Source organism: Podarcis erhardii (assembly GCF_964252035.2).
Source record: "Podarcis erhardii genome assembly, chromosome: 6".
NCBI classification, from domain to species: Eukaryota; Metazoa; Chordata; class Lepidosauria; order Squamata; family Lacertidae; genus Podarcis; species Podarcis erhardii.
The window spans coordinates 30,178,711-30,322,889 of NC_138510.1; the positions used below are offsets into that span (position 1 = coordinate 30,178,711).

General features: G+C 43.6%; 3 protein-coding genes across 4 annotated transcripts; all 3 read right to left on the reverse strand.

Moving 5' to 3' along the window:
* Positions 1 to 10,351: 10,351 nt before the first annotated feature.
* Positions 10,352 to 19,327, reverse strand: LOC309344227 (BPI fold-containing family B member 4-like; the record flags this gene model as incomplete). The annotated part of the gene is made up of 9 exons (XM_081866476.1): positions 10,352 to 11,218; positions 11,848 to 11,924; positions 12,055 to 12,118; positions 12,889 to 12,931; positions 13,098 to 13,165; positions 14,607 to 14,762; positions 15,357 to 15,398; positions 18,204 to 18,371; positions 19,304 to 19,327. The coding sequence occupies 9 exons, from the start codon at positions 19,325 to 19,327 to the stop codon at positions 11,195 to 11,197; spliced, it is 666 nt and encodes a 221-aa protein (XP_081722602.1). The 3' UTR covers positions 10,352 to 11,194.
* Positions 19,328 to 19,474: 147 nt separating this feature from the next.
* LOC309344437 (uncharacterized protein) lies at positions 19,475 to 32,160 on the reverse strand. The gene is made up of 8 exons (XM_081866806.1): positions 32,151 to 32,160; positions 26,407 to 26,672; positions 24,538 to 24,724; positions 23,740 to 23,844; positions 22,053 to 22,199; positions 21,342 to 21,402; positions 20,313 to 20,376; positions 19,475 to 19,811 (listed from the first exon to the last, which is right to left on the reverse strand). The coding sequence occupies exons 2-8, from the start codon at positions 26,645 to 26,647 to the stop codon at positions 19,678 to 19,680; spliced, it is 939 nt and encodes a 312-aa protein (XP_081722932.1). The 5' UTR covers positions 26,648 to 26,672; positions 32,151 to 32,160; the 3' UTR covers positions 19,475 to 19,677.
* Positions 32,161 to 38,603: 6,443 nt separating this feature from the next.
* CBFA2T2 (CBFA2/RUNX1 partner transcriptional co-repressor 2) lies at positions 38,604 to 114,878 on the reverse strand. Of its 2 annotated transcripts, none has more exons than XM_081866791.1 (11): positions 114,724 to 114,878; positions 62,026 to 62,169; positions 53,865 to 54,106; positions 52,392 to 52,481; positions 50,883 to 51,064; positions 50,009 to 50,259; positions 49,260 to 49,345; positions 48,150 to 48,345; positions 44,453 to 44,524; positions 42,419 to 42,606; positions 38,604 to 41,649 (listed from the first exon to the last, which is right to left on the reverse strand). In XM_081866791.1, the coding sequence occupies exons 1-11, from the start codon at positions 114,749 to 114,751 to the stop codon at positions 41,353 to 41,355; spliced, it is 1,776 nt and encodes a 591-aa protein (XP_081722917.1). In that variant the 5' UTR covers positions 114,752 to 114,878; the 3' UTR covers positions 38,604 to 41,352. The 2 variants fall into 2 exon arrangements, with proteins under 2 accessions (XP_081722917.1, XP_081722916.1); XM_081866790.1 differs by having other exon boundaries at positions 42,419 to 42,609.
* Between the last annotated feature and the right edge of the window lie 29,301 nt (positions 114,879 to 144,179).

Here is a 144,179-nt window from a genome sequence, read left to right on the forward strand (position 1 = left end):
ACAACAACACATACACACACATACATACATACATACATACATACATACATACATACATACTTAAAGCCCAGTCTGACCTTTGAGAACTAGGTGTCATATCTGCAATGTTCAGTTCAAGTTAAATGGCAGCCCCTGACCTTTTCCAAATCTGCCTTACTTGTTAATGCGATCTTTCTGAGCATCACTTCCTCAATTTATTGATGCATTTATAGTACCTTTGACAGTGTGTTCCTTACTAATAAGCTTAAAGAAAGGTGGTCCAGCTCCTAGTGCTAAAGAAGGAATGTCTGAGAGGCAAATAGGTCATAATTAGCATCAGAGCCAGAACAGACAACATGTTTTGTCATCTATGGTATCATAGTACCATGAGTAGCTGACAGAGGAAATTTCGCGCTCTTGTGTTCTTTCAAGATAGACATTTTCCTCAGAATCTCACCAATATACATGCAGCAAAGGAGTATGACCAGTGCTTTTTTTCTAGAAAAAATGGTGCCGGAACTCACCATGAACTCCTCACTTGTTCTCCTAAAATGGCAATGGCACCCATCTGAGAGGTGCCAGAACTGAGTTCTAGTGGGTTCCAGCTGAAAAAAGCCCTGAGTATGACTTAGGCAGCTGTGATCCTACAAACACTTATCTGAGAGAAAGTCCCATTGAACTCCAAAGTTGGTGGCACTGTGGGTTAAACCACAGAGCCTAGGACTTGCTGATCAGAAGGTCGGCGGTTTGAATCCCCGCGACGGGGTGAGCCCCCCTTTGCTCAGTCCCTGCTCCTGCCAACCTAGCAGTTTGAAAGCACATCAAAGTGCAAGTAGATAAATAGGTACCGCTCCGGTGGGAAGGTAAACGGCGTTTCCGTGCACTGCTCTGGTCCACCAGAAGCGGCTTAGTCCTGCTGGCCACATGACCCGGAAGCTGTACGCCGGCTCCCTCGGCCAATAAAGCGAGATGAGCGCCGCAACCCCAGAGTCAGTCACGACTGGACCTATGGTCAGGGGTCTCTTTACCTATACATGAATAGAATTGCACTGTTAGGCTGTAATCTTATGCATACTTTCCTTGAAGAAATCCCCAGTGGGGTTTCAGTAAACATGTTGAACTCTTAATCTTAAAAGGGATATCCACTGGGGTGCCCTCCAGATGTTGTGAACTACAACTCCCTTCAGCCCCAGCTAGCATGGCCAATGGTCAGGGATGATGGGAGTTGTAGTCCCCAGCATTGAGGTGGGGGGGGAGACCCACCAGATTGGCTATCCCTGATCTAAAACTAGCCTCAACTACCTTTTTGGCTTTGAGAATATTCTCAAAGAAACATTAGGAATATAGATGAGCATCACCAACAGAATTTTAATTATCCTCCTAAAAATAGAAAACTTGGTGAAAACAGTGTCTTTTGGTGGGTGGGTGTGTTAATTTTATGTATTTACTGAATTTCAAGATTGCTCTTCTTTATCCATAGCAATCACAAGGCCATTTCCCACCAATTTCTCCAACAATCTTAACACACATGGTCAATAATAAAAGCACATTTTCATCTCAAAACACAGCAGTGTAGAGTAATAACCCAGGGTTTTGAACAACTAAATTACCCTCCATCAGCAGAGTCCTATATAAAACACTCAATACTGTCCTTTCACATTGATTTTTGGGGTGGCTTGCAAGACTGCAAATAATATAAAACATAACAAAAAAGAGAAGAAAAACAACATCATAAAGCAACAATTAAAAGCATCATAGGACCAGCTCAGTTTTTAAAAAGCAGGCATTTGAAACATGATCCTGAAATGTCTGTCTTTCACGCATCATATTATTAAAATCTGCAAAGAAAAACAAAGTGTCAGGGCTGAAGAGTTAAACACTCCGCTCCATCCTCTCTATTTCTTCTCTGCTTCAAAGTACTTTGCAAAGGTGAAGGGGTTGCTCGAATGGGTGTGACGTATGGCTGCACCGTGATGTGTAGTTTGTCCCTAAGCAGTGGTGCATTGATGGTGGCTGCTGCCCCTGGGCAGAAGAGATTTGCTTCACCCCTTCAATAATAAATCCTACATGTCTACTCAGAAATAATTCCTGCTAGATGGAATGAGGTTTCCTCTCATGTAAAAGGTAAAGGGACCCCTGACAATTAAGTCCAGTCACAGGTAAGTGGGGCTAAAACTGTGTTGAATCCTGAATAGGATCAATCTGGGCTGGCTTCCTCCTCCACGCAGCTTTGGTGGCAGGAGAGAGAAGCAGACTGCCTGATAAACACAATAATCCTCTTCTCTCTCTCTCTCTCTCTCTCTCTCTCTCTCTCTCTCTCTCTCTCTCTCTCTCTCTCTCACACACACACACACACACACACACACACACAGACACAGCTCCCCCCACCAACTCAACGGTGTTGCAGCTTGGATGAAAATAATCTACTGGAGTTTCAAAGCAAATTTTTTAAAGCATTTGGACTTGGGGAAAGGGAGCGTGTGCTTTATTTTATTTTGGGGGAACCTCATTAACAGGAGACAAACTTTCTAGAGGCACAGGTGTGTGTGTGTGCAGGGAAGTGAAACTATGGGGCATGTTGTAGTCAAAGATAATCAACTTTAAAGCCCTATTGAAATGAATGGCATGTGAAAAATGCTTAATTTTGGCTGGATCATGTCCTGTGATTTATGCCATGGGGCAGAGATAACTGAAACTGCAGTCTATTCAGCATAGTGGACATCAAAAAGGGAGGGGTATAATCAGGGGGAGGCTAGATGCAGGGGCTAGAAATTTATTTTCTTTGATGGGGCTGCTCCTTCATGCTGCTCCATGCTATTCTCTAGGTCAGGGGTCAGCAAAGTTTTTCAGCAGGGGGCTGGTCCACTGTCCCTCAGACCATGTGGGGGGCCGGACTTTATTTTTTGGGGGGAGGGGGGAATGAACGAATTCCTATGCCCCACAAATAACCCAGAGATGCATTTTAAATAAATGGACACATTCTACTCATGTAAGAAGACACTGATTCCCGGACTGTCTGCGGGCCGGATTGAGAAGGCGATTGGGCTGGATCCGGCCCCCAGACCTTAGTTTGCCTACCCATGCTCTGGGTCTTACTTCTAAGTAGACATGCAAATGATCTGGCTCCTCTTACAATCTGCAGTATGTGGGGAATAATTGTGACCTACTTTACCAGGGTGCTGTAAAAAGGTAAGAGACTGAGATGAAGTGTGTGGAGCATTAGAAATGATAATGTAAACATAGAAACCATCACCTTCCTAGACAGTGGCGTAGCGTGGGTTGTCAGCACCCGGGGCAAGGCAAGTAATTTGCGCCCCTTAACCCGTGGAATTGCGCCCCCTAACCCGTGGATTTGCCCTAACCCCAGATGTTGCGCCCGGTGCGGCCGGCCCCCCCTGCACCCCCCACGCTACGCCACTGTTCCTAGAGAAGAGAAACAAAGTCTGACCTGTCAGCTCAAAAGCATGGGGGAAAGGAGTAAGGCCAGGCCTGCTGCTGCTGCTGCCATGTACAAGCATCCTCCAGCATGTTGTACTTGGTGGGACAGCACTATAGGATCTCATCTCTCAAATGAAAGCAATTTAGCTCACATGTGCAGTGGCTGCTCAGCATAAAATAACCCAACATGGAATGAATCTCAGGTAATTTATGTCACCCCGTCAGTGCATGCAAGCTGAATTGCAATTGCTCCTATTCAGGAGCCTGTGGTGCATATCTTCCCATGATTCCCAAACTGACTAGCCTAGGAGCAGGGTGGTCTGCCGGGCAAGGATGCAAACAAACATGGCCTCCTCAAATTTGCCGCCCGGTGCAACTGCCTGGTTTCCCCTCCTGCAAATACCAGTAAAAATGATTCGCAGAAAGCCCTCCTGCTCCTCTCTTGTGGTTCTAGATGGCAGACCACTGCCAACAGGCAGCTCAGCAAAATTTATTCTGCTATGAATAATATGAACCTGAAACAAAAGCAACAACAACAAAGAAGAACAGAAAATTGCACGCTTTTCAAATCAAGACATTGATTTCTCTGAAGTGGCACTTTGCCATCTGTATGGAACATCTTCTATGTTCTGTGAATATTTTTTTCCAGTAAAATAAGGAGTCGTTTCAAAATGAGAGAGGGAGAGAGAGAAGCAGCTTCGTTTATTTTACTAATGCCTGGTTATTTAGTATTCCTTTTGTGTATATTCAAGGCTCTGCCTGTATTCAGTAACTGACACATTGCTGTGTTATCCAGTTTTCCTTATCTCTTAATAAACAATTCCACACTACTGGACTGGATTGGTTGAGTTTTAAGTCTGCCTCCTCTGATGAATTTTCCTAAATGTATTTGGGTGAATAACCATAGCTAAAGAGAGTGCAGGTTCCCTGATGGAACTCTTCAGAATAAGGCCACTCAGAAACACTTGTTCTCTTATAAATAAAGTGAACCTTAACACGCATACAAAAACCTGAAAAAAAACAAGGGAAAGCATAAAATAGTGAGCTGGGGGGGGGGGGCGGCGGAACCAATGCATTGATTTCTCTGAAGTGGCACTTTGATGCTTTGCCATCTGTATTTTCTCTATAAATGTACATTAGTGCCTTTGCATTCAATGTTTTTTTTAAAATATATATATACATATTTTTAGCAGGTTCATTTTGAAATGTCTTGTTTATTTGAACATTTAGGGGGAAAGAACACAGGGTAGTCTTCTTTAGTAGTGGAATATGAAGGAAGGCTTTGGTAACTACAGAAGCTGGGTAGTTACGCGGCAGCTAAAAAAGCCAATGCAATTCTGGGCTGCATCAATAGGAGTATTGCATCTAGATCAAGGGAAGTAATAGTGCCACTGTATTCTGCTCTGGTCAGACCTCACCTGGAGTACTGTGTCCAGTTCTGGGCACCACAGTTCAAGAAGGACACTGACAAACTGGAACGTGTCCAGAGGAGGGCAACCAAAATGGTCAAAGGCCTGGAAACGCTGCCTTATGAAGAACGGCTAAGGGAGCTGGGCATGTTTAGCCTGGAGAAGAGGAGGTTAAGGGGTGATATGATAGCCATGTTCAAATATATAAAAGGATGTCACATAGAGGAGGGAGAAAGGTTGTTTTCTGCTGCTCCAGAGAAGTGGACATGGAGCAATGGTTCCAAACTACAAGAAAGAAGATTCCACCTAAACATTAGGAAGAACTTCCTGACAGTAAGAGCTGTTCGACAGTGGAATTTGCTGCCAAGGAGTGTGGTGGAGTCTCCTTCTTTGGAGGTCTTTAAGCAGAGGCTTGACAACCATATGTCAGGAGTGCTCTGATGGTGTTTCCTGCTTGGCAGGGGGTTGGACTCGATGGCCCTTGTGGTCTCTTCCTACTCTATGATTGATTCTATGATTCAGTACAGGATAAGAAGCTAATCCTTAGATGATATGAAGGGATACTTCAATGGATTGTGAGGGCATTGCTTGTGGGTTGCCTGGGTGCCAGTAATGGATGTGAAAGATTACAGGGGCAGATGTCAGTGGATCTTCAATGACACTCGGGCATATTTCATTATCAGCTCTGGTAAGCAAAACATCTGAGAACTCTAATGGTGGTGCTTTCATGAGGTGTCAACATTACTAATGGCTACTATTGATTCTTGCTCTCTCATAGCAGTGTTAGCACATCGGCAATTGCGTCAAGCCCATTAAAACTTGGTTAGATTTACATCTGCCACCACCCACCTTTAAACAAATGTTCCCCACAAAAATACTTAGGCTGGACTAAATCACAGGCAGCTAGCTTTGCAAACAAGTGAATATTTTACTCACAGCGTTACAGCAAACATCTATTGGCAGTAAAATGAAGATGAAAAAGGTTCCAAACAACTTTTTAAAAGAAAATAATTTGGCTTCTTTACAAAAACCAATCTCACAATCTTCAGGTTAGCAAAGATGCAGGCTTTAAAATGTCATTTTAGAGAGATTCATTTCACCTGCGGGGAGCCATGGCCACATGACTCCTTCATTTCTTCCAGGAAGAACGAAGAGGGGAAAACTGACAGGATGGGGAACAGAGGCTGCTGAGAACCTGCTAAACCTCACCTACTCATGTAGCTAGAGCTTAGGGTTCAAGTTGACCTTTTCACACATGCAAGTGTGAGTCAATAACTGTATATTACAACATGGCCTCCTCCTAGGATTGTGTGTTCCCCTCTCCCTCTGTGTGGCCAGGAGGAGGAGTTCAAAAGCTTCTGCTTCCACACCGAACTCTGGTTAACATTAATTATGGTTAGTTTAAGCAATCTGCTTTCAGAAACCACAGTCTGAAGTTGGTTTATGTGGGAGAGCACCTGCTTTGTATATGGAAGGTGCTGGGTTCAGTCTCTCCAGCATCTCTAAGTAGGACTGGGAGGTAAGGAAAAGGCAAAGGGACCCCTGACCATTAGGTCCAGTCGTGGCCGACTCTGGGGTTGCGGTGCTCATCTCGCTTTATTGGCTGAGGGAGCCGGTGTACAGCTTCCAGGTCATGTGGCCAGCATGACTAAGCCGCTTCTGGCGAACCAGAGCAGCACACGGAAATGCCGTTTACCTTCCCACCGCAGCGGTACCTATTTCTCTACTTGCACTTTGACGTGCTTTCAAACTGCTAGGTTGGCAGGAGCAGGGACAGAGCAAGGGGAGCTCACTCCATTGCTGGGATTCGAACCTCTGACCTTCTGATCAGCAAGTCCTAGGCTCTGTGGTTTAACCCACAGTGCCACCCTGGTCTGAAACTGGCAGTTAGGGCAGAGTCTACATTCCGCTGAAGCTGCTTGCCTACTCCAGCCCCCATTGCTTAGGGTGTATTTGTTTGTGTGCTGTGTATGCTCCATGAGATCATGTGCACACAAGCATGCGCACACACTAGCACGCAGCCATTGGAAGGGTGGCAAACTTTCATTGTTTCCAGAGCACAATATTGAGCTAGATGGGCCAATGGTCTGGCTCAGTATGAAGCAGCTTTGTATGCTCCTATGTAAACTGGTAGTATGGAGTCTTTGAGCCCAAATATAGCAAAAATATTGCATTAAATATATTTTCAGGCATCTTGGAGTGCTTTCTTATTTGGGGTTTGTAACATAAAGGCACCACCCTCCCGTTTATGCGGGCCTGCATAATTTTGGCATCAGGTGAAGGATGCTTGAAATAGTCTCCATATGACAGCCTTAATGTTTTGAAGAGTTTCCTGGGTGGAAACACCTGTATTGTGTGGACGTTCCACATGGCACCACTGGGCATTTTTAGTCATGGCGGCCAATGGGGTTACTGAAACTCAGGGTGATCCACATGGCAAACTGCTCTACATTTTGCAGTGATATATGGAGCAGTTGCCATGCAGAGACAACTTCAAGCAGTCCCACATGGCAGCTTTAACTGACTGCCTTTGCTCTGTAATGTCCAGAAACAATTTTATCCACCTGCCTATTACTCTTCAACAACCACTGTCCTCTTGAGGCTGATTTTGCAAATCATAACACTAGCCCAAAGAGGTGGCTCTATTGCTTTGTGACTGACTGCACTTTACTTGTCCTGTTGTGCTAAAGATATGTGGGGAGAGGCATCTTTAGAGATGGCAGGATTCATATACAGACTACTGAACTTACAAAACTGTGCCCCCTTGATTGGCACTGGAATAGAATACATGGGTTGCCCTTCCCTCACAATATATCAGTTGTTCTACGAATTATCAATGTAGTTGTTTGCAATGGGCCCTCATTTGAGGGCTATCCCCCCCCCACCGTGCAAAAGACCTACTATCTGTTTTGTGGTCTAGTCCTAAGATGGGCAGAAAATCAATGGCTGTTATGTTAACATCAATCACCTGTCTTGTTTTACCAGGCTTGTTGCTAACATTTATGCAACCGTTCTTCCTCAGATAAGGTTGATTCTTGAACCTTTAATGTACTGTTCAGGGTCAAGGGAAGGACTGTCCACCAGTCACAGAGTTTTAACACCCGCCACTATTTCTGCAGCACTCCTTTTATCAGTCATAGAAAGGGATCTGGTGGTGGTGGTGTTTTCTTTTGCAAGGGAAATCAAAACAGGCCACATTTCCATTTGTGAAATTGCTGCAACAAGCCCCATCTGCTTTCACAAACTGACAAGAGACCTAAAGATAGAGAGCATCTGTGATTTCTCATAGGTGATTTTATGCAAACAAGGCATGTAGAAACTCAGATTTGGTCCATAATTTTGTAGATGCAGCAGGAGTCACTGGTTCTGCTTCCAATCACTGTCACTTTACACCAGTAAGCACAATTTCACCCCATCCCCAGGACTCATTTATGCCACTGCTACAGCTGGACTAACCAATGAGAATTAAGCTGCAATCCTAATCTCTCTTACATGGGACGAAGCCCTATATAAATCAACGGGACTTACTTCTGGGTAAGAATGGGGGAGAAATTTGATTCAGTTTACATTTAAAGGCAAACCTACCAAATTTTCAATCTCCAAAACAGTGTTAGAAATGAAACACAGCCATCCTTTAAAATTTGAACTTTTACAAAGTTTCTGGTACACGTCTCCAACCAATGATTACACAAATAGATGTATTGGGGAAAGTGCTCCTAAAATATGTACATTAGTCAAAACTGCATACAAAACAGATATTTATTGCAAGGAATTTGCACTAACATGCTGGAAAGTTTTCATGAGGATTTTTTTGATTAAAAACACTGCAAATTGTTGCAGAAATAGGGATAAATGAATTTATGATTGGGAAAATGAGAAATTGAGAGAAGAAAAATCAACAGATCCATCTACCCTTACTTGAATAGGCATTGTTAAGATTGCAACCTTAGTTACCTTCACTTGTACTTTACAGATGCTGTTTTGAATCACTTAATACTGAATCATAGCTAGGTGTGTCTCCCTTGCTTCTTTCTACTCAGTCCTGCTCAACATCCATACTTTCAAGGGTCAGTCATGCATGGTTGTACTGACATTTTATTAAATTTGCTATGGGCTAGGTTGCTGCTCTTAATACATGTTGACCCAACATGTTGCCTCCCCAAACTGGGATGTGCGTCTTTCCAGCCGTGTTCCTGCACAAGTCAAGTGCCCCCTAAGAGATCACGGTGCCTAAAATGGCCACCAGCTCTCACAGGGAAAAACAACGTCCCAGTTTTTCTAGGACACTTGTGGGGTATGTTAATGATAATCATACTTAGTTTAATTGCGATATTTTTGTAGCCCACCCTGGAACTATACCATGGAAATTACCCTAGAAGTATACACAATAAACATGTGGAGACACAATGGGGTTCAGAAATGTATGGGGAGCCAGTAGGTGACTGAAATAACAGTGAAGGGGGCTGCTCATTCCCACTAACCCACGCTCCATACTATGTGTTAAAAAGCAATTTAAAGTAACTCCTGAAAAGGGACACTGGTGCTCCATCTGACACATCATGGGAGAAAATTGGAGGTGGTGTCCAAACTGATTTTTAGTAAAGTGTGTCCAAAATTTGTGCTTTCCCACCATTGAGCTATTCCCTAAACAGAAGTACAACACACCAAAGTGGGAAAGATTGTGACCAGGTAACATGTGCCAGCTCAGTTTGCTGTTTTGTGTTGTTGATAAGCTTCAAAGCTGCTGTCCTTCCTTTTCGTGGTTCTTTATCTTTAAAATGGACTTAGACGGGACAGCCCTTCAAAGTGAGGATACCTCCAGACAGACAGCACTTCAGTTTAGAGGGCTGACCTCTGTAAAGTCAGACACATGGACAACCTACAGCTTTAGCATTTCTGCTTCCATCCCTGAGAAGGCTCTTTCCTTGTGTCTCTTCTGGCACCACACTTGCATAAATCTACACATTCTCCTGGTGTCTTTGAAGCCCAGTTTTCCCCACCACAGAGCAGGAGGGCTAAAGCCAGGCCTGCCCAGGTGGTCATCACAGCTGGGAGAGTGAGAAATTGAGTCGGAGTCAAGGAAGACACAATAGCAGGGGAAAGGCCACGGGGTTCCTTCCTGCTGTGTGCCTGATGCTCCTCATATCTCCAGCAGAACTGCCCTGTTATGTTTGTTGCATAATAGATGAACCAGACTTTCTATCTGGGAGTGGCAGCGAGCAGCCACCATCTCCCCCCATCTGTCTAGCAGAAGGGCATCATGTCAACACAGGAACTGTGCGGAAAGGTGCCTGGCATGCTTAATAAGGGAAGAAAGCGACTGTGCTTTGGGCAGCTCAGCATGACTTGCCAGAGGGAGCATTAGCAGGACCTTTCAGGAGCACAATGGTCAGGGTCAGGTATAACAGCACTCCGGGTTAAGAGCTGTTGACCACAGGAGAAAACCTGCATTTGGTTGGATGCAATCACAGAAGTGAAGGGAGAGGCATGAGGGATGTAGTGGCTGTGGCAACAAGACTTGAAGGAAGAGGCTGGAGGAGCCTTGGTCCTACCACAATCTGTATAGATCAGGGGAAGTCAACCTTTTTTTACCTACCGCCCACTAATGCATCTTTCTTGGTGGTAAAATTTCCTTACCGCCCACCAGTGCTCAATGGAAGGAGGATTCAGCTTGTGCTGTAGAACCCCTTACCGCCCACCTAGAATCCACTAGTAGGTGGCGGCGACCACGTTGACAACCCCTTGTAAAGATGGAAAGGAGGACTATGGACAGAACTTATTTCCAAATTCAAGCTTCCAACCATGGTGAACAATTCCAATAAACACAACCTTTAAATATTATGCAGCTTTACTGGCTACTGGGAAGTTGTTCCTTTAATGAGCGGAGCCCAAAGTGTATTTCTGAGTACTGCCAATCCCCATTGCATCATTTTGGGTTAATGACCTTTTTTGTACACTGCCCACCTGGCTTTTTTAAAAGGTACCATTAAAAGCCTCTAGTAGAAGATGAGGCAGGGAACTAACTATATCATGTGTCAGGGTATGACTTCTGTACTGCAGGGTGTTGGATTGGATTGAACCCATTGGGTTCCTCCCAACTCTACAATTCTAAAATTCTTGCATATTGGTGTCCCTCCTACCAAGAGATGAAGACACACTTAGAGGGTCATGTGAGCCCTTTATTACAGGATATACAAGAAATGCAGTACCTACAACAAACTGAATTAACAGCCATCACAATTTCAGTTTGGCAGCTGAAATATGATAAATCCCAGAGCATTAGAACGTATAATCCAATCAGTTTGAAGTGAACATTTGATGAACTCTTTTAACATTCTGCCTCTTCAAGGTGCTGCTAATTTGATTGGTCACATTGAAATCACTAGACCATCCTAAGAAGAGAGAAGTTATAGGTGTTTAAATTATTCCTTTGAGATAACAGTATTTATTTCAATAACAGATGAAGTACCCAGCCCAGCACACAATCACGAGGAGGACACAGATGATGAAACACAGGCAACTCCACTCAGTGGGAGCCCCTCAATGGTACGTTCCCATGGGCCTTCCCAACCTAAGGACATAGCTCTTTTGCCTCCCTCCAACTCACAGGTTGAACCCCCAATAACATCCCACCCCATCCCATCCCTTCCACATTGTAGAAGTGCAGAATTGGTTGAGGACCCTTTGAGTCAGAACAGCTAGCTCCTCAATGCAGATCTTGCCAGCCTACCTAAGGCCTCAGGTGGGCCTAGCGCTTTCCTAAGACAGCACCTTTCAGAGCTTAGCCAGCAGGATTAGTGGATGCTGCTCTTTGCCTGACCTTGTTTTTGTGCTCCCACTTCCCTTGGAAATCCAAGCAGGACAAATACAATATACATGGGGAACCAAATAACTGGATCTAAACAAGAAAATAGGTCCCCTTCCTCCACAGTGTCCATCTTGCAATGCCAAGGTGGTGCTAGAAGGATGGCAGCCTTCCATTGCTGGGCATTTGCAATAAGGTTCTGTGTCTTTGCTGTACCTGGATAAGGGCAGTGTTGACTTTGGTCCACTTGACATTTAGCATGGAAGGCAAGGTAATTCCTCTCCTGAGCATGCCTAGAACAGAGAACAGCCAATGTACCTGCCTTCATAGTCATTACTTAGCTGTGCAGCCCCTCATGAAATGTTAGCTCCTGTTCCCTCAGCTGAAGCCCTCCATTTTCTGTGAAACAGCTGCCTGGCTTACCATTCATGGCTGGTAGGAAGCTGTTTGTATGAAGGTTGTTGATGTACTCATGGAGCTTCTGGGCCTGGAATATAGGACATTCTTTCAGTAGAATCATAGACAGGCCTGAGTCCCACATTTAGTACACATATTAAATCCATATATATCCACCACATGTACTATAAGACTTTTTTAAAGGATTGGGCTGTCTTTTAAGGACTATAATAAAAGTGGATTCAAGTAATCTATTGAAATCCATGCACAGACAGCTTCATCAGGAAGCTTTTCACATAATCCATTAATAACCCATTTGCCTGGTGGCTAGGGTGTATTCAGCTTTCATTCTCAGATGTCAAACCACAAAGCTGTACCTAAGCCAGGTATAATAATAATAATAATAATAATAATTTATTATTTATACCCCGCCCATCTGGCTGAGTTTCCCCAGCCACTCTGGGCGGCTCCCAATCAGTATTAAAAACAATACAGCATTACATATTAAAAACATCCCTGAACAGGGCTGCCTTAAGATGTCTTCTGAACGTCAGGTAATTCTTTAACTCTTTGACATCTGATGGGAGGGCGTTCCACAGGGCGGGCGCCACTACCGAGAAGGTAGATAAGTTTGTGCAGAATGCGCGGAACAAGAAGACATGTAAGCAAAGATATACTTGGAGTAGAGAGAGCTTTACCTCCTCCTAGAGTATCTGGCTATAAAACATGCAGTCAATATCCTCAATTCTCTTGGATCAGGTTGTGGATTGAAGGCTCATGCTATACAGCACACCCTATTGTTTCATGCAAAATAGATTGATTTGCTTGTGGCATATTTCAGGCCTTGAAGAGAAGACTTACATTGGTAGAACCAACAGATGAGGATGCCTGAACACCATCAAAGCTACAGGGAAAGAAAGCAATCAGATTAGGGGGTGGGATGCAAGCCATGACTCTCTACAGCAGTGGTTTTCAACCAGTGGGCCATGGTTGTATTCCTTATTTCTACTAGCTGCTCACAATCTCTCACTACTACCTGAAAACAAATCCAGTAAGAAAAATACCCATACCTCTTTTGTGACAAAGAGATCAACAGTTTGCCATTAGAAGCTGAGAGCTTTGCATTGAAGATGATGACCTGCAACACCAACAAAAATATGTATCATTGCAAATGGCTGGACTGGCACAGCCTCAATTACAGTCTTTACTGTTTTAAAAAAATGTGTTGTGGCATCTTAAGGGCTAACATTTATTATGGCACCACAGACTAGCGTCTACTTCATCAGATGTAAACCTAATACCATAATATATGTATTAAATCGTGGAACCTAGACTAGCACAGCAAATGCTACATCTCTAGAAAGTCTTAGCTTTGTTGTTATTGCTGTTCTGTTTGTTGTAGATCACATAACAAGTTTGTGCCATGGGGGGGGGGCAAGAAACTGCTGGGAGTTGCATGTATACATGCATGGATTATAGCACACCCCAAACCCCTTTTCTATTTCTTTCTTCTTATTTGTAAAAGACACTGTTAATTTACTCTGGCTGCATAGGGAACATCATTCATTTCTACATATATCAAGTGACATACAACACAAGACCATCCTATTATGAGTGAACTGTTTCAAAGAGATAAACAATTATATGACTTTCCGAAGATATCTGAAGGCAGCCCTGTATCATGAAGTTTTAATGCCTGATATTTCATTATCAAAACAAAACAAATTCCTTCCAGTAGCACCTTAAAGACCAACTAAGTCAGTTCTTGGTATGAGCTTTCGTGTGCATGCACACTTCTTCAGATACCATGCACACGAAAGCTCATACCAAGAACTGACTTAGTTGGTCTTTAAGGTGCTACTGGAAGGAATTTGTTTTGTTTTGACTGTGGCAGACCAACACGGCTACCTATCTGTAACTGGATATTTCATTATGTTTTTTATTTTCTGTTGGAAGCCACCCAGATTGGGTGGGGTATAAGTAATATATTATTATTATTATTATTATTATTATTATTATTATTATTATTATTATTATTATTTTCTATTCTGTTCAACAGGAATTGGCCATTGCTTTGTCAGTGAAAATCTGGCTAGGATACTCTGACAAGTTTGCATTTACTGTATGGGGGCATGTGTATGAATCTTGCGTGTATAAGTGAGGTTTAGTTGAGGTGAACTTGGCCATCAGAAGAATATAATTAGTGTACCGTGGCCAATGTGCTGTGCAATTCATGTTTTTTTCTGCATTTTGTAAAGTTTATTTAGGAACATAAGAAGAGCCTGATGGAATGGATCAATGGCTCATCAGCATCCTGTTCTCACAGTGGCCAACCAGATGCCATGTGGTATTTATTGGTTTACACTGCTCCTGGAATCTTTTGATCAGAGATTGGGAACCTGTGGCTCTCCAGTTGCTGTTTGACTCCCAACTCTCATCAGCATGGCCAATAGACAGAGTTGTGGCCAGTCAACATCTGAAAGGCCCAGGTTCCTATCTCTGCTTTTGATGAAGGGGAGAACTTTTTTAGATAAATAAATAAAATGGAGGTCATGCAGGTGTTTTACTTCAATACTCACAACTTCCCACTGCAGGACAGACTGACCACGTACAAACACATCAGAGAAAAGAGGCTGTTTCACCACAACACTCTGGCTGTCTATGGAAATGAGTGGAAAATTTGAGCCCCTTATCTTTACCACCAAAGGTTGTGGAGCAGGGAAGCGCTCAGAAATCTGCAGGAGAAGGCAAGGTGTCATGAGCTTCTGGTATCTGTGTGTGGCTGCCACTTCTACAGACCTTCGTTCCCATTAGGACAAGACACAATTTCCAGGACTATTATCCTAAAGGATGGTCTCATGAGACAATGAGATTTAGAATGCAGACACTGTGTTCAGGTTCTACTACCAAAAGAGCTTTTAATGCAAATATATATTCAGCAGATTCCAAGCTTAATAAGCATATAAGATTCTAATACTTAGGCAAGCATAGCAGTGCATCTAGGCAGCTAATTAGTTAGACTTTGTATGCAACAACAGTGATTGCCTGCTGACTCTATTCATGCAAATTTGTATGAAGCACTTATTTTTTTAAGCACGCAAACTTTGGGTTGAATGGCTTAGTTATGTCCTGTGCTGCGTAAGCGGGCAATCCTATGCATGTCTTCTCAGAAGAAAGCCTCACTGAGTTCAATGGAGCTTTCTGTCATGGGACTGCAGCCTTAATGACTCACGGTATATCTTTAAAAGATGCGCACATATAAGGAGAAGATCAAGTGCTTGGTTTGAATGGCCTATTGCCAGAGAAGCATAAGAAGAAAACACACTAACCTTTGTAATTGCACTTGCCAAGTCAGTTGTCATGAGCTGTTTCTGTTGATAAAGGGAATAGTAAAGTAAATCAGCTTTGGATATCTCTAATTAATTTCTGAAACACTCTCATTCAGGGCTAGCAGGCCAATAGGAGAAAACATAAAGGCCACCCACCAACAGCAGCTTGGGCCCACTCTTCCCTACTCCCATGTTAGAACCATTCACTCTGTCTCTCTTCCTCTCTCCTTTCACGTTGCCGTACTCTGCATACAAAAAGGGCTTACGTAGGTAGTTGGAACCAAATAACTCCAATATGAGCTAACACACCACTTTGGAGGCGGGATGGGAAACAGCAGAAGGGACACTGTGTTGCCTTGCTTTACAGCAGGGACAAGGAACCCTGACAAGAGAGTGTTGTGCTGTGTGAAAAGGACTTCATTTCTTGCAGGGCAGCACAGAAAAGCTCCCACCTCCCCTTACTCTCTGTTTCTCCTCTCTCCCAGCCCCTTGCATTGGTCTGTTTTCTGCCTCTTGGGCCTTGATCTTTCTGCTTCCTCCTGTTGCTTAACCCCTCCCCCCCCCCTCTCTCTCTCTCTCTCCTGTCTCCAAGAGACCCAACCCTTAACCTTTTTCTCCCCCACCTAACCTCTAGCCTCATCTTTTCTTTACCTGTCCCACTGCTTCAATTCTGAGTGTTTTCTCTCTGTGCAAACATGCTCTTCCTATTGGGACCTCTGGCTCCACTTAACACTAGCTCTACCTGCTGTTAGTTGCCTTGCCCTCTGCTCTGTCCTTTGCCCCACTGGCTTCAGTGGTCATCAGCTGCTGTCAGTGTCCAAGCACAATTTGTTTTGGGGGTTTGTTTTGTTTTGCCTGATTGTCATGGGTTCTAGGAATCCATTGTCGAGGAGACTTGCTGGAACAATCAGGATTTTCCTACTTCATACATTTTTTGATAAGCCTGGCACTAAACTTCATCCACAAAGCATAGGGAGAAGCAATCTCCCTCTCTCAAACAAGATGAAAGGTGTGTGCAAAGGCAAGGAGAAGGAGAAGCATCTGATTATGAAAGATGAGGGCAGGAATAAGGGACATTGCAAGACATATGTTCAAAGTGACCACAGAAACAATATTACTTCCTTAACAAGACAGTCTGTTTCAGAGGGAGAAGCCAGGAAGCAAAAAGCTAATTAGGGGCAATCAGTGATAGGACAGGGGATGAGGAGCAAACCATTTCCATTCATCATGTTATTTTTAGAGAAAGTGTGCTTGAAAATGTTCTGGTGAAATTACAATAGAAGGAAGAAGATGCACAGCCAATTATGCATCCTCTAGATTGAGGATGACCTTTTATGTTCTATGAGGCTACGCTGTTCTAGAAATAGAAGCAATCCTCAAAACCAGGAAATGTCCAGTCATCCTGCCTTAAATCTATCAAGGATAACCTTGGAACAGTCCTCTATAGCAGGGGAGCTGGTGGTCCTTCAGATGTTGCACTCCAGCTCCTATCAGCCCCATCCAGCATGGCCAACCGTCAAGGATGAAGGGCAAAATAGCCCAGCAACATCTGGAGGACCATAGGTCCCCCACCTCTACTATAATATAGATTTTGTAGCTACTGTTCCATTGTTTGGGTGGTTGCTTGCTGCAGTTTCATATCTCCCTGAAGCTTTTCTTAGTGTTAGCTATAAGCTTTGCATGAGGCTTTTAAATGATGGAGGAAGAACATAATCAAAGCAATTGCTGGAAACAAGCTTGTAATGAAAGTATTTCTCTGGTGCAAACTGGGTTCATTAGCAGAAATTAGCAGTAAAATGCTGGTGAATTTTCAGAATATATATATATATATATATATATATATATATATATATATATGCAGGTTTTGGTGTCCTCGGGTGTCTTCCCGTGTAAAAGTTGGGGTGTCTAGGCGACGTTTCGACGAGGTCTCACTCGTCATCTTCAGGCTGGTGCTTTCGGCTTCTTGTTACTGGAACAGAGGAAGCCGAAAGCACCAGCCTGAAGATGACGAGTGAGACCTCGTCGAAACGTCGCCTAGACACCCCAACTTTTACACGGGAAGACACCCGAGGACACCAAAACCTGCATTCCTGTACCCGTGAAAATCTACGAAAGCAAATATATATATATATATATATATATATATATATATATATATATATATGCTGCAAATAGCTGCAGAAATGTCATAAACTGAATTTAAGACTGGAAAAATGAAAAATCAAGAGAAGCCAAAAATGACAGATTCAACCATCCCTACCTAGCTCTACACAAGCACAAGTAATGGAGATGGGGTTGCCTATTTTTCTCTCAGGCAACAGCTTAATCTACAGAAATTAGCTGTTAAATAGTTATCTCTAGGTTGACAAAAGCTTTGCCTAGTGTTTCTGTACACTAAGCTACTGTTAAAAACACAGCCACAGAGGCCAGGGAAGAAAATTATCAACCCTTGGTAAAGAACAGATTCTAGAATGGAAAGGGGCGCTTTTCATGAGAAAGTTAATGGATCCATCAGAGGATGGGGGAGGGGCATAAGAGAGGTAAAGGGAGAAAGGGGAACAAGAACATAAGAAACTTGCTGGCTGATCAGAGCAAATCCTCTTTTCTACAGCAGCCAAACAGATGCCCACAAGCAAGATATGTATCCATCTCCTGTTGTTGCTCCCCATACTGCTCCTAAAATATGGAATCACCAGTGTGGGGAGTGGAGTTGCAAGGGCTCATCGGTGCACATGTATGGCTAAGAGTAGATCATTTTGGCAACATTTCATCTACAGCCACAAAATGTATAGCACCAACACTGTGTCATATAGAAGCACGGAAACCCAAAAGCTATGGTCACTTTACCCCTGCTCCTTTGGTAAGGTTGGCACTGCAGCCTCCAGTCAGGGCAGCAATCCCAATGCCGATGAAATCCTTGCTCAGAGTCAAGTGGAAGTTAGTGCCAGACTGTGGAGTCGCTTGGAAAAGTGTGGTGCTGGGTGGACTTCCCGGCAGAGAAACCTGAAATGTTGCCTGGTGGGAGATCCAAGGGGGAAATGCAGGACATCTTTGTTAATCCTTTAAAGAGAGTAAGTCAGCCTTAAGGCTGCTATTTCTCCTTCCCAGCTGTTTGCAGGAACTCTCCTTGCTGGTTTGAGAATCTTGTATTTCAAAAACCCAGTTTATCCCCTTATCCACAATCAACCACTGCGCTCTGCAGAAGAGGGTATCCTGCAGATAACTTCAGGATTCTGCAGGAATAAGGACTTCAGCATGCTGGTTTCCGCTCCTGCTACATATTAGACAGACCTCATCTGTTATCATTTGGGGACCTACTGAAGACCTTTCTCTTTTGGAAAGACTTTTAAGTGGAGATCTTGTCCCAATCCCCATCTGTATTGGAACTATTTTTAAACTATTTTTACACGTGGAATTATCTTTAAATGTTTTAAGTTCACAACTGTTTCATTTTTGTTTTGATTGTATATTTTATTGCTTTATCCCACCCTGGGATCTTGTGGAGAAGGATGGGTAAGGAAAATACAGAACTACAGAAATAAAACCAACACTCTAACCCTCAGTCGGGACGCGGGTGGCACTGTGGGTTAAACCACAGAGCCTAGGACTTGCCGATCAGAAGGTCGACGGTTCAAATCCCCGCGACGGGGTGAGCTCCCGTTGCTCAGTCCCTGCTCCTCCCTAGCAGTTCGAAAGCATGTCAAAGTGGAAGTAGATAAATAGGTACTGCTCTGGTGGGAAGGTAAACGGCGTTTCCGTGCGCTGCTCTGGTTCTCCAGAAGCGGCTTAGTCATGCTGGCCACATGACCCAGAAGCTGTATGCCATCTCCCTCAGCCAATAAAGCGAGATGAGCGCCGCAACCCCCGAGTCGGTCATGACTGGACCTAATGGTCAGGGGTCCCTTTGCCTTTAACTCTCAGTCAAGTTCTGTGCTCTTTAGTCCTACAGATGTCATTAGACTTAAGGCCATGGACCCAGGTGGGGAGTTTTGCCTAAGGCTGGGCTGATTATCCTCTCACCCGATACACACACACATTCTCTCCCTCTCCCTCTTGTCTACCTTTCCCCTCAACCTACTAGTTTTCTTTGTGTTAGGAATTTCTGGTGTTGGGTCATGCAATTCTGCTCCCCCTACATATCCTGAAATGGTACCTTCCCAAGAGAGCTGTGTCATGTGCTTCTTCTTATAAAGGCAGATCTTGAGAAATAAAACAGGAACAGCAACAGAAAGCCATACCACAACTACATCTACACCTGACTTCCATTGCCACAATCACAAGGCAAGAAAAGAGGTTATAGATATGGAGATTAGTCAGAATTTCATAAGGCAACCTGTTCTCCAAAGCCAAGAATAATACTTGCCTGATAAGGAATCAGGAAATACCTATCGTTTACTTTAGGGGAACCTATTAGATCATAATGGATGGTCCCAAATGTTCCAACAGGAACTGCAGCTGCAGAGAAATACAAAGAGATTGTTGAATCACGTGCAAAACCCATGAAAGAGCATGTGGCTATTGCGACCTGAGCCACCTCTTTTGTGCTGCTCTTTTACGATATACGATATCTTTATAATTGTAAGGTTAAAACAGACTTGAAAAGTACATTCAGTTCAACCATTTGCCTCGAGCCTTAGAAATAGGGCAGGCTATCAGACAAGGGCAATTGTTGCTTATGATGCTCAATGAGTTAATTGGCAGTAATTCCTGGTACCAGATAGGTGTCCCTGAATACAGACCACTTCCATTGATGGATTGACTTAATAAAACCATGGAGAATCACTGTGAGATAACCATACCTAATTTAGGGCATAGAACGCTTGGAGAGTTACCAGCTGATTTCTTATCTTCTGTTTCCGAACAAAGTTATCTGTTAGCCTCTGCTAGGCTGTTCCACAAAGTCTCCCCAGCAGAAGCAAAGGTGGTTGGGAAAAGAGGGTGTCATCAGCAACTTACAAGCCAGTGTACTCAGAAATGACACATTAAGGATGTCAGCCACCAATCGGATGCAGTGACGGATCTGTAAAACAGAGTGAATGCAGAGCACACAATAAAAAAATTCCTTCCAATAGCACCTTAGAGACCAACTAAGTTTGTTATTGGTATGAGCTTTCGTGTGCATGCACACTTCTTCAGATACCAGAGCACACAGTAAAGAATTAAACACACAAAGTCAGGAAGAGAATAATTTGGAATGGAAAGGACTGTTACCAAGTCCTCCTGAAACAAGGTGCTGAGAGACTTCTTTAAGAATCATGTAAAATGCATATTTTGGTATAGAACTACACAATGAATTAGCTAACCTAGGAATTTCTTCTGGAATTTCTGAATTTCACTCAGATCAGGGCTAAATACCTGCAGACACTTCTAGGCCGTAGCGATTTTTGGGTGGGATTCAATCACATACCAGCAAATCCAGGTTGCACAATCATAGCTGAACAGGAGGTTTTGCACAACAACCCCACTTCCCCCCAAACATTGGACTTTTTGCAAGAAGGAAAGTGATGGGGAAATGCAATGGAAAATGTGATATAACACTTGCTTTGACACAGCATTGTCTAGCCTCCCCACGAACAAATAGCAACAAATGCTCCTTAAATAGTCAAGGTCATCTAATCTCCCTGCAGACAAATTAGGATCCAAATGTCCTATGTGTTTGCGACATAGAAATTTCTGTGTGTATCCTGTAATAATAAACCCAAATGTCCCCAGATAGAGAAAATGTGGTGCTGGAGAACTTTGTCAACTTTACTCCACTGTGAGTTGCATGCTCTTCATAGGGAAGAAACTCTTGTGGTTCACGTGAACCTGCATAATTCACATTTCTCAAACCAATATGCAAATTTAAGGACAGCTAATTTACACCAAATTTCATGATGCAGTTCTCCAACAAAAAATTGGGTACAACGATACCTTATTTCAGGGGAAATTGAGCACAAAAACATATATATTCGTGAAACCAATGTACATAGTCGCCCAGCTTACCACATCAATCAAAATTGTCCAGACCACAGATTGCATGTTGTTCTCATCTGGTCCAGCCACACTGAGCAAAAGGAATTATTGACATCACTGATTATAAGGATCAATTATAAGCATGTAGAAATTTCAGTATTCCTATTGCTTTGCAATTCTTATCTCACATTCTAAAGCTTAAACCTAGGTTGGTTGCAAAACAGGAATACAGATATAAAGGAAGAACATGAGAAAGTTAGAGAATATATGCTTCTGGCAAATGGCTGGGTGTATTCCACACGTCCAAACACTGAAAAATAATTTTAACTTCAGTCTTTGGAAGAGGCCTGATGGTCTTCAAGTTACACATGCAGAAACCCACAACTGAAGACAAAATGTGTTTGAAAGCAAATTAGCAAGGTTGCAGAATATAATTAGGTTGCAGCCAAAAATGTTGCCAAAAAGTTCAATCAGATTTTATCATTATCAAAATTGCTTCAGTTTTTGCCATTATTCTTCACTTTGGGTTAGACTCATGGGACAATCCAACAGAGACAGGTGCATTTAAAATCTAGACTGAAACTTATCTGTTTAACCCAGAAAAATGGCACTAACAGCAAGAGCTGAGCCAGCTATTTATTTCTACTCTTTAGTTTTATCTCAGATTTGTATTTGAGATGTATCCTTCTCTGCTCATGACCTTCTTCAGTTACCAGGATATGAATTATCTTCCCCACTCACCTCTTTTGCTGTTTGACTTGAATATCGTTGATAAAGATCCTTGAAGCTTCAATGATGAATATCTGATTCCTGGAAGAATCCCAGAGTAGTTTGGATACAACATCAATCTTGACTTTCACTTCAGAACTGAAGACACCACTCTTGGTGCTAAACTCCAAGGAAAAGCAAATAAACAATTTTTCTCCTTTTTTACAAGGGCTCGGGATGTTGGCAGAACAACAATTCTTAATGACTGCATCTGCATTCCTATGAAAGCCATCAGCATTCAGTTGTGTTATTAATATTCTTGTTCTTTAGAATTTTATTTCAAAGAAATTCCCAATGTAATCAGATTTGAGTTAGAGCCAAGACTATAGACATTAAGGATTAACATACTATAGTTCTGGTCTCTGTCATTTTATCATGTTTTAACTATAATTCTGTTCTGTTCCATCTCTGCACTTATATGAATTTATTATTATTATTAATTTAAATAATTTCAAAGTATATATTGAAATGTGCATTTTCTTTCAAAGTATGTATGCAAAACACTTACTTTATCTAAAAGATTAGCCTTTAAATGTGTATTTTGATGAGAAACTATGTCACATTATTTGGAGAAGTGCAAAATTTGCTGGTCAACTATTTTATTGTCTTCAAAAATAGACCTAATTCTCACAATGTAGCTAACAAATCAAAAATAAAACAACCCACAAATTTAATCCCAACACATAATCAGAATTTAAACATAAAATTTCCAGCAAATGTAACATCTCCAACTTCATTTTAAAAAACCCAGCAACATAAAACTAAGTCTGTTAAGACTTAGAACCAATGCACATGTTCGTTCAAGAAGTACTGATCACATTCTGCATAGGAATTCACAGAGAATAACCATCCCTATGGACAATTCATTTGCCCTCTAAAACATATTAAACAGTGGTAACCAGCCATTTCACAGGGGTAGCCCATTTTTATATCATACCCTGCAACCTTAAGCACATTTGCCAGAGAGTAAGTCCCCTTCAGCAAAGTGCAATTTACTTTTCAATAAAGATACTTTGCCTTGCGTGGCTAATGAGCCAACTTACAAACTATTTAGTTGATGCTTGAAAGGCAGGACTAGAACCAATGGCTGGAAATTCCAAGGGAGCAGATTTTGGTGAAGCGTCATGTGTAACTTTCTAATTGTAAGACCTGTTCAGCTGTCAAACTGAATTCCTTGGGAGGTGGTGGGCCCTTAATCCTCGCTGGTGCTTTTAAATCAGAGGCTGGGTGGTCATCAGGGATGCTCTAGTAGTTGTGTCATGCATTGCATACCCCATATAAAGCGGAGGGTTGGAGTAGATGACCAGTAAGGCCACTTGCAACTCCATAATTCTATTAAACATTTTTGAACATTTATCTTCAGATGAACATTTCTTCAGAAACTTCAACAGACATCAGGACACAATAGTACACATTGTGGGTGGAAATGAGCTACTGGGCACAGGTGACACTGGGGCTCTTTGACTTCCTATTGCCAAGGTTCAGGCAAGATTCCTCTTGACATCAGCCACAGTGTAACTTCATGAAAGGGTATTTATGGAGATTGGAAGTCTTATCCAACTTCTGACTGTGCTGTTTTGCAGCTGAAGCCAACTGTTAGAAATGGAAAAGTGTGTTTGGTGCTCTTCTGGCTGTCAGCCTGATCTTTTTGGACACTTACCTTCCACCTTTAATGGAAATTTCAACTGGAAGGGAAAGGTGGACCTTGTCACCAGATGAAAACTTCATCAAAGTTGGAAGAATTGTAATTTTTGTAATGGCCAAGCTGAAAAAAGCAGGGAGAGTATTGAGAAGAGATAGTCAAGCAGGTCTTTTACTGCAATTTTCCTCCCCCAATCAGACTTCTGGTGAGAACAGAATAGTAATGAAAGAATCATTTGATTCCTTACCAGACTGAAAGACAATCAATGACCCATTGTTGCGTCTAGCAACCACCTTCATCTGTAACTAGCTTTCTTGTAAATATAGGTCTTTGGGGGGGGGGAGGTGCCTTGGTACCCCTTGTCTAAAGCAAAGACGATGTTGCTTCCAGATAATCTGTTTATTTATCCTAATTTGTTGGTGGGTAGATAACACAATGTTGGCTATTTATTGAGCATCCATTTTGATTGGTTTGCAAGGAGGTTAGATGACATTGCATCAGGCAAATATTCTATCCCATGGTGCATTGCTCTAGAGCAGGTCTGGAAAACCTGCAGCCCTCCAGATGTTGCCAGACTACAGCTCCTATAATCCCTGACCATTGACCACAATGGCTGGGACTGATGGGAACTGGAATCCAAAAACATTTGGTGGGCGACAGGTTTCCCACCCCTATTGTAGGGGCATCTGAATATTTTTAAAAAGGCTTTGAGGATGGAGCATAGCCTATAAGCCAACATCTGTAAAGATACTGCCCTTGTCTGGGCTATGCATGCCACTCATGATGAGAGCTGTCTGAAGACAGTGATATACTTACTGCGTTATACTTTGTATCACTTTGAGCATCTCTGTTTCGTCAGCCTTGTTTCTCAAGCTTCCAGTCAGTTTTGTATCTTCTCTGCCTTTTAAGAGCTCACTTACATCTTTGATTGTCTTCGGCAGTGAGTTTGTTATGTCCAGTGGCAGCAGTTGATTGATCACCTCTGACAGTAAGCCTTGTATATCTGAAAGTGGGAGGTGGTACACTGACTTCTTCACAAACCAGCTTTAAGGGAGTTAGAGAACACAGAAGGTCACAAAATTCAAGGGCTGGGGTATCACAATGATCCATCACAGTTAAATAACCTGACAAATTCCCAGAGAAAAGGCTGACCATGATTTAAGGCATCTATTACTTTATGATAAATAGAGAATCTTTGCAAAGCAGGGAGATAAAGTGGGAAGAGGGGAACTTTTGTACACAATGTTATCTCTTCTGCTTGTAAATGCTGGATTCAACCACAAACTTTTAAATTGAAAGAGAAGGTCAGCTGTTGTTGTTGTCTTGACCTGAGCAGGGCTCCTAGCACTGGGGTGGGGGGATGGCCTGTGACTATTGATGCCCTTTTCAGTGATCCAGAATAACCTGTGAAACCACCTGATGTTTAGGAAAATAGCAACAAAGGAAGTCTTATCACCTTCATCTTCTGCTTATGGACACCCAGAGGCCCATTTGACTGGCCACCATTTGTAGCAGAATGCTAGATAAAATGGATACCTGGTCCAATCCAGAAAGACAATTTGCATGTTTTGATCATTAAATAAACACTCACCTTCTGCAAGAGGGAGCCTTAAATCAGGAATGGGGAACCTTTCTCAGCCTGAGGGCTGAATTATTAAGGTTATTGATATTGTGCATACGGAAGCAAATTGCATAAAAAAAACTTGCTCTTCTTTGAAATAAAAATTCCCCAGTCCAAAAATATGGTTCAAAGGCCTTACTTACAGAACGTAACTCCAGAAAAACTTAAAACAACAAAGTTACATTCAAATAGTTGCATAATATCATTTGCTAATTCTAGCACAGGTAAAATATCTTAGAATTAAAAACCTCTTTCATACAGAGCTAAAAATCAAAGCTCTGCCTCTCCTCTAAACAGCCTCCATTAGCCTGAGGCTGTTTTCCTGGAAAGAGAGTAGCAACATTCTCCTCAGCAGTTTCAGAACAAAGACTTGCTCCACCCAAAATGGAGCTCTACAAATTAGCATACGCATAGATTTATAACAGTATACTTTTCATGTGGTTGAAGTTAAACACTTTGTGACTGACCCAGCAGAGAAACAGCCTCACTTAATGATCAACTGTTAGTCTCTCTACTCAGCTCCAATTTAGCTTCAGTGGAAATTTCCATGCCATGCATGCATACAGACACACCACAAGAGTTATTTTCCATTTTAATGTGCATTAAACAATTATACTTAACATGCATTTCCTTCTGGGCCCGCTTCCAAGGTCCATACACCAGCATCGGGTGAAAAGGTAAAGGTGGGCAGAGCAATGAATGAATTTTTAAAAATCTTTGTGCAACTAGCGTCATTTCTGCACACTAACATACCCCATCTCTATCCTCCATCCTCCATCAGAATTCAAGGAAACATTCCAAGCTGAACAAAATAGGACCAGTGAGAGGGGTGGCCTGGGAGGGTTCTAAGGGCCAGGCAGAGGGCTGCATTTGGCCCACAGGACTGAGGTTCCCAGTCCCTGCTTAAAATGGGAGTTTAGGTGACAGAGGGAAGAAACATCAAAGAGAATAGCTGCAAAAGCAATGCCATATCCCTGTTTTCACTCAGTATTTCTGATGGAAGAGTTTATTTCTGGCAGTTAGGGCAGTGTATGCAATAGTAATATGCCATGCTGGTTACTTACAGTCATTGAATGCAGTATCACTGATGCCTGCAGTGATGGAAGCATAGACCGCTCTGTTTGCAAATGAACCGACTTGACTCCTCACGGTTCTGATTAGTCTCACTGTTTTACTAGCTGGTAAATAGCTTCCATTTCCAAACAGATACTCTCCTCCTCCTTCCCCAACAGTTGGGTCAACTATACTGGCTCTGGTTTTGCAGTAAAAGAAGATCAGAACCACATTCCAAAGGCTTTGCATCATTGCCCCTGACACATGGGGAAAGCACCTTTGCAAAGAAAGAAACGGTGATCAAATAATAATATGCTTTCCATATCTTAGATTCCCAAGAAATACCCGTTGCTCAGTCCCTGCTCCTGCCAACCTAGCAGTTCGAAAGCACATCAAACTGCAAGTAGATAAATAGGTATCACTCCGGCGGGAAGCTAAACGGCATTTCCGTGCGCTGCTCTGGTTCACCAGAAGCGGCTTAGTCATGCTGGCCAGCTCCCTCGGCCAATAAAGCGAGATGAGCGCCACAACCCCAGAGTCGGCCACAACTGGACCTAATGGTCAGGGGTCCCTTTACCTTTACCTTTACTCCCCCCAAAGAGTCCTGGGAACTGTAGTTTTCCCATCACAATGCTGCAGTTCCCAGCAACATTAACATGTACTACAGTTATGTGACAATGAGCATCCCAATTTGCTTGTAGGATATCTACATGTCTTCCCTTTGTTTGTCCCATGTCATTTTTCAATGCACAGTAGTGCCCCGCAAGACGAATGCCTCGCAAGACGAAAAACCCGCCCGCTAGACGAAAGGGTTTTCCGTTTTTGAGGCGCTTCGCAAGATGAATTTCCCTATGGGCTTGCTTCGCAAGACGCAAACGTCTTGCGAGTCTTGTGATTTTTTTCGCTCCCCCCCCTTTTTCTAAGCCGCTAAGCCGCTAATAGCCGCTTAGCCACTTAGCCGCTAAGCCGCTAATAGCGCTAATCCGCTAAGCCGCTAATAGGGTTGCTTCGCAAGACGAAAAAACCGCTAGACGAAGAGACTCGCGGAACGGATTCTTTTCGTCTTGCGAGGCACCACTGCATTTCCCTGTCACGTTGCCAACTGCAAAAAGACAGATTATTCTCAAAAGTGGATTTGTTGTGATAGGATGGGGCAATAGAACCATTTATTCCACTTTAAGTGCAAATGCCAAAGGTACAGTATGTTTTTGAATCCCTCCAGCAAAATACTGTCAGTCTGGATGCACCGTAAGAAAGTAAAAAATAACGTTTTACAAGTTTGTGTTATGTTCCAGTCTAGTTTCCCTTGCTGTGCTTTCTTGTGTCAGTGGTCCGAATCACTGCCTGAATTTTCTAGGAGCCAATGCACAACCTAAACACTCCTAAATGGCTTCCTCATCCCTCTCCATTTCTTCTTTTCTTCTTCTCCCTGCTTTCCTAGACTTGACCTTTTATACCTCGTCGTTTCCCTCACCTATTTCTCCTCCACTGTGGAAGTTTATTCCCTGCTCTTTACCCGCCTCCAGAGACACCCTGTGTGTCTCTCAGATCTCAGTGTGAATATTATGGCACACCTACACCCATGTGGATTCTGAGGAGAAATTCAGTCTTGTTAGTCATACCACCTATGCATATTTCCCACCACTGAATTAAATGCAAAGAAGCAAGACTGTACAAAATGAAAGCTCAGTTGTAGCACACAGCAATAATGATAACAATAACAGTAATAATTTTATTATTTATACCCCAGCCACTCTGGGCAGTTTCCAACATATCTAAAATAATAATAAAAACATCAGCCCCTAAAAATTTCCATAAATAGGGCTGCCTTCAGATGTGTTCTAAAAGTCAGATAGTTGTTTCTTTCCTTGACATCTGAAGAGATGTTCTACAGGGAGAGCACCACTGCCTTAAACATGTTCTATGGCAGTAGTTTTAACATCTGGGACCCACCTTTAGCCCAAACACGCATTTGGAGACCTACTTCATAACTTTTAATTGTCAAATAATTCTGTGTACATTGTGGCAGCCTTTGGCTATGTGCAATAAAACTGACTGAGACTGACTTTTTACCAAATCTTTGTGTGGTGGCCATATTGGTGTTGCAACTCATCTGTGGTTAGGCTGCTGTAACAGAGTTAGTAAGTCCTGACTCACCAGTTCAAGACCAATATTTTAAAGGACAGGTGTCAGCTTCCACAGTGTTCTCTGTTTTTTTGGATAGAAAAAACACCAACCAGAGTATTTACATTCTTAATAAATTTTCTTCTAAATGCCCAGTGCCCAAATAGTCTGTTTTGGTTTTGTTCTTACCGAAAGTGGATGACGTGGCAGGTAGCTTTTACCTAGTAAAGAGTTTCCAGCAACGGCTTCTCAAACTGGCTCCATCCTCTGCTCTCACTGTTATATACTAATTGAATAATATCTTAATGAAGGGGTTGTGCACTAAGATGATTGTTTGTGGGAAGCAGACCTATGTTCCTGCCAACCTTCCAAGGTAAATAATTGGGTAAAATACAATATTCTTACTGTGAGGAGTAGGTGTTATGTTTGGCTAGACTTTGAGCCAATTTGGTTATTCATTTCTCTTGGACTCTGATGTTGATAAGCAACGCAGTGGGCATTAAAAGAGGCAGGAACAGTGGATGCAGACCACCCAACTTTCATAATATTTGTTCTTTGCAGATGTCACATATTGAGAATCAAATGGAACCTTGGTTGCCTGAAGAGCACTCTCCATCAAACACTGCCCCCCCCGCAGCATTCCCCATGAAAACCTGCTCTTTGCCACTGTTCTGATTCAGCATTAAAGAGTGGGTTTTCCTGGGGAAAGTGGGGGTGGGGTGGGGTTGGAGCTCTCAGACGTGGACTGGGAAAGTATGGATACCTGTGCCTAGAACACATGGGGCTAAAGGTAAATGTGGATGAGCCCTAAGTCTCATCACTGCCATTGCTTGAGAGACTTGCTAGATTTTGCCTGTATGAACCATGTGCATTGACGACTGGATTGATTCTGCAGGAGTCCAAGGTGGCGTACGCGTGGTTCCTAGGAGATCACCTGTCTAGGCACTGACCAGATCCAGACCTGTTTAGCTTCAGACTGTGAATAGATACTGGAACAATGATAGTATGAATTTCCTGCAGCCAGTGGCTGCCTATGATCCTGATTTAACACTGCTGCATAGAACCAGGAGCTCAGAGAGGGTCCAGGTAAAATTTTTGCCGTTACAGTGTGTATAGAAATCTGCTCCTTAGTCCTGTTGAGCTTATTGCTGGATTCACACATAGTTCTCCATCTCCTCATGGACAAACTGGTAGCAGATCAGCCTATAGTACGCCATTTGTCAGCACTGTTGGGATCAGTAGAACGGAAATAGCCCCTACCTGAGTAGCCTTTTCAGACGCCTGGCCATTTTTCTTCCACCAACCCCTTAAAAGCCAGCAACCCTTTAAAAACACAATAGATCCAGTTGTAGGTCTCAAATCACCAGCAGATATTTCAAGAAAGATTCAAATAGACTAAACCTATCCTACATCCCTAACTAGATAGTATAATGAAGATCCATAATTACGTGATTGCTGGTCTCTAAGTTTTAGCAACAAGCAACCACAGCAAGTGGCCAAGAAGATATTGCTGAAGGAGTTAGGCCTTTCAGGATGAAAATCCCAAAGTTCCACCACCAAAAAAAGCTTGTTGTGCCCATTAAGTGAAATTCACTTTGTATTTCTGTTCGTGTGCTTACAGAAGAGCTGCTCTTCACAAAAGCTTTAACCTTGATTTCAAAATGACAAAACTGAGCTTGTTTATCACCTGCTATTCATTGCTAACTAATTATTGGCTCTTATTATGAGGGCTGCCATCTCTAAACCCTCTTAGTTAAAGGAGGGATGCTATTCATTTAAAGCATCAGACCATGCAAGAAATAGAAAAACATGGGTTGAGAGGGGGATGCGCTTGCCAGACATTAGGATGGTCCCTCTCAAAGTGAGATTATATATATATATAGACACATACATACCACATTTCATATCTGTCTCCATGTAAGCATATGCAAACACACAAGGTATGGAAGCAGAGCAGCAGAAAAGAAATTGCTCTAGGGGAAGATTTTTAAAGGCATCAAGAGTAGAGAGGGGATTAGGCAACGCAAAATATGTCACAGAGATTTCGCCTCCCATTTTTGGTCTTTGAAAAAGAAATGTCCCCTGGCTTCACTAAAGGGACGATCAGAAACTCTTTTTATCATAACAGGAAGAACCGCAGCAAATACTTGAAAGAGACTGTGGAAGGTAGTTTCAGCATGAGGCCCAGCTAACTTATAAATGGCGTCACACGCATATCTCCAAGACTGAAGAAGATGCAGGGCAGGAAAAGGAATGATGTGCCTGCCTGCCTGTCTGTATAGAGCTGGTGGGGTCAGAGCAAGGTGGGGACATTTTCAAGTGGTATGCTATGGCTCTAAATATATAATGCAGATGGGACCTACGTCTGCAGGTCAGAGGCATCTGCTGCTATTCTGAGGACACAATGGTGGAATTGCTTGTCCATTATTTCTGGGGAGATACAGATGCCTTTAGACATTCTCCTAGCACCAAGGGAGCTATTTGTGAACAAGCAGCTCCTGAGCATGTTTAAATTTACAGATAGAATATGTCAATGACCCGGCTGTGTGGGCCTTCCTTACCTGAAGCAGTGCCCAGTTCCATGGCTGGGTCATTTAGAAGTTTGCCTAGACACACAGGTGCTGAATTCTAGTCAAGGGTGATTGCATTTGGAGACCAACACGTTCTGTTGCTACTGTGTGTTTGTGGTTTTGTGTGTGTGTGCAGTGGGGGGGGGGGAGGAAACCAAGTGATTTCAGCTTGGAAGGTCTGCTTGACTATGGTGAAGTTGTTGTAAGAAACAGCAGCTGTGCAAGTAAACAGAGCACCAGGAAGGGGCAGTGGGTTGCATTATGATGAGGTGGTTACCATGGTATTTCAAAGTGGTTAATGAGGTGAAACACAATGAGGACCAGAAAGAAGCCGCTCACACTTTTGAACAGGTGGGTTTTTCAAGCATACCCTATGATATTCCACAGCAGTCGATGAAACGTTATCACGCCACAAGCAAGCGCATTCAACGCCTGTCCTGTGGAATATAAGTGATACATCCTCACTACCTGTGTCTACAAAGGGGCACAGATGGGGGAAGATGTGATTCCACATAGACCTGAGCTTCTGTGCCTTCTTCCATACATGGGAGAATTTCTACAAATCCAACTTCCCCCACAAAAATTCAGTGCTATCGAATGAGAAGCTGCATGTGCAAATGTTTCTTTTCTCTAAGACTATTCTTATAAGTGATGAGTGTCTTGTCAGGAGACCTAATCCATGGGTTTGACCAAACATACAATTCATCTTTTGAACTTCTTATCATGGAAACATTAACCCTTCCATCTCACAACCCGCTTGCAAAATATCCGTTGAGAGAAAACAACAAGGAATGGAGCACTTCTTAACTGCTCTGGTTTTTAAACACTGCTTTGCTAAAGCACGTAATACTGAGCCACCATTAAGACAGGCTGAATCACGATTCACTCAAAAATTCATTTTCTTTCCTCACTCCCTTTTAAATCTGCATTTGTAATCTCATGTAGAGTCTTGATTTCTTTTGTGGCCTCCAGGCTCTGCAAAATTTCTAGTAATTAACAGTAATAATGAATATTTAGCAACCAGCAAATGAATGAATATTTAGTAATTAGCAAATGCCTACCTAAAAGGTGTTGTTGTGCATTGAGGAAATGTGGCCAACAGTTTGTTGATCCTCTGCATTTATTACCAACAAGCAAATCACAGATTGCAACAAGTGCATTTAAAAATGGTGATGTAGACATCAGTGATGATGCCCTGCTTGGTGCTTTAATTAGGCTGCCTGCCTTACATGGGGAAAAGGACCTGGTTATTTTTCAAAAACAGAACACTTTAGGCTGATGGAATGTTTAAATTTTGGGGAAATACCAACCTATTGTTTATTGTTGTTTAAAGCCCTTCTGAATGAACTGAAGGAAAAATGAGTCCTGTAGTTGTTGTTGTTGTTTAGTCGTGTCCGACTCTTTGTGACCCCATGGACCAGAGCACGCCAGGCACTTCTGTCTTCCACTGCCTCCCGCAGTTTGGTCAAACTCATGCTGGTAGATTCAAGAACACTATCCAAGCATCTCCTCCTCTGTCGTCCCCTTCTTGTGTCCTCCATCTTTCCCAACATCAGGGTCTTTTCCAGAGAGTCTTCTCTTCTCATGAGGTGGCCAAAGTATTGGAGCCTCAGCTTCACGATCTGTCCTTCCAGTGAGCACTCAGGGCTGATTTCCTTGAGAATGGATAGGTTTGATCTTCTTGCAGTCCATGGGACATTCAAGAGTCTCCTCCAGCACCATAATTCAAAAGCATCAATTCTTTGGCGATCAGCCTTCTTTATGGTCCAGCTTTCACTTCCATACATCACTACTGGGAAAACCATAGCTTTTACTATACGGACCTTTGTTGGGCAAGGTGATGTCTCTACTTTTTAAAATGCTGTCTAGGTTTGTCATTGCTTTTCTCCCAAGGTCCTGTAGTTAGGGAGGTTCTTAGTTATCATGGTTCAAGTTATTGTGGTTCAAGACTGTGCCTTTCCCGTTTTTATTTGGAAATGCGTTCGTAAATGCAAACTGTGCTCAGAGGATGCTGAAAATTCCAAATCTTTCCTCTAGCTAGTTTGTTATAGGGAAGTGGTATGGCAGTTCCTTTCAATTTGCTTATCTATAAGCAAGTTCATACAAAGGGTTGGGCTAAACCATGGCTAACCAGACTCTTTTGGGAAGCTTAATCTGAATCATCCAGAGATGTACAGCAGTTAAAAACATGCATGGAAAATAGCTGTGTAACCTGGGGGGGGGGGGGAGCGTGAAGCCTGTGATTCACAAAGATAGGCCACAGGCGCCACACTGTGGTAGGAGGGGGGCATAGGCGTTTTTGGGAACAAAACCGTTCTTCAGAATTATTCTATATGTTTGCTTTCTTATACTTATATATAGCTTGAAGTAATCACCCTTTTTCGTTGGTTTTTCTCCCAGCTTTTCATAGACAAGCTAAATTCTATAAATTCTATAAACCTTATGGCCCATAGCAAAATTATTTATTTGGGCAATTTATATATCTTTACATGGACAGTGGTTCGAATCCCTGCAACAGGGTGAGCTCCCGTTGCTCGGTCCCTGCTCCTGCCAACCTAGCAGTACGAAAGCACGTCAAAGTGCGAGTAGATAAATAGGTACCGCTCCGGCGGGAAGGTAAACAGCGTTTCCGTGCGCTGCTCTGGTTCGCCAGAAGCAGCTTTGTCATGCTGGCCACATGACCTGGAAAAACCGTCTGCGGACAAACGCCGGCTCCCTCGGCCTGTAGAGCAAGATGAGTGCCTCAACCCCAGAGTCGTTCGCAACTGGACCTAACAGTCAGGAGTCCTTTCCCTTTACCTTTTTACATGGTTTATAACATAGAACAAAGACATGTTGAATTTAAAATCAGGAGAATTTCCACATTCTATAAGAAACAATTAACAACTAAAAAGACTATATATCTCTCTCTCTTTAGCAAGAACAAATAGCAAGTGAACTGTCAGACATGCCAGTTGCAAGAAGCCTGCAAACCTGCAGAAATGTTTTAGAGGTGCTCACTTTCCCTGAGAATGCTAACTTCTAAAAAAAGGGGGAGAGTGTTTGCCTGCATTCTGCGTAATACTTTTTATTCTTTATTGGATAAATACAGCTCTAAAGCTCTTGACAACGTGTACAAACTGTGTATTTCCAAGGAAAATTTTAAATGAAAAAATGTAGTTTTGTTTTAAACACGGCTCAGACTTTATATCATCAACTGTGTGAAGGGGACAATGGTCTTGCACTCCTAGCTGAAGCCAGAGCAATGCATTGGATGGGTTCAGGGCCAGCGCAAGACATTTTGGCATCTGAGGAGGACCCCACAATGACTCCCCCCTCCCTGCCAGGAAAGAAGGGGTGAGGGAGGATCTACATCAGGAACAAGGGGGAAAGAAAGATTGACATCGGGAACTGATGCCCCTGTTGATTCTGCTGCCTGAGGTAGTTGTTTCACTTTACCTCATGGGTGGACTGGACCTGACTGGGGTTCAGCAGGCAATCTGCCAAGAGGTAGTTAATCAGTTTGCTGAGGCTGAAGAAAGTTGCCAGGTTTCAATAATGTTTTTACTGTAGGAAAGGTATTTGTGTAGCAGCAAAAGCATTAAAATAAATAATAAAATAAAATAAATGTAATAATTAAATTTAAGTGTAACATCAATAAAGCAACAGTAATCCCTATAAGTGAAGTATTGTTACATAACCAAATTGCAAATAAATATGTTCTTCTGTATTTAAATTTTAATAAATCACATTTGTTTTGACTTTCAAACCCTAATTCCCCAGTCTGTCAGCCCTGTATCTAGCTAAGTAGGTGATAAAATATGTACGGGGATATTATTGTATTATTATTTTTTATGTAATGCTGAAGGCAGGAAGTAAAAAGGAATAACAAAAGCAGGTACTTTTAATATATAGTGTATGTTGCAGGGATACTGCATATAATAAAATAGTGGTGGCAATACTAAACAGCAGCAGGCCCTCTGTTACAATATTGGGGGCCAATACTGGGCCAGGAAGCCCTAGATGGACAAGCAATATTCTATAAATTGATGTGGGTGGGAGGTGGGGCTCTTGAGTAAACTCTGAGAGTATAGAACTCCACAGCAGTGTGCTAAAGCAAAAATTCTTCAAAATCCCACCTCACACTCAAACATGAGACCAGGGTTTCCCAAACTTGGGCCTCCAGGTGTTGTTGGACCACAGCTCCCATCACCGTTGGCTGGGACTGATGGGAGTTGGGAGTCCATCAAATATGGAGAGCCGAAAATTTCCCTGCCCCTGCACAAGATAGGCAGCCCTGATTACTAACCATTGTCTGGCTGCTCATTTCCATGATTCCTGTCTCCCTACAGAATGGCTGATGGACCTTTGGCCTTTCAGATGTTGTTGGATTCCCAGCTCCCACAACCAGCATGGCCTGTGATACTGTTTTTGATTGGTTATGTTCTACTTCCACTGTCAGAATGCTTCTGAATACCAGTAGCTGGAAAACACAGGAGTGGAGGGCACTGTTGTGCTCAGGTCCTGCTTGCAGTACTGTTGAGTACAGGATGCTTGTCTTGATGGGCCTGATCCAGGAAATGAGAGTTAAAGATTCCGGCAACATGGAGGCCCTGCCCAAGAGGCTGCTAAATCTCACCTGCAGGTTTGGCCCCTGACCTATATTGATCTTCTCCGTCAAACCCATAAATTTTGGTAACAGTGGCACTGACTCTGGCTTCCATCCCGAGCTACAAATTGAACCCTCACCTACTTCTCGGCTTCAAGGGGTCAGGAAATACGCAGACACCCCAGACGCTGAGAGCAACAAGTTCAATGGGAGCTTACCTTGCATCTTCCCCAGCAAACTGTAGCCACACCCTCAAAGTAAGTACCGTATTTTTTGCTCTATAAGACTCACTTTTTCCCTCCTAAAAAGTAAGGGGAAATGTGTGTGCGGCTTATGGAGCGAATGCAAGCTGCGCAGCTATCCCAGAAGCCAGAACAGCAAGAGGGATTGCTGCTTTCGCTGCACAGCGATCCCTCTTGCTGTTCTGGCTTCTGAGATCCAGATTTTTTTTTCTTCTTGTTTTCCTCCTCCAAAAACTAGGTGCGTCTTATTGTCTGGTGCGTCTTATAGAGCGAAAAATACGGTAGATCACTTACCAGGTTTGGTGAAGAGCTTTTGGACTTCACTTTCTTTGTGTTTCTTGCTTTGGCCGCTGAGGCAACGGCACCATCTAAGTAGCTATGGGATGTAGCACTCTGTAGCAAAATGTTTTTTTTTTAAAAAAAAAAATTAAAAAAATTAAAAAATAATAAAAAATAATTATTTTGTGCCAACTCCCAAGAACTTGGCAATAACTCAAATTATGAAAACTGTGTTAAATTATGCAGATATCTTCTTCTTCTGCTTGTGCCCAATATTATATTGTAATATATAATTAGTCAGGTCTTGAAAAATAGCCAAGGAAAATCTGCAGTAAAATGTGCATTTTATTGATGTTAAAGTAAAATATGGCACTCGTTAATGTAAATCACTTACAGTATTGGGTTTTTTTAATGCCCTAGGCAGCAATTTTAAACTTTTTAATTAGAAGAAAATTATTCTGCTCTCTGCCTACGAACATAGAATAAATAGTATATGTCACTTAAATATATGCTAATAATCAGGGGGTGGGAACCAGCAGCCCTTGGGAGCCTCCTTAATTGACTTGCAGTGTCCTTGCCTTGTCCTGGCCCCTGCAGAAAATAAGCCTCCTGTTGGAGACAATGTAAGTTATCTGAGCCAAAGTTTGAGGGTTGTCACAGGCAAGGAGGGAAGGCTTAAACACCCCCCAGCTGCTTGACAGTGGAACCGTCTCCCTCAATAGGTTGTAGACTCTCCTTTCTTGGGAGGTTTTTTAAGCAGAGGCTGGATCACCATCTGTCATAGATGCTTTCACAGAGATTCCTGCATTGCAGGGGGTTGGACTAGATGACCCTCAGGACCCCTTCCAACTCTAAATTCTATGATTCTATCTGTTGCAACCCTAACCCTGCTGGGGGGGAAATAGTTGGCTGGGACGGTATGCAGCTTCTCCAGCCACACTGTGCAACAAGTTCAGCGTCCCAGAAGGCTTGAAAACAGACTTCAGTAAGGAGCCAATGGAAGGAATGGCAGATGAAAATGATAGACTATATGAAACTTGCCGAACTGATTGGGAGACTCCGAGACCAGAGAGAAGAGACGGTGGAAGAAGATTGGAAGAAGTTTAAAGAATATTTGAAAAAATATGTTAATATTTAAATCTTACAATAGCTTTGGAAGTGGATATAGGTTGTAGGGTTAGAAGTAGAAGATAGTGTGTTTTACAATAGTATTAATTGTAAGGGATAAAATGTGAAGATTTTTATGGTAAAAGTAAGTGTGATAAAAAAAATGGTTAAAAATTATGATATATGTAAACTGCTAAAGATGAGGTAAAATGAAAATCAGATGGGGGGACTTGGGGAAGCTCACCTAACAATGTTTAGAAAAAATAAGGATAAGAAGGATAAGACAAGAATTTGTTTGTATTGTTTGTTTTTCTGTTTGTGTTGTTTAGTTGTGCTATAAAATGAATTAAAAAATGGGGGGGGGGGAAAGGTGCCAATGGAAGGCTGTTTTCAAGCCTCATGACTAGAACCTTTGTGGAGAGTGCAGCTGGACACGGAAGGGTTAAGCATCCTCAGCCGCAGTTTCCCTTGTAGATCACCCACCTCGAGCAGTTAGGCATGCAGTAAAGGCGAAATGCTTGTCTTCCAAATGCACCGTGCAAGAGACTGTTTATGTCTGTGCTATATGCGTGCTGGCTCTGATTCTGCCCACTCTTGGCATAGAGCCCCAGGAAGGTCAGCTCTCCGGCTGAAAAGGCTTAAGTGCTCTCATTTTGCCTGCTGCTTTACTCCGGGGTCCAACATTTGATGACTGGTTTTCTCAGGCTTGCATCTCACTCTTCCAACGGGAACACAGAGCAGCAAACAATCACATCCACAACATTACACATGAAAGTAAAATAGCATTGAAAACAGTTCTATTTTGTTATTTGGGTTATATGGATAAAAATTGGTTTTTTAAAAAAACCCAAAACTTTGTAACATAACCAGGAACAGAGCAGGAAGTGCCCCATCACACCTTGGATGGTACTTTTTATGTTCTTGGCTTTGAATCGGGCTGCTGTTTCACTTTGGGCCCCATGAAATGTGCTAGTTCAGCAAGTGGTCTTTAGCGTTTTCAGATGCCGGACCCACCTTTAACACAAACAGGTATTGGGGAGCCATTTCTTAATCTTATACCATGCATTGCAATGGTGGCTGTGCTCCTCTTGCAACCCACCTTAGGTCAGGCTGTGACCCACCAGCTGAAGACCACACAGAGGGTTCACATGTGTTGTGGTGACTCAACTTCTTGAAATGGGCATATGGCTTCACTGCCCTAGAATTCCAATCACTTACGGACATTGTGTGCATTCTATAGATTAGCTGTCAGTTTAAGCAGAATCGTATTCTACATAACAAAGCAAAGTCTGGCATGGTAAGGTGAATATAGTCTTTTTATTGACTACTGTGAGTAGAACAAACTAAATACATCTGTAACAGTTTGGGTTCCTTTATACAGTACATTAAATAAGTTATGCACATAAAATAGGTAACAAAAACTCCTAGTATAGAATCGAATGGCAAAAATTAGATAGAAAACAGAATCCAAGGAGTCTTCCCATAGTAGAATTCCACATACATTTTCAAAAATTGTTTTAAAATCATGAATGGTAGCATTCATTTATGTACATTGGAGTTAGTGTGTTTTCCTCTTAATACATAGCAAGCCATTGTAGTTGCATGGAAAGTTATGGAAGACTGCCTATTTACACACAATTTCAGAATGCCGTCTCGCTTTCTCTCTCTCTCTCTCTCTCTCTCACACACACACACACACGCAGACCCCCCCCCCTTAACTCTTTGGAGCAAATCTTCTTTTCACTTCTCTGCAGAAAATAACACGGCAAGTGGGGGTTTACAAGCCAATAAGTAATTTCAACACCACAGCTTTAATTATAATTTCCACATTTTTCTGCAAAACCGAATTAGTATTCCTTGCAGTACGAGAAAAGTTTGAGATTAACAGGGCTGCTTCTTTTACTGCTTTTTTCCTTTTTCTTTTTTGCATGTGGCAGAGAAAGGTCTGCATCCAACAGAAGTGGCCATTTTTGATAATTTTAAAACCTTGATCCTCTTCACTCATCAATAAAACTGAAGACTTCCCTCTTTGGCACTGCATCACTAAGTGATGGGTCGCATGTGGAATTTTTGGCTTTTTTTCTTCAGGCAGTTTAGTATCTGAGAATGTGAATGCATGGAGATGTGTCTCATGAGCAAAACCAAAGCAGCTCCCAAGCAGTGTTCTAGAAGATCAAATATTACCTTAAAAAATTGGCTACTACGGGATAGCCATTAGAAATAATGCTAAATCACGTTTGGGCACCAAATGAACAAGCCCTGTTTCTCATGTGCTCCTTCATCTTCTGCACTCGCAATTTCATCTCCCACAACAACAATAGTAGCAAAATATAACCTCCTTCAAATGAGGCAAAGTATGCTTCTGCTGCTAAACCACAAGTGAGTTAGGCAATTTAGAGCACAGAGTCGCTTCACATGGTATACATCTGAATTAATCCAATGTCAACCATATCAGAATGATAACCTTTCAAACACAAAAGCCTTACATAGCTGCTTTGCTAGCAGAATGCAGCTTTGGGTATATCTACATCCCCAATTTTGGGGGGTGGGGGTGTTTAAGTCTTTCCCCAATCCAAATCCTTACCCCCTTGCACCCCGGGAAAGCAAGTAAGGCTTTCCATGTGGCTGCATTTATATATTAACTTTAATTTACTTTTTAATCTAATTCAACCATCAAGTTAACTTCAGTCTAGTCCAATCATATAATTTAATAGTTAATTTGGCATGCTCAAGATTTAGCATCACAACTTAATGGATTTAAGTTCTTAGTGGATTTGAATTCTTTTCAAGTTTCCTCCCAGTGACATGCTTTCAAATGCCCTGAAGTGAACAGGCAGGCTGCTAAAGATGCAACAGGGAGGCCTCACAACTCAGGAACATAGCCAAATGCGTTGGTAAAGTCACATTCCTTGGTTTTCAATGCACAGGATCCCTAGCTGGAGGTATCAGTTTAAAGATATATACTGTTTAGAGAAGCAAAAAGATCCCATTAGATGTTCAAGAAATCTGTTATTTGCAACTTGAACTTGAACTTAGCTCACATGCACTGGGAGACCAGGTGATAGAAAACCTGTTGGAATAAACCATGTCTAGTGGGGGTCCTGTTATTTTATTTATTTAATGTATATACCACATCAAAGCAGTTTATAAAATTTATGTATCAATGAATCTCAAACATTAAAAGCCAACAACTTCTCTCTCTCTCTCTCTCTCTCTCTCTCTCTCTCTCTCTCTGTGTGTGTGTGTGTGTGTGTGTGTGTGTGTAAATAATATCTTGGTGTTACGAGACAAAGCAATTAGATCTGAGGGAATGACCACCAATCCCTTTTGTAAAAATCTTTGGATGAAACATTTCAATCTGTTGCGGCCCATAGACAGATTCTTAAGCAGCTTGCCCATAACTGTAAGGAATTAAAATGGATCAACAAGTGGGATGGCTGCTGAGTCATTATATGAAGTAGTTTTAAATCCTCCTTTCAGCAAACAAAAATAGCATCCTTGTACCTCCCCCCTTTTTTTTCATGTGTCCAAATTGAGAGAGAGGTGGGGGAAATGGAAAGGGGGTGGGGGAACCAATAAATATAGTCTTAGATAATGGGAGGAGCAGAAATAGCTAGAACTAAGAATCAAGCTTACTTACATCTCATTTCATCTGATTCTCTTTTGCCTGAGAAAGAAATTTTCAAATAATGGTCAGATTGCATACCAAAGATGAGAGAAGAGGATGCCCAGGCAAGCTCTGCTTTGTAGTAAAACGAACAACCATCTTGTTAGAACCTCGGGTGAGAGTACCATTTTGAGAAAGTTCGGATAAAATGAAACAATAGGCCAAAGTCCTCAGGGTCCCAGGCAGACTGTTCTGAGATCCCACTAAGGAAGGCTAACATGGACTCCTAAAAATGACATTATAATGGTATGGAAAATGCCCCAAAACAACATAAGCCTGAGCGCCAATGTGCTGGAGTACAAACCTTCTTCAACATTTTGAGGCATCTGTTTTTCAATGTAGAAAACTAATAAACTGTGTTGAGCACAATCTTCTCTTTTTTAGAGTGCGTTACTGTCTATTGCTGTCACAGAGGCTGGGGTGGAGGATCGAGAAGTGGCAGCCGACGTTTTCTCTAGAGCCGGACTTGCTACCGCATCGACTGCTTTGAGGGTGGCGGTGGCGGCTGCGGATCGGCCTGCTGGTATAGGGGCTGGTTTGACTTGGCTGTGTAAGCCCTGCCCACAGATTCGGTGGTGCCTCTCCCAATCTTTGTGCTGGCAGAAGGAGCCACAGTAGCGGGCAATGTTGCAGCCGCTACAGGTCTCGCTGGCTTTGCGCCCACAGTTCCAGCAGCTCTGGAAAACCAAAGAACAAGCATTTCTCTTAAGCACTGCTCCGAAAAAGGCTGGCTATTGCCCACCCCAACTGAAGCCATCAGAGGAAGGTAACAAACGGTACCCCCCCAAAAAAAAGTGCTATCGACCGACATTTCTATAATGCAGGGATTCATAGCAATCCATGCAAGTACTACCACCTGTACCATTAAGAGAACAGCACCACGTCGTAAGAAGCCTACAACAAATTAGCCGCACAATAGGTTTAAATTTGGGTTAATTTGTAAGAAGCAAGGTTTTTCTGAAAGCCCATCCAGCATGTGGAAGATCTTCCCAAGGCATGGGGGTTTCAACCTGGAAGTTGAGCAGAGCCAAACAATAACTTTGCCTGCCACAGCTAAACAACATGGCAGAAAAGCAACTGGGAGAAGGGAATTCTGCCGTGACAAAAGCATCTCCTAAATTTGCTTTCATTCACCTGCATTTCACTGACTGCCAACACCCTGCAAATCCAACAGATGGGGGACAGCAAGGTGTGCGCGGGGGGGGGGGGCAAATCTCAAAGCCTCATGCAGTCACTGAAAATGACAGTGGAGATTCAATGAATCTGAATTAGTTGCTTGTTGGACAGAAGTGTCTCAAAACTCTAATTGACTTTAGATTTTTTGCTCCAATCAGATTAATCAGAATGAAAAACAAGGATGAATCCAGAAAGATTGCATGTCATCTTTAAAGTTCTTGCCTTGGGACTTTTTCCATGACTGCCAGAGATATTCCCTTGGCTTCTCACCTCTGTAGACTCCTCCTGCTCATTGATGACTAGGAAAGCGTCTTCTGTAGCCTGGCGTTTTGCATCGGCAATGGTCTGTTCCATGCGGGCTCTCTCAGATGCAATCATTTCAAATGCCTTCTGCTCGGCCTCTGCTACAGCTTTTTGGACTTCAGACATGGCCTGGCGCTTCACTTCATTCACAGCTTCTTCTGAAGGGAAACAAAAGCCTCATCAAACGGCTTCATATTGGAAGGAAAAGTATATAGCATGGAAGTACCCAGTGGTCATAGGAGTTAAGAAAGTGAAGCTTTTGCATAGCACTTTAGCCTAACTTATGACAATACTACTGAATTGATGGACATACTCTGATATCTTATGCCTTCTACTGCATCACATAGGATCAGCAGCAGACTTTTTGATCACATTTGTATCCAAAGAATTCAGCATGCTTTGGGTTACCTTGAGCCTCTGGAAGTGAGTAAACTACAAACCTAACTAAATGCATTGAGATAGTTACCCTTTTAACAAAGTTGGCAGTCCATACAGAAAGTTAGGGATGCTATTTGAGTAAACTAAGCAAAGAAGTAGACACTCTAGCCTTGAAAATTAATGCAGTCTCTTTTCCTGGTGCCATTTCACTCCTTTACTGTCCTTGACCTCGCTTGTTGGCCCATCCAGCAATTTAATTCTACTGGCTACAGAGACCCTTGTGATTCTGTTTACGAGCACCCATGACACCACGTTAAGGGTGGTTTTGCTGTATCAGCATCATCAACAGAGAATTGGATTAAATGGCAGTGTCAGCAAATGAAGCAGAAGCCAATGAAAGAAGGGAGGGGGCACTAAAGGGAAGCACTAAAAAGAACAGTATCAAACAATGCAAATTTGTAGGAGACTCAGAAGGTCATAGAGAAGTCAGGAGGTACTTTTCAACATGCACAAAAATTAACACAAAATGAAGCAAATGGTTTCATCCAGCCTCTACTTAAAGCAAACCATCAAACATTGTTCAGAACCCCAAGATGAACCCCATTTTTAGTAGCGTTATCCTTTTAAAATTGATAATGAAAGACAATGGCCAAAGTCCAATGGAGCTAGGTATGCTTATGCCCATGAATTTACAGTGTGACCTATGTGTAGAACCTATATTTCCATAGTGTTTTCCCTATGGAACTATCTTTTTAACTATTGAAAACATACTAACACAGAGACACTTTTCAATATTTTTCCCCAGAGAAGAGGAAGTGGAAGATTGTCTACCTTAGAAGCCAAACTCCACATAAACAGAGGGACGACACGTCTTTTAGCTTGCTTACTTGATCTTGCCAGTTTTAAAACAGTTTGTAATGCTAAAAAGAATTTGAAAATCACCATCTTTTCATAATTAGCAGACTGCTTTGGAAACTGTTTTTAAAAGTATTCTTAAAACATTTGCTTGCAGTTGTGGTGTGTTGTTAACAGAAACACTCCTATGATTTTTTTAAAAAGGGATATAGAAAAGCATTCCCCTAACATAAAATGGGATTCCTTTCCCTCTGCCTTCTCCTTTGCCCTATTTTGTCTCAAGGAGCAGGGCAAAATTCCCTTCCTTTCGTTCTACTATGCCCTCTTCCAGCTTCTGCCAGAAAGGCAAACTGAAAAACCAAGTGAACATTGTCATTACCGCCATTTACCCAGACAACCCCCAGATTAAACATGCAAGGAACAGTGGCACATGTGGGACTCTCTATCAGCTACCTCCAAGGAAAAGAGGCTCAGGCACCCCCTCTCCCCCCACTCTGTCTGGGGAAGGTGCCAGCGCTGCCTGGCTGGCTGGCTCAAATCCCTAGGTCAAACGGACTAGCAATGATGGGTCCAGATGGGTCCATATGCTGGAGGCCCTGGTTGGCTCTGGCCATTATCACTCTCTAGGCAGTGAGACAGCAGCATATTTATGAGGCCTTTCCCCAGCCAACCTGTGGTGCGTAAGGCTTTCCATCTTCTCAAGAATCTCTTGTAACATTCCACAGCTTCTCTGTGTGGCACTTCTCTGAAGGGGGCCTCCTTACTTACCAGCCTTTTTCCATATCTCTTCGGTGACATAACCGGCTGCTCCTGACCTGCCGCTGAACTCCCGCTGAGAATCTGTAGAAGGAAGGGTGGTGTCGACAGTATTAGACACAGAAATATTCTCCCACCCAAACTCTAAGAATTGATAGGCTGCATCTGTTCAGCAAGAAGTAGCATGAAGAGAACAGGGTAGGATTAATTGCTAAAAACCAAGCCAAGAGACTTCTGCAGTGTTCACCAAAAGGCAAAATGATAAATGGCCACTTTTAATTTAGTGTCCTGCATAATTTATTGGACAGCGAAGCCAATTTCCAGCTTTTAATACTCTGTCATCACAGGCTACACACTTATAAATATGTCTTGTCAAGCATCTGCTTTGCCCTACTGTAATGAGCATTAATCCTTGCTAATGGCGTCTCACGTTTTTACAGCGCGCCTCGTATTCCCAAGGATTTCAGGCCACTGGAGCACACGCTATATTTTAAGGAGTCCTTTGAGAACAGGAACTCAAAGATACACAGTGCTACACAGAAATCAAGGAAGATTAACAGTGAAAATTTTTCTCACATACATTACATTCTCACTGTCTTGGTTAGATGAGATGCTGCATACCTTCAGATTGAAAGCAATGCATTTCTGACACCCTGATGTAAGGGTAACCTTATGAGCCAGATGGGGAAAAACCAGAGGATACAGCATTTCTCAACCCAGAAGTAAGTCTCCATTCTCATCTTGCCCTTTCTCCATAAATATAGCTCACTTACAGACGTACTGCAGTATTCATTACAGAGTGCTCCTTTGTTGAATTCAACTTACTTTTTACTCAAAGTAGATGTAACTGAAATTAATATACCTAAGTGAGTCTTGACAATGTAAAATAAAAAATAGAGGGTAACCAACGTAAATGAACTTAATAATCAGTCTATATAAGCACAAAATCTAATAGATGTGCTGCCTAATAGATGTGTTGCCTAACATTTTATTACCAAAAATGGAGTATAACCCTGAACTAAAAAGGCATATACAAATACACAAATTTAGAAAACTGAATTTAGAATTTAGAAATACCAAATATAAAAGCTATGTGCTACAATAACTAAAAATAAATAAATCTATAGACAGAACCTATATCTCAAAAACATATAACCATACAAGAAACTCTTTCTACATTGCATGGGTTATACTTCATCTGAAGGCAGCCCTGTTTAGGGAAGCTTTTAATGTTTGACGGACTATTGTATTTTAATGTTTTGTTGGAAGCCACCCAGAGTGGTGGGGAAACCCAGCCAGATGGGCGGGGGGGGGGGGAGAATGAATGAATATGATGATGATGATGATGATGATGATGATGATGATGATGACTATTATTATTATTATTATTATTTTAAAATGCTATTCTTTATCACAGGATGTTCTTAATGTCCATCAACCAGATTCTCTGGATGACTGAAATATCAATACCATACATGTTCGGCTTACAAGCCTTCTTCAGTGGTTTATTTTGTTATGCTGCATCCTTTGTGCATGAGCTCAGCCAAATTATGTCCAAGTGTCCCTCTTGCTTGAGTCAAGGTTACAAGCCAGTATCTCCAGCATTCACCACCTATGTAAAAGTCTATGTAAAAAGACATGAAGTTTTTGGGGCTCCCCCCTTCCTCCAGCATTCACCACTCAAGAGTGCTATTCCATACTTGGAATCGTCTATCTATATCTGAAGAGCCTATCTCCACTAAGCCAAGTTTTGATGGGTTATGTAAGAGGTTGGTTATTTTGCAAGCACACTTCCTTGTTCCAGTTGCCACTGGAACTTCTCCAGCCCCCAATCCATAATTAAAGCATTTGAGATGGCAGATAAAGTACCCTGTGGCCCAACATTCTGTTTAATGCATGGTTTTGCATGCACCCTCTACTACGAAATAAAATTCATATACTTTGTTTTGAGGAAGAGGTATAGAAATACCTCCCTGTCATATCACCAGGATATGGTGGAATACAAAAATCATTACCAATATTTTTTTACTGTTCCCTGCCCACAGGTTCACAATCCCCCCCAAAAAACAAAAAAACAAACAAAAACAGGACATGCAAAGAAAAAAGGACTTAGAACTTGTAGGAAAAACTACGGCACGTTCATTTCCATCTGGCGTCATTGTTTTGAAATTAAAGTCAATGGTTGCTGCATCGGTAAGGATTTAGAAGCATTATGTAGCTGGTTTTGTACAAGCTGTAGCATCATGAAAGCAGCTGGTAGGGGAGAGGTAGGCAGAGGCCACAGAGAAAGAACTGAGAATGGAGGGGTTGCCATCTTTGGAACTCCTTGGGAAAATCACCAAAATAAATCTGCTGAAACCTGGAATTGGGTGTGTGCGGCCCAGCTGATTGACAGCTGAATGGGACACAGCTGTGAACAGCCTAGGAAGCTCTGTCCACCTTGGTGCTGCCCATGAAAGCAAGCCTAGAGGTGAGAGACTAGGGTGATGCCAGCTGGTGGCAGGAACCTTCTTTGTTGTGAGATTCCGGGGAGGTTTGTGCGTTTGTTTGGGTCTTGAGTGAGAGCCAGGAGACTGAGAGATATTGACTGGGGAAGTGTGTCGAGGAGAAAGAATTTACATGGTCTGTATTTATTCATAACTTGTATCAATTGATTTATTAATCCTGTCTCCCTGAAATAGGCTTGTTTTTGACACTATCCTATCCACCCCAGAATTTCAGGAGATAGTTATCAAGACAAATCCTCCACCTAGATCAGGGGTCAGCAAACTTTTTCAGGAGGGGGCTGGTCCACTGTCCCTCAGACCTTGTGAGAGGCCAGACTATATTTTTTTGGGGGGGGGGGGGAGGAATGAATGAATTCCTATGCCCCACAAATAACCCAGAGGTACATTTTAAATAAAAGCACACTTTCTACTCATGTAAAAACACCAGAAAGGCCCCACAAATAACCCAGAGATGCATTTTAAATAAAAGCACACATTCTACTCATGTAAAAACATGCTGATTCCCAGACTGTCCGTGGGCTGGATTTAGAAGGCGATTGGGCCAGATCCAGCCCCCGGGCCTTAGTTTGCCTACTACCCATAACCTAGATGCATGCCACAGGTTAAATAATGTGTGGTAAGCATCCTGTCCCCATTTTACATGTGAATTTCTAATAAGGAAAGTCACTAACAGTAAAATGCGAGTCTTAATTGATTTCATTGGAATGTAGTGGGGGGGAGAGAGAGGTTCAGTGAGAAAGACTGCATTGCATTTTTACACTTAAAATGCTAGAAGCAGCAGCAAAAGGCAATATTTATTTCACAAATAAAAGAAATACTACATGATTTCTATTTATTCCTTTTTTGTTTCTTTTGCATACAACTCTACTTGACATCCATTCAGGTTCAAACTTCTGAATACCCAAGGCACACAGAGGCAGTGTAGGCACAGCTTGCTCAATTTCAGATAGTTCTATTTTTGTGCAGAAGTTAACTCAGAAATAAGGTGCATTGTACTTAATTAATTTGTGTATAAGTAATTTGTGTGTAGGAAGATTACAGACTAAGCTGCAAAAGCAAAGGAGCCCGTTGAAAAGAATGGGAACAATCTAATACTTTGGTCTTCTGGCACACTAATAATACACAGCCACTTTCTGAAAATGGTTGTTAAATGTTATTCCACTTCATAACACATATGGAACATGCAGAGTTCCATAGCTTACCACTGTTAATGGAGTCTGAACTCCCTGGGCTATGTTGCCTCGTGATTAAGTCATTCCCCCCTTTCCGTGGCTCTGTGGTTTCACTGCATCGCCTCTTCCAATAGTTGAGCTCTTCTCTATCAGCCTCCTGACAACGGCGGAGAACGGCCATAGAGCGCCTGGTCTTCTCGACCATTTCCATGATGCAATTCAATGCCTTCCAGAGAGAGGAAAGAACAGCGTTTGAAGAAGCTGTTAGAAAATGTATTTCCTCCTGCAACTTTAAGAAAAAGAAACTCAGGGGCAAAACTACAGTATCAAAATTAACAGGGCGAAGGTTTTTTGGTTTTGCTGCAGTCAATGGTTTCAAACTGTGACATTGCATGTTGCGAGTGACCCTCTTTTTTTAAAAAAAAGAAATCAAGCCCAAACTCCTGTATATAAAAAAATACAAGCATTATGGGAAAGGGGGCTGGTCTAGTACAGTCACTGACATGCTAGTTTTTTACATAACTGAGATTTATTTTTTTTAAATGGAAACATTTAAATATGCAATTCATCACATGAAATGGTACAGTCCAGTACCACATTATGATGCTGGTCACATAGCCTGGCTCTTAATTAGCTGCAGGACGCTCTTTTGCATGACTCTCAATCTGTACATTTATTTGTATCAAATTCTACTGGAGACACCAGGAACTGAATCTGGGACTTCCTGTATGTAAAAAGCATGTGCCCGATTACTGCATTATGGCCCATCTAGGCTAAACAATTACATTCTCTCTCTCTCTCTCTCTCTCTCTCTCTCTCTCTCTCTCTCTCTCTCACACACACACACACACACACACACACAAACACTTGCTGCATGCACACATGTTGTTACATTTCCACTGCTCCATGACAGGGCACACACTTTACACGCAGAAAGGCCCACGTACAATCCATAGCATCTCTAGTTCCAAGGAACAGGCAGCAGGAAATGAGAAGAATCTCAGCTGGAGACTCTTGAGACCCTGCTCCAGCCACAATACACAATACTGAGCTAGGTGGATAAACAGCCTGCCCTGGTAATTAGGTTTTATGCAGTCCAGGTTTATTTGGGGTTTTTTTTCCCCCATGTCAGTCTCTCACATGATCAAGATGCTTCCATTCATCAGCCCATTCTCTCTCTGTTAGGCGATGGTCCACGAGTTCATCCTGATAGCCTCCGTTTAACCCTATAATGCATGGCAAGGAAAATGCTACATCAGAAAAAGAGCCTTAACAGTTCGATGCAATAAAAAGATATGGGGTGGGGGAGAGAAAAGCTATTACAGTGGACCCTCCAGATATGAACTTAATTCGTCCCGGGGGTCCATACTTACCCCAAAAAGTCCGTATCTGGAGGTGCGTGGTGAAACTTCTGGTTTTGCCGCATTTGTAACTCGAAATTATGTTACCCAAAGGTAACATAACCCAAGGTACCACTGTATTCTATAACGGTGGCCCATGGAAAAAATCCCCTGCCTGGGAGTCAAATTTTGTCTGTAGGACTCTCCCCCCCCCCCCAAAACCACAGCCATCTATCAATCCAGCTCAATCCTGCTTGGTCACTATCTCCCCTCATCACCACCCACCTATCAAAGTGGGCCCACAAGGGTGAGGAAGAGATAAAAAGTCTGGACCGCCAGGTCAAAAGGGTGCCCCACTCCTGCTCCAAAAAACACAGCCCAGGCTTCTAAAACCCCAGAGGGATACCAGATCAACAAAGGAGCTGTGTAGGTTTGTGCACCTTTGATTTTGCTATGCAAGAACTGAATCTACGGAGATTCAAAAAGCGTTGAATTTGCAGCTTTAATGGCTAAGGGAAATGCATTTGAAAACTACATGGGACTCCTTACCTATACCATGTCTATCTCGCAGTTCTCTATGCTCCAATGCCTTGCTTGGGTCTCTGTACAAATGGGACGTTGCAATATCTTCCAGGGTGTAATGCTGGAGTGGGGGTGGAGTAGGATGAAACTGTCCCGCTGGATTTATGACGGGCAACATCAGAGCTGGGCTGTGGCGAGGGGCTGGACTAATGGTGCACACCCTCTTGGCAGGAGGCTCTGATGGGAGAGGCTCTCTCTCGAAGCTGTTTTCTTCCCTCCTGTGAGCAAGTCAAGAAAGGAAATTTTGCATTAGTACTAAGAAACAAAATGCAGAAAAAGAGAGTAAGTAAGTAAGTAAGTAAGTTTGTGTTGTGCTAGCAGTGAAAGAGATAAAAGAAGTAAACTCTGGAAAAGAGATCAAGTAGAAAACAATTCACACATACAGATGGAACACAAGAATCATGCTTCTGGATCAATCCAATGGCCTATAGTCCAGTATCCTTTTCACACAGGGAGAAACAAGATGTGATACGGAACATGAAATTCAAAACCAGGTCAAGGTTTTCAAATAGCAGGTATGGTGATCCACAAACAAAATATGAGGGCAATTTCCCTCTCCCATTGTTGGGTCTCTAGTGAAGGGAGAGACATTAAGCTGAAAAGTGTGGCAAACGACAGATGCACCAATTCCAAAACTCTTTTTCTAAATCATGCAGGCTATACTGAAAGCCACAAGTCAAACATTCGCAGAGCCAACCTAAAAAAGCCACATGTAGGCAAGTCTTGGTGCCTGAAGAGGTCACAACAAAAGGGAATTTCAATAGAAAGCAGCTTCTAAGGCACCAGGTTGTTAGTTTTTTTTAATGACAAATTTGTCTGTTTTGAAAACAGCGCCTGCTACCTGTCTGGACTGTGCCTTTTTCCGTTTCCATTCACTTCCATCAGCAGCTCTGAAGAGTCAGCTGGGGACGCAGTGTTTGTGTTCAGCAAGATGTGCTCATGCTGGGCCAGGTATTGGGAAGGGGTCTGTTTGGCTGCCCGAGCACAATGCAGCAGCTCCCTCTGCAGAAGGGGAAGGTTGGCCTGCAAAACAAAGTTAGGGTTGCCATTTAGATTTATTCAGCTGCTGGGGTACCCTCTTGCTGCTGACCATCTAATGAGCCATAGGAGCAAGCTACTTGTTAAAACAGGGTTCCTTTGTCACAGAGACACCCCACCCCCACCAAGAATCACTGTGAGCCTCCTCAAGAGCAAATAAGACAAAAGAAAGTAGAATTTGCTGGCAGTGCCTATATCTGTGATAGGCTGGGCTATAGCTTGATGTTTGATCTTTTATCGTGTTTTTAGTATTTTGCTGGGAGCCGTCCAGAGTGGCTGGGGAAACCCACCCAGATGGCGGGGTAATAATAATAATAATAATAATAATAATAATAATAATAATGATGTTATTGTTGTTGCTGCTATTATTATTATTATTATTATTATTATTATTATTATTATTCCCATGTCCCAGACAATAAATGTCTTCTGGAAGGATGAGCTCTCATGCAACTCTACTATGAATAAATGGAAGATTCAGTCCCTTCAAACAGAAGGTGGGGAAAGGGCTGATTCTTTCCTATTTTTGTCAGGTCTCACAAAGTATCCAGCTGGATCAATGGTTAAAAATAAAAAAGGAAGGAAGGAACGCATGGGCCTGGGCATGCTGTAATGACGGAGGCACGCTGTACAGAACACCCTCCAGAGAAAGCAAGTTTGTAAAAAAAAAAATATCCAGTTGCTTTCATCACATCAGCTGAAACACTGAAGGTCAGGAGCAAGCACATAACCCACTTAATGGTCAGAGGTTATGCGGTGGTAGAGAAAGGGGGCTCTTGAGCATTCCTTGGCAACTACTTTTGGCTACACATTACATGTAAAAGGTAAAGGTAAAGGGACCCCTGACCATTAGGTCCAGTCGTGGCCGACTCTGGGGTTGCAGCGCTCATCTTGCTTTATTGGCCGAGGGAGCCAGCATACAGCTTCCAGGTCATGTGGCCAGCATGACTATGACGCTTCTGAAGAACCAGAGGAGCGCACAGAAACGCCGTTTACCTTCCCGCTGGAGCGGTACCTATTTATCTACTTGCACTTTGACATGCTTTCGAACTGCTAGGTTGGCAGGAGCAGGGACCGAGCAACGGGAGCTCACCCCGTTGCGGGGATTCAAACCGCCAACCTTCTGATCGGCAAGCTCTATGGTTTAACCCACAGCACCACCCGCGCCCCATACACATGACATGACTTTCTCTCAAATAGTCAGAATCTTACTCCTATCAAAAATCATTGCTTTGTGAGTCTTTCTCTAGTGTGGCACACAGAATTTTTTCCTTACTGGCTCACCAGCCAATGCACAGTATTAAGCAATCACCTTCAAGAATGGAATCACAAATGGACGAAGAGGAAAATTGGTAGCCTCCTGGAGTTTGCAGTGAAATTCCTCTATTGTCACAGTAGAATTCTGTAAAGACAAAGGGGATTGACGTGGTTATTGATTCTAATTCAACAGAAATTCTACAAGGCCTTTTCTCTCTGAGAATCTGGATTTGCATGTACCGTGTGGAAAGAACCAATATTCCTTAGTGTCCAGTCCTATCTGATCTGCCTCCTCTCACATTTGGCTAAGAACCATGAGCTACAAATTCTCGCACTCAATGCATAATTTATACATTAAGAATTTATTCATTTAACTTATATGCATTTATAGGCCCCTTTCACCATGCAGTCTTACAGGTGGGTTACAAAGAGATGTAGATATAGGAGGCAGGGTTGGGGGGCTGACATCTATCACTGCATTGTGATTACTTAAGAAGATAGCTACTCCAGTTTCATAAGCTGCTTCTGCACCTTTTCAAAGTGTGACCACAGTCATTAGAAGTTATCTGGAATCGTAGAGTGCTAATGCTAGCTAGACAACCTCCAAAATATAAAGTAAATAAATAAAAACCCGAAACAGGAACAATGGGTGAAATGTCACGTGTCAGTTCCTAGCACTTAATCAATTTTTGACCATGTATAATCAGGGTATGAAAAGCCTTGCAATGTGTAAACAGAATTCTCGAGATTACACTGAGACAGAATTAGATGAAAGTGCACCCCAGTTGTGTGTATGACTGTAATATATATGTTACACACAAACACAAATATTTCTCCTTTTATAAACTGGTTTGAACTCAAATCAACAGCATCAGAAAATTATTAATTCACCATGCTGCAATTAATTATGACAAAATGGACACCCCAATTTCTGAAAAGTTATGCAATGAAGGTTTGGGGGGGGGAGCACACTAATCCTAGACGGGGGAGCAAATATTGTAAGAGGTTTCGCCATTTACAGAAAGCCTACTGACAAAGTCTGAGCAGGATCAGAAGGGTCTGGAAACCAAGCCTCATGAGGAACGGTTGAAGAATTTGGGTATGTTTGGCCTGGAAAAAAGGAGATATGATAGCCTTCTTCATATATATAAAGGGCTGTCACATGGAAGATGGAGCAAGCTTGTTTTCTCCTGCTCCAGAGGGTAGGACCCAAACCAATGGATTTAAGTTACAAGAAAGGAGATTCTGACTCAACATCAGGAAGAACTTTCTGACAGTAAGAGCTGCTTGACAGTGAAATGAATTCCCTCAGAAGGTGGTGGACTCTTCTTCAATGCAAGTTTCTAAGCAAGGGTTGTATAGCCATCTGTCATGGGCAACTGAGTTGAGATTCCTGCATTGCAGAGGGTGGGACTACATGCCCCTCATGCTTGCTCCCTTTCCAAGTCTATGATTCTGCGATACCATAATGAAACGCCAAAGCTTCTGCTTTTCATTTCGTTGCTGTATTTGACTTACTAATACTCACCACTAATGCCAGAACAAGGGTGCGGACTTTCTCCCCTATCTCTGGTGAAATGTCGTTGCCAAACTGCTGGAGGGTGGTCAGGAAGCGTTTGAGTTTGCTGAGCTGACGGGCCCCACAGGTAGCTGGAAGCTGCTGGTTGGTCAGTGAAGATGAAGATGATGAGGCAGGGCCATTGCTGAACCTCTGAGGGGGTGACGGTGCTCCATTCAGCGTCGGGGGAGAATGGTTCATTCCATTGGGTACTACAGTGGGGAGGGGGAAGGTAAAAAGCAATGAATATGTTAGCTTTATATTTTGAGGTTTAGCCCCAAAATGCTTCTTTTTTACATAAATTTATATACCACTTAACTACAAATAGTCTCCAAGTGTTGTACAATAAATAAAATACAGAAAAGGTAAAAACCAGTTAATGCTATAAAGCAGCTGTTCTCAACCTGTGGGTGCCCAGATGTTGTTGGACTACAACTCCCATCATCCCTGAGTTCTGGCCCTTGCTAGCTAGGGGATGATGGGATTTGTAGTTCAGCAACATCTGGGGACGCACAGGTTGAGAAAGGCTGCTATAAAGTAAGTTAAAAGCAGGGATTTAAAAAGTACACGCCAGAAGTTCAACAGGGTGGGGGCCTGTCTGATTTCAACCGGAAGGAAGTTACACAAAATAGGAAATACTGAAATGCAGGCACAATTGCTGAGAACACAATTCAGGAGTTGACATATTTGCTTTTGATACTGGGTGATGGTGTTAAAACTATTTAATATTTTAGGAAATAACATCTAGTGGGGTTGAGTAGTGGAGTACTGTATAAGCTTTGCAGGTTGAAGATCCCTTGTTAATTTCCTGGCCCCTCTGGTTTTTGTTTTTAAAGGGAGGAGGGTAGGGGAGCTGGTGGTGGGAAAGACTTCCATCCACAGCCCAGGAGAGCTGCTGCCAGTCAGAGGGAGCATTACTGGGCTAGATGAGCATTCAACCTGACCAGCAGAAGGCAGCTTACATTCCCGGGACCAGAGTGCTCTTTTTCTGTTCCTTGCAGGATGTCTGCATTCTGTACCACCCTGTACAGTACACAATAAAATTTAAGAGACCTAAGAAAACCCTAGCACTCCAGAATCTGAGAATAAATAAAAAGTTAACACACCAGATGTGCTGACAAACACACCTCTTATTAATGAGAACAGAAAACACAGATGCAAAGAACTTGATGTTCTCGAGAAATTAAACATTTTTTTAAATCGCTTCCTAAATTAAAACCCAGTTTAAACCTATATCTATATCTATATCTATATCTATATCTATATCTATATCTATATCTATATCTATATCTATATCTATATCTATATCTATCTATCTATCTATCTATCTATCTATCTATCTATCTATCTATCTATCATCTCCATCTCCCTCTCCCTCTCCCTCTTTCTCTATATATAATATGTGTCACAGCCACCCAGGTGGGTCCCAGCTCACGAGAGACCTTACTCCGTTGTAGTTTACTTACAGGAAAAGTTTATTGAAGATAATTGCTTCTTTCACAGTTCAGCATTGTGGCTGTACGTCTGTCACGTTAGACCGCCGAAGTCCCCCTCTGACTCCTCCCCTCCTCCACACCAACTTAATAGCCTGGCTCTAGACCACCTCTTCCTCTCCTTTCTTTTCCGCAGGGTCTTTCTGCCCCCCTGGGTTCTCTCTTTCCGGGATTCGCCTGAGGCTGAATCCTCTGCCGCCTCCTGCCCCCTCCTTCTGGCTTTGGGGCCGGGCTCCTCCTCTGAGCTTTCCCCACTTCCGCGCGCCTCTATGTTTGAACTTGGCGCGCGTACGTTGCTTTTGACCTTTCCTTCGTCCTCTATACTGCCCCCTGTTCCACTCTCTACCCTTTCCGGCTGAACACCTTGCTCCAACCCCCTCTCTCTGTTTTCTCCTGTTCCTCCTCCCTCCGAGAGGCTGACAAATCCACCCCCTTTACTCCGTTCCGGCTGAGACCCCTCTGACAGCGTCTGTGCTTCACTGGGCTTTCTCCCCTCCTTCCCTGACTTTTCACAGCTTCTCTCTTCTCCTGCTTTTCGCCTGATCATGCTAGCTCCCTTTTGGGAATCCTCTGACTCACTGCTTAGGCTCATAGATTCCCTTCGAATTCCGTCATCTTCTTCCTCGTCTCTCTCTCCCTCCTCCCACTCGCTTTCCGTCTCCTCTGCCATCTCCTCACTTCTCCCAGAAACCCTGACATCCATCCCCCCCTCGAAGCCCCCCCTTCCCCCCTCCCGGTCGCTGGGTGCAGGTTGAGGGAAATGTGGTTCTTCCTGGGTCGGTTCAGGATACCGGGTGTCCACGTCAATCTTCTCCTCTGGCAGCTCCGTATACGTGTGTTCGAACTCGGGTTCCCCCCCTGAAGGCATCACAGTCTCTTCCTCCCTCACTGCTTCTCCTGGCGCTGCCTGCCAAGGACCTATCATCCACCTCTGACTCCATACCTCCCTTGGCTGATCCACCCACCAATAAGGGTTTGTCTCTCCCCCCCCCAGGCGGGGATCCCTGGTCGGGCTTGTTTTGGGCGTAGAGCCCTCGGGCGAGGAGAAACCCCCGAACGTGCTGCCCGACAAAGTGGGCGTGAAAAGCCAATCATCAAAATACTCCTCGGGCATGGGTTTGTGCGGAAAAATTGCATGAAACTCCTCCTTCAACAGGGGTTCGTCCAAAGCGTAACCCGGCACCCAGCTATTTGCAGAGACTGGAGTGCCTTCCCTGGCGAGAAAATATTCAACTCCCTCCTCCCCCCATCGTGAATCCAGTATCTCTGTGACCTCATTAAGAGGTTCTGGTCTTGGCGACTCCCCTCTCTCAGGCGCCCTTCTACGTGGCTCTGGAGGTGCTCCTGACTCTTGAAACCTGTGTGGGGCTTTGTAGGGAGTGAGCACCGACCTATGAAAGACCGGGTGCACCCTGGAGCCCTCCGGAAGGGCTAGGCGAAAAGCCACCGGATTGATCTTAGCCTCAACTTGATATGGTCCTAGCTGCCTGTGTTCTAACTTCTTTTTGGCCAACGACCTGGCCGGCATCGCGTGGGCTGCTAACCATACCCAGTCCCCAACCTGAATGTCTTCCCCCGCCCTTCTGTGTTTGTCGGCTTGCACCTTATACGCCTGCTTTGCCAGCTCCAAATGTCTCCGCAGCTCCTCGTGCACCTCTTGCAACTCTGCTGCAAACTGGTCGGCATTTTGAGGTCCCCCCCCTTCAGGTGCTGTAAAGCTCGGGAAGGTTTTGGGATGACGTCCATAGTTCGCGAAGAAAGGCGTCACCCCGGTGGATGCGTGCTTCGTGTTGTTGTAGGCGAACTCAGCCATCGGCAGGTAGTCCACCCACGCCGCGGGTCGCTGGTTGGCGTAACACCGTAGGTACTGCTGCATGATCGCGTTGACCCTCTCCGCTTGACCGTTGGTCTGTGGATGCCTCGCCGACGTCAGGTTGATCTTGACGTGTAAGATACCCAGAAGCTTCCGCCAGAAAGTGGAAACAAATTGGCGCCCCCTGTCGGACAAGACGGACTGCGGTAGTCCATGCACTCTGAAGACGTGATCGATGAAGAGCTTTGCGGTCTGTTCTGCCGTCGCCACCTTGGCACAAGGAATGAAGTGCGCCATCTTGGTGAACAAGTCCACAACCACTAACACCGCCGTCTTACCTCTGGAGCTGGGCAGGTCTGTAACAAAGTCCAACGCTACCCTCTCCCACGGTTGCTGCGGTGTCTCCAGCGGTTCTAACAATCCCGCCTGCTTCTGATGCCCTGGTTTGGACCTCTGGCAGATATCGCACCTGGCTACGTAGTCCGCCACCTCTCCTCTCATCTGGGGCCACCAAAAGTCCCTTGCCACCAACTCCATCGTCTTCTCTTTGCCGAAATGGCCCGCACTCGGGGCATCGTGCAATTGTTGCAAAACCGTGGCGCGAAGCTCGTCGGTGGGCACGTAAAGGGCGCCCTTGCGAGTCAAAAGTCCATCCTGCAACTGAAACTCATTGTTGTCAGGCGACCCTCTGCGGAGCTCCTCTATCTTGGATTGTGCAAACTGATCCTCTTGCAGCGCGCGTCGCACCGCGTCCAGGTCGACTGCGATGGTAGCGCACGTCCACGCCTGCGGTGCGAAAATGTACTTCGCCGCGATTGGAGCTACTTCCTCCAGGTATTGAGGCTTTCGGGACAGCGCGTCTGCTATAACATTGGAGTCTCCAGGGATGTATTCTATTTTGAAATCGAAATCCGCAAAGAATTCCGCCCAGCGCATGTGTCGTTGGGTTTGCAATTTAGCCGTCCGCCAATACTCCAAGTTCTTGTGATCCGTGCGGACCTGCACCGTGTGCTTGGCTCCTATCAAGAAGTGTCGCCACGCTTTGAAAGCTGCATGAATGGCCAACAACTCCCTGTCCCATATGGTGTAGTTGCGCTCCGTCTTGCTGAGCTTCCGGGAGTAGAATGCACCCGGTCTCCAGTTGCCTTGCGAATCCTCTTGCAAGAGGACGGCCCCAACTGCTCTGTCTGATGCATCTGTCTCTACCCGCATGGGCCTGCCAGGATTCACGTGCAGCAGCTGCTCCTCGGAGGCGAAAAGGCTTTTAAGCTTCCGAAAGGATCGCTCTGCTTGTTCGGTCCAGACGAACTTCTTCTTCTTGGAACTGAGGGTGTCAGTGATTGCCGCCGTCGCGTTTGCAAAACCTTTAATAAACTTGCGATAAAAATTGGCAAAACCGATGAACCTCTGGACCTCCTTCCGATTTCGAGGGCTTTTCCAGTCCAACAGCGCTTGGACTTTAGTCTTGTCCATGGCCAGTCCCTCGTCGGACAGCTTGTAGCCAAGGAAATCTACCTCTCTCACATCAAACTGGCACTTCTCCAACTTGGCGTACAGCCTGTGTTCCTTCAGCCTCTGCAGAACTTCCTTCACGTCCTTATCGTGATCCTCTGGCGATTCCGAGAAAATCAGGATATCGTCGAGAAAACAGACACACTTCTTGTAGAGGAGACCTGCCAGGACGTGATGCATGAATGCTTGGAAAACATGGCTGCCATTTTGTAGACCGAAGGGCATAACTCTGTATTCGTACGTGCCCAAAGGAGTGAACATGGCCGTCTTCCACTCGTCGCCCTTCCTGATGCGGATGAGGTTGTAAGCTCCACGTAAATCCAGCTTGGTAAAAATCTTCCCCCTCCTGACTGTAGCCAAAAGGTCGTCAATTTTGGGCATGGGGAAGGCCTTGGGCTTAGTTAGTCTGTTTATGAACCGGTAGTCCACAATGAGCCTCTTCTGGGGCGTGTCTTTCTTTTTCACAAAGAAAACAGGACTGCCTCCCGCTGCTTTAGATTCCTGGATGAATCCGCGCTTGAGGTTGTGTTCTATGAACTCCCGAAGCTCTTGCAGCTCGTCTTCCGACATGGAGTACAGCTTGGCGGTTGGCAACTGCGCGCCTGGCACTAAGTCAATCGCGCAGTCGTAAGGTCTGTGAGGCGGCAATTTGTCAGCTTCCTTTTCGCAGAAAACCTCCAAGAACTCCGCGTACTTGTGAGGAACCGCTTGCACCATACTCAGATGCAGCTGCTGTTCGGCTTCTCCTCCTTGATCGGTTTGGATGCAATTCTGGGCGCAATACGATGAACAAAAGGTGATCTGCCTCTGGTACCAAGCAACCGCGGGACTGTGCCTGTCCAGCCAACTCATGCCCAACACGATGGGCGTGTCCGATAAGTGGGTGACATTGAAACTAATAAGCTCTCGATGGTCTCCAATTTGCATCATCATGGGAGGGGTTTGCTGCACCACTTGCCCCCCCAGCAACTTCCTGCCGTCTACCGTGACCACGTTCAGAGGCGTCGTTGCAGGCAGGAGCGCTATGTTATGCTGCTTGACGAACTGTAATCCCACGAAATCGGCGTTGCTTCCCGAATCGATGGTTGTTGGAACCTCGAGAAGTCGCCCATCAGGCAGCTGGAGTGTTGCTGTGAGTAAAACTGCTGGTTTGGGAGGTAAAGGGTCCATGCGGTGCAAGGATGCTGGGGACTTCTCTACAGATCCGCCTGGCTGAGCCCCAGTAGCTCTGCTTCCAGCCAGGCACTGCAGTTTCCCTGAAGCTGCTCCTCTGATTGCACCTCTGCTGTCACAGTTGCTAGTGCTGCAGTGTGCTTCTGGAGCCTCTGGGGGCACTCTTTCGCCATATGGTGTGCACTGTCGCAGATGTAACACTTCCTGGTCCCTCTAGGAGGCTTCGCTTTGGCTGCAGCAGGGATGGGGCTCTGGGATGGCTTTTGAGCCCTAGCACCACCAATCTCCATTGGCTCTTCGCCTTCCTTCCCCATTGGTGAGGGGTGCGCACGGCTGAAATCCCTGTGCACAAAAGGGAGAGCTTTTGCTTGCGCGCGCGCTTGGGGCCCCCCCTCCTCGTGCCACGGACGTCCCTCATGTCGAATTCCTATAGCCAAAGCCCGTTGCACCACGTCTTCCAGGGTCTGGGGTCTGTCCCCCCTTGCGATCTCATCCTTGACGGAGGGGCTCAATCCCTCCCAAAAAAGATCCCTGACCGGTAGACTGTCCTTCGGCCAATCTAAGGCGGTGAGCAATGCAAAAAATTTAGAATGATATTGGCGTACAGTGGCTCTCCCCTGCCTCAGCCCGTGCATCTGCCGGCGCGCAATGTCCTTATCCACAGAGGATTGAAAACAAGCATCCATTGCCTTGATAAACGCATCTGCATTGCGACGGGCTGGTCCATCTTCGCGCCACAGATTGCGTAGCCAAGCCCTGGCCTCCCCATGCAGGTGCGAAACAATAAATCCCACTCTCTCCTCCTCATCTCTAAAATCATGACGGAGTAAATGCAGTGCATACACGACATCTGCCCTGAAGTTGGGATAGTCTTGCAAGTTGCCATTAAAATGCGAAACTAGGGCACCCCCCCTCCTTCCAAGCGCAATGCCCTCCGCTCTGGAGCCCGGGGTCCCCGCCTTGTCCGCATTTTCCCACCTTGCTTGCAAATCCTGGCAGGCTTTCTCCAAGTCAGCATTCTTCTTCTGCGAAGCAATGACTGCCGTTGTGAGAGTGGTAATCTGATCCCGGAGTGCAGCCAGCTGTTCCTCAGCACTCATGGCTGCCCCGTTCGTGAGCTTCGCAAAAAAAAATTTTTGCTTTCAGAGGGAGGGGGACTTTCTGTCACAGCCACCCAGGTGGGTCCCAGCTCACGAGAGACCTTACTCCGTTGTAGTTTACTTACAGGAAAAGTTTATTGAAGATAATTGCTTCTTTCACAGTTCAGCATTGTGGCTGTACGTCTGTCACGTTAGACCGCCGAAGTCCCCCTCTGACTCCTCCCCTCCTCCACACCAACTTAATAGCCTGGCTCTAGACCACCTCTTCCTCTCCTTTCTTTTCCGCAGGGTCTTTCTGCCCCCCTGGGTTCTCTCTTTCCGGGATTCGCCTGAGGCTGAATCCTCTGCCGCCTCCTGCCCCCTCCTTCTGGCTTTGGGGCCGGGCTCCTCCTCTGAGCTTTCCCCACTTCCGCGCGCCTCTATGTTTGAACTTGGCGCGCGTACGTTGCTTTTGACCTTTCCTTCGTCCTCTATACTGCCCCCTGTTCCACTCTCTACCCTTTCCGGCTGAACACCTTGCTCCAACCCCCTCTCTCTGTTTTCTCCTGTTCCTCCTCCCTCCGAGAGGCTGACAAATCCACCCCCTTTACTCCGTTCCGGCTGAGACCCCTCTGACAGCGTCTGTGCTTCACTGGGCTTTCTCCCCTCCTTCCCTGACTTTTCACAGCTTCTCTCTTCTCCTGCTTTTCGCCTGATCATGCTAGCTCCCTTTTGGGAATCCTCTGACTCACTGCTTAGGCTCATAGATTCCCTTCGAATTCCGTCATCTTCTTCCTCGTCTCTCTCTCCCTCCTCCCACTCGCTTTCCGTCTCCTCTGCCATCTCCTCACTTCTCCCAGAAACCCTGACAATATGCATCTCAGGAAACCTGCCAACTAATAAAGCCACAAAAGTGTCAAGGTAATTAGGTACTATCCCAGCAATTCACCTCCCCTGGACTGAAACAACAGTCCCTCACTTCTGTAATGTCTGCATTAGAAAGAAAGAACTCGTGGTGGCTTTTTGTTTTTCCCAGAAAGCTGAACAAGCCACAGCCTTACATGCTGCTGGGGTAAATGAGACAGGCCGAGGTCCACCAGGGTTGACAGGCGGCAATGGCGGCATGCTGGATGGCGAGGATCTTGACTGTATCTTCACTTCCACAGGGGATCCTGGCATTACTGGTACCCTCTTCTCACTCGCAACTGAAATGGAAAGTAGAAGAAAGAATGTTAACAATCCAATGGAACTTAGGAATTACACGGTGCTTCAGTGTTCAAACCATGTCATAGTCAGTATCTGAGTAATCCATACAAGGAATGTCAGTATTCTCTCCATGGGGGATGATAGCGAAGTTTGGCCTAAAATCCAATTAGCAGTTCAGTGGCAAAGGTGAGATCTAAAGGGTGGAGGGACGTCCTGGCTTATGGGTGGCTCTTGAAACATCATTTCAAGCTCAATTGTTTCAAATATTAACTAGAGTTTGTCAGTCTCTGATGACATGACAAGCTCTGGTCAAGAGACAGTGGCAGCTCCTACTTGCAACCATGCCAGGGACGGGGGACTGTGCAAACCTAAGGCCTGTCCCACCTTGTTTATGTCACACTAAACTATGGTTTGGCTCTATTCAAGATCATCTACTAGTTGGCTACATTCAGACATAACACTTAAACATGGTTTTGCATTATGAGAATGAGCTTATCCTTATTCCTCCCTCCACAACCTAGTTTGCATGCTCCCACTCCCCTCTCCTGCCCAGTGAGGGTACGAGGAGGGGACCAGAAGGTTCTTGGCTTGTATCTAAAAACATAAAAATCTCCCGATATAGGACTGCCTTCAGATGTCTTCTAAACATTGTGTAATTCTTTATCCTTGTGGCCCCAGATGTCATGAGCCCTGTGCGGACATCATGGCTAGGAGACCAAAGGAGCACACGGATGAGTGAGCTGGGGACGGCGGCAGGGCGGGATCCTGCATGGCCACAAAGATCACTTTACAAAAATGGTTTTAGTTCAGAAATTACCAATATAGTTAAGTAGTGATAAGGAAGTCTATTAAGAAGTCTTTTTTAAAAAATGGGTGGAACGATTTGCAATGCTTGACAACGTGGTCTGGAGCATCCCCAGATCAAGGTGGTGAGCTGCAGTACAGGATAAAAGGGGAAGGGAAAGAAGCTACCTTGCAGGTGGGGTGTAAAAATGCTGAATAATTCCCAACTATGATTCCCTCTGCAACAGTGAAGGACAGAGAAGGAAATACTTCCAATGTAGATAATAAAATAAACAGATTACCCAAGAGTCACAAAACTGTGCAGGTGCTCAATGGGATTTTTAACCACCAGTGTAATATTTTACTAAATATTTAAAATACTAAATAAAATATTTAGTAAATATTTTACTAAAAATAAAAAGGAGCTTTAAATAAACTGCTTTCATCTGTGTATAAAACAACCCGCTGTGGTGCAAAACAACCTGTTGCAAGCATATATATTTTTATAAATGTTGTGGTACAAGATATATGTTCTCCATCTCGTTGAACAACATACGGACCACTTATTAGTTCCTAAATAAAGGGGTGCCTGTCTTATTTGATTATTTCACAAGCAATCTGGGACTACACTGTAGCATGTCTCCATAAACATATTGACAGGTTTCCAACACATCCATCTGTGTCCCATCTCCGCTCGCCTCCCAACCTCTCCTTTTGTTAAAGGGGAGACAACTAAGAAGGGAAGGAACTGACAGTTGTCTTTCACGTTTGTATGTTGTGCACAGAGTGTGAAAGCCCAAAGGGAGCCCTCACTTCAGACCACCTGCTTTTTCAGTGATGGGCGCCAAGAGGCCTGGAAGAGATCTTAGCAGTTAGACACGTTGCAACCTTCGGGACTTGGCATAATGCTGGAATTCAGTACAGCTTACCAGCAGGCATGCTAAAATGCCTACTCAAAAGTTTAAACAGAAAACTCTCAGATTCTCCCTCCTGTTGAGAATTAGCAGGTCCTATGCTTCCATAACTACTGAAATAAGCTTCTGTGCAAGGCTTTGGGAGCTAAGAACAATAAGAGACTTTGAGAAGAACCCAGAATTGGACACAGTAGTAGAATAAACTGCAGGTCCTATTAGTACAAAAAAGCTGTTACTTTCTCAATATTCTCCAACCCAGCACACTGGATGCTGCTTCATGACCGCTAACATTCAATTTTGGATTCCATGAGCATCATTAATGAGTTATCATAAAATCCCATAGACCATGTTTGGATGATCATATATTGGTTTAATAAGCAGAAATATGAGTGTGTCTTTTGGCTATGCGCACAGCCCCTTTGGGCCATTGCTTTGCATGAACAAGCAAACCAAGAAGTATTCCATTAACAAAAGGTTCTTGTTTCATTCAAATTGGGAAACTATGATTCACAGATCCAGAACAAGCAAGAAGTTAGCTTAATCTCCTGGTTTGTTCCAAAGTTATTATCAGAATGGGAACTCACAGTAGAAGACCTCCTTGCCTGCGTGGGTGCTCATGTGGACAGAAGCACAAAGGGGCTGCATGCGCAACATAAGACTCATTCATAGCTTGGCTTATTAAGTCCCAGATGTATTCATTCAAATACTCCCATAATTAATGTTAAGACTTCACTGCTGTAAGATGTGGTAACTATAAACTAGAGTAACATTTTTTCCAAAAGGAGTTAGATAAATTCATGGAGATTAGGTCTATCGGTGGCTAAACAAAAAATCCATGATTATAAAAGACAATGTGTTGGGGATCCAGGGTTAGTCGTGTTTGGCACAGAGTCATAGACCATCTGAAAATCAGTGGGACTTAAGTTAGCAATGACTAATATAAGTCCATGGATTTCAATGGGCATACTCTAAGCATTGTTAAATCTGGCTCCAACCCAGTGTCTCTAGGATTACTAGATGGAGGGAGGCAAATATGGTTATTCCATCGTATTTGATTAGTTTCACTAAGGCCATTCTTATCTATCGGTGGTTAAAGGGAAGAATTAATGTAGCAAGAAAAAGTTCATTCTGTAATATTTATTAATAAAATGAACACAGACACACCCTGCTTATGTAGGGTAATTCTGTGTTCAGTCTCCAGAAGTGCCAAGTGCTCTTATAGATACAACTATATATTCTCATAATACTTTCTTATTCTGAATAATAAAATTTTCAATGTACAGTACCCTGGTACTCTTTTAGGGTTGAACAAACTTGTGGCACAATCCTATGCATGTATACTTGCTAATATCTGGCAAGTGTGCATATGAATGCAGTTTCATTCCAGTAATTCAGCTCTAATTGATGGGATTTCATTTCCCTTCTACTCATAATTTTGGGGAGTTTTTCCTTTTTTGTGGACAGATACGTGCCCATTTGTGTTTTAGGATGTAGGTACACACGTGTATATCGTTCACACTACGTGCTGAGAGCAAATGCGCTCTCTGGAAAAGCAGGTGCATGAATAGCTGGCCAGTGTCTCAATATGCTTCTTTCTGCAATTCTGTGCATCACTGCCAACATATTCAATGGACATGTTTACTTTTATGTTAGAAAGAAACAAGACTCTTAGCGCACTTGGGAGCCCTGAGCACAATTTGCAACATAAAACCACAAAATAATAACTAAAATAGCCATGAAAGCAGGGATCCAAAACTAATGATACAACTGTATATCAAATCTCAAACACATCCTGAAAAAGACAACATTATCTAAAGGCTTCCATATAATCCCCCAAATAACAAGGCTCCAATAGAACTAACTCAGTGGACCGCAAGAAATGAAACAAGAAAACAACTCTTCTTTATAAACAAAGCTTCAGAGGGCAAAAATGTCTACAGTAGGACCTCACCTGAGAATCTATGAGCTAGCAACATGAACAAATGGGCAATGCAGCTAAGAGTGTTGTATCGCTTTGAATAAAGGTCAAGGGTACCATCTACAGCACTCCTGAGATCGTCACACGTTACAATCAGGGGGGCGGGCGCGGGGGAGCTCTGAAGTCTGTTAAGTGAGCAGAACAGAAGGCCCCAAGCCAAATAAAAAGGAACTTCAGGTTTTTGCTGACATTGCTGACAATGACATGTTCCCCCCACCCCCCAAAAGCCACTTCTGTTGGCAATCTGTTCACCCAAGGGGGGAGGTGTTAGTGTGTTAAAACATGTGAAAATCTGAACTAGCACAGGAACCCTTCTGCACACAGTGCTGAGCCGAGCTCTGCTGTCCTTCACCTGAAATCCCCTGTGGAAATCTGAAGCACCTGTTTTTTCAGACACACTGTGCCAGAGTTGGCTGACTCCATTTCCATGGGGGAGGGGGGGCAGAATGGATAACAAGGCAAGAAAACTTGTTTTGGGTTCTCTCCAATGACAGTATTTGCGACAACAGTATCTCATTAAGGTTGTGTCATATAACAGATGCCACACACACATATGGGGGAAACCAGTTATTTACAAAAGCACAAACAAAGAAGGGCATCCCATATCAACAGCACACTGGCTGCATTAATACAACAAGCAGATCACAAGGTAGTTTACAGAAATAAAAAAATGCAAAAAGACCAACAACAACAACAACAAACAGTAAACCCTATGCAGTTATTTTAAAAAAATAAAAAATCCAGCATTTATTCCTTTAATTAATTGCCTCTGGCCTTCCTGCAACATGGTTCTTTAAGAAAGTGGCTAGCAAACTAATGTACTTGCATGAACGGACACTGGAAAGAAAATGCTGAATTTGTAAATCCCTTTGATGCCTTAAGACACAAATACATAGTGATGGCACTCTCAAACAATATAGATAGTTCCCTAACCGAAAGTAGCTGCTTGCTTACAACTGCAGACTACCCAAAAGAAACACTATTCAAGAAATCAAACCAGTTAGTTTCTCCATCTCTTCAATGCATTCTGAAAACACTATTTCCGGATCTAACAGCATCAGCTGTACCATCAGGGGCTTAGCATGGTATATGGTGTGCCTTTACTATGTTATGAGCTGCATATTTCTGTACACATTGCAGCATGCAGAACATTTATTTACCTGCATAACCACTAATTTAATATATGAAATCCGACAGCAATGCCTCCCGGCAGTGGAAATGGAAACATGAATGATTCATTTCAAAGGAAAGTAAGAACATAAATATGAAGCTGCCTTATATCAAGTCAGACCAAATGGTTCATATAGCTCAGTATTGTCTAGACCAGAGGTAAGGGCCTATCTAGGCCTCCCATTCTGGCAAAGCCACCTGCACCTGCCCTACCCCTAGTGTCATATATGTTGTCAAGTGCCGGGCAGGTAAAAACCTGATTCACCCAAAGCAGGTAGGGGGTTGCAGACACTGCCATCAGCTGTTTGGCAGTGCCTGCAAAGCCCTATGCCAAGTGCTGTGCAAGACAGCTGGAGGTTGAACTACCACTGAGCTACGACTCTTCCCATCCCTCCTGTTCTTTGCAATGGTTTGCGATATTTAAAGGGCAAGGTCTCTGTGTCCCTCTGCAGTCAGATGTGCAAGCTGCCAATGCAGGGACACATTGCACATTTGACCATGAGGAAAAAGTACATCCTTTCTTGCAATACTCAAAGAGCTTAGCAAATAATGCACATAAGCATTATTAAAGAGACCACACGCTGCCCCGTGTGTTTCCCTTTCAAGCCTCTCTCAGCCCTGTGCCACTCAAAGCTTCAGGGGCCTAAAGGGCTCCATTAGCCCCCAGCAGCCCCATCACAGCCCACTCAAGCAGTTCAGGGGACTTGCCATCTAAAACAAACCACAAATGTGCCCCCCTCAGAAACCTCCATTCTCTTTTCTACTCTATTTTTCCGCCTCACTAATCCTTAAGCAAGTTGGAGCTATCCAAGAGCAGTGACACTGTTTATTTTTTCTTAACTTGCTCTGAAACCTAATTTAGACCAGCCTCCACTGTTTCCCACACATGATAGCTGGCATTAGGACCCTCCTACCTAAGACCTTCTTATAGATTTAACCCCATACTGCAGTGTAAAGAGACAAATCCTTGCCTCTTCCAGACGGACGGACGGAAGGAAGGAAGGAGACGGGGAGGGCAAAGGGAAGTGTGCCCTTATTCCTCGGCCTTACTCCTTCCTTGGGGCTACCAGGCTGAACTGCTGCAGTGAAGCTACAATGGGAAGGATTCCCTTCTCAGGATCTCAGCTGCTCCTGACTCTAGTCCCTGTACATACTTTGTCCCAGTAGCACTTTCTCCTTTGCACCTTTGTTCTTCTACCTCATATCTTCACCCTCAGCATTGTCTGTTCGGGTTCCGCCTTTCCAAATTACTATCAACTTTCCTCCACTTCCTTTGTATCCTGACCAGTCTCCCTAGCGCTCATTTCCTCCCACTCCACCCAAAAAGACCAAAGGTTGTAAAAGCACTGAAGGGTCTCTTCAGAGCCCTCTGACGATTTTCTTGTCCCTCACAGAGACAGGACTGCGAGAGGGTTTAGAAGATGCTTAAACACTGAGCTATCCACATCAACTTATTTGATCGGTGACAGAGGCTTCACTGCTACAAACCGCAGTGACACACGCACACCCCTTTTACATAACACTATCAAAGAAAACACTGACCTAGCTAAATGTGTGTTGTTGCTTTTCAAAGCTGTCCCCTATCTTAAGAAATTCTACTCTTTGTGAAAGATGCCATTCAACACCCTATCACCTAGTAAGACTACCATCTGCTTTTTTCAGGATTTGTTCTTAGGTTATTGCCACCGGAACTGTATTTTTTCCAGTAGAAAGGGAAGCAGAAACAGTCGGCGCTGCTACCTTAAATAACAGACCATTCTGCCATATGTTCTTGCCTCTATAATAGTGTGTGCATTGGTGGTGGATTGATTCTGCTTTAGTTTGTCCTGCAATGCTTCCCCAATCCCACCTCATTATTGCTCTCCAGAGGTACTATAGTGAAACCAATAGAACAAAAATAAATCAGAACATTTGTGGTATAAAAAGCTACAGGATTTCAGCAGGAAGATGTGGGATATGCACAGAATGGAAATGAAGCAGCGTGACTGCCCCGAAACATTTGCATGTGCAAACAATATTGAAAGAAGGAACAAGTGTGATCGTCTCAATTCCATCTTGAGAACAAATCATGAATGCTCAATAGAAAGGATGTCTGGAGGGGCCCTTATATACAGTATATGAAAATGCCCATGACCTACTTAGATGATTTCATAGGAAAGCATTGTAAGCACCACTTGTATTCTAGGCATGTTTATGAAGAGGTTCCTTGCTACGTTGCTATACCAGCATCCCAACCTCTAGCAGGAAGAGGCCATGCCTCCATAAAGGAACACATGGATCCTACAGTTTCACTTATGGTGGTGGGTGACTCATTTCCATTAGTATGATCCTGTTTCAAGGTAAAGGAAAACTGTCTCTTTTGTAGATATTGTAATTTGAATTTTTAAAACCAATGTTCCTATTCTAACCCACTTTGCTAATAGTAAAGGTAAAGGTAAAGGTACCCCTGCCCGCACGGGCCAGTCTTGCCAGACTCTAGGGTTGTGCGCTCATCTCACTCTATAGGCCGGGAGCCGGCGCCGTCTGAAGACACTTCCGGGTCACGTGGCCAGCGTGACGGAGCTGCAACTGGCGAGCCAGCGCAGCACACGGAACGCCGTTTACCTTCCCGCTGGTAAGTGGTCCCTATTTATCTACTTGCACCCGGAGGTGCTTGCGAACTGTTAGGTTGGCAGGCGCTGGGACCGAACGACGGGAATGCACCCCGCCGCGGGGATTCGAACCGCCGACCATGCAATCGGCAAGTCCTAAGCGCTGAGGTTTTACCCACAGCGCCACCTGCGTCTCTTGCTAATAGTACCACACCTTTATTAAGAAGGTGCATCAAGAACAGAAATCTCCTTTGAAAAACATCCTAATACCTCCTATCCGAAGCCACTACAAACCAAATGACAAATTCAAGACACTCTGATCTAACTACCAGGTGCCATGGTACAGTGGTACCTCGGGTTACATGCGCTTCAGGTTACAGACTCCGCTAACCCAGAAATAGTACCTCGGGTTAAGAACTTTGCTTCAGGATGAGAACAGAAATCGGGCGGTGGCAGCGCGGCGGCAGCAGGAGGCCCCATTAGCTAAAGTGGTGATTCAGGTTAAGAACAGTTTCAGGTTAAGAACGGACCTCCAGAACAAATTAACCCGAGGTACCACTGTACTAGATATGCAGGGGGGAAAGGGCACTCTGGCCCCATCCATCAGCCAAAATAATGGAGCCACCAATTGCTATTCAAGCAAAAACCGCCAGCAAAGAAGGGTCAGCGTAGACTGAGCTAGACATTAATGACAACATAAAGCTCGCTACTTTATTCTAGCCTTGAAAAACTGGTGTCGCTTCTCTCCTTTCTTCCTCATGCCTTCCCCTTATCTGTCTTACCTATGTAGTTGGTATTCTTGATGGAAGGGCTAGTTTCTTGCTTGTTTTTAATTGACATGAGCTGCTTTGGGAGGTACTTCTCTTAAAATGAAGGATCAAAATAAACATTTGGGGAGCAGCAAACATCAAGATGGGGGGGGCATTTAACCCTTTAAAGTCCCTAAAGCAGACGACAGACTAGATCCATTTTGCCCAAAATTGTAAAGAGTCCTTCCCACATACATCGATCAGCTTGTGTTTTCCAGGTATCCTGTGAATTATTTCAATACAGCTAAAAGTAGCATCGCTGTAAATGGATGAGATATTGTAAACATGGCTTTGTCACCTCCCCAGCCTGAGTAAATGCTTATTTTCAACAACACGCTTATCTACTTCAGCTGCTCGCCATCTGTTTCAGTCTCCACAAAGCTAATATTTTTCACATTGGGAACCAGAAAAGGTGGTGGTGGGGAGATTATCTCTCTTGTTTTATAATTAACAGAACTATTTCAGTTTGAGGTCATCCTGCCTGAACCCCTTCTCTGCCTGACGAGGTTTTTGTGGGTTTTTTAAATGTGCAAACCTAGTCGTCTTTGCCCATATGCACTAAGATCCTCAACTGACAGTGGAAATAATACATGCAAGCATTCACAACAGACAAGCCAACGTGGAGAGAGTTCCCCAACAACAGAACTGCCCTAGCCTGGTTAAGAGGAGAATGATATGATAGCCATAGTCGAGGGCTGCCATATGGAGGCTGGAACAAGCTTGTTTTCTCCTGCTCTAGAGGGTAGGACCTGAACCAATGGATTCAAGTTACAAGAAAGGAGAGTCCGATTAAACATCAGGAAGAACTTTCTGACAGTAAGAGCTGTGTGACAGTGAAACAGACTCCCACAAGAGGTGGTGGACTCTCCTTCCTTGGAGGTTTTTAAGCAGAGGTCAGGAGGCCACCTGTCATATGTGATCTAGCTGAGATTCCGGCATTGCAGGGGGCTGGACTAGATGACCCTTGGGGTCCCTTCCAACACCACAATTCTATGATGCTATACTCTTGCCTAGTTCTGCCCTTGGGGAACTCCATTCTTCGGCAACTCTGGTGGGAGAAAGAGCAGCACTGGTATATGCTTTATCAGAAAGTGGAAGCCACTGAGCCACATCTGGGTTATTAACATGGGGGAGAAATGGGACACTTGTGAAGCATTTTGGAAACAGCTCCCTTCTCTGAAACAAGCATTCATGTTGAAACAAAAAGATCATGTCGAAAAGACACACTCCCATTTCCCTGAATGCTTTGCCTGGGCGTACAAAACACTCAAGGATAGATGTAAATGACACCAACATTTAGATAAATGGAAGTTTAGAGTACTGATGAAAACCTGTCCTTTGGAGTTTTGATTCTGCAGAATGCAGTGGGAGTGGAAGGGATTTAACACCTCTTCTGAGCTCTCAGCAGCTTGTAGGATTGAACCCCCGAAACATGGGCCAGATACTAGATAATTCAAAAATAAATACATGCTTCTCCCACACACAGCTGTTTCATTTTATCTTCAATTTAGCAGCAAAAATAAGCACAAATTTGATATAACAGCGTATTTTACCATTCAAAGCCAGTTTGAAAAAGCATTTTCAAACTGCAGGGAAAATTGAATACAAAGCTTTTTCTTGCTGCAAATGCATAGCTCTTGTTTGAAGGTGGTCCAAGCATAGCACTGCATCCACCATTAAAATACACTGAAAATTCACAGTCTGAACATTATGATGAGTTGCCTTCTATCACAATTATGATACATTGTCAGCTTCTGTCTGTTTTTCCTGCGAAGAGAATGGTGCAATATCTGAGTGGCCATCCCAAGTGGCATTTCAGTCTCACAATGAGCCCAGGCACAGCAAAGCTTGTCATTAAGCAACTTCTCCAGTTCAAACTGTAGTTCACTGTGAATTCAGTTTAGTGAGTCTCTCTGCAAAAGTAGAATGGATCCACATGGCAGCAATGCTTCTTTTTGATGGGGTCTAACACCAAAAGCCCCACCTGAGTTGGGGTGTTGAGAAGTGCAGGCCTTTGATGCCCCCAGTAAGCCAGCTGTTCCTACTTTTAACTTCAGAAAAGGGAGAACCCTTAATCAACAAAGAGGAACAGTGTGGGGAGTGTTGAAGAAAACAGGCCCCAATGTAAAAACAAACGAAAAGCTGCCTCCCAAAGCTTAGATCAAGTCCACACTGTTCTATGACTCTGCAGAGTGTATTTTGACTGGGTAGCAATTCAATAAAAAAAAAAAACCTTCCTGGAGCAAATGGGAATTCCCCCCCCACACACACACACAATACAAATTACAAATGTGGGGGGCTCAGTCTGGATCAGGACCACAATGGGGTGCAAAAGATTAAAGTCCTCTTCACCCCACACCTGGCCTTATTTTAAGCTAGTCATAGTTAATGTTAGCTGTAGTTCTAGGACCAAACTACACAGAACTATGTGATTATCTAAAAGCAGAAGTGGATTTTCCAAACTCTTCCAGAAAGAGGAAAGTAGGGGGAGACTCTGCAAGCCTATGGTTCACTGTAGTTCACTCCTGGCTCCTGCACAACGCACTAAACCACCATTTAGTGTGAACACAGGGAGTGTTTATAAAGTGCTTTTCCAGTGTGCATAAATTCCTTGACATATATTATCTCATTAACTCTTATAAACAACCCAGTATTATCCATATTAAGGGTAGTTGCAAGAGATGAGTAGAGGAAACAGTGGCTTGCCTAAAAAGCCACAATGAACTCATAGTCAAGGTGAGGTATAACAGGGATTTCTTGCTCACTGCTAAGTTCCAAAGCAGGCCACCTATCTAGTATAATTAGACTTGATAGTATGACTTGAATATGCCTCCTGGAAAACACACAAAACAAATCCATGCCTAGTGCAGGAAAGAGTTTTGCAGCCAATCAAACTGTCCAGTTCCCCAGTTCTAATCATGTTTACTAAGAAGTATGAGCAAGCAAGCTTTAGCTTGTTAACACTACATACATAAACTTTTCCAAAAGTCTGCTTACTATTTCAAGATGTCTATTAATATTCATCCTCTAGGCTACGAAAGTGTTAAGTGAAGTTAAAACTGACAAGATCAAAACATGCAGCAGTGTTAGGTTTCATGCAAAATAGGAAACTGGAAGGGTGTGTGTGTGTTCAAGGGTAGCCTTTTGCTTCAGTACTCTAAATGTTCCTGTTACAATTTAAACTATTTCACTGCAACAATGAAGCCTAGAACGAAGTTTCCAGATGTGAACATCTGTTTCTCATTTTCTTCAGCCAAGAAAACATGAGGAAGATTAACGACTCCAAGCCCAGCAGTACCCAGACATAACAAGTAAAACCTAAGAATACTCTGGAGCGATAGTTGCTCACAAACCCTCAAAAGGTGATATTCTGCCAAGTCCCTCAAGCACAGAAGTGGCACACACACACACACACACACACACACACACACACACACGGAATCCAGGTACACCTAACATGCAATTCAGTGCAACAGAATGCAAAGATCACAGTTTCTATTATAGAACTATGTTTTTGACTGAAGGACAAGGGTGGTTAATATTGCTGGGACACTACCCTGCCACACAGAAATCTAAAATTTGGTACACCTGTAGCCCCAAACTTCATGATTACAAGAAACAAATGAAAGGCCGATATCTATACATCTTTCCCCCTAAAACACTCTGCGTGGGAGGGGGACATGAGCAGAGCTCCAAAATAGTAAAGATCATAGAATCATAGAGTTGGAAGAGACCACAAGGGCCATCGAGTCCAACCCCCTGCCAAGCAGGAAACATACTATGCTTTCATACTAGCTAGAAAGCTAGGATCTGGTGCACATACAGTCCCACAACCCTAGGAAATGCTTGTGAATCAGTTCTTCTACAACCAACAATTAAAGCTAAAGGACATGATGCTTACGTACCTCATAATTTAGCTTACTGCTCCTGCACTGAATAAGCCAAGCCATAAACAGGAACATGTAAGAGTTCACTGGTCCCTTCACACACTTGAATCAGAATTGGGGGAATTTCCAGTAACAATGATAAATATATTTCCAGAATGCAAGTTCGGTTTGTCCATATGCTTTATTCCCCGTTGTGCAACAGCAAGATTAGGACAAGATTGCTCAGGAGTGCCTGCTCCAAGACTGTGAAGCTCCTTGTGGACATTGGTTTTCCTTGGAGCTATGAGCAATGAAGCAGGCTGCATGGCGAGAGAGGAAGTGGAAATGGCTGAAGGCCCAATATCAAGCTGACCAAACAGCAGTTAAGAGTGTTTAACCGTGTCATGTCATATGGTGATGAAGGTAGTGAAAAAGCCTCCATCGTGCCTTGCCTAGCAGAGCTCTTTCATGCAGTAAAAAAAAGTTGCTAGCACCAACTGTGATAAGTTTGCTGGGCAAACGGGGGACAAAATTGTTCACCTTCAATTAACCCAAGTGTGCTCACCAATGATTCTTCAGGCCTTGGTCACCCTGATGAATGACCCTTTCCAGGGAACATGGAACCCTGTTGTTCCTGCTGAATCTCTCAGTAGCTTTTGACACGATTGACCATGGTCTCCTCCTCAACAAGCTCTTGTGAACTGGGAGCTGTAAGTATTGTTCTATGGTGATTCTATTCCTACATTCAAACCAGGTTTCAGAGGGTAGCATTTGGGGACTCTGTGTTTCTCCCCTGACAACTTAGGCACAATGTTGTAGATGCAAAGTGTTGTAAGGCACCATTTTAAACCCAGTGTTGTTTAACTTCTATATGAAGCCTTTGGGAGAGGTCATCAGAAGGTTTGGGCCTTAATTTCACCATTAAATCAGAGGCAAGAGATGATATGCACAAGCTGAAACAGTACCTGGACACACTACACTGGTGGACTGGATGTGGGTCATCAGACTGAAGCTTGCTAAGATAAAGACACTGCAGGTGAATGATCTCCAGGTTCAAGAACTGAGGACTTTGCCTGTTCTGTGGGGTTGCAGTCCCTCTGAAGGAATAGGTATGCAATTTAGGAGGGATTTGGTAACCATCTTTGAACAGTACATGAGCCCTTGGGTAAAAGAGTGCCTGCCTATCACGAGCTTAAGCTGGTGTGACATTTGACTGTGACATTTCCTGGACAAACATAGCCTGCTCACTGTGGTTTATGCACTGGTAATTTCATGTTTAGACTACTACAATGTGCTCTATGTGGGACTTCCCTTGCAGCTAGTATAGAGGCTGCAACTGATGCAGAATGCAGTAGCCTGGGTGGTGGTGGTGGGGGCTTAGTGGGCACGTATCACACCAATGCTAAGGAATCTGCACTGGCTCCCTACTACCCACAAATTCAGTTTAAATGCATTGTTACTTAAATACAAAGCTCTAAATAAGTCTGGACCACATTGTCTGAAAGATTTCCCTTCCATTGCCCAGTAATGGTATTAAGATAAACAAATGGAACATGATTAGTATTAACTTAAACCAATGTGTGGGAGGACTTGTGTGCCTATGATTTTGAAGAAATTGCCAACTATTCGGTTTACGAACTCCGCAAAACCAGAAGTAGTGTTCCGGTTTGCGAACTTTGCCTCGGTCAACGAACAGAAGCCGAACAGTGGAAGGGCACCGGCAGCGGGAGGCCTCATTAGGGAAAGCGTGCCTCAGTTTAAGAACAGATTTGGTCTGGACGGACTTCAGGTACGGATTAAGTTCGTAAACCGAGGTACCACTGTAGTGGCAACTGTTCATGTGATCCAAAATTATTAAGAATGCAGATTTCTATCAAATGCTAACTTTTAAAAAAAACCTATTACACCTATAAAATTTACCTGAAGATTACAGTAAAATTGAATAAAGAACCCTTTGTATATATTTAATGCTAAGCTCTAGACATAGGGATGATTTACTTGCATATTTAATGTTGAACAAATATTGGTCTTGATGACAATTCCATGCATGATTTAAAATAAACAAAAAACAAGCCACGTCTTTTTATACTCTCTTTTATATTTATAGGCAGCTTTCACATTGGCATTTTAAAGTGTTTTCTCCCTCAAATCTCAGAATGTGAGTCTCAAAAAAGGGGGGGGGGAATTAGATCAAGGTGACTGTCAAATTTGATTTTGGATGATGTCCAGTTTTTCCTTCTCAATTTCTTAACTACCATGGTTCTATAATCAGGCTCCCGTCCCACAACCAACCAATTAATTTGCAGATTGTAGGATATAACCAAATGCACAGGGAAACAGAAGTGCACATGAAGTGCCATGTCAAATCTTGGACCAGACACAACTGCTTGTCCTAAACCATGTTTTGAGAGGATAAAACTGGGAGGGGAAGACTGAGCTCCTTGGAGGAAGAATGGGACAAACATTTAATAAAATAGTTCCTAATCAGTGACATTTGTATATTGCCTCACAGTACCATGATGACATCATTATTTACATTTTACAGATGAGAAAGTGGAAAGAGCTGAGAAACAGTGATCTTCCCAAATTTAATGACTTTGAGACTAACGAAAATTTGAAAAACAGGCTTTCCTGCCTCACTAGGCACCAAAACACTGGTTTGCTTGCTTCTCTCATCCCAACTCTCGAGTGCCCTTGAGAATTGCCTGCCATCTCCAGGAGGATCTGACCAAGCAGAAGAGAAAGGGCCAGAAAAGAAGAGAGCTAAAGTGTTTAAATTCAGCTACAAATGAATGTAAGTTATAGTGTCAGGTTGCAAGATCATGGGAGGGGGTCCAGAACTATTTCCCCATCTGTATGCCGAGTTTAATAAAGCTCTTCACTCACATGTATGTTACAAGCATGCCCAAGAGGCTTAATTAAAACACATTTATAAAGCACTTTATAACATTTTCCCAGATATGTAGGTGGTCCTCCCCTAGGCAAGGTCATGTCTCTAGCCACAGACAGACACCCAAATCCAGAAATCTTTTCCATGTGCGGAAGCGGTGATACTCAGAAAGCTCTCACAACAGCCTCTCTATTTCCTACACACACACAAAACACGCCCCGCCCCCCCAAAGAGCCTGCTAAAGATTGCACACATAGATTGGCTCCCTCCACTGAAATAAATATGAAGCCCTATGATTACAAGAGATCTATCTGAAACTGCGTAGATCTCTGGAATTAGACACAGTGTACACTGTCAAAATCTAAAACTCCCAACGACACCACATCGCTTAGGCAGCCAGGATCCATTTAGGTTTTCACAAGATGGCATTAATATCCTGAATTTCAATCACAGCCAACTGGGAACCAGATGTAAAAAAGGATAAGTACTTGTTGAGAATCTGGGCAAATAAGGGAAGTGATAATGAACCAAAAGGGTCAAATTTAATTTGCACATTCTAGTAATACTGAAAACATTGGGTTGTTTCCAATGCTAATCCTACTCAGAGTAGATTCATTGGAGCTAATGGACATTACTAACTTAGATTAATTAATTTAAATGGGTCTACTTTGAGTAGGATTAGCATTGGTTACAGCCCACTTAACAAATTTAGACAATGCCTTATACATGTAGAAGTGGAACAAAGGTGCACATTCTCGCTATTCACAATTTACAAAACACCACCTTGAATATAAAAGGTAAAGGGACCCCTGACCATTAGGTCCAGTCACGGCTGACTCTGGGGTTGCGGCGCTCATCTCGCTTTACTGGCCAAGGGAGCCGGCGTACAGCTTCTGGGTCATGTGGCCAGCATGACTAAGCTGCTTCTGGCGAACCAGAGCAGCGCATGGAAACGCCGTTTACCTTCCCGCCGGAGCGGTACCTATTTATCTACTCGCACTTTGACGTGCTTTCGTACTGCTAGGTTGGCAGGACCAGGGACCGAGCAACGGGAGCTCACCCTACTGCGGGGATTCGAACCGCCGACCTTCTTATCAGCAAGTCCTAGGCTCTATGGTTTAACCCACAGCGCCACTTGCATCCCACCTTGAATATACTGAATCAAAATTGCCTGAGAAATCCCAAAATGAAAAGGAAGGAATTTGTATTTTCCCCCACTTAGCTCCTTATTTCTGAATCTTGCTAATTATTCCAATCATATTTTCTAAGATGTATCTCCAAGTATGACTGTTAACAGATGAACACAGATTCTTTGGTATTCTATGAAACCCACAAGAATAGTTTTTATTTATTAAATGATTATCAGTCTACTATTGATCAATACCAATTCCAGGGCAGAGTACAACATAAAATTATAAACAACCCAATCAATAAAAATAATCATATCCTTAAAGACATCAGCGAACAGAGGCAACTAATAGTTATTTAATACAGCTGAGAAAGCTAAAAATAGTCATTCATACAAAGACATAAAATGCGCTAAGTAAAGCAGATATGCCTTAACCTGGCACTGGAACAACAATGACGTCACTACCAGACATGCATATAAAAGGAAGGCATTCCATAAACAGGGTGCCAACCACCACAAAGGTGGCTTTGGCCTCCAAACTTAGCCAAGGCCACTACCTCTCAAGCTTAACAAAACCACGCTTTCTATTTAACTCAGTCATCTGTCCCTTCTCACCCTAGATCAATTCCTTTTTAAAAAAAAAAGGATGGTCAGAAGTGAAAATGGAATCTACAGGTAGATCTTTGGGTGCTTTGCAGTAGCTTGCCCTAAAGAACCTGTATTCAAAGTTGAGAAACACTATATGGAAAAGTAAACTGAAACTAACAAAAATTGTTTATTTATGTTCTCAGGCCTCCTCAAGACTACAGAAAGCAAGCAAAATTAGCAGTCAATAAAATATTGTTTCATAATAATAGCTTGCTGGGGACCTAGGGAGGGTGGGGAACAGCAGAACATTGACAAGACAGACACAGGATATCAGAAACTTCAGTGAAGCCAGGAGAAAAGATGCTACCATTTGGTGCAATTGCAGCAGTTATGAAATAAAAGCGATTATAGATACCAAATCTGGATGTTATCCAATAGAAAATGACCTCTCCAAGTTCAAAAATGTTGGGGACAAGGTCCTCATTTAGTAGCTAGAAGAGGTATTTCCCCAATTAACTATAATCTAATAACTAGGAGACTCATGAAAGAAGTCATTGCAGAGGATCTCTCAATAGAGCACTGATGTCCTCAAGGTCAGAAAGCCTGTGTGACTCATATTCAATATGGCAAGTTTCATCCCAGTCTCCCCCTCGCTTTAGAATTAAAACAAAAAAAGACTGAGACGGAAAGAGAACACTATAGATACTATTCAGAAAATGAGGGTAATAGCATATAGATCAGGATTTGCCAAACTTCTGAATTCTTTGACCCCTCAATGAGTTTATAAAGTTGTCATTGATCCCAACCCAGATTCTTATGGTTGTAAATGAAAAAAATCAATAAATATCAATATATAATCAGCATTTATTGATCAGCAGTCACCATTACTAGGAATGATAAAATGTAAAAAAAAAAAGTAAAACAATAAAGCAATATGGTCTGATAATACTGTTGTATTGTGGGATCCCCTTATTAAGTACAGAAATTGCTTACTGGCAAAAGAGGTATGCTCTGAACATGCTCGTGTCCCTTATTCTGAGCCTCATGGTTCCTAATTAAATGCTTTGCACTGTATCTTGTAAACTTCATTTCTACTACCTTTTTTACCCACGTTCAGCCTCTAGGCAACAGCTCTCCCAACTTTTCATGTTGATGACACACTTTTTAGACATGCATCCCTTCACAACACAGTAATTCAGATTTACTAGCAAAACAGAGGTTAAACTACCGCCCTTCCAGCCCCAGGAGGAATACAGGTAGCATTCGCGCAACACACCTACACACTAACGTGTTGTGACACACAGTTGGGAAAGCTCTGGTCTAGGCCTTTATTCACCCCATGCACAGCCCCGTTGACTCAAGGGGGTCTATAACAACCATTCTGTGAAACGCTGGTCTAGGTGGTATTTATTCTTTGAAGATTCAAGCTGGTATGAAAAGCTGAGAAGCAGCACATGCCCACAGAGAACGTATTGTTTTTTTAAAATGGAGAGAGAAAAAGCACAACACAGCTTTTAAATGTACAACTATTTAGAAAGTCAGGTTTAATTAACCAGAGAACACACAGTCAAGAAAATTACAGGCAAAGGTATTGACCTGGGATGAGAAAAAAGTTGCACTACAAGGTCAACTTTCCTTGATGAGAACCAGCAGAGAGTCGCTAAACATCAAGGAAAAGTTGTGCTCTTTGAAAATCCCAGATGTGAAGCAAAGTGCTGCAAGCAAGTCTGCCTCCAAAATCCAGGCTGGTCCACCAGGGGAGCTTCTTCACCATAGGTTATTTTTGGTGGTGGTCTCATGCAGCAAGCAACAAGCAAAACGATGGAAGGTATATAAAAAGGAATATGCTTATGGAAAACGCTCTAGTGAAATGGAGGCAAAATGGAAGCATGGAGAAACAAGAGGGATGTATCAGCATGCTTGGACAGAGGGGGAAAGAAGGCATTCCCCCACCAAAAAGAAAAAGCCCAAACAGCCCAATGGAGGAAAGTGGTGGAGGTTCCTAAGCAGAGAGTGGATGGCCATCTGTCAGGGATGCTTTAGCTGCAATTCCTGCATTGCATGGTGTTGGACTAGATGATCCTTGGGGTCGCTTCTAATTCTACAATTCTGTGGCAGCATTCTCAGTTGCCATGGACGAACAAGTGTCATTTTTTTGGGGGGGGGATTGCTAGGGAAATAGAGGTTCAAGAGGAGCATGCTTTGCTGACAGACATTGCTGACCCCCAGTAGGGGCATTACCATTAGGGGTTTTTTTTGTTAGAGGTTTTTAGTTTGGAGAAAAGGCAAGTAAGAGGTGAAATGATAGAAATATGTAAGATTATGCATGGCCTGGAAAAAGTGGGTGGAACAAGTACAGCTGGTAACTATCCGGAATGCAGATTTGCATTGTGTTGAAGTGCTACTTAAGTGTCACCATCAGACACTACATTAATGTGGAAAAAATTGCCTTGGGTCAGAGAGCGTTTGGCCAGAGGGTCCTCCTACATTAATTTTATTATCTAATTTTACGGATTGCAGTCTAGGCCTGCCCCCTAGTTGGGATTAGCTGTTGCATGTCCCAATGTGATAGTGTTTTCACCACAAGCCAAAATAGTATGGTAGGTACCTACCTGAAACTTGGTTTCCAATGTGGTGCACCCTACTTAATTGACTGCAATATAAGCTTTTCAGCTTTGCCTTCATGACAATACAGTGGTACCTTGGTAAGAGCAGTCCTGTTTAAGAACGATTCGGTTTACAAACTCTGTAAAACTGGAAATAGTGTCCCGGTTTGAGAACTTTACCTCGGTCTAAGAACGGAATCTGAATGGTGGAAGGGCACTGGAAGCAGGAGGTCTCATTAGGGAAAGCGCACCTGTCAGAGCTGCCCGAGGTCCCAGCTCACAAAGGACCAACGCCAGTTCGTTGTTATATACAAAAGTCTTTATTGAAGTTCAGTTTCGATTTCAAAGCCGCGGCGCGCAGCTCTACGTCTCAAACTCTAGATCGCTGAAGCTCCGTCTGAATCTCCTCCCCCCAGACACCAGTTTAAGACTCTAGCCTTGCTCCACCTCTTCCTTTGCTCTTTCCTCCTCTGGGTCCGCCTGTCCGCTGGGGTCTTGCCCTTTCTAGACTCTTCTGACGCTGAGTCCCCTGAGTCTTCCCCCTGCCTCCGGCGGGCTTTAGGACCTGGTTCCCAATCCGGGTTTTCTGCTGTCCCGCGCGCCTGTACATTCGAACTTGGCGCCCGCGCCCAGCCGGCAACCTTCCTCCTGACCGTTACACTGCTCCTGTCACTGCTTCCCCCTTCGGGGAGGCTAGCTGGACCTGACTCCCCCTCCGTTCCCTCACTCTCCAATAGAGGCGTGGTCAGCCCTGACTCATCTTCTCTCCCTGCTGGAGGAGACGCTGGCCCTGATACATGGGACTCTTCCCCCCCCCACTACGCTCTGGTGGGGGAGCTGGTCCTGATCCCCCGCTGCTGCTTTGGGAGTCCCCGCTGGCCCCTTGCTTCTGGTGTGTCCCCCCTGGGACCCCCCTTGCCCTGGCCATCGGCGCCCCCCTCTGGGAATCTTCTGATTCGCTGGAGAAGCTCATGGAATCTCTCGGGCCACTGTCATACTCCCCTACGCTGCCCTCAGATTCTTCCCCTTCGCTCTCCATTTCCTCTCTCCCCTGTGCCTCTGCTCCTGAGCCCCTGACAGCACCTCTGTTTAAGAACGGTTTCGGTTTAAGAACGGACTTCCGGAACGGATTAAGTTTGTAAACCAAGGTACCACTGTATTAGCATCACTTCTTCTATAATACTGGGAACCAGGTTTGTGCTGTTCTTGTCGTTGAATAACTACTTGAAGGTTTCAGTGTTGCTGCTGTGCCTTAAGACATTCCCAGCATTATGACTTGAAACCATAAGCTCAGTCACATAGTCTACAATGCCCACTGGAGAAATCAGAGACCCCAGGTGGAAGCTATTGTGAGCACACTTTCCCCTGTTACAAGATCACTAGCAATTGCAGAGGTTGATGGTAGGCAACTTCGGATGCTACAAATAAAGTGCATAACAGAATGAGCAAGTGACTTGCACTTCCTGTGTACAGTGGTACCTCAGGTTAAGTACTTAATTCGTTCCGGAGGTCCATTCTTAACCTGAAACTGGTTCTTAACCTGAAGCACCACTTTAGCTAATGGGGCCTCCTGCTGCTGGCGCGCCGCCGGAACACGATTTCTGTTCTCATCCTGAAGCAAAGTTCTTAACCTGAAGCACTATTTCTCGGTTAGCGGAGTCTGTAACCTGAAGCATATGTAACCTGAAGCGTATGTAGCCCGAGGTACCACTGTAATATAAAAGTCAGAAAATTCTCATGTCTCCTATGCAGTAAGATGCAAGAGTTCCAGCTCACTTACACCTTACATAAGTTCCAGTTACAGATAGGTAGCCGTGTTGGTCTGCCATAGTCAGAACAAAATAAAAAAATTCCTTCCAGTAGCACCTTAAAGACCAACTAAGTTAGTTCTTGGTATGAGCTTTCGTGTGCATGCACACTTCTTCAGATACCAAAGTGTGAAGAAGTGTGCATGCACACGAAAGCTCATACCAAGAACTAACTTAGTTGGTCTTTAAGGTGCTACTGGAAGGAATTTTTTTATTTTGTTCTGACCTTACATAAGCACCACCAAAACAAAAACACGAAACTAGAGCGTCTTCTTTCTATGCTTGTTTGTAATGTTCTAATCCACTGTGTGCTAACTCCAAAATGAAACAAGTTCTACTCTTCTACAGCCCACATTAGCTAAATGATTATGTCAGCAGCTGGAAGAAAACAACTTTCCTGATCACTACCAGCTGGGAGGTTTGTCCCATTAATTTGTAAACACAGCAGGAAAAATCAATTCTGTCCCACCCACCCACACATTCAACAACAGAAGCCAGAACATTGAATTTTTTTCTCACCAAGATATGAGTGCAATGAAGCTACTTCTCGATTTGACAGGGAAGTGACCGGGGTGGGGGGTGGGGGAGAGAACTCGGAAGTGACTGCAAGTTTAACACCCAGAAGAAACAAAAATCAGAGCTTAAAAGGTCTCAATGTTTTTCTAAAACACGTTACAAAATTGGACAAGCGTAGTCCTGAGTTTTGGGGCGTATATATGCTCTCCAGAGGAGTTTCTCTCCAAGAAAGAGAAAAATCAAAACATCTGCTAGACATTGGTGGAAAACCAAAGTACAGTATTAATTGTCCACACCCCTGAAAGTTAGAGACAGGAATTAGAAGTATTTCATGGGTTGGCTAAACAGAGGAATTACAGGATTACCGAAAGTTACAAGCCCATCCGCAAGAATAGAATGCCTACAATTTAGCTCACAGCCGGATTAACCACCAGGCAAAACTATTATATTAATATAATGTTGCTATGTGTTCAAAACACAAAGCTACCTAGTTTTTCTAAGTGGCCACTATGCTTTATAATATGCACTTAAGCACAGTACACAGGAAGTAGGTTGCTAAGTGCTACAGTGCGCAATAAAATTGAGGATCTGTATGTGTGATTTAAGATGCTCATTTTGAAGAATTAGCCTTGAACATAATGGCTCCCATTTACATGAGCCTAATCAGCTTCCTTCTTCCACCTGCTCTGCGTGCAAAATACTCGTGTGTTTAAACCTCTCAGTAATTGATGTCCATTTTCTCCACAGGATCTCAAGGTACAGTTTGAATACAAGACAGACAGACGCACCCCTCACACACCCTCTGTCTGCATCGAAGAACCAAACCCCAAACAAAGCAATAGCTAAAGCCAACCTTTCCAAGAACATCCTGCGCTACAACAACACTGAGCAAACTATTTCCCTTTGAAACTCCTAAAACATATGTGACACAACAAAATTGTAAGTTCTGTTTTGGCAAAGGGGACATATTTTACTTCCTTCAAGAAAAGAATATCCACCTCTTACTAATCCACAAAACTGTTAGCTAGTCATGTGAGGGATAGTGCACATTATCAGTGATATGGTTGTTTCAGCCTTCTTCCTGCATGAAAACAATGGCTGTCATCAACATGATCATACCTTAGCTTAATAAGCAGAGATATAAATGAACTTGGTGGCTACACCATCTGCAGCTTTGTTACTCTCGTTGCAGGAGTTTGCAAAGAAACCAGGTATTGTTTCCCGTTTCATCTGAACACAGAAACTACAGATTCCCCCCCCCCTTTTAAAAACTTGCCTCCTTGTTGTGATTGCACAGTGCTGACACACACACACAATTGAGGGGTGGGAAGAAACTTAAGATGTCAAGCTGCATAATATCTAATGGACCAGCTATCCAGAAAAACAAGTTGGCTAGGAACCAAACAAAATGATTTCACGATCACTAGCAAATCCTGATACCACATCATTTCCTTGTTCAAATCATAGGCTGCCCTCTAGCTCTTTCTAAACAAAACAGAAATCCTCTTATTTGTTTTTCTGTTTAACCGTGCATTTTAGCTAGGCTCAACTTTGCAAAACAGAAACATATCTAAGGGTGGGGTGAGTGAGGGGATACACACAACACTTTCGATTAAATGTTAATAACTTATGTTGAGAGGAGCTCAGGCAAACCTACAGGGTTCTCCTTCAAAATCTCAGCTGAAACTCATCAGTCATTTGTTTCAATGGTGCTTGTGCTGGCAAACATCCAAGTAAATTGTGCCTTTAGATGAAGGTGGAATTTGATACAGGGAAGAATACAAATTTTCTTTCAGGCTCCACAGATTTATTTTTAGCAAACTAACAAGCCGTATGTAAACGTTACCACTTTCCTCTTGAGGCAGCACTTCCCTCATGTCATTTATAGGAGTGGTTCAACCGGACAAAAAAGTTCACTGGCTAAATATTTTCCATTGATGATCATCTAACCGCTGGCAGGGTCCTTCCAGCTAGTGAAAAATCCTCACACATTTGGCTATTTCAGAGCACTCCCTCGCTAGCCAACGCTTATTGCGCATTTGGGAAGCATTGAAGGAAGAGGGGAGGAGAGGAGAGGGTGTAATTAGCTTCACTTGTAAAATGTTTGCCATAGTTGTAATGCTGACTGATGGGAAGCCTATGGGGGGAGCCTAATAGATTTCAGGACATTGTTCCTTGCAGATAATAAAGTGTGTGTGTTTCAGGGTGGAGAAATTGGTAAGTGGATACTACTTCCCACCACAAGCCCATATGGATGTAATCAAGCGCAAGGGTGGCAGCTGGGGCCAATAACAGTCACCTGCAGTTGAGGGACACGAGGGGCTTGGGGATCGGTTTTTAATGCTAATTTCCCCTCCAAAACAATGAGCTAGAAAGAGCAAAGTAACAGACGAGATGGGATGAATAGAGACCGGCTGGAACAATAGCTGCACCTGGTGTTAGGAGCAGAGGAACAGAGCTGGCACGCGTCAACAGCACAGGGCACATCTGTTACCCTCACAAAGTAGCCCATCCCCCTCCTTCTCCACCAGCCTGCAAAAGCCATATGAGGCCTTTAAATATTCACAGCTTGCCGTACAAGCAACAAGTTTGAGTTCTTTCAAAGGCTCCAGTGGTCCCTTCTCTGTCAAGCCTACCAGAGTGCGCCGAATGACAGAAGGCGATCACAATTCACCTCACAGAACAGGGCAGAGACCCGTTGAAAAAGCGAGAGAAAGTCAAACTAAGTTAAATGGAAAGCCCAAAAGTCTGTGAATCAAGTCGCTTCCATGGTATGCAGGATTCGTGGGTTTTTTTCAGGATCTCACAGGTTTTGTCTCTCCACCCCACCCCACACCACACAAATCTGTGCCATTAGCCAAGCAACAGAGCGACATAGCAGAACTCTGCCCAATATGTGCCATTTCTAAAAGACTCGCTTCATATTTGGGAAGACAATCACCTACTGAGCTATCATTAACTTGCAAAAGGACTTGGCAGCGCAACTGGACTGAATATAAAAGAACATGTTAAGCTTCATACTGCAAATATGCCACTCAGAGCAAGAGCCTTTAGTGAGGAAAATGTACACAGCAAGGTAAAGTCCACAAAAGGTCCCTTCAGAAACTTCTTTCCTGGTAGGTCTATGCTACAGTCAGGAGGCTATGAGATCTTGGGAGCATACTATCGTTAAAAGCAGAAGTGCGAATGTTTCAAGATTCAGCTCAGAAACCCACACCCATAGCCTATATTTAAATCCACTTCATCTCAGAATAGCAGAAAACTTATTCTGTGGACAGACCATCAAAGCTTTATCCAATTCCCTCTCATACAGTACGGAGATTCGAGAGGGCGAAGTCACTGCCACATCTAGCCCTTGAGAAACATGAAATATGTTAATATTTAACTTGTGGTAAAGTTAAAATATTTGGAGTGACTGAGAAAAACTAGTTCCTAGCAGTTCCTTTTTTTCTTGTTGCCTTATATTCAACTTCTAGGGTGCCTGAATCAGTACAGCTGGCTAAGTCATTTTTTTCCTATTTAGTCTCAACGGTAGTTTCTGAATGGATCATACCTTCCATTGTTGAACAAGTGAAAAATGTAGCTGCCCAGAATGACCCAGAAAAGTGATCCAGTCAAAAGAAACCACCTTCCTTATCCAAGGACAGCCTTCCCCACCCTGATGCTCTCTAGAAGTTTTGAACCACAACTCACATCTGGGTTGCTGTAGGCCAAACATCTGGAGGGTACCAAATTAGTGAAGGCTACCATATACAAATTGAAATTTAGCATGAAGCAATGTATTTCAATCAGCACGTCTTAGAAGCTGCCATTGCTCTCCATCAAAATTACACCTGGATTTATTTATTTCAACATTAAAATTTCAATCAAGGGGAGGGCACTCTTTAAGCTTGACTTCAGGTACAGAAGTACCCCAAACTGGCACAGCCCCTTTCTAATGAGCACAACCAGAAGCTATACCATCTTATAAAAGAAACAGCACTAATATTTCTGTAGGATGTGCTTAATATGATTGCACTTGCAAGAAATGAATTAGCATTGGATTCAAATTATTGAGTACCAACATCAACATTTTTAGGCAACTGGGGTAGTATTCAATATTACTCAGAGAAGACCCAGTGAAGTTAATGAGCATGACTAACTTAGGTTCATTATTTTCAATAATGAACCTAAGGATTTAGCTGAATACCACCCTAAGTCATCAGGAAGTTGGAAACTTTACAATTACTGGGCTGCGTAATTTCAAAAATTTTGTTTGACAGCTTTAACAGTATCCATTCAGAATTCAACCAATTCCTCCATATTTAACCTCTCATTCCCACCCCACCCCCACCCCACAAGCAGGTGGCAAAATATCTTTAAACCAACAGACATGGCACTTCTTGCATTTACAGCAGATTCACACCAATGCAAACTTGAATTAGGCTACAAACAACTTGAAAATGAATAGGAACAAAATTCAACTTTGAGTCTTTTGATATTCAACTGTACAGAGCTAATAGCATACAATAATATGGTGTTTATGATCAGTGGACTTTGGGTTACTAAATAATATTTGTCAAACAATTAGATCTGCCGAGGGAAAGGGGGCATTAGAACAACAAAAGCCACATTGGTAAGTTCTTTACAATGGGAAGTATTCATGCTGCAGCTTTTACAGTAAGGAAAATACTCAGGTCTCTTTGTTGAACTGCATTCTCTCAATTGAGCAACAGTTCTTGGCTTACTTTAATCCAGGGATGGGGAACACTTTTCAGCTTGAAGAACACATTTCCTTCTGCACAACCTTCTGGGGGCGATATGCCAGTGGTTAGCGGGGCCAGAGGCAAAAGTGCAGAGAGAAATGAATGTGAATGTTATGCTAGTTTTGATACACCCTCACGCATCCAAGCAACCACGAAGTGTTATCAGAGTTCATAGACACATTCCCGCCATGCAAAAACACCAAGAAGGGTGAAAGCAGGGCCAATGAGAGATGTGGCCTAGAGAGACCAGAAGGACCACATCTCTCTTATGTTATTCAAAACAGAGTTTGAGGTCTTTCTTCTCCAAAGTCTAGCCTTTCAAGTTACGGAAATTCTTCTCAAAGCTATTGAGAAGCTATCTGTCAATAGCTTGAGTGTCCGGAAATTCTAAAAGTAGCTTTATGCTTTTCACGTAAGAATGAGAACCCCAGTCCTATGGTCAAAAACTTACTGAAGGACCTCACCTCCAGTATTCATATCTGAAGATACTGATAAATATCTACGGGTAGACCAACATGCTTCAGTCAAATGGCTTTCTACAAGGACTTTCTAGTAAATTATATTCATCCAACCCCTAACTCTCATTGTATCTCCTCAAGACGACACACTTATCAAACTCCTGGTGCTAGATTAGGAATAGTACACCACAGACAGAGACACACACAATAAACTACTGCTGGTTTCTCCATATAGCCTCACACTTCCAAGGAGCTCATTCGCAACACTGACCACTGCATGAGCCTTTGAGGAAATCAAGCTAGACACACATTGAAGATGATCACCCACAAGACATTTTATGTCATGAAGCAACACCCACTATGTTTTTGTATGTGCATTACTGATGAGAAAAAAAGCAACACTGCCTACTTCTGTAAACTATTTATTAGCAGCACACTAACATAAATTGAAAGAAAGGACCAAAAATGAGGTGGGAGCAAAGGGTAAGCTCACAGTTGCAGTCATTTCTTTCAGCTCTGAATAACCACAACTAAGCAGAAGAGAAACCTTGCTCAAGTCCCTATGTTTTCAGGTTTAGGAAAGCAAATGTTGTTTGGGATGCGAGCATAGGCATTGTTATAATGCAGTATGTCAGACTGGGGGATTTGGCTGTTAGCAGTGAACACATGCATAGTACTATTTATCACTTTGCTAAAAAGGGAAGCCCCACCATTTTGCATGAACCAAACAAAATCAAGTGGGAATTAGGGAATAAACCTGCCTTGGTCTAGGTGTCCCAAAGGACGAATGCACATCTTTAAACCTTTCCAGTCTGATCTCTTAAGTAACTGGGTGAAGCATTTAATAGAAACACAGAAAAATAAAAACGATAGTGGGTCAAGAGTTTGAATCCTGTACACAAAAAACAAAACAATAATTTGGGGCAAACAATAATTTGGCACTTCCTGGGTGCGCAAAACAGAATCCAAGGTCCTGTAGCGACCCATTACACACAAATATACCTTGACAATGAAGATTTTTATAATGAGTGCACACTGCTGCACCATAAACTGCACCAAAGAGTTAAACACCGGCAGCATTAACTGCTGCTTTTTCCAGGAGAGGGAGCATGTTAAGTGTACGCAAGCCTGACAGGAATGCAAACAGAACAATATGCATTAAAAAAAAGCATTAAAAATTATTTGAAATGAAAACTGGAATTCACTGCTTGAGTTTATCCCATTACTGCATGACTGTCATTTTTATGCAAATATTAAAAAAATATATTGTAGTGTAAAGTCTATGGCATCATATATATTTATTTAAAAAAACATCCCATTACACTATGAATTACTGAAAGCTAGCATCCTTCCTAAGAAATAATGTTTCCTCATGACAAAAGAAAGATACGGCATTTGCATTGCTTTTTCTTTCAGCTACGAAAATCCATGTAGCAAATCTGCTCATCTAATGAAGTTTTGACACAGCAGAGGCACTGCAGTCAAACTGAGGGTTGGTTAGGGAGCAGGGAGGGAGCTGTAGCAAAGTACTGCATCTGTTAACATTTTCTCTTGCATGACACACACACACACAGGCACCAACCTAATGAATAAAATTGTGCTTCTGGTGCAATTTAGGCCACAAAACAGCTTTTTTAAAAAAAAAATCCCAGTAAAACTGAAACCAGAACAGCCTTCTTTAAGAGGAGCATTATTTAGAGGAGCTCACTTACCGTATGCACCCAAATGCCAAACAACAACAACAACCAGGCTGCTGTCCAAAAGACACCCGATTTCTTTAAAATATAAATAAAAATGGGTCTTCTTTTGCAGCTCCTAATCTTCAAGCGGAGTCTGTGACAAACCTTCCTTCTCTTTTCATTAGCTGGACATGTGTCAGCTTCCTCACATCTGCGATTTCTCACTGACTGGAGCCGCCTGTCTGATTCCAGAGAAACACAGATGGATCCCAGATGGGAAGGTCCTGCCAAACAGACCAGCTCTTTACCTTGCCAGAATACCCAGATATGCGCTCTCTCGCTCTGGCTCTCACACACGTCTCTCTCTCTCTCTCTCTCTCTCTCTCTCTCTCTCTCTCTCGTACTCCCCCCCCCCGCCCTCCTCCCTGTCACTTGCTCTCTGTTACCAGGACTCTCTGCCAGCTGATGTCACTAAGTACACACCTACTGGTGGCTTTCACATTAAGTCTGACATTAATATGTTAAAGACTTGTAATTTGTTTATAGCCAAATCCGGGGGGGGGGGGAGAGAGAGACAGCGCCGTGCTAAAAGTATCCAAGATCAACCCTGGTGAGTAACGGCAATGGCGATGGCACTGCATGTCCAGCGGGACTGACCATGTCAAAAGCTTCCATCTTTATCCTCCTCCAGCTCTTCTTGCCTTTTATGAAACATGCACACTGGAGACTAATATACTATGTCATAAGCTTCCTTGGGACAAATGGACTGGTCATCTCAATGGGTAGCAAGAGAGCACAAGGTGGTTGTTTTTGCTAAGTGGGTTCCAATGAATGCAAGGGGTAGGATTTACGCCACATTGCTATGCAGAGCACAAACGAATATAAAAAACCAATCAAGTAAACATGGAACCCCATCACTGCGCTTGTATGACCTGCACCCAGCAGAGGCCACTTGTGATTAATGGCCATGAGATAGTGTAATCAAACATCTAGAGAGGGACAATACCTTCTAGCAGTGCAGCAGCCACTCCCAATTTCTACATTGTGCAAATTCCAATTAAAAAAATTAAAACGCCTTCCCCCTTAATTTTGCCAAATATACCCTTTTCTGAATAAATCAGACTTGCCTCCTCCTTTCATGCCCTAGTTAACTCTGCACTTGATTATCATAATGTACTCTACATGGGGCTACTCCATAAAGTATTCTGAAATTTCAACTGGCACAGAATGCTGCCCAGCCTTAAGTCATCAGAACCGTATTAATTTTACCCCCCTTGGGTGTCCCTTAAACAATCTGTGGACAGCATAGTGGGAAGGTATGACTTTCTGAGTGGGAATATATAAAGGACAGTTATAAGTGTATTCTGAGAGTCCTTACAGTCCACCCCACACATCAAGAAATCTGCATTAATCACAGTTCCCCATCATTCAACTGAATGTGTTTAGTATAGGTGGAGTACAAAGGGGGCTTCTAACTTGGGCAATTATTTCAGGAATCTGACAAAATAGGCCCTGTCTGTTGAAAGCTTATGCCATCATCTTATGCTAAATCTCTAAAGCTACCACAAGACTTGTTGCTGTTGTTGCCGTTGTTGTAATATAGACCAATCTGGTTATCCTCCAAACTTCTCACCGGACTACTGAAGTGTTCATCAAAAGCTTCATCTTAACTTTCAGTTTTGATTTATTTATTTTTAAACTGAATTTGGAGAAATTGTTTGATAAATTCGCACATTAATTTTCTGAAGCTTTCCAACAGCATGTAAAACTTCCCTGTAAACTGTCTCTCATATCTTGGCCACAGGGTCTGCAACAATACAAAATGTGGCATGTGTTAGCAATTAGAAAGCAGCAGCGTGGGGGGGGGGGGAGAGAGAGAGAGAGTGTGATAGGTTTCTGATGTTACAGGAGTGCTAAACTAGATCTCGAATCCCCAACACAGGAAGTGCATGTTTATAAGGCAAGCATTCTCACAAGATGGAAGAAATGATCAAAGGAGGGGGAAAGCCAGTAAGAAGTCACATGGTTTTTTAAGTTATGCAAGTGTGCTTCAGATGGCAGCCTCAGAAAAGCCTTCAATTAATTGCCTAGTACATATTGCTGTGGTTCTTGAACTGTTGCAGAAAATGTGTCATGAATGAGAATGATTTGGCCTCCATATTTTTGAAGATGTATGCCAATGCTTAAAAAGTAGGTGTTTAAAATTCCCAGAGTCAAAATCATTCTACTGGATGCTGAAGATATTTTCAAAAGCTAAACCAGAGCGCTTAAAAACCCTGTGGACAAGCAGGAAGAGAAAAACTCCCAACAAGGTAGCAATATCCCCAAGTTCTCCAGATTTCTAGAGATCACAATATACATGGCATGGGGCTGAAATCCTACATTCTTGTTATCTGCATTCACACACCAGTGTAATCAATGAGGCTTCATAGGAGACATGGGCACTAGCACTCTGTATCACAGGCCTTTTTTTAAAATATCTTGGATGAGAGAAATAGTATTCCCTGATAAATTACTTTCAGTGCTGTTAAGAATACTGTGTGAGAAAAATGATTAAGAGCATATTCTAAGTCAAAAAGACATTAGTTATTGCTGTCGTGAACTGCGTGTGAATATTTAATACATTTTTTTTCAGGAAAATTGCTCACACAAGAATAAAGACGCCCTCTTTTTCTGACACAAGTATTATATTCTTACACATATATGAAAAAATATGAAGCTGCAACACACTAAGAATCTATTAGTTGGATTATTCAAGCAAACTGGGAATTATATTGCTCCTTATTAAATAGCTTAAGTAGCTACCCCCATCCAACAGTTGCTTCCATCAACATAGAGCTGTAATAAAGCACTTGCATCTGTTGAATTTCTGCCTGTCAGGCAGCTGTTGAGGGTTCAAGAGCAATGTTCATGTGCCCGTCGAAATGTGATGGGCTCATCTCCTTCATGATAGCTGATTCTTTGGGCTGCTTCACATACTCCTTTTTCCAAACGAACCTATAAATTACTAGACGTTTTAATTTGAGCACACACATGCACACACTGGCAAATACATGTGTCTTGCAGCTGGTAGTGGCCACAACTCCAAATTGTGAAGGTGGCATACCTAAGTAACATCTGAAACAGCCTTCAAAAACAATTATGTGAGTTTACCCTTCCCTTCAAAGATTCACACTTACTTGATTACCACAGGCTCTTTTAGAGAATAAATGTCCTTAGTGTATGGCAAGAATGGGGAGCCTGTGGCTCCTTCAGATGTTGTTGGACTATAATTCCTATCAGCCCTGGGCACTTGCCTTGCTTGTTGGGACTGATGGGGGTTGGACTCCAGCAGTTTTCTGGAGTGCTGTTCCCCATCTATGGTGTATGGCATTGCTTAGTTGCACTAGCGTCAATGTTCCTCATCTATAAAATAGTAATTATTACTTGGTTGGTTACCTGTGATCACATCTTTATGTTCTCCTGGTGCCCTTTTAGGTCTGATGTTAAGAGTTCTGCAGCAACTCAGAAATGAATTTGTACTTGTTATAGCAAGGTTTCCCCAATTTATGGTTTACAAGGTACAGGAATCCATTGTAATCAGCTCTTCCTCCCTTCTCCAGCTGCCATTTTTGGTACCAGTTCCAGTTGGCTGATCCTAGAGTTCTAGTTTGAAAAACAAAAGGTAGATCCTATAAGCTTGAGGTTGGTCCGATTCAGTCCTAAACGGTTGTCCTCATCAGGAAACCTCCCACAGAGGAAACAGATTTAGGGCATTCGGCATATGAACTTTCTAACACAGCAAGCTTTTCACAGGAAAAAAAATGAGGCAGCAAACCAGCTTGGAGGAGGAGCAGCCAATGCCAGGATTTTGCAACCCAGACAGCAACAGCTCAGTGTAAAGAAATAATACTGCCTGCAATGACCGGGAAAATGCTTTGAAGCTGTTTTATTTTCTTCATGTAAGAAATTTCCATGCAACAAGCTAGGAAAACCAAAGTTTTGAGCACAGAAGACTATTCATATCTGCATCCTCGATGTGGTTTCCGAGTTTTAAGCCAGTATTTCTGTACCTATCACAAGCCATTTCCACAATTTCCACAGAAGTTGAACTTGTGCTGACTTTTGTTAATTGTGATGTTGTCATACAACCCTTCCCCTTTTGCTGCTAGCTTTTACCCTGGAAAGAGGTCTCTAACTATTAGCATTTATCAAAATGCTGCCACTGGCATGGAGATTATTTAGGAATGCAATAGCAAACACTCATAGGACCACTTCCCAGCACTTTGCCTAGCATGGGCTTGTCTTTGCCCTCCCATGCTATAAACAGGCTGTGGGGTCTACAGGACTTTCCATATCATGAGATAAATGGTACCCACTTCCTTTCACCCCTCCCTGTCGCATCTCCCCCTCACTTTTTTTAAAAGCTAAAGCATAAGATGATCCAGTGCAGAGGCAACATTGGTGTACCACTGAGGTACTTACAACATTTATTAGGATCCATACCACTAAAGTAGGGAAGTGATAGAGACCACCTTCCTGGCTGATGAGCTTTAAATACACCTTTATTGCCCTCTTTCTTTGGAATGCAAGAATCATTAGTCCTCTTCGGGCAAACACAATGGGGCAAGCATGCAAACCCCATCTCCAGAGACCCTGGCCATTCTAGTTGCACTTCAGATCTTCCTGTGTTGAGAGAGGGGGGTGTGAAGGAGGGTTTTAAGAGCACTGGGTAAACATGTTTAGAAGCCTCGTTGTGATAGTGAAACCCCCGCAAACACAGGAAGGTCTGGTGTAAGGTCATGTAAGGGATAGCTTCTCCTCAATTTCTGCCCACAAATAGAAAACATTGCCCACAAATGGTTCCCTGTGAAAGACCAGAAGTATTTTCTGCCTGGGGAAATAACTTCTATTCAGGACAAATGCCTCAGATTAGAAGACCTGTACAGGTATAATTACTCAGTATGCATGAGTCAGCATGCTATTAATATGTTAATACCAGCACAGCAGCAGCTAAGAGGAAAAAAGGCTGCAACCCTATGCAATTACTGGAGAGTATATCCTAAGTTCAAGTAAGCATGCAATGAAATCCATGCCCCATTGATTTTAACGGACTCAGACAGTGTGCAGTGTAACTGAATACTCTCGACACTTTTACAACAAGCTGCTGTCAGACTGTTTCTTAAGGAATCTGATTTAGGGATGCAGGGTCAATTTTGCTGTGGTAAGATAGCTACTCCTCTCCTCATAGCATAAGCTCAAGTAGGTCTCTCCTTTATAACTTTTGTGAGTATTTAAACAACATAAATCAATGCTGAGGGGGCATTTTTACACTTCTGACCCTGATCCAGCACCTAAAGAATAATTTGCTACACAAACTGACCTCTTCAAAAAGACTCCTGCTCTGTGCAATAGCTGGAACCATCTTGCAGTAAGGGATCTACAAATGTGCTCAGACAGCAATTTCAACGCTTCTGAAAAAAACTCCTGAATTGCCACCCCACACTCACTATATTTTAGTTAAGTTTTGGTAGTGCTACAGTTATAAGAATTTTAAGGTCATATATAAAAAAAATAAATGTTCATAACTGTATATATAAACCAAATGTCTGAAACCCCACAGATTAGGTCCTGAACAAATTGACCTCAAATATTTCTCTGCAAGGTCAAAGTGGGAAACCTCCCCATTGTCTCTTTCCTCACAAATCCTGTCTTAAGGGCACATTCAAGATATGAACAGGGTGTGAGCCTGTGACCTATGACCTAGATTCAGGAACTAAGTAGTTATAATAACAAGAGTGGCCAAAACCCAGATAATGCAATCAGGTAACTTGCCAGACAGGAGATAAACAACACACTCAGATTTCTGTTGTAGACCGCCTTTTCAGTGATGTAGGTATGATGTATCTGGGGGGGGGTGGTCTTGGGCTACACCCCTTCTGTGATGTATGATGTTTCTGGGGGTGGTCTTGGACTCCAGGGTGGGCAATTAAAATGTCTATATAAGGGCTTGCATGCATGGCTCTGGGTCCTCCTCCTCTCTCTTGCGTGTGGGGGAGCACCCTGTTGCAACAGTTAATAAAGATCAGGCTCACTAGCTGCTTTGTTTCTCAGTATTTTCTGGTTGGTCTCTGTTATTTTCTCCTACCGATAGAGAACCTACAAAAGGACTCTATATGGGCTCTTGGGTACCCCATAAGGGAAAAGGAGCAGGTTTTTTTATTTATATCAGCTACCGAAGGCCAAATAAGGTCTAATGAATAAATGCCAACTGACCCTCTGTCACTGCAATCAGAACCGTGAAATGGGAATAAAATAATAATAATAATAATAATAATAATAATAATAATAATAATAATAATAGAAAAGAACAAAGTGCTCCCCTTGAAAGAAGCAGTTTGGAACCCTATTCTAGAATCTGACTACCTCCAACATGTCTGTCTCACACCTCCAGGCACTGGTTCAACATTTGAACAGTTTTAATTTGGAAATGGTCTGTCATACTGCTTAGGATATTGGATACCATCAATTAAACTGGGATCAGTTTACACTTGAAGTTTCAGGAAGCAAATTAATTACTCTCAAACCTCGATACTGCCAGAGAATCGTGTCAGCTGCAGGATATGGGGGAAGAAAGCAGCCACCTCCTGAACTATAAATTGAAAAGGAGAAATATTAAAAATTGCAACTTGAATTAGATATTTATGTTCTACTCTTCTGTCCAATAAGGATCCCCAAGGAAAAAAATATTGTCACCAATTAAAAAATAAATAAGCTAGCCAGCAATATGGCAGCAGAAAAAGCAAAAACAAAAAAACTGATGACCTGTAAAACTAACCACACATTAAATAAATACAGTATTGAGTTGTATCCAACTACCGTATTTTTCGCCCTATAGGACGCACTGTCCCATAAGGCGCACCTAGTTTTTTTGGGGGGGGGGAAATAAAGGGGGAAAAAATTATTTCCCCCCCAGGCGCGGGGCTGGGGCGGGGGAGGCCCGCCCGAGCTTCCCCCGACCCCAGCCCCCAAACAGGCAGCTCTCTGCAAGCCGTGGGAGCCCAGGGCTGGCTCACTCCGCTTGCGGAGAGGTCCGCGAAGCCTGGAGAGCGAGAGGGGTCGGTGCGCACCGACCCCTCTCGCTCTCCAGGCTTCAGCGAAAGCCTGCATTCGCCCCACAGGACGCACACACATTTCCCCTTCATTTTTTGAGGGGAAAAAGTGTGTCCTATAGGGTGAAAAATACGGGTCAGTTTTACTCAGCGTAAACCGACTGAAATTGATGGACCTATCTTGTCACGAGCAATAATTACAAGTCTACTCCAAACATGGCTGAAACTGAATATACCGTATTTTTCGCCCTATAGGACACACTTTTTCCCCTCCAAAAATGAAGGGGAAATGTGTGTGCGTCCTATGGGGCGAATACAGGCTTTCGCTGAAGCCTGGAGAGCGAGAGCCTCTCGCTCTCCAGGCTTCAGGAAGCTCTGCGCAACTCTCCGGAGCCCGGCGCCAAGCTGCGCCGGCCTCCAGAGGGTCGCACAGAGCTGCCTGCCCTGCCGGGCTCCGCGCAGCTCTGCACGACCCTCCGGAGTCCGGTGCCAAGCCACGCCGGGCTCCGGAGGGTTGCGCAGAGCTGCCTGCATTCCAAAGCCTCGGGCGCACTGAAGAGCGCGCCCAGGCTTTGCACAGCTGTCCGCAAGCCTGGAGAGACCGGCGCGGCTCCCTAGGCTTGCGGATAGCAGGCTGTTCTGGGGGCTGGGGTCGGGGGAAGCTCGTGCCTGGGGGGGGGAATTTTTCTTCTTCTTTATTTCCCCCCCCCCAAAAAAAACTAGGTGCGTCCTATAGGGAGGTGCGTCCTATGGGGCGAAAAATACGGTAAATCACTGATCCTAAACATCCTCTGAAATAGCAGTAATGTCTAAAACTTAGCACAGAGGGAACCAAACGGCTCCACAAAGTGAGGCTTTGCAGAGCCTAGATGCCACTATCAAAAAGGCCTCAACTTCCAAGGACATTTACTCTATTTCAGATAATCCAAGGGAGATAAAACAGGGCCTCTTTTGATGAGCTCACAGCAAGAAAGTTCATTTCATCAGACCTGTATGCATATTCATGTAGATATATGAATAACCTGTCTTCTACAACCCTTTTCAGTGTAAGCTTAAAACACTCTTTATTTAGGCAACCTTATATTTTGTCGCCTAACTTTATTTAGACAACATGCAAACACTGACATATCTTGCCCTTTTCTGCTGTTACTTTTAATTATTTATAAATCTTTTTAACTACGATGATAGAATTGTAACTTATAATATCTTGTAAACTGTTGAGAGGTTTTGCTACAATGAAGTGATGTGTAAATTTTGTTAAACAAACAAAAATAACAGGGAAATGTAATATTAGAGTTTTGTATAACTAAGTTCCAAAATTCAGTCCCACCTGTGCCTAAATCAAGGGGCGGGGGAGTGATCAGATGAACAGCTTAAGACCTTACTTGGGAGAGGATGTTAGTAGTGAGAAAGATGCTTCTGTAGTTAATTATGCCAATGCAGCAATTTGTTATGCATGACAACAGGGAGTTCATACCTTTGTGGAACTACAAAACAAGGCAACAAAAAGTCTTTGGCTGAATAGCTGTCTGAACAAGATAGGAGAGGAGTGTTGGTGGCACTACAACCCCTCTGAACTCTCACCACTGGACTCCTAGAATTAGAGTCCAATGACAACTGGAGGGCTTGAAGTAAGTGTTTCGAATGTACGAATTATAAAATTGTAGTTTCAAACTGCCTTCACTACTAGCGACACAATAACCTTGTTGCGAATCTCCAGATTTTTAGCTTTAAACCTAAATACATTTTTCACACACATTAAAAATAACACCTAAGGTTCCCTTACATTATTTTTGAGGTGTGTGGATTGTCTTCACGTGAGCTGTAATGCAGAAGAGAATCAGAATGTGCACTGGTACAAATAAGTAAATGTGCTTGGTCTTTACTGTTTTGGCTCCAGGAGACCTACAAATTTATTGTGGCATAAGCTTTTGTGGACTACAGTGGTACCTCGGGTTACAAACACCTCGGGTTACAGACTCCGCTAACCCGGAAGTAGTACCTCGGGTTAAGAACTTTACCTCAGGATGAGAACAGAAATCGTGCGGCAGTGGCGTGCCGGCAGCGGGAGACCCCATTAGCTAAAGTGGTACCTCAGGTTAAGAACGGACCTCCGGAACAAATTAAGTTCATAACCAGAGGTACCACCGTTTAATCAACTTCATCAGAGGCATGAAGTGTTATCTGGTGGCAGGCACACGTAGGCATGGTTGTGGGGAGGTGGGAATGATAAATAGAAAAAGTCCAGAGAAAATGAAATAAGGAAAGTAAAGATAAAGGTAGCTCTCTCTTCTCCCCCCCCCCCACCCGCCCACTAGGAAAAACAACCCAAATTGTGTATTCAGGGTAACGCCTCATGCATGCAGTGCTGTTCAAGAAAGCTTACTACACCATAATGAATTTGCTAATTTCTAAGGTGCCAGAAGACTGCTGTTGAATTACATCTTGATCAGTGCTTTTGTTAAGCAGATCCTGTATTTATATTTAAACAAAAACCAACTTAGGATGCAACCCTATACTGACTTACCCAGGATGAAGCCACATTGAATTTTAAAGGATTTTAAGTACAGGATTAAACTGTTATGCTATGAGTGTGTTAGTATCGGTTTTAAGGGGCTCTTCCAACCATTTACATAGTGATCCTCCTTGCAGCCAATATTGTATTATTCAAACAAAAAAAATTTAATTTGCAGGTTCAATACTGGAATTCTTCCCTCTCATCCTTTCACTGATCCCAACCTCCCAATTTGTATAGTATCTCCAAATATCAGTGTGCATATATATATAGAGAGAGAGAGAATGAATATGGCCAGGGGAGGAAAAAAGACAGACCTTTTTGTGCCTGGCCTGGCATTCCAAGCTCTCCACTCGTGGCTCCATGAAGTCTGATTCAGCAACAGTGCTGGGAGCTATTAGTTTACGAAGGACCAGCACGCCCACCCAAGCGCAGACGACTGCGAGGGGCTCCTCTTACACCACCACCATGTGCCTTTCATTCTGCCTTAGAGGAGGAGGCCTGAAAGGTTGTGGTTTTCACTTAAGACAGGAAACCAATCAAAAGCCAGAATGGCCAGGGGAGAAGGGAGCAGAGGTCAAAAGGAGAATTACAGGATCTCTTCCAGACTGCATGGCTGGCACAGGAGATATTAATTAATGTGCAATTTATTGGGAGGATTTGGCACCATCACCGTCCATTAGCTTAGTTCAATGTAAACTAATGTGCATTTCGTCCTTCCTTCTTTGCCCTTATTCCACCTCTCCCTTCTGTTTATAGATCTGGGGAACAGCCACTCTTGTCTCCAGTCTCGCTTTTCCTCTTCAGCCATTCTCTTTCCTTTCCCCACAGGAAGTAGGTGTCAGTAACTGCATGTTGACCTTCCTTACACCATCCTGTTCCAATAACTCTTTCAATCTTTCTCTCATATATATATTTATTTTAAATATATATATAAATGAATGTTATCTGTTGACAGAACACAACAGTTCTCTTGCAGCAGTGATGCAGATACCTACAAAACAAACTACAGTACTTCTATATTTTTAAAACAAACAGCAGGTCTAAAAACATATCAAACAAACTAGAAACTAGCATTTCTAGCACAAAACAACTTTCAAATGACAAGCCTCCATGGCATGTAAAACGTATAGGTAGGGCAACCATACAATATAACCACAACTCAGACCCATGGCAACTTGAAGACCATTTGTGACCCAGGCAACTTTGTGGCAGTATTTCCTAAATAGCCTTTTTTTAAAAAAGTGCTCCTGCACCTTCTCTCACCTTCAGTGTTTACAGCAGCATTTCCTCATTCATACCAGCCTTTTAATTGTATTGGGTAAGCTGCTTTTGAGAGACAGGTTGACTTAATCAATGCTATTTCTATTTATTTCCACAAACTTATATCCTTCCTATTCTCCCAATGGGAACACAGGCCACCTAACGATGCAAATTACAAAAACAATCAAATTCACTGATATGCAAAGTAATCATAACAAGCAGCAGAATGAGCATGGGGAAATTGTGCAGCCCAAAGTCATGGCAGAATAAGAAGTGTTTACAGTAAGTTTAAAAACAGCTGAAGTGGGGACAACCAAAGGGGGGAAAATGGGAGAGTTCCATATCTGGTGGCCGGTACCAAAAACGCCCTTTCGTATGCCACCACCCAGGTATGTCATAGGCAACCAGTGCAAAAATTGGAGTATCAGGGTTATATGATCCGCACCTTGCTGCCTCTGATAACAACCAGGCAATGCACAAGCTCCTGGATGTCCTCTCTGGCATTTTGGAGCCTGAGAAGCTCCTTGGTTGGGTCAAGATGGAAGCACAAATCTCACTCTGAACACTGGTAAGAACATACAATCGTCCCTACCATGTGGCAGTAGAGGCTGTGAAAAAGACTTGTCTTGCAGCTCACATGGCATCCTCTACTAGCCAGCCGTCTAATGGTCTGGAGATTACTGGAAGGAGGAACCTCTTGAGCACGTGAAGACCCACTGTGACCAACAGGCTTATGCACTTTTGAGGATAAAGTTGCTTGACTTCAGAGCCATTTTGCACTCGTGGCATGCAGTTTCACTGCCTATTTCAAGTAAACATTTCCTCAGTCTTTTACAAAAGTGTGCAAGCCCTACACTGCTCTCTGACAGCACAAAACCGAGCATAGCACAGTCTAGCACTGCGACGCCTCAGATGGCACCAGTATTACAGTTGGAGCGTTCTGCCTCAAGGAGCCCAAGGAGTGCCCAGCTTGAGCAGCCTAATCATCCCTGGTATCACTGCAGAGACTGCCAAGTAGGGGGACCAACTGTGGCAGGGACACCTGTCCGATAGGAAATAGACTAAAACCAGCCATTCATTTCACACAGGCCAGTAAACAGCTGTCAGATGGTAATAACTTCATCAATGCCAACCTGGGCTGCAGCTGATCCAGTGACCTCCAAGTGAAAGGCTCCATATGCCATTCCTAATCTCCTATAAGCCATTTAGCGTTTGCAAATAATTAGTCAAGCTTTTTTTCCATTTCTTGTCAAAAATGCAGTTTAAATACAGCTGGGGGGGGAGGAATTAGTCGATCAATTGCAACAACTTATCAATTGATTCATTAATGCATTACAGAGGCACAGCACTAATTAAAAAGCATTGTACCCTAAAGGGAGCCAGATCTACAACAGTGCTCTGGTAGAAAGGGAAGCATGGGCATTAATGCTGCTGGCATTGCCATTAACAAGCTTGATGCATGTCTCTTCCTTTCTCCAAAGTTAAGCAACTGCGATGCTTAACATCTGGGCTAGAAAACACAACTGGCAAGAGGAGACAGGTTTCTAGAATCTTTTGTAAAATCCTGTTTTTACTTTATTGATTTCATTTTATTACTTACCAAGGCAGTTGTTTCTGTTCAATGTTGGGGGGTTTTTTGAGTTATACATCACCTTCTTTTCAAGAGCATGAGGGAAAGAATCTGAAGAAATTCCTGACTTCGAGAATATAACTTGTCACCCTAAAAACTCCAGTTAAGAAACAACTCTCAAAGATTCACAGGTGTAGAAGCATTACACCTGGTTGCTCTCTGACCGCACAAGTTGTTTTCCCCCCTCTTCAGCCATGAACATTAAAACCTTTTAATTAATTGCAATTTACTACATTTAGCTCTGGAGTAGAACCAAAAGAGGAAGTTCAGAAAGGACTGCTACGTGTGAATGCTGCTGATCATCAGTTTGCCCGCCTCAAAACACTCTCAGCCTTTCTGGACAAAGAAATGACTTCTGCATGGCGTTGCTGCAAACTTAAAAACTGGCACATGCTGAGTGTGGCAGCCTGTGTGTCAGAAGAACATGTGGCAGCCCCAGGTGGCCTTCAGCAAAATCTGCCTGCCTACAAAGAAGTTCAACAGCTTGATCTCATCTTCCTCCCTACAGTTCCCCACAAAAGATGGTTAGCATCCAGCCACATTAGCATTTAGCTACATTAATGCTAATGTAACAGCACCTCCAGAGGAAACAGGGGAGGGGAGGAACGTTTTAATGATTTCGTAAGAACATTAGGACTTCCTGATTCAGCAGACTTGAACAAAATACTAATAATCAAGGCTTCATTAGATATAAGTCTTAGGGGCTTATTTTGCCTCAGCGGCTCAACTTAAGATGACTAGAATTCCAACAAAAGAGTTCAAACACGCTGATGTAAAAACACTCTGATTCCAGGACCATCCATGGGCTGGATTTAGAAGGCGATTGGGCCGCATCTGGCCCCCGGGCCTTAGTTTGCCTACCCATGCTATACAAGCCTGGCTCTGAGAGTTGCTAAGACAGAGACCATCTGGGAATCGCATAGAAGCTGCTCCAACCAATCTGAAGTGCTGCACCACACACAATGGGCAGTACACAATTTCCATTGAAAGTAGGCAGACCTACATCTGCTAAGAAATCCCACTGAGTCTGAGTATCAAACAAATTCATGACACACTCTAGCAGTGCTATGATGTAGATGCAAGTATAGATTGTCAAATATGCCGCCACACAGTTCCAAATCCTAGTTCCTATTCGCCACAGCCACAAGTGCCTTTTTCGTGGGCTTTAAAGAACTCATATAATCCTGAGAACTTTCAGATCACTGATCTTTAAAAAGTTGTGCCAAGTTAAGGGTAAATGGCCATTGACACACAAATGCTATAGAGTTCAGAAGCAAAGATACCGTTTCAGTTTTTCTGGAAGCAGCCTTGTAACATAATGTTGTTAGCTGTTCACCAGTGAAAAACCATAAATTACATTTCAGACATGATTTAGCACTTTGGAAATATTTCCACAACGCAATATCCAATCCACAGGCAAACGAGAAATAAATATATTTTCAGATGGCTGTGTTTTAATGCTGAAAACTAAGCTAAAAAAATACATTTTATGTATATAGGGGTTGCATGAATTAGAGCAATTGCGAAATTTTGAGCCTTTCTTCCAAAATTCTGTGGCATCAGACACTGAGAATAGATCCAACAGAACGCAACTCATGCTTGCAACCTAACATTAGCACACACCAACACCACGACCAGTCATAAGTACAGGATGGCTGGCAAGAACAAAGCAAAGTTATGCAGGAAGCCAGCCAGATAAAAGTGCATTCCAATTTGCCCTTCCTCATAACTCTGAGAGAGAGAAAATGCCCAGCAGGAGCTGGGTGGGGGATTTCTCCACCTGGCTCTGCCATGAGGTGACAGCCTGGAGAATCCTGTTGTTTTCAGCATAGATATATTATTTCCCCCAGTGAATTTCTAGCAACTGTTCAGTCAAAATCCATGTCAGAATCAGAATTTGCTCCAAAGAACAAGCAACCTATAAATGGTTCAGCAGCATAAATCTTCTCTCTAAGCTAGTTGGATGGAATCGCCATCTCTTTGACTGTTTGAAAGGGGTATATTTCCAAGGAGCCCAGGGCTCAAGAAGACCGTGACTACTTGCCCGCTTTCTCAGACAAGCCTCGCTGAAGATTGAAAGACTGGGTTTTGTCAGATTCTAAGTGTTATGTAAAACAGGCCCAGGTATTGTCTTTTACATTTCCCTTGTGGCCTGTGCAACAGTCCACTTGTAAAAAGGGGGTCTGTTGAATGAATACATGTACAGTGTACAAAGATCTTTTTTGCTCAGGACAAATTTGCTGTTCAACACATGGCCAAACTCTCACACAATAAATTAACTGTTTGGCAGCCGCTGAGCTATTTGCTGGAGCCAAACCAATTAGGCCTTTAATGTGATCCCAATTTCCTTTTTCTGAGAATAAGAGGAAAGGAGGGGAAGAGGAAAGGAGGGGAGGGTGCATAAGTAAGTAAATCCCCTCTTGCTTTATAAATCCTTGCCAATCATTCCAGATAAACCTGTCACCCACAGCTCTCAGATCTACATTCACACTCCTAAGCTCACAAAGAGGGCATGGGGCTGATCACACATGGCGTTCAGCATGTCCGACTACCAATATGTGTTTTCCATAGTTTCAAAATTCAATCATTTAAAAAATATTTACTGAGCTTTGTCTTTAATCAAAAAAACATGGCCAGAGATAAAAACAAGCTCAGCACAAGTTACTGTTTCGGTTTTTGGAATGCCAGAAAAGCCTGTGATGTCACCAGATAAAGCTCAGTTCTGCACCCTGGAGAGTATTATGGTCTGCTTTAGGATTAAAAGAGTTGAGGCAAGACCCTTTAGGCCCCAGAGCCCAGAGACACACATGGAAATGGCTTAAGAGACAAGAGGGGAGAAGAAATGGGTACCGTTACCTTTCCAAGTGTGACAGAATAGAAAGGGGAGAATAATTCTCTCACGCTTCCTTTGGCAAACCTTATGCAGCTTTCATGGGGTTTGTGAAAAGTCTGCCAGCCAGGAGCTAGTCCACAGCCTTGATGAGGTTCAATAAAGTGTGGAATTTGCTACCAGAAGATACAGTGATAGCTGCCAACTTGGACAGTTTTCAAAAGGAATTAGCTTTATCCTCCATGAATTTGTCTATCAATAGCCACTTGTCATTTGTAGCTATATATTACCTCCAGTATCAGGGGTGACATCTCAGCATACCAGTTGCTGGGGGATGAAACTGGGAGAAAATGATTAAGCTCGTGTTCTGCTTGTTCCAAAAGGCTTAGTCCAGGGCAGCAGGATCCCCAGGGAGGAGCAAAGTGCCCATCACCTCCTCTCTGGGAGCCTATTCATTCAGGTTTGCAGTAAGCCATAGTTTAGCTTAGCACGGCATGGGAACCAAGTCAGTGTTTCCTGTGAAGTGTATCGAGCTCCTGTGATCCACAGGGCAATGAAGGAGGAGGCCATCTCCTCCTAAGAGACCATAAAGAGAAACAAAGTAAGCAAGGAGCAGAAGAACACACTGATGAGTTCGAGTGAACATATATTGTCCAATAAAGCCCAACATTAAGATGGCTCTGCTGAGATTGTATCTTGGCATTTAGAGTGCCAGGAGGATTTCTCCACTGTATTTCAGATAAAACATTTAGGCTCAGTAAAGCATGCTAAACATTTACTCAAGCTAGCTACTTCTTAAAGGATCAGCGGAGAAATGGAAAATGCTAACATTTTAATCTGCCAGTTAGATTTCAGATCCAACACCCAGTAAGATAATATTATGATGGCAGTAGGTGGAGTGCCAAGATCCAAAATCAGAGCAACTGCTCATCATCATGGATGCCTTAGCTGAGATTCCTGCATTGCCGGGGGTTGGACTAGATGATTCACTTGCTCCTTTCTGTACCTCCCTGAATCAACTTTTAGTAGGAAGCCTAGGCAAATAATCTCCCACCACCACCACCTTGCATCTGCTATGATTTCATACGGCTTGAAATCAATTAAGTATTTTAGAAGTACTGTAAAACCCAAACCTGCCCAGTGCAGTTTGCAATTTCCAAGGAGAATACTGGCAAGCGACCAGGGTTATTGCAATGAACAAGAAATTGTTACCAGAGAAAGGGCAGTATATAAATCTAAATAAAAAGAAATGCTACATATTTCAAGACAGTTTGCCAGAAGTAGCAGGGGGGAGGTTATTACAAAAGTATTAAATAAAATAGTGGAAATGTTTTTAAATGTTTGCATGAATAATAAAAAGTGGGTACCCAACACCTAAAAGATAGCAAAGTTGGTTCTGCACATATTTAATTCCATGGAGGACACACCACTACCAAAACAGCCCCTTTTTATGCAAGCCTCATCTCCAGCAGAGATGTTTATATAGAGAAAGGCCCCATCTGTACTATACATTTAAAGCAGTATTCATATCACTTAAAACAGTCATGTCTTCCCCTCCCCCAAGAATCCCGGGAACTGTAGTTTATTAAGGATGTTGAGAGCTGGTAGGAAACTCTTATTTCCTTTACAGAGCTACAATTCCCAGAGTGGTTTATCAATCAATCCCTCTTTTCAGGAAACTTTAGGTCTGCCAGGTGAAGAGGGGTCTCTTAACAACTCTCAGCACCCTTAACAAACTGCACAGTTCCCATGATACTTTCGGGGAAGCCAGACCTGTTGAAATTAGCATGATCCTGCTTTAAATGTATAGTACAGATGGGGCCAAAGTTATTGGTAACGACCTTAGTATGCAGGCAGGTTGGTACGGAAGGAATTGCTCCTTCAAGTACAGTGGTACCTCAGGTTACAGACGCTTCAGGTTACAGACTCCGCTAACCCAGAAATATTACCTCGGGTTAAGAACTTAATTCGTTCCAGAGGTCCATTCTTAACCTGAAACTGTTCTTAACCTGAGATACGACTTTAGCTAATGGGGCCTACCACTGCTGCTGCTGCTGCACCGCCGGAGCACGATTTCTGTTCTCATCCTGAAGCAAAGTTCTTAACCCAAGGTACTATTTCTGGGTTAGAGTCTGTAACCTGAAGCATTTGTAACCTGAGGTACCACTGTACTACGGTCCCAAGCCATTTAGACCTTTATAGTTAAGCACCAGACTTTGAACTGGGACCAGGAACAAATGGGTAGTCAGTGAAATTCTTTGAAAACAGGCAAGATGTGAGCCAAGCATGTAGTGCCAGTCAAAACTTGGGTGGCTGCATTCTGCACTAACTGAAGCTTCCAACCCATTTTGAGAGGCAGCCTTATATAACCCAGATGGGCATAGCTGTCAACTTTTCCCTTTTCTTGTGAGGAATCCTATTCGGAATAAAGGAATTTCCCTTTAAAAAAAGGGAAACATTGCCAGCTATGCAGATGGGATGTTACAAGAGGATGACTAACTTGTGGCCAGATCTTCTCTGTCCAGGAGTGGTCATAACTGGGGAATCATATCTAGATCAGGGAATCCTGTTCCTTCAAGAAGAAGAATATTCCTGGATCTAAAGAATATTAATCTAGTACAGATTGTTGCTCCTTTCTACAGAAGACAAGACCTTTGTACAAAATTGATATTTTGGCTCTTTGAACCTGTAAGCAGGTTTAGTAGTCTTCTTCCCCCCCCCCCCATCAATACCAACAAAACGTTAAAGTCAATAGGGTTATCTTAGTGCAGAACCAATATCAGCAGGTCAAGCAGCTGAACTGCATGAACTCAATGTATTGACTCTATTAGATCTTAAAAGTTGAAGTAACATCCCTAATTATAATGTATACTCACTGCATTTCTGGAGTTAAGAATTATAACTTTGGCTAAACCTTATATATACTTAAAAGGAGATTGCAATGACCAAAATGATCACAGTTTGGAATAAAGGTCCTTCCAGAAAAAGTTACATTTTTTGGTTTAGAAAAATGGCTATCAAGAGGTAAGCAACATTTAGCCTAAGTGCTAAATGGAAAGCTCTTTGTTACTCATAGGACTTAAACCTTCTGTTATAAAGAGTTGACAGCCTTCACAGTTTTTGGAGTGCAGATTGAAAGAAGAAGAAGACATCCAAAAAGCAGAATAAATCAAATGGCTTTTCTTATAAATAATTCAACAATATGGATTCTATCCAACTAAGATTTACTCAGAGTAGACCCACTGAAATTCAGGGGCTTTTCGCAATTAGCATCACAGTTTCCCAACCCTGGAGATGGTCATCACCCCCTCCCCACTCCATCCCGCCCAATAAAGGTATAATCCTGAACTCAGCATGCCACTTAAGGAACTTGCAACACCTTTTTAAAAAGGTATTGTGCTTAAGTAGCCCATCTCCTTCAATAAAGAACACAGTTAGATGCTAATTATGGTCCTGCATCTAAACCACAAATTGTTATTCAAGGGATAGACAGGTTCCTTGAGATTCCTGCATTGTAGGGGGTTGAGTCTGACCTAGATGACCCTCAGAGTCCCTTCCAACTCTTTAAGTCTATGATTCTGTTTCTACAATCAGCACAACCATCACAAAGTGAGACACATTTCAACTTCCTTTATATTCCTCTGAATATTTTACAAAGGACAGGATTCTGAGCCCAGAGGCATTATCTTTTCAAGTGCATAAGGATTCGTTGTAATCAAGAAGTAGATCTCCTAAGAGAATGTCATTTACTTTGTTCTTCCAAACTTACTCCCACATTCTTAAGGGAGGGCAATACTTTTCCATATCTCTTCCAAAATACAATGTACTAAGTCATCAGAAAAAGGCTCATAAATAAGCCAGTCTGATGAAGAGGATAGAATGTTGAGTTTCGATATAGGAAACCGAATTTCCAATTCCCACACTGCTTTGGAGCCCATTAGATAGGTTTGGGTAAGTTTACTGTCTCTTAGCTTAACCTACCTCCCACCTTCAGTTCAGTTCAGGCTTCAGTGTGCCATAATGGTTAGAGTACTGGACTTTGACCTGGGAGACCTTGGGCCAGTCACAGTCTCTTAGCCTAACCTACCTCACAGGGTTATTGTGAGGATGAAATGGGGAGAAGAATCATGTATACCACCTTGAATCCTTGGAAGATAAAGGTGGTATATAAATGTAAATAAATAAATAACACATTGCTTCCTTTTCCTCAGTAGGAAAACACAATACAAAAAAGATGTCCTTTGCTGCATTACAGTCCAGTAAGATTCACTGGTTTTTCTACTTCCCATTCCTCAAAGCAGCACAGCCCATTTGAAGAGGAGGAGGAAGGGGCAGGAAAACACCGCACAGATACAATGTCAGTACCTTACTGATCAAGGGGAGCGGGTGGCGCTGTGGTCTAAACCACAGAGCCTAGGGCATACCGATCAGAAGGTCGGTGGTTCGAATCCCCGCAATGGGGTGAGCTCCTGTTGTTCAGTCCCAGCTCCTGCCCACCTAGCAGTTCGAAAGCATGTCAAAGTGCAAGTAGATAAATAGGTACCGCTCCAGCAGGAAGGTAAACGGTGTTTCTGTGCGCTGCTCTGGTTCGCCAGAAGCGGCTCAGTCATGTTGGCCACTTGACCCGGAAGCTGTCTGCAGACAAACACCAGCTCCCTCAGCCTACAGAGCGAGTTGAGCGTTGCAACCCCAGAGTCGTCTGCGACTGGACCTAACAGTCAGGGGTACCTTTACTGATCATGGTTAGCAAAATTGTTATCCCAAAAGATGTTTCTAGCCACAGAGGTCACTTCAACCTCCAGTAATACTGCTCGATCTAGGAGCACTCCCAAACTATGCACCTGCCACTTCAGAGGAAGTGCAACCTCATCTAGGACAGCCTATGTCAGTGGTTTTCAACCAGTGTGCCTCTGCCCCTCTTTCCTTCCCTCCCTCCTCTGATGCCCTCTCGCACCTCTGCCTCCCAAAGGCTTGCATAGCTGTTTGTTGCAGCCCTGGCTAAAAGCACCCCAGGCGAATGGTGCCTCATGGGCTGGCCAGGGGGTGCTTCCCAGGCCCCTTGAATCCTTGGAAGAATCCTCTCTTTGGGGTGGGGGAGGCAGCTCAGAGACCAGGGGCGACAGCTGCAGCTGCCCAGAGGACTCCCAAGAAGAGGGGAGGCTGAGGGAAGGGAGGGTATTCAAAAAAGGGTGAGAGGTTGCCAGCTCTGCAGGCAAGGGGTGACATAACTCCTGAGCCCCACAGGGGTGCCGCAGAAAGAATGTAGCTGGTCAAGGGAGCCGTGGACCCAAAAAGGTTGAAAAACCTCTGGCCAGGTTTAGGAAGCCCTCAACCACAGGACCATTGACTTGTCAGAATTGGTTTATTGGCCCTCATCCAGCCTACCAATGTTTCCAAGCACTAATCCGGGATGTGCACAGCCTCACCCAACACAGATGACACAGAGAAATAGAGCTCCACACTGGCAACAACTCAGGGGGTTGCGGCATTTTTAAACATTATTATAATCATCATCACCACCACCACCAACATCTTAGAACCATTTGCAGATACACTTTTTTAATATGTTGGTTAAGAAAGTAAACTAGGCTGTGGTCCTTGCAGAAGATATTTCTGGGGTTATCGAAGAAGACTTGGAGCCATCTGCTAGTCAACAGGAAGGGCTGGATCAAACCCACAGTTTAAGTTCACTATCTTGTTTCCAACAGAAACAAAACACCAGAGAATAGCCAGACCTCTATGCCACAGAGAAACTGGCGCATAATCAGACCTCTGAGAGCCCCAAGCCACTCACTCATGAAAGGGGAGAGAACCGTTTTTTAACAAGAAATAAAACTGTTAGAATTCATGTGGAAAGCACACAAATATAGAAAATGCAGCCGTGGTGCAAAAAGAGTGACAAGAGGGTTACAGAGTAACATCAAAGTACTTGTGCACACCTTAAGTCAAATGAATTCACTAGGATGATAATATGAGCACCCACAAACCTGAAAAGAAAATTTGCTGATAAAAAGAGATGGCTGGATCTCTCACACTTCATCTTTTACTACCATTCTCTGAATTCTCTTTGCACACATTTCTCCTGCATAGCACGGGGGCGGGGGGGGGACTATTTTAAACCATATGGATCAGAATACTGGACAAAGAAAAACACTATGGTGAAGCAAGCCACAACAGAAATGGGAATGTTTTTGTGGATGTTGGGACAGAACAGGCAAGGTAGTGAGAAACAGATGTGACTTGACTGAACTGAAAATGCATTGCAGAAAGCAGTGCTTAGGAATGTGTCTAAGAACTTCCAGAGGGGTAGCTGTGTTAAGTCTACTGTAGCAAAAACAAAAGAGTATAGCAGTACCCTTAAAGGCAAACAGATTTACTGTGGCATAAACTTGCATGGACTAGAGCTCATTCCTCAGATGTGTGAAGTGTTACCATCAACTGTCAGATAGTGTGTGTGCATGTGGGTTTATGACAATTTTATGCAACTTTAAATGTATACAAGAGGAGTGCGTGGAGAGCTGGGGTCGATGTACTGGCAAATCTCTGGGTAATTTACAGTAGACAGGCAAGGATTTCTGACTCCAATGGTCTAACAAAAACTAACAAACTAAAACTTTAAAAATATATATTTAAAAAATTGCTGAAAGAGATAACACTTGGGGAAAACCAGGAGTGAATTCACAGGCTGAGCTTGTGTTCAGAGTTGCCCTATTCCTTCATTCCTATGAGCATATTTGCCTGCCCAAACCACTATTTTGCAGCTGGTCTACCTGGTGGATCTTACAGTTCTGGTAAAAAAAAAAAAGCCAAAGTAGATCCTGAAAGTCTGGCATGGACTCTAACCCTGGCATACAAGATATGCACAGCTACTATTTCAAAGTCATAACAGGTGATCTTCCTAGATTTGTTATGCTTATTAGCACCTGTAGTGGGAGAAATAAAAGCACTAATTTGACTTGAGACCTAAGCAAATAGCTTCATGTTTACTGATAAATTCTAGTTCAGCAATTTCCTGCAGGGGACAAAGAGGAAGGACCAAAACATATTGATAAATATCCTCCAATTCCACACATAGGGCTTAAAATATTGAACAACATGCGTGTTCCTTCCAAACCAAGGAGTATTCTTCCTACCTGCCTGTTCTTCACAACTGCACATTCACTGACCTTCTTCAGTTCCTGAGTAGCGCAAACTCACACATACACACTCAATATACACAGAGAGCCACTAAAAACTATTTAATGTAACCATATACATCAGCAATGGGGAAGCAGTAGCCCATCACCACCTGAAGGGACACAACTATGGGCGTAGCCAGGATTTTTGTTGGAGGGGGCAAAACAGATGTGAATTGGTCAATTAAGTATTTCTACTGTTTTACTTTATCTAGGGGGTCAGCTGCACCCCTGACATCCCATAGACACAACTCCCATCATCCCTGACCATCAAGCTGGCTAGGGCTGATGGGACTGGGACTGGGAATCCATCAACTGCTGGAGGTTCTCCATCCCTGACATTCAAACTTTAAAAATCAGAGCCTTGGCCTAACCCATAACATGAGATAGTGAGGTTTATGGTGTAAATTGCACTGTAAGCAGAACACATTTCTTGTGTGTGTCCCACATCCCACATCTAACACTTTACTTTTTTCTAATGACTTCTATTGCAAAGCCATTCTACAGTCTATATTAAGACAGGCAGTACAGTCATGAATATACTTTTTCTTTCCCCAAAGCATATATGCAATTTCTGTATACTAAGGATACATTTACAAAAACATGCAGATTCTACCCAATTATGCTACCATGATAACTTTAATTAACTAATTTGCATTGGTTGGGTCTGCACACATCGTTCCACTGAATACAGAGTTATATAGAACACCGCTACAAGCCAGTTTTCAAATTCTGGGATGCACTCATAGTAAAAAACAGAAATTCATCTTTTATTATGTATGCTATTTATCACAACAAAGCAACAATCCTTTAAACTGCAGACAAAGTACTAAGGGGCAGCTTTACTAGTCTTTAAGAGTCAGGAGCGTGGGGAATGGTTAAGATTTCTCAAAAACATAACTTATTTTAAGACAAACTTTACCACCACCCCTATTATGGAACGAACGGACACCACACACACACAAAGCTGCACAGAGAGAGAGAGAGAGAGGGAGATGGAAAGAAATGAAAGGTCTCCTCCAGAAGGCGCCACTTCTAAATCCCAATGAAACGATCAGTACCGTACATGAAATTAAGAAGAATAAGCGAAATGCGAATAAGAGAAGCCTAAGAGGCCCCAGGTTAAATACAACGGGAGCATCCCGAGACCTTGCAGGAGAGAAGAAGCCCACGGAGTAAGAAATGGGGAGGAGGAGGAACCACAGATGGGAAGCAAAGAAGCCTCCTGGAAAAGCGTGATAAGGAAGGGGAAGGCGAGGAGGATCTGACTTGGGAACGGGAGAAGAAAGAAGAGCGTGCGAGGGGCAGAGGAAGCGCTTGCAAGAAGGGAGTTGGGGAGAACCAGGAAGGGGAAAGACATAACGGAACTGTAATAGGAAGGCGCCCCATCCCTCGAAGTCCTCCTTCCCTCCCCGCCCGGGGCCCCGGGGGGCAGCTCTCCCGGGCGGGACGGCGCTCGCTCGCCCGAGTCGGAGGGGCCCGCCAACCCCCGGAATGGGGAAGAAGAGGCGCGCCTTACACTGGGAGCTTCCCGGGATGCCCACCATCGCGCAGCCGGAGCGGCTCCTTCCCTTTGTTCCGTGCTACTCGGGGCGACGAAGGCGGCGCGGCCACGACGGGAGCGCAGCCGGGGAGGCGGCGAGGGCGGCCAGCGCCGCGCTAGGCCCTTCCGCTTCGGCCCCGCCCCCTGCCGTGACGTCACGCGACTCCTCCCTCCGTAGGAACCGAAGGGGAGGAGGGCTGCCTTGGAGTAGGGGGGGGGGAGCGGGCTGAGGCTGCGGGCCATGTGCGCTCCAGACGCCGCATCGGCACCACCCCTCCCTTCTTTAGGGTTTACCCTCAAGTAATAGCGGAGTTTTACAGCGCGATCCGAGGCATGCTTACTCGGAAGTAGCATTCGCACCCCACAGTGGCACATCTGCGCACATGTGGGTTGCAGTTCGGCACTTCGGTGCATGCGCAACTGCCGAAACCCAGAAGTAACCCTTTCCGGTACTTCCAGCTTTCGGCAGTCCGTATCCCAAAAAAACCTGAAGCATCTGTAACCTGAGGTATGACTGTATTTTTGTGTTTTTACATTGTAAAACACCATGTGATCCTCAGATGAAAATAATAATAATTGATAAATAATATTAATGTGTGGTGGGTAGCAGCCCTGTTAGTCCAGGTAAAATTACCAAGAGCCTTGTGTGGCACCTTAAAGACCTAACTTTTTCTTACGGCATAAGCCCATTTGTCAAGCGTTATCTGTGTATGTACAGAAGAATGTAAGAAGAGCCTCCTGGATCAAGCCAGTGACACATGTAGTCTAGCATCCTGTTATCACAAGAGGCCAACCAGATCATAGAATCACAGAGTTGGTAGAGACCACAAGGGCCACCTCAAGAAAGAGCCTCCTGAGTTTTTCAGCAACCTGGTATTCAGAAGCACTGACTGCAGCCTCCCAACTGTGGAGGCAGAACATATCATGGCTAGTAGCCAAGTTCCAGCAATGCACTGCACAAAGAAGTAATTTCTTTTATCTGTCCTGATTCTTCCAGCATTCATGCACACATGCATGCACACAAAGTTGTAAGGAGGGGGGTTGTAAGCAACTAGGGTCAGAGGAAAATGAAATGCAGGGAGGACAGTGATAATTCAATTAGAGCCAGAATGTATTGAAAATAAGCACAGAAAATGGCAGTGCTGAGTTAGTTAACATCTTTACAGGGGAAGAAAACCATTTGTCTGTTCAGACCGCTATATCTTTATACAAAGAGTTACATGACACAAAAGGGAAAATGATTGGGAAGGAGGAGGAAGTGAAACTTGAGGTGAAACTTCTTAGTTACATGGTGCTTTGTTAAACTATGGAACTTCCTACCACAATATGTAGTGGAAGCCACCAGCTTTGACAACTTGAAAGGGGAATTAGAAAGATAAGGCTATCCACACCTATTAGTCATAATGAATATATATTGCCGCCAGTATCAGAGGCCATATGCTGCTGAACACCAGCTGCTGGGACAGAGGGTAAACGGCAGGAGAGGGCTAATTCACTCATGTCCGGCTTGGGGCTTCCCCTAAGCAGCCCATTGGCCACTGTAGTGAAGCTGAGGACAGAATGGTGGTTTATATGGGTATATAGTCTGTTCCAACAGAACACTTCTTAGGTTCAATGTGATTTACTCTATTTAAATGTGCTGTTTTAACCGGGGGCGGATTTAGGTTTGATGAGGCCCTAAGCTACTGAAGGTAATGGAGCCCTTTATATGTCCAGCTGTCCTTTGTCAACAACAAATTGTTGCTATTTTTTGTGTTGAATATATGCTATATGGTAATTTAAGACCCTAATAGGTATCTAAAGCCATTTGCACATAACAAAATATATATTTTATCAAAGTAATTGTTGAACTGAAATACAATTAAGAAGAAGTATATTTGGGGAACGGGATGTGGGTGGCGCTGTGTGTTAAACTACAGAGCCTAGGACTTGCCGATCAGAAGGTCGGCGGTTCAAATCCCCACGGCGGGGTGAGCTCCCATTGCTTGATCCCTGCTCCTGCCAGCCTAGCAGTTCAAAAGCACGTCAAAGTGCAAGTAGATAAATAGGTACCACTCCAGCAGGAAGGTAAACGGCGTTTCCCTGTACTGCTCTGGTTCACCAGAAGCAGCTTAGTCATGCTGGCCACATGACCCGGAAGCTGTACACCGGCTCCCTCGGCCAATAAAGCAAGATGAGCAATAAAGCAACCCCAGAGTCGGCCACAACTGGGCCTAATGGTCAGGGGTCCCTTTACCTTTAATAGGTATCTAAAGCCATTTGCACATAATAAAATATGTATTTTATCAAAGTAATTGCTGAACTGAAATACAATTAAGAAGTATATTAATAATGAAATAACAATTAAGAAGAAATATATTTGGGGGAAGGCCAAGAAAGTGGGGCCCTAAGCTATAGCTTGTTTAGCTTATATGTAAATCCGGCACTGGTCATAACCATTAACTCCTTTTTTTGTTATTCCTGTCTCTTTCCCCCTCCAAGCCTGCCACACAGGTCTTTTTCTTTGTAAAACATGTGTTCTGGAGAAGTCACTGTTATGGTCTTGATGTGCGAGTAACATTTAACTCCTTAAGGCAAACAGCTGGCATCCTTGCAGTCCAACCTTATCTTGCTTACCTGGAAGCGATTGCGCATAGGATTACAGTCTTATAGCACAATCCTTTGCCTGTTTTCTCAGAAATGTTTGCTCCAAAAGGAGCTCCCCAAAACTGAGTGAATGGGTGGTAAAATGGCAAATGCAATTCCGTGTAAACAAATATAAAGTGATGAATGTTTTTTTTTTGGGGGGGGGATTTCACATATATACTTGTGGGATCTGAACCAGGAGTGACTGACCAGGAACAATATCACAGCATTGTAGTGGCTAGCTCAGTGAAGATGTCTTCCCAATGTGCAGTAGGTTTTGGACTTGTTCCACTGCCCTCAGAAGCTTTGGGGTGGGGCCTGATCCAGGAGAGGACATCCTCTGCGGCAACCTCTAAGTTGCCCTCACCAGAGAGTTGTGTCTGGCCTTATACAGCTTTCTAAGAATGCTGATGTCCCCTCTTTACCCTGGCATTTGACACTTGAAATATATATATATATATATATAGATGCAGGTTTTGGTGTCCTCGGGTGTCTTCCCGTGTAAAAGTTGGGGTGTCTAGGCGACGTTTCGACGAGGTCTCACTCGTCATCTTCAGGCTGGTGCTTTCGGTTTCTTGTTACTGGAACAGAGCAGGATCTCAGTGTTTGAGTTCCTATAAATACTGTAGAGGGGGTGTGGTGTATAGCCTCCAATGTTCTGGGCAGAGAGGAAGTTCCCAGGCTAGTGTGCCTTTTCTTCTTTTGTTCCTTAATTACTTGAGAGATATCTTGAGTGATTTCTTGAGTGATATCCTGAGTACCACTTAGGTGGGTCATTAGGTGTGGATTAGTTGTTAAAGTCTTTGTGTCTTGACCTCTTGAACTTTGTGAAGAGTTTTCCTGAGAAGATGGCTGTACTGTACTTAGTTGTGCTCTGGCTTGGCTTCGTGTATAGGGGCGAGCTGTGGTTTTGTGGCTTGTGTCAGCCAGATCTGTGTAGGGATTGCAGGGGGGTGCAGCATCCGGAGGTGCCACCATGGATTGGCTACTGGATGGTGTCTGTAATTCATCTGTGGAGAGGGTCTGGGTTTGGGTCTGGTGTGGTTGATTGGTGTTGGCGTTCTGTGTGCCTCTGGATCTGGTGTCAGTTTTTGTGGGGAGGGCTAATTTCCAGATGTCTGGCAAGCGGGATGTGTCGTCACGCTTGTTCATGTTGTGAGGGTGTTTCTCTATCTCGATGGCTTCCATGATTATTCTCTTGTGGTGATGTTCCGTGTTAAAGAGCAATTTGGAATCTGCAAAATTAATTTCGTGTCCTGTTTCTTTCATGTGTTGGAAAAGAGAGGAAGTTTTTTCTTCTTTTTTGACGGCATTCTTGTGTTCTGCGATACGTGCATTTATTCGTCTGTTTGTTTGTCCAATGTACGTGGCTGGGCAGACTTTGCAGGGTATTTCATAGATCCCTTGGTTTTCCAACTGGATTTTATCCTTGGGGTTTCTGAGGATATTGGCTATTTTTTGGTTGGTGCAAAAGGCTGTTTTGATATTGTGTTTATGGAGGATTTTGCTAATTTTATCTGTAGTGCCCTTGATATAAGGAAGGAGGGCCATGCCATTGTTTTCTTCTGTGTCTTGGTTTTTGGGGGGTGTTTCCTTTTGGATTAGCTTCGTAATCCTGTTTTGCTGGTATCCATTGGCAATTAACACGATTGAGAGATTCTGTAACTCAGTTGTCAAGTGGTCTTTGTCAGCCAGGCGTTTGGTTCTGGAGATGAGAGTCTTGGCTACGGAGTTTATTTGTGCAGGGTGGTGGTGTGCAGGGTGGCTGCTCTGTTCCAGTAACAAGAAGCCGAAAGCACCAGCCTGAAGATGACGAGTGAGACCTCGTCGAAACGTCGCCTAGACACCCCAACTTTTACACGGGAAGACACCCGAGGACACCAAAACCTGCATTCCTGTACCCGTGAAAATCTACGAAAGCAAATATCTTACCTCTACGGGGAGGAAACCTTCCAGCTGACAAGAACCTACGAGAAACTAGAAGTCCGAAGAGCCACCATCTTATGTGATCTCTTGTTCCTACGCAACTGCCGAGACAACAACTTAATTCCCACATGCTTCCAACTTAAATTCCATTCTAAAACCCCAGCCACCGAAAGGATCCTGAAACGAACTGAACTATCCCTAATCAGAAACGAACTACACAAGAAAAGATACCTACTAGACCAAACCAACAAAGATCTACTCACTCTTCACCTCAAACTCTGTAACAAAATCCACCCTGCACTCTGGGACAAATGCAAACAACTAGCCGTCTGGAGAGCTGAAACGGAGACCTCACATAAGACAGACACACACACCAACAAACTCCACAAACTAGAGAAACGCCAGAAGCCCAGCCACCCTCCACAGCAACCCATGAAACAAACAGTACATAACATATCAGACAGGATCCTCACCACAACTGAAACCAAAGTACTCTCCAAAGGTTTCAACTTTGCAGTCGCCCCGAGACGCATCCCCACGGAAAACATCATATGCGGAGTCGAAGCTAGCCTAACCAAAATCAACCCAGATGAAGCCAATAAAATCAGACTTGAAGTCACCAACATCCTCTGCTCCAGCAAACCACCCAGAAGCAATTTACACAAAGAAGAACAGAAAGCACTCACCAACCTGAGGAAAGACAACAACATAATCATTCTCCCAGCAGACAAAGGTAATGCCACAGTGGTGATGAACACATCGGACTACCAAGCAAAACTATCAAATCTACTCCAAGATCCTGCCTACAAACCTATAAAAACAGATCCCACCACCTACCTGGAAAAAACCACCAAATCCAAAATAAAAGCCTCTCCTATCAGTGAAGAAATCCAGCTAAGAATCATCCCCAGAGAAAAATCATCCAGATGCCCCAAACTCTACGGCCTTCCCAAGATACACAAAGAAGGAACACCACTCAGACCAATAGTCAGCTCCATAGGCTCACCTCTACAAAATCTCGCTAAATTTCTCGCCAAGCAACTTCAGCCCTATGCAGAATCCATCTCTTCACACGTACCAAACTCCTTCCAGTTCATAGAAACAATAAAGAAGCAAAACCTACATCCTAATGACCTACTTGTGAGCTTCGATGTTGTATCTCTCTTCACACAAGTGCCCATTAATGAAGCCTTGACAGCTATTCAAAACAAATACAATCCCCCCGAATACATCTTGGACCTGACCAACCACTGCCTAACCAACACGTACTTCATCCACAATGGACAAAGATACAAACAGATAGAAGGAGCACCTATGGGATCACCCCTCTCACCGGTCATCGCAAACCTGTACATGGAACACTTTGAAACCAATGCTTTAGACAAGTCAGAACACAAACCCAAACTTTGGCTCAGATATGTTGACGACACCTTTGAAATTTGGCCACACGGGAAGGAAAAACTGGATAGCTTCCTCACACATCTCAACAACTTACACCCCAAAATACAATTCACTATGGAAATAGAAGCCAACAACCAACTTCCCTTCCTTGACGTCCTAATCTACAAAAAACCTGATGGCTCCCTAGGACACACTATCTACCGGAAAAAAACACACACCAACCGCTACTTACATGCACAATCACACCACCACCCTGCACAAATAAACTCCGTAGCCAAGACTCTCATCTCCAGAACCAAACGCCTGGCTGACAAAGACCACTTGACAACTGAGTTACAGAATCTCTCAATCGTGTTAATTGCCAATGGATACCAGCAAAACAGGATTACGAAGCTAATCCAAAAGGAAACACCCCCCAAAAACCAAGACACAGAAGAAAACAATGGCATGGCCCTCCTTCCTTATATCAAGGGCACTACAGATAAAATTAGCAAAATCCTCCATAAACACAATATCAAAACAGCCTTTTGCACCAACCAAAAAATAGCCAATATCCTCAGAAACCCCAAGGATAAAATCCAGTTGGAAAACCAAGGGATCTATGAAATACCCTGCAAAGTCTGCCCAGCCACGTACATTGGACAAACAAACAGACGAATAAATGCACGTATCGCAGAACACAAGAATGCCGTCAAAAAAGAAGAAAAAACTTCCTCTCTTTTCCAACACATGAAAGAAACAGGACACGAAATTAATTTTGCAGATTCCAAATTGCTCTTTAACACGGAACATCACCACAAGAGAATAATCATGGAAGCCATCGAGATAGAGAAACACCCTCACAACATGAACAAGCGTGACGACACATCCCGCTTGCCAGACATCTGGAAATTAGCCCTCCCCACAAAAACTGACACCAGATCCAGAGGCACACAGAACGCCAACACCAATCAACCACACCAGACCCAAACCCAGACCCTCTCCACAGATGAATTACAGACACCATCCAGTAGCCAATCCATGGTGGCACCTCCGGATGCTGCACCCCCCTGCAATCCCTACACAGATCTGGCTGACACAAGCCACAAAACCACAGCTCGCCCCTATACACGAAGCCAAGCCAGAGCACAACTAAGTACAGTACAGCCATCTTCTCAGGAAAACTCTTCACAAAGTTCAAGAGGTCAAGACACAAAGACTTTAACAACTAATCCACACCTAATGACCCACCTAAGTGGTACTCAGGATATCACTCAAGAAATCACTCAAGATATCTCTCAAGTAATTAAGGAACAAAAGAAGAAAAGGCACACTAGCCTGGGAACTTCCTCTCTGCCCAGAACATTGGAGGCTATACACCACACCCCCTCTACAGTATTTATAGGAACTCAAACACTGAGATCCTGCTCTGTTCCAGTAACAAGAAGCCGAAAGCACCAGCCTGAAGATGACGAGTGAGACCTCGTCGAAACGTCGCCTAGACACCCCAACTTTTACACGGGAAGACACCCGAGGACACCAAAACCTGCATTCCTGTACCCGTGAAAATCTACGAAAGCAAATATATATAGATATAGATATAGATATAGATATAGATATAGATATAGATATAGATATAGATATAGATATAGATATAGATATAGATATAGATATAGATATATAGATATATAGATATATTAGGATTCACCCTATTTTTTATTGTAGGTTGTTTTAAACTGTTTTTAACATTGGGTTTAAATTGTTGTAACATGCCCTGGGATCTTAAAGCACAGGGAGGGTAATTAATAATTATTAGTAACAACAAGGAGTAAATAGTGCTTTAAACAGATAGTGTGGCTGTGACCTTTAACAATCCCTATGTTGTTGTTTTTTCACTTTCAGAAAGCTTGGCCACACCTTTCCCTCCTTCCCTTCTAACCAGGTGAATGGGGTCAAGGTGTCGGCCTCCTCTCTTTCAACTGTCTTAGCTCCTGTAGAGACATATCAATTGAATATGATGTGCTGTTAACTCTCTTTTGTCAAGTCCTAGATACTGGCCAAGTGTCCACTCAGGCAAGCCACACCTGATAGCCCTGCTCTCAGAAATATAATAGAACACTAGTTTTCTGCTAGTACAAACACGGAATTTAAATAAAGAAATAAAACCACTTTAAAGGATACTTTGTCCTTCATAGGAATAAAAGAGTATTATTGGGTGGGGGCAGGGGGAGATTTGGCCAGTTGCTGGAAGTAAAAGTAACATTATATTCACCATCTGTTTTATTGCATTTTGCAGAAAGAAAGTGTCATATCAGTATGAGATTGTAAGCAAGGTATACATGTTTAAACAAATAATAATAATAGGACAGAGCTAAACATTTTCTGCTGCTATTAAACTGATATTTTGCTGTATTGAAACAGCCACATTAAATTGTGCTCCTTTGCTTGATAATGAAACCATGTTTGCCTGTTTAAACAAGGAAATGCTGACCCACAGAAAGCTTGAGGGATGTTTTTATTTTCATTACCATATTTTATATAAAAATATAGTTTTATAGCATTTTTAAAATAAATAAACACATCAAAGGGATAGCGTCAATGAACTGAATTAGGGCCAGTGAAGACCAGCCTGTAATTTGCATATTTCTTCCGGACACTCTTAATAGCATTAGAAACACAGATGTAATATTAATGCAGGGGGTGGCTTCTAAACGGACTTAATTTGCTGCAAAATATTCCCCCCAAAACCCCTTGCATGAGGGGTGGAGTACCAATCCCAAAGCAAACTCCCATCTAGAAGCACTGACCTTTTTATTTAGCCCGATCCATAATTATATTTAGTTCTGGCCAGCTATTCAAGCATAGTCTCTGATTGGGGTTTAGAATCAGAGAATTGGAAGGGACCCCAAGGATCACTTAGTCCAACCCACTTCAATGCAGGAATATGCAGCTGTCCCATACGGAAATCAAACCTGCAACCTTGGCGCTATTGGCACCACGCTCTAACCAGCTGAGATATCTCCCTCCACTCAAAGTTTGTTTGAAATTATCATAACACAGTAACCAATCAGCAGTAAATACTGGGCTGTTTTACAGTGCAATTCCTGTATGTGTCTACTCAAAATTAAGTCCTGGCATTACACCTGGGTAAGTGGGTATAGGATCGCAGCCTTGCTTTCTTTAAGAGAGTCATAAGCCTGTTTGTACCTGCAGCTGCTAAAACCATTTATTTCAGTGACAGTAACTATGCATTAAACTGGACAGAAAGTAATGCTCTCCGCTGGGGATGAAATCCAATAATATATTAATGCAAATCATTTGTCATGGCAGTTGCATGTTTCAGGTAGAGGCACAGACTGAAGTGGAGTGAGTAAAACAGTTTTCATTAGGCTTGGTTAAAGAGTTGGGCACTGTGGTGTCTAAGAGCTGTGAACCAGGAAATACCTGCTTCAAACATCACATGACGAACTTATAGGATGGCCTTGGGCAAGTCCTTATCTCTCAGCTGTCCTCTCCTATCTGGAGTATAGAGCTAATAATACTTAGCTATCTCTCGAGATTGTTGTCCTAAAGATTACTGAGATAATCTGTGTGAAAGGCTTCCGAAAATCTCAATTCCAGTAGACAACAAAAGCACCATCCAGACATCAGCAGGCTTCAGGGCAAACTACAATTTGCAGAATTATGACAAATCTTCAGGGTGGAACCATTGGCAGGAGAGGGGACAGACAGACACCTTGTTCAGTGAGTGATGACAGACCTTGGAGCCCCAAATTTCAGCAGCCCCCTTAGGACACCAAAATTGAGTGCCTTCTCCGCTTCTCCTGCTCCATTCTAAATCATAATTGCCGCATCCCCTGCAGCACCCCAAAGGCTTGCTGCTCAGTGTAACCAAATCAATTGTGCTCCCCTAAATCTGCCTTTGCGGTGAGCATGGGATGCTGAATCTTGCTGATTGTCTTTCCTGCAAGAGAGTTCCATGAACAGGACCGCTTGACGCTGCAACTTTTTTGTTGCGTGTCTCATTTCAATGCCGTATTTTACTTTCATAGGCAAATTGAGAGCAGAGCGTCTCTGAGGACATCCACTTGAATGAGGGGTAGGCAACCTAAGGCCTGGGGGCCGGATGCGGCCCAGTCGCCTTCTCAATCCAGTCCGGGAATCGGCACGTTTTTACATGAGTAGAATGTGTCCTTTTATTTAAAATGCATCTCTGGGTTATTTGTGGGGCATAGGAATTCGTTCATTATTTTTTTTCAAAATACAGTGGTACTCAGGTTAAGTACTTAATTCGTTCTGGAGGTCCATTCTTAACCTGAAACTGTTTTTAACCTGAATCACCACTTTAGCTAATGGAGCCTCCCGCTGCCTCCATAGCACGATTTCTGTTCTCATCCTGAAGCAAAGTTCTTAACCCGAGGTACTATTTCTGGGTTAGCGGAGTCTGTAACCTGAAGCGTATGTAACCTGAAGTGTATGTAACCCGAGGTACCACCGTATAGTCCGGCCCACCACATGGTCTGAGGAGGGAGCCCACGGCTGAGAAAGGTTGCTGACCCCTGGCTTGGATGCTCTCTCTCTGGCTAGCAAGCCATCGTGCTAGCTATAGGATGAGGGTACTTTTAAAAAAAAAATACCACCACCAAAATATCAGTAATAGTTCGGGTGACTGCTGTTTGCTAAAACAGTAATGGCACATTCGCAAGCCGCAGTACTTCACAACTACAGCCTTGGCTCTGGAAACTGCACACCTGGTTCATTATAGGGCTTGTGAAAATTCATAACTCATAATCTTAACAGGGAAGGTAAGTAGGCTAATCTTGGCAAAGATTGCTCTCCAGGGAGCAAAATGAGGCCAAGCGACCAAAGAGGAGGAGCCGATCTCTGTTGAGACTAATGTCCCTTAAGTATAGGGGTGAAAAGGTTCTGAGGGTTCCTGCCGAGAGTGGGAGACCCACAGTGGGGCTTCTTTTATTTCTGTAAGCGTGCATCTGTTCAGAATTACCCAGGAGGAGGCAAGGTAGATTGAGGATAAAAATAAAACTGAATAGAAACATTTCCAACTCTCTCTTTAAAATACAAACAAAAAAAAAACAAAAACCCCTCTCACATGTGCTCTATATTATTAACTTTTTTTTAACACTGACTGCAGCCAGAATATAACATTCAGCTTTTTCACAGCTTGGTTGGATGCATCTTACCCATATTCAGTTGGTCAATAATCTACATAATCAAAATAACAATGTGAAGCAAAGAGAACAGTCACTGTGGAGTAGACTCCAATATTTTCATGGTGATGTGGTATATTACTGTAACTTTCTTACTCTCGTGGTTGAATGGAAGCATTTTTGACAATTTATTCTAAGCATCCTAAATATGTGTCTCTTTCTGAGTCATTATCTTACAGAGGAAATATGCAGTCTAGATTCTAGAACCTATACATGATCTCTATTCATGTGTTTTCCTATCTGACCCACCTTCTGAATAACCCACTGAGATGCTTCTCCCTCAAGCTGCACTGCGCCCTCTAAATGTTCCAGGTTCTGCACAAATGTCACTCAGCCAACATAAAGCATGACTACGAAATGTTACTTATGCACAATATCTTGATTTGCTTGATTTATTTCTGCCAAAGGAGCACTTATAAGAAGGCTTCAATCAATGATCTGAGTGAGTGGAGATTAGAATTCCTCCTGAATTCAAGGAGGTGGCTTCCAAGAGACTAGCTGAACAGAAGAAGCCCATATCTGTGATTAGCTTGTATATGGGAAATGTACCTGGAAGACAAAAATGTATTGCAAAGTTAGTGATCTGACACAGTTACCCTTCCTGCCTCTGTTCCTTCCCCCTCCCTCACTCTTGTTAAGTTCTTTGATGGTGTGAGAACAGTCTTTAATGTCCTGAGAACATTGGGAGAAGGTGAAGCCTCACACACAGCTGCCTTAATCAGTTGTGGATAGTGCCGGCTACCTTCTTTGATGTTGGACATTGCTTTGAGAAAGTGAGGCATTGGGAGGGGGTGGCTAATGGATGATCTGCACGTAGCCAGCCTAGCAAGCCACATAGGCTATCTATAAAATCCGATGGTTTGGGCAGAGTTTCTTTGAAGCTCATGCATGGACTGATTGGCCGCAGGGCCGTGCAAACTGAGGCTACCTGGGGGAGTTGCTTCGCCACTTCTTGAGGGCTTCCAAGTGGCAGATTGAAGTGCTTGCTTGGTATGTACTGTATTGGCCCGAATATAAGCCACACTTTTTTTCTCTAAATTCGGGCCATGGAAAGTTAAAGTATAGCTTATAATCATGACCTTACTGCGTGACTCCCCCCCCCCCCCGAAGCAGTCCAGGAGTGCGGGGAAGCAGCGCCCCGCCTGCCTGCCGCTCCCAAGCCTCCCCCAGCCGCCTAAGGTAGGGGGAAGGGGGGAGGCCGCCAGCAAAGCAATGCAGCTCCCCCTCCCCAGCAGCCTGGGAGCGAGGGACAGTGGCATGCAAGCTGCCATAAGAAAGGGGGAGGGGGGAGGCTGCCGACAAAGTGGCGTGGCTCCCCCCCCCCCGAAGTAGCCCGGGAGTGTGGGGCAATGGCGCGCAGTCCGCCCAGCTCTCCCAAGCCCCCCCCCCCATGTCAGCTTGGGGAGGGAGTGCCGTAGTGCCGGAAGGCGGGCCGCACCCGCAAAGAAGCCTTTCATTTTAAAGGTACGGCTTATTTGCAGGTGCGTCTCATATTCAGGCCAATAGGGCATTAAAATATTTAATCTTCTCACTCACCTGTGTTTTGTATTGCTTCTGAATCTCATTTTAAAAGAACCACCTTGCATTTGGCAAGACAGCTTGGAGCATGAAATTATGTCTTGAGATGATATAACAGGATCTCTGATATAGCTGACGACAAAGGTGCCGATTGGGCCCCAGCCCTTGGGTGCCCAGCGGCACGCATGCAATGTGACATCAAGGGGGAGTGGGGCCCCTTTTTTCCTGGGTGCTAGTGGGCAGAGGCAAAGGCCAAGTTTAGGGTTTCAGCACTGAATGACTGAGACTGGGGGGGGGGGCATTCCTTGGAGTCGGTTAACAGTGAGAAACCAAAGGAGGGGCAGAACTTCGTGGGAGCTGGGGATTACAGGCTAGAACTAAGACACACAGGAGATGGTTTTTTGCTGTCCTTTGAATCCAATGCTGCCCTTAAGGGGGAAGCCAGACCTGCACAGGATCTGAATGTTCTGCAATCCCTCCTTCTAGGTGCAGGTTGTATATACATGCAAATAAAACCATAGATCATAAAGACACCACAGTCTCTGCTGTGCCTAATTTCTGAAGGAAACATGAACTCTGGATAAGCTCCTGCAATCCTTGGAATCTCACAGCACTTGGAGATAGGGCGGCATATATCAATATTCCAAGAGGCAGTATGCTTCTGAATACCAGTTGCTGGAATCCACAGGAGGGAAGAGCAATGTTTTACCCAGGTCCTGCTTGTGGGCTTCCCATTGGTGTCTGGTTGGCCACTGTGAGAACAAGATTCTGGATTTGATGGGCCACTAGCATGATCCAGCAGGCTCTCATTATGTTCTGATGTTCATGAGCAGACACACAGCCTTCCAGGTCTTCCTTACTATGGTGAGATAATTTATATTTTAAATTACATTAATTATCTCTAAATATGCATCAATATGTATAAATTAAAGGTAAAGGGACCCTTGACTATTAGGTCCAGTTGTGGCCGACTTTGGAGTTGCGGTGCTCATCTCGCTTTATTGGCCGAGGGAGCCGGTGTACAGCTTCCGGGTCATGTGGCCAGCATGACTGAGCCGCTTCTGGTGAACCAGAGCAGTGCATGGAAACACCGTTTACCTTCCCACTGGAGCAGTACCTATTTATCTACTTGCACTTTGACGTGCTTTCGAACTGCTAGGTTGGCAGGAGCAGGGACCGAGCAACGGGAGCTCACCCCATCGCAGGGATTCGAACTGCCAACCTTCTGATCAGCAAGCCCTAGACTCTGTGGTTTAACTCACAGCTCCACCCGCGTCCCTATGTATAAATGAGTATAGGCCAATTTTATGCATTTTCTGGTGAGGCACTTCCACTTTTTATTTAACACACGTGCCCACCCTAATTGGTGCTAAGGGACTGTTAGAAAGATGACTCCCTTCAGACCAGACATGTGATTTTGCTTTGGACACTTGCTGAGTCCCTGAACCAGCCTATTAGCCCAGCCTGCTGATTTTTAGTAATTGCCTGGACTTGGAGGTCATCCCTGCACCACGAAGATAACTGCCTTTGGCTTCCATTACCACAATCAGCAGCCTTCAGGTACCCATCTTCACATTTGCAAACAGACAGGTTTATCGGTTTTGTTCAAAAGCAGGCTGCATCCCAGTCTCTCATTTTCAGAATGGCAGTAACCTATCTCAGTGCCTAGCCTAGCAGACTGCTTGCCATCTGCCAGCAGCAAAACAACATACAGTTAAATGTTAAATACACAGCAATGCCATGTGACACCCAGAAAAGAAGGCAATGGCTTAAAACTATATGGGCTTTGTTACATAAACAGCATCCTGAAATTAGTATTTGCTTTTTGAAAAGTAAATAGACATTCTGAGTGTTCTGCCTAGCAGATGGTAGAAACAACAGTTCTTTCCTGGGGGGAAATTTGCTTGATGACCCGAGGGGAACTGAAGTCCCTCTGCTCTCCAGATTGGGGCCCAGAGACAGTTTGTTTCATTAATCAGCTGATCCGTTTATATCCTCGCCCTCTTTGCCTGCCGGCTGAGACTTCCAAAGGGTGATGGGCAGTGAAGCTAAATAGCCAGTGAGCAAAGGTTAAAATAGTAAAAGCCAGCAAATCAGTGAGCAAGGTTATAGCTCCCTCCTGCTAGTCAATAAACCTGATTTACAAGTGTATTCTCTATTTCTGGTGATCACTGGTCATTATATTTTACGTATATTTCTTTATTTCCCAGCAACGTTTTTCCTTGCTTGATGGTGAAAGGGGATAAACTCTAACCCAGCCAGACATTATGGAAATGCTACTACTTATTTATGCCAACACATTGGTAGATAAATATATCTTCACCACCCACACTCATTACAAGAGGTGGGTGGTATAATCACTTGCTTGTCACTCAAATCCTAAAGGTCCGCATAGTTGTGACAGTCCTTTAAAAGAAGTCACTACCAGATATTGCATATCGTTGCTAAGTTTGCAGTGTCCCAATCCATTTGGGATGGCCCATAAATGAATGATCCAAGAAAACAGGAATATACTGAAAACAAAATAAAAAAATTCCTTCCAGTAGCACCTTAAAGACCAACTGAGTTAGTTCTAGGTATGAGCTTCCGTGTGCATGCACACTTCTTCAGATACACGTGTGTATCTGAAGAAGTGTGCATGCACACGAAAGCTCATACCTAGAACTAACTCAGTTGGTCTTTAAGGTGCTACTGGAAGGAATTTTTTTATTTTGTTTTGACCATGGCAGACCAACACGGCTACCTATCTGTAACAGGAATATACTGAGTCAGACAAATGGTTCATCTAGTTCTATACTATTAATTGACTAACAGCAGCTCTCCCTACAGAGGCCTCTCAAAGCCCAACGTGGAGATATCAGAGATTTAAACAGAGACCCGCATGGCAAACCTGTGATCTGTCATTGTTCAACTGTCCTTCTCCAGCCCTGCCTCATCTTTCCCCATTTCTGCGCTACTTTATGTTGTGCCCTGCCCTTGAATTCTGGGTACTGAAGGCTATCTTCTGTAACGTGGCCATCCCATCCTGATCTGCTACCACTGGGACCAACATCCTCTGTTGACTTGCAGTGGTGGCACAATGTCACAGGTCATGATGTTGCAGAGGAACAATAATATTCATATATATCCTATCAGCAATGTTGAAATAATATTCAACTGCCAATCCAGCTAGTTTTTTTTCGGGGGGGGGGGAGTTTATTTGTTTTTACTTTGTTACCAATGCTTTAAGGACTGTCCCTGGGTGTAATTATCATTTGTACTTGCTTTGTTCTTACAAGTGGAGTATATTCCATATGCAGGTCAAGAATCTGTTCATCAGTGTCAGGATATTAAAAATGAAAGCACCAATATGCCATTGTTGGCTTTATTTTTCCCTTTAAAATCTCTTTATCTTCTAGGAATTGGTGCATGGCCTAAGCCAGTGGTTCCCAATTAGCTAGATACTGCAGACTCCCCGTTTTGCAAAGTCATAGACCCCCTACTTTTGAAAATTTTGATATCTCTATGGTAGTTTTTGTTATGTGAATGGTGCCATGGACCCCCTGAGTGGGTTACACAAACCCCCTGGGGTCTGTGGAACACCAGTTGGGAACCACTGGCCTAAACTATTCCAGGTTTTCTAGGCCTGCTCTAATCTGGATTTCACTGTAGTTTATAATCCAAGAAAGTTGGCACCTCTGTCAATGCCTTCATTTTCATTATTGCTCAGCCCAGCAATGGGAAAGGTTAAGGGGAAAAGACTGACAGCCTGAGAGTATAAAGGCTTATTTGGACCTGCTTAAGAGTCAAAAACTGAGCTAGTAACAGAAAACTTCTGTCTGTGCAGTTTTGTCATTTGTTCTGTAGTTATTTGATTCATGACTTCTGTGTAAATCTCATTTCTTCTTCTTCTTTGTCTCTTCTCACCCTTGGCTCATTTTTTTTTTTTTTTTTTTGGCCAGTCAGAGCCTTCTGATGTTGGCTTTTGACTATAAGATTTACTCAGGGATTCCAGCATGTAATTGTCAAATTTCAACTCTTCAATGAAATCCCAAACACTTGTTCTTTTAAAAGAGAGAGTGAGAGAGAGAGCGCGAAAAGCAAAACCTGGAGCAAAAAGATTCAGTAACAAGTTAAGCATCAAACAACTTATTAGGTACAAAAATTAGTTACTGGAATTCCTTGGAAAAACATGCCTCTTAAATAGAATAAACAGACTTGGCATGAATCCAAGGTCTGGTGTCACATGATGTTTAATCCGTCAATACAGGACATAGTGAACTCATGAGTAACCTCCTCCTCCTCTCTTAGTCCTGCCTCCCCTCCGATGCCTTGCCCTTGGCTGCTGGGCTGCCACCTGCTCTCTCTATCCCACCCCACAGCTGCTGGTTTAGAATAACAAATTAACACCCACTTGCAGAGACCATTACCTACTAGGCATGACAAAGTAAACCTATTAACCTGGGACAGTGTGTCAGCTGGGAGTCTGAGAGGAAATACAAGCCTTCAAGAAGTGGGCAATTTTGCTAGCCCAGCTGTAATAAAATAAAACAAACACTGGACCCGGAAGTGGTTTATCTAGGCCTACAAAGTAAAGAGACAAATCCGTAAGAAAATAGGACTAAACTGCATGTCTCCCTGTTTAACTCAAAAGAGGATGGGTGGAGTTTTGTTTGGAATGAGGAGCTGTTCCTGTTGAAGTGAAGGCAGGTCTCTGGGTGGAACTGAGAATACACCCTGCCCAGAACCCTACCAGTCGGCATAAACAGCATAGACCCTAGAGCAGGGTAGTCCAACCCCACATGTGGCCCTCAAGACCTGTTTTGGTGGCCCTCACCAACGTTTGGCACCCCCACAAGCCCTCAAGCTGCCTGGCTTTGGGAAGGAAGCATGAGGACGCCTTCCCAAAGTCTAGTTAGCACTTTTCCATCTTTGAGAAGAAGGTAGGAGGGCTCTAGGACCCTGACAGAGTCCTAACAGAGCCTCCTTCCCCAAACCCAGCACCTTGCTTAGTTGGCTTTGGGAAAGCAGCATGAGGGCTGGGGGGGGGGCAGAATTTTTTGTTCTCGCTCTCCACCCCTGACGCGACAAGGCAGTGTGCAGCCCATGGGTTCCATGTTGAAGGACTCTTGCGACCCACTTGGTATGCAAAGTTGGACCGCGTTGAACTAGGTAGCTCTACTGGCAGTCTTCCTATGTTCCTGAAGGTTACGCATATGAACAGTGTAGCTATTCATCACATCAGTGGGGCAGGTGAAGTATGATGCCAAGAGACTCAGGCTACCATCCTAACCCAGTTACCTGGGAGTAAGCCCAATTGAATTTAATAGGACTTGCAAATGACTAGATTTGGTTAGGGTTAGGATGGCACTGTTAATGCAGTGAGCCTTGCCAGCAGCCTAGGAGATATAAAGCTTCCTGGCTATTTCCCCCACTTCCAGGTCAATTGCCAACAATGCATGGGGCACAAGGCCGGTTTCTCCACCCCCACCCCCCTTTCAGACCTGGAGGGTGATGCATCTAAATGAATAGAGACGGGTGCACACTGAGTTCCAGCCTGCTGGGGCCCACCCCAGCTCCACCCTAATCCTGCTCTGAGCTTTGCCCCCAAATTTATGGGTTGTTGTTGTCATTTAAATTGAAGAAAAACCCTAATTGCAACCAAATGCAAGCATGGGTGCATTTAGTAACATTGATTTATTTTAATTGTGAAATACAGAGCAGGAAAACTGATAACGAATGCTTAATAGCCACGATAGGTAAAGGTAAAGGGACCCCTGACCATTAGGTCCAGTCGTGGCCGACTCTGGGGTTGCGGCGCTCATCTCGCTTTACTGGCCAAGGGAGCCGGCGTACATGTAGCCAGCATGACTAAGCCGCTTCTGGTGAACCGAGCAGCGCATGGAAACGCCGTTTACCTTCCCACCAGAGTGGTACCTATTTATCTACTTGCACTTTCACGTGCTTTCGAACTGCTAGCTTGGCAGGAGCAGGGACCGAGCAATGGGAGCTCACCCCATCGCGGGGATTCGAACCGCCGACCTTCTGATCAGCAAGTCCTAGGCTCTGTGGTTTAACCCACAGCGCCACCCGCATCCCCAATAGCCACGATAGCCACTTATTATTCCATGCAGCTATTTCAGGCTTCCCAGCAGGGATGGCAAACAACACAGTGACACCATGCATTATACTTCTGCGCAACTACTTGCACTTATTTGTGTTCTACACAGTTGCTTTTTAAAGCGTACTTGCTACTGTTTTTTTTCCTACCTGTGGGTGTGGTGTGGTAGTTAGAGAGTTGGACTAGAATCTGGGAGACCAGGGTTCAAGTCCCCAGTCAGCCATGGAGCTCACTGGATGACCTTGGGTCAGTCACTGTCTCTCAGCTTGACCTACTTTATGGGGGATGATAATGCAAGGATGAAATGAGGAGAGGGAAAACTACGTACACCACTTTGAGCTCCTTGAAGGAAAAGTGTGATATAAATGTAATAATAAACAAACAAACAAACCCCTTTCCCAGTAAGTCACTAAAATAATAAAAAAGCTGGAGGCACAAGCTATTGAAATTTGTTCAAACTCATTATTCTGTTTTCTCCCCAAGTACTGAGAGGCTGCTATCAGTAAAAAGCTTTCTCTATGTTCGAGCTCTCGAACTATGAGCAGTCCATATGAATTATGAATTGCTGATAACTTCGCATGTGGTACAATAGCTATCCTTTGTGCAGCTCCTTGCCTTAAGCGCTTTAATGGCGAAAGCCTCAACAAGGCGCTAGGGAAGGCAGTGGTGCGGAATGCATTCTTGCCCAACAAGCCAAATGATGTAAAAGCTGCCTTGGATTCCAGACAAATGAGGGGACTTGTTTCAACTGGAAATGGAATGGAATTCCCTTGCAATGCACTAAGCTCTTCTGCTCTCTTGTCAGAAGAAGAGGTAGATTGATTGTGCTAAAGATCTGGTCTAAACTTAGCTCTTGGAACTGCAAATTGGTTCTTGTTGCAAAATGGGTAGACTCTAGCTGGCAAATCCTCCTTCCAAAATTTACTAGGTTCCTAGCCTCAAAGGTAGGCAGCTAGCACATCTCCTAAAATAGGTTAAGCTTTGAATAGGCCTGCCTGAAAAATGAATAATTTATCAGAATCACTACAACATAAGCAATTAGTTAAGAAGCCAGAGAGAGTAATACTTGCACATCATCTGTCATTCTGACTGTTTTACATAAGACACAATCCTGTACGTACTCAGAATGTTGCTGGACTGCATCTCCCATCATCCCTGACTACTGCCCATGGTGACCTGGACTGATGGGAGCTGGAGTCCAGCAACATCTGAAGGGCCACAGATTCCCCATTTCTGGGTGTGGCAGAAGCCCCACTCCACTGGCAGAACTTGAATTATGCCTACACACTGAAAATAAACTGATTCAACTGCATGGATGTGCTGGCACACCACTATGCCAGTATATTGGTAGCACTGATACAACTGCTGCAATATGCAGCAGCAACCCAAGCGGGATGGAAATTATGGTGATTGCAAATTAATGCACTTCTATCCCGCCTTTCTCCCAAGTTGGGAGATGGGGAGGAGCAGATTAGGCCAAATCTTATAGACTCCAACCATGTTCCTGTCAGTGGTTGCACCCCCTTTAAAGTCAAAGGTCTGAAAACAAGAATGGCATGAGATAAATAGTTCAGTACTCTGGACAGATCCAAGAGAAGAGACAATTGGTTCTGATAAGGGTTGGTTGCTGACTGAGCTCCCAAGGAATCCCTCAGCCCTCTCAGTTGATGTCCTGAACGTGACTTGTCTTTGGTTTAGAGCCTAGCCCTCCATTGCTTCTTGCCTCATGGGGAGCATATCTTCCACACAAAGCCTTTGGGGGCAAGGGTTCTGGTTTAGGTCCTTGGCTGAGACTGTCCTGAACCCCTGGCATACCTGATGGCAAGTCAGTATGTCAAAGTACATGCATCTAAAGTCCCACGGAGGTCCAGCAGCATCCAAGCCAAGGTCCACCAACATGGGCAGTTGAGCAAACACAGCACCTCAACTCTGCTTCCCTTTTATACCCTGCTTTCTGATTGCAGTATCTGGTCTTGAGGAGTCATGTGACCCTCACCATCAGATTCACTTGCTGCTGCTGCTGCCATTTTCATGCCTTTTTGCAATTTAAATCACTTTACTTATTTTCTGCCACAGTGCACATACGTGGTCGCACCTTAGTGGGAAGACACCTGTAATGTACTATGCAAATAATGTTCAGGAATCCAAGTGTGAGTTGCTGTATCTCCATTATGGTATATCACTTGCTTTGTATGTAGAAATTTTTCATTTTCAGTCACCGATATCTCAAAATAAAGGACCATAGGGGCCTGAAGAGACCACTGACCCAAGTCCCAGGAGACTTGTTTGTCATCTGAATAGATGATACTGGTGTAAATGTACCAATGGTCTGACTCAGAATGGACATTTTATCCTTATAAGCTTATTTACTTTTGCTTTCAGCCAGTAGTCTGCTGAGCAGAAACTGGGTTGGGATCTCATTATTGATAGTGGCAACCAGACCTATGCTTTCTTCACCATGGTGTTTTTAGACAGCTTGCTTCGATACAATTTGTGTTTCACAGAAGGAACACAGACTATGTTTTCTGCCGTGTCTTACAAGACTTGCATATGCATTTGCAGAGGCAGCAGCAAAGCATTTATTCTGCTTCATTGGTGTGACTAGGTTATTCTGGTGCAAACAAAATGTAGCAGTGATCTATCTGATCAGGCTGCCCAGTTACTCAGAGGTAACAAAGGCTGGTAGTGGGAAGGTGCGATGTTAAGCATCCAATTTCCTTTGCTGTTGGGTACTCAAAAGGTGGCATAAATCACACTGAAACCGCAAAGCAGTACATTAGCTGGTGTCAGAGGCATCAGCACAAATAGATGGTGTAACAAGAAGCAGCCTTGTTAAATCAATACTGTTTTAACAACTTGGGAGCCTCGGAATATTTTCCAGCCCGCTCTTCCTGGGGGCATCATCAGCCCATGTGGAGCTAGTTTCTGATGGTGGGATAATTACATTAGTTCTCCCTTTCATCTCTTCAGTTGCTACTTCATAACTCAGATGCCTGAAAAGCTTTTTCCATATGAGATTGGATAGAATTAGATAATGTGCATATTTTGACAGCTTTTCTCTAAGCCTTCAAATAGTTTTCCCAGGAATATTTCAGTACATTATTGTTAGGCTAATCCATCTTTCCTGATTTAGATTTTAAGGGTGCAATCCTGTACTAAAGACCCACCAGTTTGGGGAGTCCTGGAATGTGGCAGATGCCTGCTGTGCAGGCAAAACTGGAAATAATTACTCCATCCAAACTCCCCTGACATGTCATCCCCTAACAAGCTCCATGGACAGAGCTGTTCCTTACACTAGTGGAATAGCGAAAACTGGGTAGAGACATGGACAGAATATGGGTAGCATGGAGGAAGAGCACACTCAAGCCAAATATTGTATATTCCAGACTACATTGAGAGCAGGCCTTTGCACCACCCTTGGATATGGTATAATGAATTTCCTTCTTGGTTTCAATGTGAAGGGGAAATAAAAAATAGTCATTGTCCCCGTCTTCCACCTCACCCATATTGCCATGACATACTATAGGACATGGTGTGATTCAACATCCGATCACAGCACATCGCCAACAGTATATAAACCCCATATATGAAGACCACAAGTCAGATGACAGGGCACATGACATGGGGCAATATCTTGGCGTCTTCATTGCATACACACTGTGTGCAAGGGGAAACCATAGAGAATGAGCACTTTACACAACAGGGAGCACTTTGTAGATATAAAAAAAAGCCTGGACTCATGACACACATGGAAACCTCAGCACATTGCCCACAATTTTGTGTCTAAAACCCTAACAGTTGCCTCACCTAGGGACTTCAGACAATGTCGTCTTCATAGACTTGCATGGGGGGAAATGAAGGTGACATCCCCCAAAATGGCTGGGGTGGGGGAGCTTCTTGTCAAGGATTCATGGGGCAGTAAGGTCCTTGGTGGGGGTAAAATCCCTCCTTCCAGCCATTTTCAGGAGGATGCCGTCTATATTTCTCTATTTTGGGGAGCTGCTCTGAAGCATGTCTGAAGTTTCTGGACCACTCTACTTCAACTTGGACCATTTATTTGCTTTAAATGATGTCAAAATACCTCCAAGTCATCCTGCTTCAGTTCAGTATTCAAGCGTAGTGCAAAGTAGATGCAAATCTCAATTGTTTGGTCGCAGGATGGCATTTGTTTTAGTTGTACATGGGTGGAGTAAGCAGTTTGCTGTTGCTGTTCTGTAATTGTTTCTCTGAATAAAGGGGAGGGAGAGATGTGTGGATACTGTCATTATAAGGTTTAGCCACTAGGTGCCACTGGTCAGTTTCCTGTCCCTGTTCAATTCTTGTTGAACAGAGACAATAAAGTTCTTGTTTCACTTCCTGATGGTGTGTCTTTTAAGCCTTCCACAACAGTGAAGATGTCAGCACACAGCAGCAGCCCTTCTGCTGATTAGCAGAGTCCTGCCCTCTGGCAGTTGATGAGACTGTCCAGGTTCCAATGGGCAGAAGGAGCTGCAGATGGCTGGTAAGGATGCCAGCCCCTCTGTCAATCTGCAAAGTCTTTGGATCTTGACCAGTATGCTTCACACTGTAGCATGGCAGTGTAATGTTATACACACATCTACTCAGATGTGAGTACAGAACTGCAGCCTTAGACCACCAACTCTTTTACATTGCATTTTAAATGGGAAATGTTATAAATGCCAAAAAATGTATTGTTTTCTTTCTTCAGATTCAAAAAATGATGCTATTTTGGAAATGGAAAATCAGCTGGGCTGAAAAAAAAAAGAAATATAACTATGGAACAAAACAGCTGATCAGTGACAGATGCATACATACATTCCAAATACTTACATTCAGGGTTTCTCAGCACTTTTTAATTGCCCAGAAGTTGCACACATTTTCTGATTTCCTGTGGAGGATTGTTGCCCTGAGACACAGGGCTAAGCACATGGCTTTTGGTCAAGGTAATTCCAAGAAATACAAAACCTTCTGGAAAACGTTTCATGCAGAGCTGTAAAATGAACCCATTGTTGCTCCTGCACCCGGCTATCTCTTGACATCATTGCTGTGTACACAGCGCTCATTAGGACCCCCTCTGGCCGCTCAGAAAGAAAAGACCAAACAGGGGAAAACAGCTGGTTAGTATATGTGCCGGGGTGTGGTGCCTGTAGGCAAACAGTGCTTCAAGGAGCCACAGATGAGAATAGTGTGTTGGAATTAGTCCAAATTCAATTAAGTTAAAGGGGAAGGGGGCTAACCCTATAGACAAATATCCTGTCCTGTTTCAGTGAGGCATCCTACCTATAAAACATATACCTACTCACTCTAGTAGCAGGCCCCCTCCTTGAAAATACACATTGAGTTGGAATCATACGGCTGCTGTTATGTGCGTTTGTGTGATGACTGCAAGTTCCAAGTGATAAATTGGCCATTTGAAGCTTCCACTGTATGGCAGCTGTCCTGAACTAAAACATCTCCATAAATGCTGTTGATCACACTAAATTATGTTTTAACAACTATGTATTGTTAACTGGAGCATTGTTGAGTGATAGTTTATCATTCTGATTGTAAGTCACTTTGGACAGTCACTTGCCCCCCAAAGTGAGCTAATATTATTAATATTTGGGAGCAAAGAGATGATCATATCTAAGTATCCTGCCACGTTGTAATTGTCATATTGGCTGGCCCTATGCTACTAATCTGGCTGTGGTCTAAACCACTGAGCCTCTTGGGCTTGCTGATCAGAAGGTCGGCAGTTCGAATCCCCACGATGGGGTGAGCTCCCGTTGCTTGGTACCAGCTTCTGTCAACCTAGCAGAATAGAAAACATGCCAGTGCAAGTAGATAAATAGGTACCGCTGCGTTAGGAAGGTAAACAGTGTTTCCGTGCACTCTGGTTTCCGTCACAGTGTTCTGTCGAGCCAAAAGTGGTTTAGTCATGCTGGCCACATGACATGGAAAGCTGTCTGTGGACAAACGCCGGCTCCCTCGGTCTGAAAGTGAGATGTGCTGCAACCCCATAGTCGCCTTGGACTGGACTGGACTGGACTTAACCACCCAGGGGTCCTTTACCTTTTACCTTTCTTACCTTGGGCTTTAGTTGAATTTTATTCAATTCTTAGAACTTCCATAGGGTGAGGGCAATTTAGGCTGGGGAAAGAGTTACACAAACCATCCCTCCCATAGCCCAGTGCTGCAGCTTTTGATTTGATTTGGGTCTCCTCATGACTGCTTTTCACTTACAGAAAGTGAGGGCCCATCCACACTGGAGCTTAATGGGGTTTTGAATCTGCTTGTTTCTCTATTTATTTATTTTGCAGAGTCCACACAATAGCCTCTTCTGGTGACAGACAGCCCCTGCACACCACTAAATTCAGATGTCCCCAATCCGTTGAGAATCCCAAAGGAAATGAAAATCCAATATAAAATCACATGTTATCTAACTGTGGATGTGCTGATGTGCATTGTGTGAGAGAGTTTTCTTTTTACATGTGTGGTGATGTTTCGCTGGGTATTGTCTGTTACCACACACTCCTACTTCTGGTCCATTTTAATCCTTGGCAACTCACTTGAAAACATTCTTGAAATGCAAATCTTTGTTTCTCATTTAACCCCTAAAATATTATTTCTCATTAGAGATGAGATTTGGAATCATTTATCAGAGATAAGTAAAGCTCAAAAATCTATTCCCTGCTCTTTCACAAGGATTCTGAGGAATACCAACAGGTCAACATAATTTTAGCCACAAAATGATATTTAATTTTTCCAGCCTTATATGCTCTGCTACTTCTCCAAAGGCCACCTAGTGAACTTTATGGCTGCCTGAAGACATTCCAACCCTGTACTCTAATCACTGAACCTCAAATTATCCTCTTTTATTGGAAAGGGGCAGCTACAACCCCAAGAAAGAAAGAAAGAAAGAAAGAAAGAAAGAAAGAAAGAAAGAAAGAAGAAAGAAATTTTCCTTCTAGTTTTTTTAATAAGTCCTGAAGAGTGTTGTTGTTTTTTTTTTTACACAGTCTTGATTACCTTGGTGATTTAACCATTTTCCAAACTGTGTTTCAGGCTGCAGTCAAGCAAATGAGATAAATGACTACTTCACGTACCATCTGGCTTCTGACAGGCTGACGGCAGAGTTCACCGGCTCTCCTGCTGACAGCACCCTCTGCATGGCAGTCTGAATTAGAGCAGTTTGGAAAATGTAGGAGCCAGGACCAAGTGCAATAGGAGAATGCTCCATTTCATTTTATGGAGGACACTAGGGCAGTCGAGGTGTGACAGCAGAACACTTCAGATCATTCGCTACCAATTAAACACTAGGTTTGTATTTGGACACTGATGTATCTGATAAAATTGCTGTCCAACACTGCATGCTCCTTTTGATTCACGCCCAAACGAAGAGTGAAAGTCCCAGGTTGAAACCTTCTCTAGCTGGAGAGAACCTCAAGTAGGAAGGTTGAAGAAGGGGGTTACCTGGTACCTTGGAAAGCAGGTGTGAGTCACTCATACTTTCTCTGCAGCTGGTTTCTGGGGGAGGCAATAAACTGCACCATGTCCCTGCAGATCTATGTGATATGGGCTCTAATCTGAGACCTCGTTCAACTGTTTCCATAGTAAGAACTTGGATCAGCCCAAGTCATTTTGAAGTTGGAGGAAGAACAGCAAATGGCACTGCTCCTAGTTCAGGATCCGTAGGTACCCAAGGCCAGCCATGTTATTTTCACACTCAAGCCAGACAATCCCACAAGGACTCTTTCCTGGGAGTAAAAGTAGGATCATAGGGTCTGAGTCAACTAAGCCAGCACAATGAGTCTGTCTCGCACAAGAGGTGGGACTTTGCCACCTCTTGTTCCCCCATGTGCTCCTCTACCTTCCCCAAATGTGCTTGGGAGGGTCAAGAGAACACCCAGAACAGTACACAAGGAGGGGGAGATCATTCTGTCTGGCAAGCAATTTGTTGCCCTTCCATGACACTCCAAATCAGTTGCCTGAAGCAACCATCTCTGTGTGCCAAATAGTAGAGCTGGCGTAAAAGACAAAGCTGGTATTAACTTTGCAAATTGGCACATAGGCTGTCTGTTATTAGTGGGAACCTGAGATGAAGAGTTTCGAAATAAGGAACATCCTTTAGGACCTGTGGGAATATGACCTGAAATAAGGGCTATTTCCTCTAAATATGACCAAGATTATTACCGTGAAGCAGTTTACACAGGGGCGTAGGAAAGGGGGTGCAGGCGGTGCGGTCCGCCACGGGTGTCATCCTTGAGGGGGTGTGTGACAAAATGGCACACCACAGGGGGCGGCACTTACCGTGGGCCTGGTCTGCGGTGCGCGCGAACTATACATCTCTCCTGGGAGTGAAGTGGTGGCTCAGGCCCCGCGCTGCCCAAAACTGCAGCGTGGGGCTTGCGTCTGCCAGGCAGACTCTGTGGGCAGCTTGAAGCGCCACCCTCCTGGGTGGATTGCCACCCCCATGCACGGATTGCTGCGCCACCCCTGTGGGTGGATTGCCCTGCCCCCGCTGCTCCGAGTGCCAGAGCAGCTAGGTATGCCCCTGAGTTTACACACAGAGAGGTACAGTGGTACCTTGGGTTAAGAACTTAATTTGTTCTGGAGGTCTGTTCTTAACCTGAAACTGTTCTTAACCTGAGGTACCACTTTAGGTAATGGGGCCTCCTGCTGCCACCGTGCCACCGCCACACGATTTCTGTTCTCATCCTGAAGCAAAGTTCTTAACCCGAGGTACTATTTCTGGGTTAGAGGAGTCTGTAACCTGAAGCATCTCTAACCTGAAGCGTCTGTAACCCGAGGTACCACTGCATCATGGAAAGGAGAAATAATAATAGCATCAATAAAAGGTTCCCTTAAAATAAGAGGCATTTGGTAGCTTTATGCAGAAGGCACAGAGTAGTACTACTTGAGACCATGTGCTAAAGATGGCTTTAGGTGTAAAAGGTGCAGCAGTATCCATTCGGATAGTAGTCTTGTATGATTCACATCTTTATTCGGTCTAAAGCATTTGCCATGTGCCATGCTTGGAGTGCTGTTTTATGATGTTGGTTTTATGGGTTTTACGCAATACTGCTGTGTTGTATTTTCACTAATTGCTTGTTTACTGCCCTGGGATCTTCCGGCTGCACAGTGGATTACAAATACTACCACTACTGCTACTACTACTAAAAATCCCTCACTTTTTAAGAGTTGGCATTTTGAGAGCCTCCAGATTCTCAGCAGAAGCTTACGGTTTAGAGAAGCATCCGACATTTACTTGCTATTCTGAGAAATGGTTAAACATCCTTCCTTCAACATGAAGCTAGAGAGTCTCTGGGATACAATAACAACTCAGCCTTTCTCCCCTCCCCACCCACAAATTCCCTGCCCCAAATTGGTTTAATTCCTAATCCTATAAAGCTCATGCATATACCAATCTGGTAATTTGGCTCAAGTCTGCTTTGAGAGTCTCTTGATATTCTTTTATACAAAAATGATCCTTAACAGTTGTTCCACTGTTCAATTTTACCAGATTTACTGAAAACATTTAGCTCTGTTAATTGCAACATGCTTCCTACTGTATGAAATACAGCAACAGATTGAGGGTGAATAAAGATGAAGAGAGCAGGGTTTTTTAAAAAATTATTTTTATTCAGCAACAACCAAGTCAAAAATGATTTCCTGACAAACAGTGTGGCTTATTGTCTATTCTCATATACAAACTCCTCCACACCAACCATCTGATATCCATTATTACCATTGCAAACAACCACTAACTCCCCAGCTGGTCAGCTCCATCTCAACACTGCAATAACCATTCAGGGCTGCCATATGGTACGAGAGTTTCCTGAGCTGGGTTGTCACTCAGCTTTATACATTTCTGAATCAATTTCCTTCTGGGGATTTTGTAATATATAATTTGGAAACCCTATTTTCATGCAAGCTGAAAATTTGGTTTGAGTGCGCTCGCTCTCTCGCTCTCTCTCTCTCTCTCTCTCTCTCTCTCTCTCTCACACACACACACACGCAACCTGATGGTTAATCTACAGCTGTAGATCAACTGTCTAAAAATGGCAGAGGGAAGTTTCTAGCTTATTGTGAGGCTGCAACTACAGCTGAAGAGGCTTCTTGACTTGGAGAATTTATGTATGCCCAGTTCTAAAATGGATGCTAAAAGAAGTTCTTCCTATGCTGCTGAAAGATCTGTTATTAGGGTGCTTCCCAAAGTCAGGGCTAGGAAGAAAGCCCCCCCCCCCCGAAATTATCTAATGATAGAGGTTTTAGGGTAGAGGAAAGGTGAGCTACTGTTGCCATTTAAGTGCAATAGATGTCCTTCCTAATTCTGCTGTATCATATGAACCAGCAGTGATAAAAATGGAGAACACCTGCTTCCTCCCCCTTCTTTTTAAATTAAATGTATAACCTGCTTTTCTTAAAAAATTTAAAAAAAAATTTACTCTAGATAAAATAACGAACACTTTATTTATTTCCATTAAATATTGGTATTAGCACCAAGGAAGCTAAAACGAACACTAAAACTACAACAACATTATTTAAAAATAAGTTAATAGGTACATTGGCAGGAGCAACCACCTTAACGCTTCGCCCTCTCCCTTCCAGTAAGCAGCAGTGACACCCCTCCAGGGAAGTGAGCTTGGTGGCTCTGCCCCACCGGGCAAGACACT

Bases quoted from the DNA above. Each gene is read 5' to 3' on its own strand.
- LOC309344437 (XM_081866806.1), bottom strand. From the start codon at position 26,647: ATGATGCAAAGCCTTTGGAATGTGGTTCTGATCTTCTTTTACTGCAAA. The intron at 20,377-21,341 runs GTAAGCTGGGCG...TCTGTTTTACAG, and splicing joins GGACAATTTTGATTGATGTG to ATCCGTCACTGCATCCGATT. The intron at 19,812-20,312 runs GTAAGTTGCTGA...ATTTCTCTGCAG, and splicing joins ATTTCTGAGTACACTGGCTT to CTGCAGTTCCTGTTGGAACA.
- CBFA2T2 (XM_081866790.1), bottom strand. From the start codon at position 114,751: ATGGTGGGCATCCCGGGAAGCTCCCAGT. The intron at 50,260-50,882 runs GTAGCAGGCGCT...ACTTGCTCACAG, and splicing joins AAAAGGCACAGTCCAGACAG to GAGGGAAGAAAACAGCTTCG. The intron at 41,650-42,418 runs GTGAGAAGCCAA...TTGGTTTTCCAG, and splicing joins AGCAGGAGGAGTCTACAGAG to AGCTGCTGGAACTGTGGGCG.